Source organism: Cryptomeria japonica, chromosome 11 (assembly GCF_030272615.1).
Source record: "Cryptomeria japonica chromosome 11, Sugi_1.0, whole genome shotgun sequence".
In the NCBI taxonomy this organism is placed as follows: domain Eukaryota; kingdom Viridiplantae; phylum Streptophyta; class Pinopsida; order Cupressales; family Cupressaceae; genus Cryptomeria; species Cryptomeria japonica.
This window is the reverse complement of record NC_081415.1, coordinates 432,197,751-432,341,929: the sequence shown is the minus strand read 5'-3', so window position 1 is coordinate 432,341,929 and position 144,179 is coordinate 432,197,751. Positions and strand designations below refer to the sequence as shown.

The 144,179-nt window shown below is 37.4% G+C and overlaps 2 protein-coding genes across 2 annotated transcripts; both read left to right on the top strand.

Moving 5' to 3' along the window:
• The first annotated feature begins 36,599 nt into the window (after nucleotides 1–36,599).
• Nucleotides 36,600–125,368, top strand: LOC131073668 (calcium-dependent protein kinase SK5). The gene is made up of 7 exons (XM_058010176.2): nucleotides 36,600–37,721; nucleotides 113,331–113,474; nucleotides 113,794–113,946; nucleotides 114,175–114,290; nucleotides 122,461–122,628; nucleotides 122,851–123,075; nucleotides 124,581–125,368. Exons 1-7 carry the CDS (start codon nucleotides 36,974–36,976, stop codon nucleotides 124,695–124,697), a joined length of 1,671 nt encoding a protein of 556 aa, XP_057866159.1. The 5' UTR covers nucleotides 36,600–36,973; the 3' UTR covers nucleotides 124,698–125,368.
• Nucleotides 125,369–135,358: 9,990 nt separating this feature from the next.
• LOC131073594 (protein MAINTENANCE OF MERISTEMS-like) lies at nucleotides 135,359–136,060 on the top strand. Its single transcript, XM_058010055.2, has one exon. The coding sequence runs from the start codon at nucleotides 135,359–135,361 to the stop codon at nucleotides 136,058–136,060; it is 702 nt and encodes a 233-aa protein (XP_057866038.2).
• Nucleotides 136,061–144,179: the final 8,119 nt, after the last annotated feature.

The window sequence follows — 144,179 nt, the reverse complement described above, 5'->3', positions numbered from 1 at the left end:
TGCTTACTCATTCAAATTCAGAAAGTAAGCTATGGCATGAGCGGTTTGGTCACCTCAACTACCGCTATCTTCAGCAGCTAAGCACTAAAGACATGGTCACAGGTCTACCTCGAATCAGTTTTTCAGAGGGTGTATGTTCAGGTTGTTCCATGGGCAAGCATCTCGAAGAGAAGTTTGATAAAGGGAAAACTTGGAGAGCTTTGGAAGTTCTTCAACTTGTTCACAGCGATGTAGCAGGTCCATTTCCAGCACCTTCATTCAGTAAGGCCCGCTATGTTCTTACCTTCATTGATGACTACTCCCGCTTCACTTGGGTCTACTTTCTCATTCATAAGAGTGAAGTATTTGACAGATTTCAAGACTTCAAGACTCGTGTGGAGAAGCAATCAGGGAAAGTGGTCAAGATTCTTCACACAGATAATGGAAGGGAATATGTGAACAAGAGACTTGAGGATTTTTGTACATTTGAGGGGATTGATCTTCAGCATTCTGTTGCATACACTCCACAGCAAAACGGGGTTGCAGAACACAAGAATAGAACTCTCAAAGAAATGGCTAGCTGTATGATACATGCACGTTCTCTTGATCCCACTTTTTGGGCAGAGGCTATCAGTTGTGCCACACACATCCAGAATCAGGTTCCTCACAAAGCTTTGCAAGGTATTACTCCTTTTGAAGCTTGGGCTGGTAGGAAACCGATTGTGAGACATTTCAGAGTCTTTGGGTGTCCAGCATGGGCTCGCATACCTCCACAGAAACGCAAGGCATTGGAACCTCAGAGTTGACCTTGCATATTTGTTGGATATCCTAAGGGTGTTAAGGCATACATATTGATGGATCTAGAGACACATGAGGTATTCATTGAGAGGAGTGTTCACTTTGAGGAAAGCTCTCCTAGCTTAGCCTCTCTCTCTCCTCCACCTTCCTCCATTGTGGATAGTGATGTTAGTGATTCCGATGATGAGACTCCCTCAACTCCGACTCGCAAGGTTCCACCTCCACAGGGTCCACTTGCAGTTGAGGAGCCTTGTTCTCCACCTCCACCTAGACCTCGTTGGGCTTGACAGACACTTGAGTCCGCAGGTTCTCTTGTTGGGGATCCATCAGATACATGGAGAACTCAATCACAACATCAGGATCTTCCACATGCATTCATTGCTACCACTTCCGATCCACAGACATTTAGGGAAGCATCAGGGGTTCCTGACTGGGACCAAGCTATGGAGGAAGAGTATAGTTCCTTGATGAGGAACAACACATGGGATCTAGTCCATCTCCCTAAGGGGAGAAAGATGGTTCGATGTAAGTGGATCTATCGGACCAAGTTTGCAGCGGATGGTAGTGTGGATAAGTATAAGGCTCGGCTTGTTGCAAAAGGTTTTTCTCAGGTTGCAGGTGTTGACTATACTAAGACCTTTGCCCCCATAGCCAAGATGAACTCCATTCACTTGACAAATGCTATTGCTGCAGCTCATGGTTGGGCTATACATCAGATGGATGTGAAGAGTGCTTTTCTTCATGGTGATCTTGATGAGGAGATTTATATGGAGCAGCCACAGGGTTTCATCCAGGATACTTCCTTGGTTTGCAGACTAAGGAAATCTCTCTATGGCCTTAAGCAGGCCCCCAGGGCTTGGTATGCCAAGATGGATTCCTTTCTTCTCTCCGCAGGGTTCACCAGGTGTCATTCTGATCCGAATGTCTACATTTTGCAACAAGATGACTCTCATTTGATACTTGTGCTCTATGTTGATGACTTGATCATTACAGGGAGTACTTCATCCATCATTAGCAGGGTCAAATCTGCTTTGCATGACAGATTTGCTATGACTGACTTGGGTCTTTTGCACTACTTTCTCGGGATAGAGATTTCACAGTCACCTTCCGGGATCACACTATCGCAGCCCAAGTATGCTCTTGATCTACTTGCACACTTTCATATGGCTGATTGTAAGCCTGCCCTGACTCCCTTTCTTTCAGGAGTCAAGCTTGAGGCTCATTGTTCTTCTCCACCAGTTGATGCCACTTTGTATCGTCAGCTTGTGGGTAGTCTCATCTACTTGACTCATACACGCCCTGATATTTCATTTGCAGTTGGCATGGTTTCCCGCTTCATGCAGGATCCACATGAGCTTCATTGGAAAGCCGCCAAACGCATCCTTCATTACATCCAGGGTACACATCACTATGGGATTCACTATGCAGCAGGCACAGGACTTCGCTTGGTTGGTTACACAGACTCCGATTGGGCTGGCGATCTAGTTGATCGTAAGTCTACTTCTGGTTACAGTTTTCACCTTGGTTCGGGCCCCATTTGTTGGCAAAGCAAGAAGCAACATGCTATTGCTCTCTCTTTGACTAAGGCTGAGTATCAAGGCGTTGTTAACGCAACGACTGAGACCATTTGGCTTCAGCAGATTCTCACAGAGTTTGGTTTCACCACTCCACGGCCGACAGTTCTTCATTGTGACAATCAGAGTGCTATTGTGATCTTGAAGAACCCGGTCCAGCACCAGCGGACCAAGCACATCGAGATTCATATGCACTATATCCGAGAGCTCATCCAGGAGCAAGTCATTGATTTGCAGTATTGTCCTACAGCAGAGCAGGTTGCTGACATATTCACCAAACCTTTCACCGAGAGTAAGTTCCAGCAGTTGCGAGCTCTCTTGGGGGTGCGGGATGTGTCATTAGGGGGGGTCAGCTGACTTCTCCTTCCTCTCTTATGGGGGGGACTTTTTCCTCTTTGAGGTTTTGTCCTTCTTCTTTGAGAGTCTTTTGTACATTCATCTCTCTTTTGGGGGGGAGTTTTTTCCCACTAGGTTTTCTCCCTTTCTCCGTTTGTGAGAGATTGCATTGCATAGTTTTACTTGCATTTGCATATTGTACATGGGTACCTATCATGGCCTAGTAGCCGGGACCCATCTTGCATTGTTGACTTGAGTCTTCATTCCCCTAAGTTGCACTTAAGGGGGGTGTTGGTGTAAATAAATATTCATTATGGATATTATTACACTTACTTAAGTTAACTTAGGATAATGCATCTCTTCGTAGTTTGGATTTGAGACACTTAGGGAAGTGTGCACTTAGGGATAGAGCTTGTAGGAGAAATTCCACCTTTTGTGGTCTTATTTTGCTGTTACACTCCACATTCGGTGGGTCATCCACCTCTTGTGGAATATTATATTATTTCTCCTACCTACCCTTAGTATTTCTTACCTACCCTTGTTTCTCATTGAGCCACATGTCATATTTGTGTGCTCATACATCCATATGGCCTTGCCTATATAAGCAGGCCTCTATTCATTGTATTGGTTAATCCAGTTGATCATTTGTATATTGATGAGAATACAGTTTGTTCTTGTCATTCTATTGTCTCTTTTATGCTTTTCATTGTGCCCTTGATCTTGGCAAAATCCTACAACAACAATGTCAAAAAGTAAAGAACTAAAACATAATTTCTTCATGTATGAAGTGAATTCCTGCTGTAATATGTCAATTCAGTTTTAGTCAGAGCATTTTGTCTTCAATTCCTATTCCATGTATTGTTTCCTGTAATATTTCTTGTACACCTTTAGAAAACCTCCTAAAGTGTGTAAATCGGCATCAACTCCTAAAAGATATTCGATAGAGTCATCGGATTGATGCTTTCACCGAACTCGGTCAGTGAGTAGAAGATAGGGGTAGGACCCCTAACTTACTTCTGAGATATTCAAAAGTGTCCCTTAGTAGTGGTTTGGTGAAGATATCTGCTATCAGTTCCTTTGTGCTAACATATTCCAACATCACTTTCTTCTCTTGAGCTTCTTCTCTAAGATAATGATATTTGATAGAGATGTGCTTTGTCTTAGAGTGCATAACAGGATTTTTTGAAATGTTAATGGCACTAGTATTGTCACAAAATATAGTTACTAGCTCGGTAACTTTCTCATTTATACCTTCCAATAGTTGTTTGATCCATGCAATGTTGGTACAATTCAATGCTGCAGCAACGTATTCAGCTTCTGCTGTTGACTGTGAAACACATCCTTGTTTCTTGCTAAGCCAACTCACTAGTCTTTCTCCTAAAAAGAAAGCTCCTCCACTTGTGCTTTTTCTGTCATCAATGTTGCCTGCCCAATCAGCATCAATATAAACTTTTAAATCAAAATCATTTCCTTTCTGATATACTAAGCCATAATCCTCAGTGCCTTTCAAGTATCTAAAAATTCTTTTGATTGTTGTCATGTGTGTTTCCTTAGGATCTGCAAAGAATCTTGCAACTATACCTATTGCATGTGCTATGTCTGGTCTGCTGTGAACAACATATTGTAGCTTTCCAATCATGGATCGGTAAAGTGTCTCATCAATAGATGCAGATTCATCATTTTTTTATAATTTACAGTTGGTAGTCATAGGAGTACTTACTGGTTTTGAATCCTCCATTCCAAATTTCTTCAAGATTTCCTTTATGTACTTGGATTGAGTAATGAAAATCTCATTTTTCATTTGCAGTATCTATAAACCTATAAAATACTTTATCTCACTGATTAATGACATCTCAAATTCTTTGCTCATTTCATTTCCAAAGTTCTTGCATAAAGAGTCATTTCCACAAAATATAATATCATCAACAAATATGGCTGAGATCAGTATTCCATTTTCTTCATTCTTCATGTACATATTGTTGTTCTCACTTGTCCTTATAAAACCAATCTTAATCAAATAAGAGTGCAATCTTTCATACCATGCTCTAGGTGTTTGTTTCAAACCATGTAAAGCTTTGTTCAGTTTACATACCTGATCTTTATTCTTGTCTTCAACAAATCCTTCAGGTTATTCAATAAAAACTTCTTCTTCTAATATTCCATTCAGAAATGCAGATTTGACATCCATTTGATATACCTTGAAATTTTTGAAAGCAGCATATGCCAACAATGTTCTTACTCCTTCAAGTCTAGCAATAGGTGCAAAAGTTTCACCATAATCAATTCCTTCTTCTTGAGCATAACCTTTGCAAACTAGTCTTGCTTTGTTTCGAATGACCTCTCCTTTTTCATTTAGCTTGTTTCTGAAAATCCACTTTGTACCGATTACATTTTTGTCCTTCGGTATTGGGATTACTGTCCATGTGTCATTCTTCTTGGTTTGATCAATCTCTTCTATCATAGCATTTATCCAATCTTCACTGTTAAATGTCTCTTTCACTATTCTCAGTTCAAATTCAGATATCAGACATGTGTTCTGTCTCAGTTTGTTCCTTGTCATCACTAGATCATCCTTATCTCCTATAATCTGACTTGGTGCATGATGTCTTCTGACATACTTGGCTAATACAGGCTCGATAGGCTCTGTATGATCTTCTTCATCACTCGGTAACTGGATATTCTCTTCATTTTCTTCAACAGTCTTCTCAGTAAGACTTGTCAGTTGAACATAGACAAATTCATCATAGTCTTCTGGTTCCTTGGAATTTCCTTCATCATTTCTTTTTGCAAATTCATCAATTTTCACATTTGCACTTTCTACTATTTTGTTAGATGATTTGATCAGACATTTAAATGCTTTGCTTCTAAAAGAATAACCTATAAATGTTCCTTCTTAACTCTTATGATCAAACTTGCCATTTCTATCATCTTTGTGAACATAGCATCTACTTCCAAAGATTTTAAAATAACTTACATTAGGTTTCTTACCATACCAGATTTCATATGGTGTCTTCAAAGTACCTTTCTTCAATTGTACTCGGTTCAGGGCGTAAACTGTTGTGCTTATTGCTTCTCTTCAAAATGTTTGTGGCACTTTCTTTTCAATCATTAGTGTTCTAGCACAATCCACAATATATCCATTTCTTCTCTTAGCTATTCCATTCTGCTGTGGAGTTCTTGGTGCAGAGACTTGTCTTTTAATACCATGATCATTGCAGAATAAGTTGAATTCATCAGATGTGAACTCTCCTCCTCTATCTGATCTAAGACATTTCAGTTGTCTTCCTGTTTCATTTTCAACTCTTGCCTTGTACCATTTAAACATTTGAAAAGCTTCTGATTTATCTTTTAAAAACATTACTGACATCATCCTTGAATAGTCATCCACAAATTATAGGAAATATTTATCACTATAATAACTTTGAACTTTCATAGGACCACAAAGATCAGTGTGCACAAGATCTAAAATTCCTTTAGAAGTGTAAGACTTACTTGTAAAGCTTGATCTTGTCATCTTACCCATCTGGCATCCTCGGCACATAGCATTCTCAAGTTTTTCAAGACTCGGTAGACCTCTTACTCGGTGCTTCTTACTTATTTTGATCAGATTATCAAAATTTACATGACAAAACCTTTTATGCCATAACCAAGTATCATCTATCTTTGCATAAAGACATTTATTCTGATTTTAGTCAAGATGAAATGTATTATCTTTTTTCTGTGTCCCGGTAGCAGCTAACTTTCCATTCTTGTCATGAACTTTGACAATTCCTTTCTGAAATTCTATTTGGTAACCTGTGTTGTTTAGCTGTGCTACACTCAACAAATTGTATTTCAAACCTTCAACCCAATAAACATCATTACATTTAGCATTGTCAAGAAGTGTTATGGATCCTTTACCTCTTACCGGACATGGTGCATCCTTACCAAATCTAACATAGCCTCCATCATAATCTTCTAACATAACAAACTTGTGTTCATCTCCTATCATATGATGTGAGCATCCACTATCTATGATCCAAGAATCATTAGTGTTTATTTGAGATATTAGGGCTTTTTCTTCATACCTTTCTTCATCTGATCCATCTTTGATAGCCACATAAACTACTTCCTCTGTATCAGTTTCATCTGATTTATCATCGTTAGATTCCTCATCAGCTATTAAGCATTTCTTTCTATCTCTTCTTCTGAAGTCTCAGTGTCCTCTGTAATGATTATCTTTATGTCTGTCATCTCGGTAATCTCTCTTTTCAGTAGAATCTTTGTCAGGACAGTTAAAAGCCATATGTCCTATTTTATCACAATTGAAACATTTCAAATGTAGCTTTCATTTGCCTCTCGGTAACCTTTTGGCTAATAGTGCTTCAAACTCTTCTTGCTTTCTAATTTCCTCATACAGTTTGTGTACTTCTTCCATGTTCTTACAAAATCTTTCACTTGCTCCACTGTGATCTCCTTCAGAGTACTTATACTTTCTTTCATTGTAATCATTAGATTCATCAAGATGAAAAGAACTAAATGCAGATTCAACTTTATTTACCAAAGATCCACTGTTATCAAAGTTACTTAACTCAAATGCATGTAGCTTACCAATAGTAGCATCTAAAGAAACTGGCATATTAGGTACATACCTCAATTCATTGATTGCAGAGACTCAGATTGCATAAGATGGTAGAAGGGTTCTTAACAACTTACTCGTTATATCCTTTTCTTCAATAGTTCCACCTGCTCCTTTGATTTGATTGACAATCTCCTTTAGTCATGTACTCTATTGAGTTATGTTCTCACCTTCATTCATCCTCATAGATTCAAGTTGTCCTCTTAGACTATCTACTTTTGCTCTTTGAACATGTCCATCTCCTCCATATACTGATATGAGCTTATTCCACATAGCCTTTGCATCATTGCAGCCTTCTAGGTCATTAAACTCTAAATCGGTCAATGCAGATGTTATTTCAATCATTGCTTGGATATGTTCTTGCTTTGCCTTTATCTCTTCCATTGTCAAAGGATAGGTGCTCGGTTTAACAAAATCATTCTCCAGATAGTATACAGCATATTCTCCAACTCTTGATAGATGCAGCTTCATTATTTTCTGCCATGTAGAGAAACTTGACTTGTTCAGCTTCGATGCATCCCTCTTATACATCTTTGGATCTTTAACTCAAGTGCCTTTAAACTTTTCTCCCGGAGTCCAAATCTCTGATACCAATTGATAGTTCTAATACTTAATATAAGTATAGATCCAATAGCCAACAAAATGAGAGGGGGGGGGTGAATCATACAAACTTAATCTTCCATAAAAACATTAGATTCAACCTCGGTAACATATACTTCAGTAATATAACCAAAATTGTTAAACATATAAACTCAAAAGCATATAAACATCATAAACCTCATAACACCAGATTTAACATGGAAACCCAAATAGGGAAAAACCAATATGGGATTTCAGACCCACTAAGAAATATACTCTTCTAGAGTATGCTTGGTTAAAAGCAAATCCTGTTAAAGATTACAAACACATTGCTAGATGTGACCCGGTTAAGGGATTTCCCTCAGATCTGTTAAGATCTTCACCTTGTTAGAAGTGACCTTGTTAAAGGATTTCAAACACTCAAACAGAATGTCACCTTGCTAGAGGGTTTTACAAATAAGACTATTAAGTCCACTTGATTAAGAGATTTTATGTCACTTTCACAAAATAACAGTAATAAAAATCTATCTGCAACTTCACATCTAAAATACTAAAGCAGATTCTTATTTGTTCAATACAATCTAGACATAGAACTAATCTTGTCCATCTGCTGGGCTTCTATACTCTGTTATTCAAACAAGTCTTCAAGCTTCAGTGCTCGGTAATCACTATGTAGCATCCCTGTGCATACACTTGCCCGCATATATTGTTTATCAACAATTCCCTATTTATAAACAATTAGCTAACCGCTTAATCTCCTTGATCACATTTCCCATGATCAATCATAGCCATCAGATCTTCAAACTTGTCCAGGTTCAATGCATCTTTCGATCTGAAAATGTTTTACCCCACCTTGGAACTTGCATACCTTTCTTGGAACTTGTGCTAGGGTATTGCGGTTCAATCTAAACTATAGATCTTCTTGTCGATCTTCCATTGCCATAGATTCTTAACAAACTATATTTACGGCATACCAATCATTTAATCAGTTCCAGCTCATCAACTTCCTTCATTAAATAACGCATGTAACCATTTAATGTATTCTGTTATAGCTCAGTTACAACTCGGTAAATACTAAACTTCACTCGGTAGACATTCCGCCTTCATTAACTGATAGCGATAACCTTAGGGTTTACCGACTAGGTTCCTCAGGGTTTACTGACTAGGGTCTTTGCTTGATAATATAGTATAGTATTAACCTTACAATTTACAACATATGTATGATGTTAAAACAATCTAAACATCATGATCTCATCATTGTGTGACTCGGTAATAGTTGCCCATTGAATACCTTATTCATCCCCTTATTCATCATATTCTTTCCTGTGTCTTTTACCGACATCTTTATACTCTTCAAATCATACTTCTCAAGATATGGCAACATCATACTGAATTAGAAAATCAATTTCTTGACATCAATGACAAAATAATAATATCAAGACAGTAAACATCCTTAATCAGTTATATCCATAATCATCAACAACCTTCTCAATATCCTTATTGAAATGTCAACAATCCTTCATTGTCTGTTATAATGCTAAATTGCCAACACTAGGGTCTTGGGAATCGGGTTAGTGTAGGATCATGGGGGGCCAAAAAATGGCGATGTGAAAAAAATAGCCTTCTCCACTCGCCTAAAAACGCGAAAATTCGTGTTGGCTTTTTGCTTGGCCTGGGTGTCAGTACACCTTGGCATGGTAATTACCTATGCAAATCGGATATCCAATTTTTATTTGTAATTTTAAATTAAAAAATATATTATATAATATATAATGTAATATTATATATTACATATTATATAATATATATAATGTAATAATATATTATATAATATAATAATATAATAATATATTATATAATTATATATTATATAATATTATATTATAATATATATATTATATAATATTATATTATAATATAATAATATATTATATAATACGTATTATATAATATATTTTTATAATATAATATATTTTTATATTATATATATTATATTATATATATATTATATAATACGTATTAAATAATATATTATATAATACTAGCCTTTCCCTATATACCAATTTTGTAATATATTATATAATATATTTTTATAATGTAATATATTTTTTATATTATATATATTATATTATATTATATATATTATATTATATTATATTATATATATTATATTATATTATATTATATATATATATTATATAATACGTATTATATAATATATTATTATATTATATAATATATTATTATATTATATAATATATTATTATATTATATAATATATTATTATATTATATAATATATTATTATATTATATAATATATTATTATATTATATATGTTATTTTAAAATAATCTAAGTATAAAAATCGGATATCCAATTTTCTGAGACAAATATATTTCGACAGTGACAACCCGTGAGTCATTTTTAACTCATGGGCTGCGCGATTTTATAAAAATCCGATATCCAATTGTACCCGATATCTGGTGTTTTGACCAAAAATTGCTAAAAAATAGATTGAAAGGTAAGAATTTTATTGTTTTCAATCATTTTCATTCATTTTTTGTATTTTTTGTTAATGTTTATTTGATTTTTCATTGAAAACATGGTTTTTTTCATGAAAACTAGGTTTTTTAAAATCAAATATAAAATTGTTTAAATTTGTTAACTAAATTCAATTGTTTACATTCAATTAGGTTAAAAATGGGGGATAACAATGAAAACATTGATGAACCACAACTCCAACAACCAAACCCTCCTTTGCCAAACCCCCCCTCAATTCAGGATTTGATTGCACAAAATTTGAATGAATTGAGGGGGATTGCAGATGTATATCGTAGGATCCCTTGTCTAAACCCAATGTTTGATCCTCTCACGTCGATCATAAAGAGTATAGAAACCATGACTGAGGAGCACAATGTCGCCCTTTTGTGATGAGATTCTATGAGGGAAAAATATGTTGATGGCTTGTCGTATAAGGATATCAAGGATCTCGAGATATCCAAAGTCGCCATCGCCTCATTGTTTGTGAATCCCCGCACTAGTCAACCCGTAGACCCAAAAAAAAAAAAACTTTCTATTAAATGGTGCACAAATGATGGTATTGTGAAAAACTTTTGGGATCATTGGTGGATGGTTTTCGACAAACCACCCAACAACAATCTTGATGTCCCCTTCTATTTCATAAAAAAATTGTATGCTGAGTTTGTTTTACGCAAACATGTTAACTACTTTGACATCCAACCTTTCCAGGGTGTAGGTTTAGGTATGCCCCAAAATAGACCTAGGGTAGTCAGAGTAGTCCAGGGCCCATATATCCCCCCTCCTCCTGTTGATCCCCCACCTGCAGTGCAACATCCAGATATCATTTGTGAGGCGGCTTCACAGACCATATCGATTATTCACCCTTTAAGTAGCCTTTTGATTTCTCAGGATGTGTCAGTAGCTCAGCCTACTTTTGATGGTAGCGGTGCATCCGGTGGCGCTGACATGTCATCCTCAGCTCCACACATATGCATGCCCCATAGTTGTGTCATGTGTGGGCACGTATGCTTGGATCCAGTTGGACAACCCATTGATCCTCCTGCGGACAGTGTAGATTATGAGGTGCATGAGATGCATGATGCACCAGATGTTATGACACTGACTGGAGGATACCCTGGGGAGTCCTCACATGCTAGAGGTGAGGAGGCACCGTCATCATACATTGATGATGTAGTGGTAAGATTTGTATTTTCACAGTTCATGTTATATTTTAAATAAATATTTATAATCTAGATAATGTTAAGTACTAATTTTTATTTACATGGTCTATTTAACAGTTGATGACCGAGGAGGAGTTGAGATAGATTCAGGAGGGCACCTTGTCGGCCATTTCATTTGGCCTTGATAGCTTGACGGTATATATATTATTGCACCTAGTCGTTTGTATTTTATTGTACATACATGCTCATCATTTATATTGGTATTAATTAGATTATGTAGTAACTTGCGTGTATATCTTATTTTACTCTTGTAGGGCACAAGCAGCATGAGTGCGGGGTAGTGTGATTTAGCATCTGGTAGTGCAGTTGGAGACAAGGGAAAGGTAATTGAATGCAAATATGATTGAATGAATAGTTTAAATAACTTATAGTGTTTATACACGTCTAGACATAGATTGATAGTTTCATATACTTGTGTATATATACAGAGAATTCTTGGCTTCACATCCTTGATGACTACACCCAGTATACCTGAAGATGAAGAAGAAGAAGAGATGCCTCGAGTAGATGTGTGTTTATTTTATTTTGTGATTAGTAGATATAATTTGTTATTATCAGTGACAATTATATGCTAACTTGTATCAATATCATGTTTCTGAACATATGTAGGTTGTGTATGAAAATATTCAAAACATACCTCCTCTACCGAAGATATACATCAAGAGTCCTGCAAAGCCGAAGAGAAAACGTGGAGATGAGGTAAACATGAATAGTTCAATTATAGTTCATTTTTATGTTAACTTTTCGAATGTGAATTATATAAGATAACTAATATTAATCGTGGTTTGTTTTTCTTGTGCAGGATCCTTTAGAGCCGAGCAGTGTGGCAAAGAGGATCGATTTTGATGATCCATCAGCAACTTAGGATGTTATAGATAGTTTTGGGATGCTTACATGTCTAGTTGGCATGTATATTTTGTATATGGACATACATTCACGTATTTAGACATACATTTTGTTTCAGTTGGCGTTTATGTCATATTTGTGTATGGACATACATTTGTAATCATTTGACATTTTTATATATACAGAAGTTGATATTCAATCATATAAATTGTTGCTCATCTATGTGTGGTGTTATCATGAAAATCTTTAATCTTCATTCCAATAATTAACAATGGTTAATAATGATTATTTAATGAACAATACAATTCATTTCATTTCATCGTAAGTGTTGTTTGTATAATGAACAATACAATACAATTCATTTAACGAACAATACAATTCATTTAATCAACAATACAATACAATTCATTTAATGAACAATACAATTCATTTAATCAACAATACAATACAATTCATTTAATGAACAATACTTGATACAATTCATTATTACCCTATGCATGGTCCTATTTTGCCCCCCACCTCAGTCGAACACTTGGGGTTTTATTAGGGCAGCAATTTTTCGGTTGGTGAAAAAATCATCAGTCTCACTCAATCGAATGTTGTCGTGTGGCCAATTTCTCGTTTTGCTCGTCATGATGATGAACCGTCAGCTCTGACATGTCCAGTTAGGCATTATTACCCTATGCATGCTCCTATTTTGCCCCCCCACTCGGTTGAACGCTCGGGGTCATACCCTACCGACGTCGTCCCTTGAGTGCCCTAAGTGCTAAAAATTATCAAACTTTGGCGGGCCCTAACTCCGAATCCATGGCACCTACGAATGATCCATTTGAACCTACAAGGACATGAGAGGGGTCCCTACAAAATCCTATCTCAGTTTTTCAAGTTGCCCTACATTTTTATTAGGGCAACAATTTTTCGGTTGGCGAAAAAATCGCCAGTCTCACTCAATCAAATGTTGTCGCGTGGCCAATTTCTCGTTCCGCTCGTTGCGATGATGAACCGTCAGCTCCAACATGTCCAGTTAAGCATTATTACCCTATTCATGCTCCTATTCCCCCCCCCCCCCCCCACTCGGTCGAATGCTCAAGGTCATACCCTACCGACGTCGTCCCTTGAGTGCCCTAAGTGCTAAAAATTGTCAAACTTTGATGGGCCCTAACTCGGAATCTATGGCACCTGCAAATGATCCATTTGAACCTATGGGGCCATAAGAGGGGTCCCTCCAAAATCCTATCTCGGTTTTTCAATTTGCCCTATGGTTTTATTAGGGCAGCAATTTTTTGGTTGGCAAAAAAATCATCAATCTCATTCAATCGAATGTTGTCGCGTGGTCAATTTATCATTCAACTCATCGCGATGACGAACCGTTAGCTCCAACATGTCTAGTTAGGCATTATTACCCTATGCATGCTCCTATTTTTCCCTCCCACTCGGTCGAACGCTCGGGGTCATGCCCTACCGGCGTCGTCCCTTGAGCGCCCTAAGTGCTAAAAATTATCAAACTTTGACGTGCCCTAACTCGGAATCCGTGGTACTTGCAAATGATTTGTTTGAACCTATGGGGCCACGAGAGGGGTCCCTACAAAATCCTATCTCAGTTTTTCAATTTTCCTTACAGTTTTATTAGGGCAGCAATTTTTCGATTGGTGAAAAAATCGTCAGTCTCACTCAATCGAATGTTGTTGCATGGCCAATTTCTCGTTCTGCTCATTGTGATGATGAACCATCAACTCCGACATGTCCAATTAGGCATTATTACCCTATGCATGCTCCTATTTTACCCCCCCCCCCACTCAGTCGAACGCTCAGGGTCATACCCTACCGATGTCGTCCCTTGAGCGCCCTAAGTGCTAAAAATTGTCAAACTTTGACGGGCCCTAACTCAGAATCCGTGGCACCTGCAAATGATCTGTTTGAACCTAGGGGACCATGAGAGGAGTCCCTACAAAATCCTATCTCATTTTTTCAAGTTGCCCTACGATTTTATTAGGGCAACAATTTTTCAGTTGGCAAAAAAATCGTCAGTCTCATTCAATCAAATGTTGTCGCGTGGCCAATTTCTCATTTAGCTCATCGCGATGACGAACCATCAGCTCTGACATGTCTAGTTAGGCATTATTACCCTATGCATGCTCCTATTCCCCCCCCCCCACTCAGTCGAATGCTCGGGGTCATACCCTACCGACGTCGTCCCTTGAGCGCCCTAAGTGCTAAAAATTGTCAAACTTTGACGGGCCCTAACTCGGTATTCATGGCACCTAAAAACAATCCGTTTGAACCTATGAGGCCATGAGAGGGGTCCCTACAAAAGCCTATCTCGGTTTTTCAATTTTCCCTACGGTTTTATTAGGGCAGCAATTTTTTGGTTGGCAAAAAAATCATCAGTCTCATTCAATCGAATGTTGTCGCATGACCAATTTATCATTATGCTCGTCGCAATGATGAACCGTCAGCTCCGACATGTCCAGTTAGGCATTATTACCCTATGCATGCTCCTATTCCCCCCCCCCACTCGATCGAACACTCAGGGTCATACCCTACCGGCGTCGTCCCTTGAGCGCCCTAAGTGTTAAAAATTATCAAACTTTGACGAGCCCTAACTCAGAATCGCTGGCACCTGCGAACGATTTGTTTGAACCTACGAGGCCATGAGAGGGGTCCCTACAAAATCCTATCTCAATTTTTCAAGTTGCCCTACGGTTTTATTAGGGCAGCAATTTTTCGGTTGGCAAAAAAATCATCAATCTCATTCAATTGAATGTTGTCGTGTGACCAATTTCTCATTCTGCTCGTCGCAATGACGAACCGTCAACTCCGACATGCCCAGTTAGGCATTATTACCCTATGTATGCTCCTATTTCCCCCCCCCCACTCGGTCGAATGCTCGGGGTCATACCCTACCAGCGTCATCCCTTGAGCGCCCTAAGTGCTAAAATTATAGATAAACAAGCATTACACTATAGACACATGATGATCGTCAATATTTCCATGTATTGTATACACATAATTACCATTACACTTGCATGTGACATCCATGAAGGGATATGCAAACATGATTTTTTTTTTCATTATCAATACAACTACACCAATGTACTCATTTACAGATACATTATATCATCAATATAACTAAACCAATTTGCTCATGGACATTGTATATCACATTCATATACAAATACAACATCCCACTTCATCTGCATCAGACATCCTCATGTCCTAAGAGAAAATTTTACGTACAACAATGCTTGCATATAAATGAAGACCAAAATAAGTAACCTTTTTTATGCGGAATGAATGTGCTACAAGAAACAAATTATACCACTTAATACAAATTAGTTTGGCAAATTATAAATAGATCATTTGAAACATTTTTAAGACGTACACGATTGTATAATTAAGAAAATTACCAATTTCTCTACAAAGTATACAAGCATAAATTTGAAGAAAGACGCATGTTTATTAAAACCCTTCTCACTGCATTTCTCTGCATGGTTGAAGACTATGGTAGATATGGTCATTTCTAAATAGAAATACATTCACTTGACTTAATGTTTATGAACCAAATTTTATCATTAATGCACAAAGGAATATGTACCATCACCAAGAGAGGGTCTTGTCAACGACGAATGATCTAGCATGAACCTGTATTTTTAAGAATTGTTAGTCTACACATAAAATGCATGGATGAACATAAAGGCTTTATGATAATCACTTCAACTGGAATGCATGATAATAAATGAAAAGGTGAGATTATATACCACAAAAATACATCCCTTCGAATTATATCAACAAAACCCACTATGTTGATGCAAAAATCATAATGTGATACTATTGTATATCATCAAAAAAGACCTACATGAGCATAAAGGTTTTGTGATAATTATATCATCAAAAATTGCCAAATATTGTTCTCTAATAACAAAAATTGCAAAGCTCATCAAATGCATGATAATAAGTCATGTTGCAAAAATACGTCCCTTCCAATTATATCGAGTGTACCCACTATGTGCATGCAAAAACCGTGTTACCAAAAAAAATGTTCATCAATAGACTTGCATTTTCAACACATCCTTAATATATGCGTAAAAAACTTGAACATTAAGGTTTAATGATCGTTGTTTGAAATGAAATGCATGATAAAAAAATAAGGCACCATTAAAGACCTACTACTCAAGTGTGCCTGAAGGGTCATCTCTTTGCTTAAGAGTATCCAGTATTGCTTCATGATCAATAGTAGTCACTGTCCATAGCTCTTTGGTCTTCGGTTTTGCTTGATGCTTCAACAACTTGACATTTGTATCTATAATAAGGTGTGAATACATTATAATGGTTTTGTGTCTCTCATAGTCTTCAAATGCAGGTATGCCATTCTTTGTAATCACGTATGTTCGCAACCAAGTTCCCACAACAACAACTGAACCTGTAGGATATGTGAACCCACCATCATCTGTCACTGGATGTGTTAGCTTTTGTTTTCCTTGTACACATCGTGCCAACCAATATTCTGATCTCTCTTCATTCCCTTGTGGTGCAACAACTGCAATAACATGTCATAGTTGTACAAGATATGATAGACGGTCATACTCAAGTGAAATTTCCATGTCATCGTTTGACAAGGCTATTGTTTGAGATAAAGGAGTTAGATAGTGGTGAACCCACGTATCAACCCACTCACTTGAATCGCACTGATCCCAATCACACCGAACACAACTCTGACAAAAACAAGCCAACGCTCGTGTCCAAACGGTCCATGTACTTGCATCTGAGCTGAGAAATGAATGCATCTTTGAAGAATCTTTAATTGTTTGACAATCCAATCTATCTCCCACTGTTCCCTCCTCAACCAACCAAAAGAATCTGGTCACTGTTGAATCAAGAGTACCTCCATGTGACAATGTTGAACTACACTAATCAATAATGAAATGTGCATCAGAGAAATTTGCACCTGAAATCCTCAATTACTCCTTAACTAGAGCTCTCTTCAAACATGCACCTGCTCCATCATGCTCTCCCTTCTCATGCCCTGCCTAAAAAAAACACCAAATATGAGGTATACGCCTCTCTACATGCATTCTACTCAACCAATAAAACATATGGGCATTCTTTAATTGACCCGTATAGTTATCTGACCATATTATATGTCAGTCAATTGCAATATCTTTCTCATGCTAGAACTCAAAAAAATTCTCAAAAGAATGTTGCACATACTTGGAGGAGTGTGATCTATCATCACTCATATAAAAATGATACTCCCTGATTATCTTCATGTCCTCTTCTGTACTATCAGGAGCATGTCTATATGTAATGTGAACAAAAATAGCAATCTGGACTAAATTGTAGTACTGAGACTGTACCTCATTTTGTGGTTGTAATGTATAGTTCTCTACAAAATCAACCCCCGATATAATAGTGCCAATCGTGAAAGAGTTCTGAACTGTTCATCCAACCACTGAGACCTATGGGTGTGCCTTGCATACTCGTAGAAATTTTTTTCCTTAAAATCCAAAAAAAATCAGCAATACTCACTTCCCTTGAGACTAATTCGCATCTAGAACCTTCACCTCCACTCTTCAAAGTATATTTCATTGTCTCATATCTTTTTTTCTCAACATAATTCTTTCTAAACTCGTGTTCACTGCCCTCATGAAAACATGAAACAAACTTTGACAACCCACCACATTCTGAGCACTTCTCATTAAAAGAATCATTTCTATAGAAATAGCAGCCATCATCTCTAGGGCATAAAAATAGATCTTGCAAGTCTCTTGATGATCTTGGAAATAGAATTGCACCACACTCCTGCAACATCTCATTAGTATGCATCATAGAATGAATATGACATAAAAGTTCATGGTACATTGAAAACTCCACATGGTACTTGGAACAACAAGTATTGTGAATCTGAAGAGGAACACAATAAAATGGTTTCAAAGATTCAAAGGCCCTTTGTGATATTTACAATGTTGGATGTACTTCACAAAATTTATTGTACAACATTGTTTGGCTTGATTCCAAGAAATGTTTGGGATGCGGTGTGCGGTCTCAGTTGTCGATTCTTAATTTCAAAACGTCATTTACATTGGGTGACACTCTAGAATTAGAGTGCCAAAATTGTTGAATCTCCTCCTTCACATTGTCAGTCAACTTTCTATCAACACATGGAAGCCTCCCACCAAAAGCCCATGTATCTTGTTGAAGTGGATCGTCAAGTCTTTGTCTTCGTGCAAGTGCTCTATCTAAAGTTTTACAATTTATGTTAAAATCAACACAAGTTTGTCTCATTTGACGAGCCTTCCTCAATTGATGGCTTACTAAGGAGGTTGTAATCACTCTTCGAGTGGCTCTCTTATCTCTTTCTTTGGTATTCTTTCCAATAGAATTGAGAGCATCAAATAGATTTTTTGCAATAATAGAATTTCTCTCCATCTTCTTGTTCATACGAATCTTCAATTTGTTTAGCAATGGTCTCATCTTTATCATCTTTACCAATTGAACAAAGAGTTGGCATTGCTCGGTCAATGTCTTATTGCTAAAATTTTGGTCGAAAAGTTGTGTAGCCCACAACCGAATGGTTCTTGTTGACCTCTTGCCTTCAAGATTAGCAATAATGTTCTCATCAATTTCAAGTAACCATTTTGGGGTTCTTGAAGGTCTTGGATTTCGAATTTGTCTTTCATCCATGAGAGGGTCTTCATTTCTAAAGTAATTAGGTGTTACATATGGTTCACTTGGTTGAGAAATTCCACCTTCAATGTCAATTTTTTCCACATTTTCACCTCCTATGTCAAAATTTTCCACATGTTGAGCATTTTCATTATCACTTTCAACATTTTCAACATTTTCAAAAATTTCACTTTCAAAATCTACATTTTCATTTTCAATAACTTGTGACACATTTTTAAATTCAATTTCCTCTTCACTTGAAGTAACATTAGCAATATTTAACATACCTTGTCTTCTCCTATGGCATTCTCTATCTCTTTCTCTATACACTTCAATTTGGTCATTTGAAAGTTTTCTTTTGCGTTTAGACTTCCGACGACTACTACTCCCCATTTACCTCCACACAGATGCTCCTAAATGATTGACAATGTAAGATTTGACTTTAAGAATCTCCCAAAATCACAAATTTGTCTCAACATATCTGAAAACCCATGATCGTCAACAGAAAACAGAATATGCAAACTGTGGGCCGTTAGAATCCACAAAATGGCCCACAAGGCTCTTTTTTATTTACAAAAATCGGATATCCGATTTTAATGTATAAATTTGTGGTCCCAAATATTTTTCCCGTTGCCATATTAATGACAATGGCAGAAATTGGATATCCGATTTTATTAGTCATATTTTAGAGAGAGAGAGAGATAGAAGGAGAGGGAGAGAGGGAGAGAGAGAGAGGAGGAGGAGGAAAGAGAGAGAGAGAGAGAGAGAGAGAGAGAGAGAGAGAGAGAGAGAGAGAGGGAGGAGAGGGAGAGGGAGAGGGAGAGGGAGAGAGAGAGAGAGAGAGAGAGAGAGAGAGAGAGAGGAGGAGAGGGAGAGAGAGAGATAGGGGTCATATGGTGTCGTAAGGGGTCATATTGTGTCCTACGACCCCTTAGGACACCATATGACCCATAATGACACAATTTGGTGTCTTAAGGGGTCATATTGTGTCCTACGACCCCTTAGGACACTATATGACCCCTAACGACACTATATGGTGTCATAAGGGGTCCTATGGTGTCCATAGGGGTCATATGGTGTCCTACGACCCCTTAGGACACCATATGACCCCTTAAGACACCATATTTGGTCGTTATGGGTTATATTGTGTCATATGACCCCTTAGGACACCATATGACCCCTAATGACACCATATTGGGTCACTTTGGGTCATATGGTGTCCTAAGGGGTCATATTGTGTCCTACGACCCCTTAAGACACCATATGACCCATAACAATACAATTTGGTGTCTTAAGGCGTCATATGGTGTCCTAGGACACCATATGACCCCCAATGACACCATATGGTGTCATAAGGGGCCATATGTTGTCCTTAGGGGTCATATGGTGTCCCATGAACCCTTATGACCCCTTAGGACACCATATGACCCGTTATGACACCATATTAGGTCGCTTTGGGTCCTATGGTGTCCTAAGGGGTCATATTATGTCCTCCAACCCCTTAGGACACCATATGACCCCTAACGACACCATAGGGTGTCATAAGGGGTCCTATGGTGTCCATAGGGGTCATATGGTGTCCTACAACCCCTTAGGACACCACATGACCCCTTAAGACACCATATTTGGTCGTTATGGGTCATATTGTGTCCTAGTGGGTCATATTGTGTCATATGACCCCTTTAATACATCATATGATCACTTAGGAACCATATGACCCCTAATGACACCATATTGGGTTGCTTTGGGTCATATGGTGTCCCAAGGGGTCATATTGTGTCCTACGACCCCTTAGGGCACCATATGACACATAACGATACAATTTGGTGTCTTAAGGGGTCATATGGTGTCCTAGGACACCATATGACCCCTAACGACACCATATGGTGTCATTGTTAATGCAATAGTAGCTTCTACAAGATAAGACTCTCATAACTCATTCTGTTATTAACTTATTCATATATGCTATTAGATTATCTGATTCATACTTTATATAACGTTGATCATAATTATTATATTGACAATTGGATAAAGATAGATTAGATCGACGACTTGCTTAACATAGTTAAGCGTCGATCTAAATGCTATTAGTTATCAGACTTATTTACTTTGACACCGATTTACTATTGGGTGTGTTTACCAATCTGTCATCATTTACAATGACATCGATTCACTATCGGGTGTGATTATCAAACTGTTATTATTTGCAATGACACCAATTCACTATCGGGTGTGATTATCGAACTGTTATTATTTGCAATGACACCGATTCACTATCGGGTGTGATTATCGAACTATTATTATTTGCAATGACACCGATTCATTATCGGGTATGTTTACAGATTTGTTATCATTTACACTAGCACTGATTAGTTATCATTGAATGGATTGGTTGATATTGGTAAGAGTCACAATCAAGTGACATCTTGGTCGGACATGTCTAAAAGACATGTCCAATCAAGGTGCCACTTGATCGTGACAACCTTACTATATATACATCATTCAAAAGAAAGGAGATGACATTGAAATCGATACATGTTCATCCTCCATAGTTGCCACAAAAGAAAGATAACAATATTATTGTCATAGTTATAATATCAAAATTTTAAATACACCAACCTGCATATAACTTGTTCTTTAAAATGGAAATTGCAATAACATTTACATGGTATCAGAGCCAAGTTGATCTAACTTGAGGCTATTCAATTTCGTGAAACAAATTTAAGAACAAGATTATATACTACATCACATTTCTCCAATGGCCAACGCTATTAGATTCGAAGATAGACTCGGAGGTGGCAATGATTTTTCAGCCTGGAAATTCAGAATTCAGATGATCTTAAAGGAGAGCAAAGTGGATTCATTTGTTCAAACTAAAAATGACCAACCTAAAACTGAACCTAACAAAACAGCATGGATTGAGGGAAATGAAAAGGCAATAAAAATAATAGTTGATGGGGTGAGAAACAACATAATGCCCATTATAAGAAAACATCAGACAGCCTATAAAATGTTCAAAGCACTTGAAAGCACATTTGAGATATCAAATGCAAGTCAAACTCTAGCATTAAAATGAGAAATAAATCATATCACCATGAACAAGGGGGAGACAATAAACGCCTACTTTATGCGTATATCAATTCTAAGAGATGAATTAGCAACTCTGGATTATGAAATCCAAAGAAAAGAGTTAACATTCATTGCTCTAGATGGGTTCCCTAGTGGATGGAGCACATTCGTGCAAGACATCAGTGCAAGGTCCAAGTATCCTAAGTTTGAAAGATTAAGGGATGATTGTCTCCAAGAAGAATCAAGATTGAACAAGATGGGAATGAAACATAAGAATATAGATGAAGACCTACAAGTCCTAAACACTAACTCCACCAAGCAAAACAAGAAAAGGCAGTTTAGAAAGAGAAAAGGTCGTCAAGGCAAGAATACTTCAAAGAAGGACTTATCTCACATTCAATGTTACAAATGTGATCAGTTTGGAGACTATGTTGCAAAGTGCCCGAAAAGAACCAAGAAACATGCTACATTTGCCAAAGTAGGAAAGACTAAAGGGGAAGATGACTCCGGAAAATATGTATTCTACTCAGTGTAGACATATAAAAATGACCATATTCCTAAATGAATATTTTATGTTCATTTCTTTATTTGATTAAATCCAATTATTCACATTCTTCTATTTTATTAAGTAAATTACTCAATTTATTTAAATAAAATTCACTATACCCATTTAATGAATAAATCATTTTATTCAATTAAATCCCCCTATCCACTTTTAATTAAATTCAAATTTAATTAAATAGTTATCCTAAATTGAATAAATCTAATTTATTTAATTTCCCCAAATTGCAACCAAATTGAATTAAATCATTTAAATCAATTAAATCCTATTATCCCTCCATCCACTTGCAAAATCCTAAACCCCTTTCTAACCCCTTCTAGAATCTTCTAAGCACTTCTAATTACCCTAACCCCTCCTCTAAACTTTGTCACATCCCTAAGCAAGGGGAGGTCACTTCTCAAACCCTCAAAGTCTTTGATAACCATTAAAGGCTTTCAACCTTCAACCACCAAATTTCTCAAAGTCTTTGATAACCTTTGAAGGTTTTCAACCTTCAACCACTTAATCCACAAAGTCTCCAATAACCATTAATGGTTAACTCAAACCCTCCTACATGGTTAAAACATTTGTTTTGACTCAACCTCTACCCAACCCAAGGGTCTCATCAGGCCATTAATGCTTTGACCATGATTATCTCTTAATCATTTGCACAAAGGTTTATCCTTGGATTAACTCTTAATCCAGTGGGTAATCCTAACTTAGACTTGACCCTTAGCCTCTAGATAACCATGAGGTCTTCTCAGGCCTTTAATGCCTCCAACCTCTTCTCTCAACCCAACCCTATGTTGACACTTGTCACCATTTCACTGGTGCCAATTGTGCACATGGATCCCCAACTTTCAAACTCAGCCCTTGATTAAACCATTCAATCTTGACCATCCATTGCCCTATTTTTGCTATAAATAGAGCTCTCATTCCTCCATTCTTAACAATCATCTTTCAAATTTGAAGCATCACACTTATGCTCAAATACTTTCAAGCTTTCATATCATTTTTATGCTCATCATTTAGCCTCTTTTAGATCAGGAATTAGACTAAATATGCATGCTAGAGTACTTTCTTTATCATTTTAGCTCAATCATAGACTAAATATATCATGTTAGGATAGTATTCATACTAATCTTGTCATCTTATCATCTAGTTTGTTGCATTTTTAGCATCATACATAGCTTAATATCCATTTCATACTAAAATCTATCAAAGCATCTCTCGTTCTCGCATTTGCCATCCCTAAACCATTTTGCTCAGTGATCTGAGAGCAAAAACATTGGTTTGAGGGACATTGTGAGATAGAGAACCATGCGACCCTCCTTGGGAAGCTGAGTAACACGTCGTTACTCCATACCTTGCATCAAGAAGTCATGTGTGTGTGTGTGGACTAGTATTTTACCAAATTTTCACATATTGAGTTTTATCAGCCCACTTTTCCCGCATACACTCAGCACTCACAAGCCAAGCTTCTAACAAGATCAACTCATCGGTGATTGACAGTGGTTCATCCAGGCACATCACAGGGTTTAGAGAAGTACTTGACTCCATGATAGAGGAGAGTGATGAGGACGTAACCATCGGAGATGACTCCAAACATCCAATTAGAGGAATAGGAACCTGCACCATCAAATTGAAGACATGCATATCCTTGTGGCTCGAAGGAGTACTATATGTCCTCGGCATCAAAAGGAATCTAGTCTCCATATCGGCACTGGAAGATAACGGATACAGAGTGACATTCATGGACAACAGAGTATTGGCTTGGCCAAAGAACTCTTCAATCAAGAAGACAAAGACCATTGGATAGAGACGGGGCTATTTGTATGAGCTATGCATGGAACCCAACCTAGCCCTAATCCATGAAGCCACTAATGCAAATGAAGTTTGGCATAGAAGATTAGGCCATCTGAACTTTAGGGCTTTATCTTCAATGGGAAACCTTGTCACAGGTCTACCCAAGTTAAAGAAAGATCATTCAGGGGCATGCAAAGGATGTGCCCTAGGTAAAAATACCAAAGGTACATTCCAAAATAGTACTAGGAAAACTAGTAAAATTCTAGAGTTAGTTCATTCTGATGTATGCGGACCTATGTCTGTATCCTCTTTAGGGGGATTCTTGTATTATGTAATATTTGTTGATGACTACTCTAGGAAGACTTGGATCTACTTTCTAAAAAATAAAGAATCAGAAGAGATCCTCTCTAGGTTTAAAGAATTTAAATCACTAACTGAAAACCACTCAGGAAACAAAGTTAAAACCCTAAGAACCAACAATGGGGGAGAATACACATCAGATTCGTTTAAAGAATTTTGTAGAGATAATGGGATTAAGAGGGAGCTCACTATACCTTATAACCCCCAACAAAATGGGGTAGCTGAAAGGAAAAATAGGACTATAGTCGAAGCTGCCAAGGCCATGATTCTAGATCAAAACCTTAACACAAATCTCTGGGCAGAAGCATCCAGCACCGCAGTATATATACAGAACAGATGTCCTCACTCTCATCTTGAAGACAAAACTCCTGAGGAAGTATTCACTAAAATTAAGCCAGATATCAACCACCTTAGGATATTTGGATGTCATGTCTATATCCATGTACCTAAAGAAAAAAGACTAAAACTAGAGCCTTCTAGAAAAAGAGGATTGCTTGTAGAATATAGTGAAACCTCCAAAGCCTACATAATCTATGTACCTAGTCAAAGAAATATTGAACTAAGTAGGGATGTAATCTTTGAGGAGGACCTAGCCTTCAAAAGAGCTCAGAGCTTCATAGAACCTGAAATCCCTACCTCTAACTTAGATGAAGATCCTGCTCCTGAGTTTCAGAGGGAGAACCTAGATGAATCTAAAAATGAAAATGAACACTCACCTAGAAATCTCAAGAAAAGACCACTATGGGCCACCAAAACAGTAGAAGAAGCTCAGGGGTTTGCTGCTCCTTCAGGAACCTTCAGAGAAAGAAAAAGGCCTAATAAATTTACTAGCTATGTTGCTCTTATGAATGATCTATCTAAAAATGAACTTGACAATGTAACAGATGCCCTTAAACATCAAGTATGGAAGGATGCTATGTCTAAAGAGTATCAATCCATAATAAAAAATGATGTATGGGAGATTGTTCCCAGGCTGACTAAGAAATCTGTTGTTTCTTCTAAATGGTTTTTTAAGATCAAACATGCAACAGATGGCAGTATTGAAAAACATAAGGCAAGATTTGTAGCCAGAGGGTTCTCTCAAAAGGAAGGAATAGACTATGAAGAAACATTTGCTCCTATAGCTAGATACACCTCAGTAAGGACTGTGCTAGCCATTGCAGCAGCAAAGGGATGGAAGGTACATCAAATGGATGTAAAGACAACTTTTCTCAATGGAGAGATATCTGAAGAAGTATACCTAGAGCAACCTAAAGGGTTTGAGATTCATCATGCAGAGTCTCATGTGTGTAGACTCAAGAAAGCTCTATATGGGCTTAAATAGGCTCTCAGGGCCTGGTATGAAAGAATTGACACATATCTATCAAAACTAGGCTTCTCTAAAAATGATGCAGATCCTAATCTCTACTACAAATAGAATAAAGGTGATATGCTAATATTGATTTTATATGTTGATGACTTATTAATCACAGGAGAAGATCACCTTATAGATCAATGCAAGAAAGAGCTATCCAAAGAATTTGATATGAAGGACTTGAGATTCCTTCACTATTTCCTAGGGTTGGAAGTATGGCAGAATTTTGATAACATTGTTCTAAACCAAGGCAAGTATACCTTGGACATCCTGAAGAGATTTGGAATGCTAAACTGTAGACCCATGATCACTCCAATGGAAACCAATCTTCATAAACTTAAAGAAGCAGCAACAGAATCACCTTCTACTGACCCCACTCTATACAGGCAAATGATTGGGTCTCTTATGTATCTGGTAAATACAAGGCCAGATATCTGCTATGCAGTAAATGCTTTGAGTCAGTTTATGTGTGAGCCAAAGAAGATACACCTGGTTGCAGTAAAACACATTATGAGATATTTACAAGGCACCTTAAATCTTGGTCTCAAGTATGAGAAAGTTGATCTTAATCTACACGGATTCATAGATTCAGATTGGGCTGGAAGTGTGACCGACCGGAAAAGCACCTCTGGGTGCTGCTTCAGTTTGGGATTAGCCATGATATCCTGGATCAGCAGAAAGCAGTCTTCTGTAGCGCAAAGTTCCACCGAGGCCGAATACATTGCAGCCTCCATGGCTGCCCAAGAAGCAGTGTGGCTTAGAAAGTTACTTGTGGGATTGTTTGGTGAACCTATGAAACCTACTATCATCCATTGCGACAATCAAAGCTGCATAAAACTTTCAGTGAATCCAGTGTTCCATGATAGATCCAAACATATTGAGATCCCATACCATTATGTACGAGACATGGTAGACAAAAATGTGAGCAAATTGGAATATGTTTTTTTTTTTTGATCGATAAATTGGAATATGTTAGTACAAGAGAACAGACTGCAGATATTCTGACCAAACCACTTTCCAGAGTGAAGGTTGATCACTTCAGAAAGGGTTTAGGTATGATAGAAAGGTAATCTGCTTTGTAAATAAGATGTTTAATGTGTAAACTTCTTTTTGTCATGTTGAGACATTCTGGGTTTTACCCCCTGTGTTCATATCTAAGAGGTGACGATCTCTCAGATTATGAACACTTGTATGCAGACATCATAAGGTGACGATCTTATGATTCTCAAACTAGTTATCATGTCGGATCTCTGGTATGTCATGGATGTGCCATGATGGTGTTGTGATAAAACATTTGAATAAAATGTTTGTGCACATATCACAACTTGGATAAGATGAGGATTTAACCATCCTCATATGTTTATCCTTAGTATTGCATGTTTAGGCAATATTGATATCATGTGTTCAGGTGATATCTTGTCATAATAAAATGATGAGTCTTTTATATCACATGGTTAGGTGATACTCTATGTCACATACTTACAGTGATGTTTTATATTTGTATCTTATGTCCTGATGGTACTTCATATGTATAGATGATATATATTCTTGGAGACTGACATTATGGAAAAGAAATGTGATGCAGGTTACTTTATCTATCTTCCAAAGCTAAGAGGGAGTGTTAATGCAATAGTAGCTTCTGCAAGATAAGACTCTCCTAAGTCATTATGTTATTAACTTATTCATCTATGCTATTAGATTATCTGATTCATGCTTTATATAACATTGATCATAATTATTATATTGACAATTGGATAAAGATAGATTAGATCAACGACTTGCTTAACATAGTTAAGTGTCGATCTAAATGCTATTAGTTATCAAACTTATTTACTTTGACACCGATTTACTATCGGGTGTGTTTACCAATCTGTCATCATTTACAATTACATTGATTCACTATCCGGTGTGATTATCGAACTGTTATTATTTGCAATGACACCGATTCACTATCGGGTGTGATTATCGAACTGTTATTATTTGCAATGACACTGATTCACTATCGGGTGTGATTATCAAACTATTATTATTTGCAATGATACTGATTCATTATCAGGTATGTTTACAGATTTGTTATCATTTACACTAGCATTGATTAGTTATCATCAAATGGATTGGTTGATATTGGTAAGAGTCACGACCAAGTGACATCTTGGTCGGACATGTCTAAAAGACATGTCCAATCAAGGTGCCACTTGATCGTGACAACCTTACTATATATACATCATTCAAAAGAAAGGAGATGACATTGAAATCGATACATGTTCATCCTCCATACCTGCAGCAAAAGAAAGATAACAATATTATTGTCATAGTTATATATCAAAATTTTAAATACACCATCCTGCATATAACTTGTTCTTTAAATTAGAAATTGCAATAACATTTACATTCATAAGGGGTTTTATGTTGTCCTTAGGGGTCATATGGTGTCCCATGAACCCTTATGACCCCTTAGGACACCATACGACCCGTTATGACACCATATTGGGTCGCTTTGGGTCCTATGGTGTCCTAAGGGGTCATATTATGTCCTACGACCCCTTAGGACACCATATGACCCCTAACGACACCACAAGGTGTCATAAGGGGTCCTATGTTGTCCATAGGGGTCATATGGTGTCCTACGACCCCTTAGGACACCATATGACCCCTTAAGACACCATATTTGGTCGTTATGGGTCATATTGTGTCCTAGTGGGTCATATTGTGTCATATGACCCCTTAGGACACCATATGACCCCTAATGACACCATATTGGGTCGCTTTGGGTCATATGGTGTCCTAAGGGGTCATATTGTGTCCTATGACCCCTTAAGACACCATATGACCCATAACAACACAATTTGGTGTCTTAAGGGCTAGGACACCATATGACCCCTATGGACACCATATGATCCCTAACAACACCATATGGTGTCATAAGGGGTTGTATGTTGTCCTTAGGGGTCATATGGTGTCCCATGAACCCTTATGATCCCTTAGGACACCATACGACCCATCATGACACCATATTGGGTTGCTTTGGGTCTTATGGTCTCTCTCTCTCTCTCTCTCTCTCTCTCTCTCTCTCTCTCTCTCTCTCCCCTAATCTCTCTCTATCCCTCTCCCCTAATCTCTCCATCTCTCTCTCTCTCTCTCTCTCTCTCTATTTCTCCCTAATATCATATACTAATTTATTTATAAATTAATATATTAATAAACATTAGATTAATTATGTGCAAATTTAGTTAGAGAATTTACTTATTAAAATCGGATATCCGATTTTTGTTGTAAAATTTTCAAATTTCAAATTTCGGCTCAGGAATGCTTTGGTTTTTGGCTTGGAAGTGACAGGCCTGGAAAGTCATCTGAAAAAACATGTTTTTCAGTATTCCTTGATTTTCCGTACTTTACACTAGTGGTTGATGACTTTTTTTGTAGCCAAAATTGATAAAACGAAAAGGGTTTTTTAAGGACGTTTCCAGCTTTCCAACAATATAAGGCTTGTCTTATTTCGACTTTAATAAATAATTATTATTTATTTTCTAATTGAATTCTGACAATAGTCTTGATTGATAGATTGATTGAAAAACACTCACAACTTTCAAACGGTATAACATATTTTGAATCTAAAACATGCATCACATCCTATGCTTCATCTACTATAGGAAAAAAAATAAAAAAATCATAAGGTTTTGACCAAGTTAAGGTGGTCAGACGTAGGAGTTTCTAAATTTCCAAAAAGTTGTAGTAAAAAATTCATAAATAATTATTTACTTTATAAAAAATTAAAAAAAAATATGTGTCACATCCGGACATGAGTCTAATACTTATATTATAAATATTATATAAAAATATTATGATTTTATTGTGAGTAGGGTGGTCAGACATACGTCTACTTCTTATTTTTTTCCTGAAATTTTAGTACCACTGCATTGAAATTTGAAATTTTCATCAAATAGGATTTTTTTTTTCCAAAAAACAACTAGTAGCTTAGAAACTACATTCAATTTTCTATATATTCTCTTCTTACATATTTTAAAAATAATGTTCACAACTTATTCAAATTTTCATGTCAAGTTGCATAACTCTAATTTTCTGAAATTTCATTGCCACTTAAGGCCCTGTTTTGGCACGCCATGATCCTACACTTACCCAACCCTTATTCATGGAAATTTGACCTAAAATTTGAAAGATGAATGTTGGATTCGCAAATAGTAGGAATTTTCTCTCTAAATTTGGACTTTTCCAAAAGTTCAATTTGAAAAGGTACAAGATGCATATAGATACAAGTCTATTTCTCATTTCAAACCCCTATCAACTCCAACCCACATCTACCAATTTTTCAATCAAGCAATTCAAATCAATTGAGCATAGATCTATAATCAAGGAACAAGGCATTCAAAGATACAAATTTGTTACATCAGTTATGATCAACTACATTATGTTTTTCCATGACGAAAGCATACACTAACATGTTCTAGAAACATTAAGGCTTGTGTGGAGCTTCATGCCAAGCATTTCAAAATTGAGGTATATTTGTCAATTTTTTATTTACATTTATGTTTGGAACATATTAACACAAACTGTAATGTTATGAAGCTTCCTCTGCTAGATACCTCCCTAACTGGTTCAAGATGACTCTCACACACATTTGTAAATGTGCAAGGAAACACAATAGACAAAAAAAAATAGTAGAAAAGGAAGATGGTTTTCCAGCTAAAGACCTTAACATAAAACATGAAAAATTTAAGTAACTATCTGGAACTACCTCACTGTTAGAGGGGGTGTAGTTGATAACTACAAAAATAGTTTGACAATGGCCTCTCCTACTCTATCTTCTAATGAGAACTGAAAACTCATAAATGCTACCCGTTAAAGGTGGATCCTTTAACCGGTTAGCTCGTTCTTTGTTCTGTATACATCCTAGTGCCATGGTAGGGGCAGGGTGGGAGAGAGAGAAAAGAGAAAGAGAGGTCGATTGCCCTCCGGGCCGTATAGAATTCATGGTGGCAAAAGGGAAAGACTGAACATCGACAACTGAGGCATGGGGGCAACATTAAAAGACTTCCTATGATGTTGACCTAGGAATGACAAAGCACGGGTAGTTGTGAAATGCAGTGGATAGCTCAAGCAATGGGTGGGACGCAAGTAATGGGTGGGACACAAGCAATTCCTCATATATGCAAATCAATGAATGAAGGTGAAGATTCAGCTACCTCTAATGGTGAAGATTCTACCCAAGCAATTCCTCATATTATGCAAATCCGAAATTCCTCATGCAAATATTATGCAAATCTGAAGATTCAATGAATGAAGGTGAAGATTCAGAAATTCCTCATATTATACAAATCCGAAATGAAGGTGAAGTTTCTACCTTGAATAGTGAGTGTACCGTTTGATCTTGCCAGGGGTTGAGGTTGACGTGGAAGCCTATGCGGGATTGCAAATGCACAAATGACTTGCCCTCTTTTTTTTCTTTAAGTGTAATGCCCGTTGTCATCAAAATTTTGACGAATGCGGGCACTTTTTTGAAAAAAAAACAAATTTCATTGCTAATGCCTTCTCCGTCAAAACCAAATGTGAAATTACCGTTGGAATTCTGACGAATTCGGGCATTTCTTAAAAAAAAATCAAATTTGGTCACAATATACCTTCTCTGTCGGAAACCTCCGTCAGAATTATAGACCAAATGTATTAGTGTAGAGACCACTAATGAATATGGTTCATATTGCTCAATAGTTGTAGCTAAATCAAACTCTGTCCCATACACATCGATCTTGTCCTAAAAAACATGCTCCATGGTGACCAAACCCGTCTCAGTGTCATATACAACCCTCTCATCGTGAATCAAAACCGTAAGATCTTATGGATGTCTTCTAGGGTAATTATCATCTTGCCTTTGGGTAAGTGGAAAATGCTAATCTCACTGTGCCATCTCTTCACCAAGGCTATCGTCATACTACAATTCGATCGGATATCAGACATCTCCACAACATGCCACAAACCATTTGCAACTAACCCTACATGGTCATCCTTGGTCAACCGTGACATCAATTCCTCAATTGAGAGACTTCTCTCCCTCGATCACAAACAACCTAGATGCCCCTACATTGCATAAAAAAAAACCTAATTTAGTTGCATATCTTGACCTTACGCCCATCTGGGTCCGATTGGTAACATCTTCCACATACGTGTCCACTTGTCTAATGTGTCTAAACTAATCAATGACACCAAATTCTATCACATGCGCCAAATCCTATCAAAGGTGCTAAAACTTTTCAATAGCGCCTAGACTCAACAAATGTGCCAAACCTAATCAAAAGTGCCTAAATTAATTAAAAGCACCTACTCTTATCAATAGTGTCAAAACATTATTCAATAATGCCAAAACTTGGCAGTTGCACCAAAACTCCTAGTCTACGATCCTCAAAAAAGTAAGAAACATAAAAATACGTGCATAAACTTGATGACAAACGCTAGCAAACACAAAGAAAGGATTCAACGACTCACATGATGGGCCTGCACTTTCTCAACTCGATTATTTACCACAATAATGCCAACCATCACTCTCAAAGTCAACTAATTTACCTCGGAGATGTAAAAGTAAAAGTGAAAATGACCTTTGTGGATCCCTTAACTTGCCTTTTAACTCCTCCCATCGCCCTAATTCTTTCTTGTGGACCTCTTTGAGTGTCCCTTAAGTCTTTTCTTCACAAATTTTCATTGCATTTGCCTGTCTTTGTCACCAAACCCTATTTTCCTCATTTAATTCTCTTATTGAGAAATTGACCTCCATTTTTCAAACAGAATATTTTGTCCTCCAATTTCTCATGGGGACACCATACTACAGATCCTTGGGGCATAATGGGGCACATCTCCTCCACATTCTTCTTCTTTGAGTCAACTCTCAAAATTGCATCGCCTCAAAGAGGGGCAAAATGTAGACACTAAAAATTAACATTCTTTTGATCATTAATCTTCATCCATAATTAGATAAAATTATTTAGTCGACTTGCTAACTATCCTCCCTTCCTCACATTAAGTAAGTAATTTTACATTATTTTTATTTAATTATCATTTAGCCTATAATTAAGTTATTTTTAATTAATTATTTATCCTTTTCTTCCAAAGTTCTCTTATAATTAAATAATCTTTATTATTTGATTACCTAATTATTTCTTCTATGGTTGAATGAACAAGCTCATTTATCCTTCCATTCATCCTCTCACCCTACCTATTTAGTAAAAAGGTGAATACTTGTTTACTGCTACCCCTCTCTTTCTCATGAAACTAAATAATTTATTATTTAATTATTTCATTTTTCCACTCACCTTACCTCTCTCTCCACTCTCTAGCATTCGTTGCTACTTGTTCTTCTTCTTTTAACAACCACCATCACTTATCCTTTGATTCCTTTCACCAAATTCTCCACTCTCTCCCTATCTTTGGCAAAGTTTCTCCTAGGAAATCTTAGCCACCCATCCCTTTTGGGATGAATTCAAAGTTGACCGTTGATCATATTCCCTCCATCTCTATAAATTCAAATCTTTGCCTCCCTTTTGGGGTTAACCACTATACTTAAGCTCTTTTTTGATTATATGTTTATGCTTGTAGATTTCAGAGGGCAATAATATTATCAACATTTCAAAGAAGGCTTCAGGACTATGAAGATCTTTAGGGGAGTTTTTGATTGATGTTTTGATAGTTTTATGTTCTTGACTTCATTTCGCTTTATTAATCACACTTTCATTCTTGTCACAATCATCTTATTTAATGTTTTAGAATGATATGCTTGAGGATTTGATGCTTAAACTTGTCACTCCCTAGTGTGGATTAGATATTGGCTATGATTCGAGGATTTGGTGGTTATCCTAGGACGATCATAGCATCTCATTTTTCTAGTCTTCAATTAGAATGATTAGGGATTATTTGGATGAGATGAGTGATTAGGATGATTAAGGGGGTGATTAAGATGAAATAATTAAGATGGGTGTTTATGATGAGAGGTATGATTAGGAGGAGGTTGATAGATGAAAGATTGGACTTGGAGATGATGTGGAAAGCTTGACTTGGAGGACACCTAGACTTAAAAAAAGGATTTGTTTGATTTTTGAAATGTTTTCATTTTACTTTTTCGAGTTTTTGATTAAATATGTAAAACACACTGAAAAATGCAAAAGGAAAAATTCTATGGCCCGATTTGGATGATGTGTGTCCTCTTTTGGTTTCAAGTGGGGAAGGTGATCTAAGCATCCAAACACACAAGACACACCAACAAACCTACTCAAGTGGGATTATCAATCCTTGTATGTAGAAGACACCACAAGAAATGATGGCTAAAAAGTCTTAACTAGGCTACATAAGGTCAACTAGGGGGTATCCGAGCTGAATACACAAGGTACATGAGGCCCAAATCCATAGATGAAATAAAATAATGTCAAACAGCCAGGAGGAGATGGTAACCCAAACTCCACCTTCACTTCCCCAAGGCATTAAGTTCTTGTGGGCTTTGCCAAGATTGACAACTTTGGCCCAACGAAAATTTTCATTGTTGTTTCAAATCATGGTGTTGGCACTTGAAGCCCTAGGATTCCCCCTCATGGCTCCATCAAAATTTAAGTTTTAAACATCTATTTGGTGGGGGGGGGGGGGGGGAAGACCACTTAGCCATTTTACATTTAGCCTACCTAGATTTGCTAAAGCCACTATAATTGGAGAGGACTTTTAGTAGTGGCCAAGTGGAAATAACGTTGTTATCCCAAAAGTGAGAAGATCCACTTTTTAGTCTTATGCACTCTCATGCTTTGGTGTTCGTAGATTGCAATATTGATTTTGTTAATTATGATTTAATGGATGTGGATTTGTCCTTATATGCACACACTTTGTTCTTTCCAAATATGCCAAATGATCAAGATCAACGTAATAAACCAAAGACTAGCCCATACCACATTTTTGTGTAACCTTGGCTAGCTCTAGAAGAGGGATGTAGTGATGGTTAGTGGCAAGGAGCCTTGCCACCATCATTTCTATAGGAAAAAAAGACCATCACATGATAACCATGTTATGCTGTAATAAAAGATGATTTGCATTTTATTCATTGACTTTGCATAGTGGAGAACAATGAGGCCCCATAAAGCCAAGTTTCCAGAGTCATTTTCTTATGAGTATTTAATTGTGAAGAGGAACCCAAGTGAAAACCCTAGCTTTGGGCAATATATGAGGATCCCAACAAAGTCTTATAGGTTAGCTAGTCATTTGGATATCCTTATCTAGAGTCTCATATCCTATTTTGGTAGTGTACTTCCTTGACTTGGCACCACACTACAAAAGCTTGTCCTCCTTCTCTAATAAGATTATCATCTTTGATGTCGTTAATCTACATGTAAATGAATTTGAATGATTTTCACATAAAGATACATATTTATTTGCAAATATGTATATATGCTTTTAGTGTGAGCTTTCATGTACAAATAGATTAGTCTTAGAATTATCATATATCATAACATAAAATATTAACATTTAGATGTAGTCTTCACTATTGTTTGCACTAAATCCATCTTTCTTCAATTTTCTTTACTTCAATTATCTACCACAGTCTCAGATCTCCACTCAAGATGATATCATTAATTATCTTGCTTAGTTGAATATGAGACAATCAAATGTCTTTTTCACTCACTCGAAAAACTCTATTATACATATATACATGTATGTAATAATAAAAGGATACTTGAGTTCAAACTGCTTCAATACAATTTTTTTTATGTTTTCTAAAATCTTAGATTTGTTCTACTTATACTCTTTATTTATAAATTGGTGGAATCTCTTTAATTTTATCACGCGACTAAGGTATCTTCAAATTTAAATATATTCTTATTCAAATTATTGTAATTTGTAATTTTATCTCTTTGAGCTCTCTAATTTCATCTTCATGATGGATCATAGTGCAATCTCAAACATTGACGATAAAAGCTCTCTAACACAATCAAATCTAAAAATACTACATAAATTTACTATAAATTATAAAAACTTAATATCAATAATTAATTAAAAAATAAAAAATATCCACATCTTATTTCCATATATAAATCTTGAATCAAATATTTCTTATCAAGGAACATATTGCACCTCCACCAAGAAGTGCTAGTTTTCTTAAGTGGTTACCTTAGGAAGGATTAACTTATGAGAGTTGACTCAAGTTTTCCAATTTGATCCGACTTTCAAGAGAGAAACCCGAACTCAGTTAATCCTACCATCAATATTTTTAAAAAAGAAAAGGTCCCGAGAGGCACGGAACGGGAACGGAAAAAGACAACAACGAAAAAGTCTTCCACGAACGATAAATCCACCACACATCGCTGCAGGATCCGTATATTTTTAATCATCGCAATCAATCGGACTGGTCTTCTGCACAAATCTCACATCTACATATCCAACCTATAACGCGCAATTAGATGCAGGTAGGGAGAAGCTTCGTAAGCTGTGTGCTCAAACACTTCCCCTTGCTAATGACTACAACCGGAGTTTATATACCAGGTCAAGTTTAAGAGGCCTCGACAGTGAGAGATATCCGATGGTGGTCTAATCATATGTACTAATATTCTCTAGCATACATGTCTCGGTCAATGTACAATCCTGTTTTTTTCTGCTAATAGTGGCACCCACAACCGCAAGTCCTGTTGAAAATGATAAGAAGCATCTCGGCAAATGGGAAATTCATGTGTAGGAGCAGCTTTGAATAGCAGAAGCCGTTTTCTCAACAACATTGCAGAATCAGTTCCATCTCAGTATTGGAAAACAGGGGACGCAGGTGTGCAAGAACAAGAAAGTCCAGCGAGCAACCCGAAGGAGGCGCCCTCAACCGTCAGCATTCCAGATCGGGCAGACCCTGTTGCAAAAGAGTCTCCGAAGATGAAAAGGTTTGGGGATGGTGCCCCCTCTCTCACATCATCTGTTTTAATGCACAAGACTGAGAACCTCAGAGATCTGTACACCTTGGGCAGAAAATTAGGTCAAGGCCAATTTGGTATCACTTATTTGTGTCTCGAAAAGGGGACTAATAAGGAGTATGCTTGCAAATCCATTGCGAAGAGGAAGCTTTTGTCTATTGAAGATGTGGAGGATGTGAGGAGGGAGATTCAGATAATGCACCATTTGTCTGGGCATCCCAATGTGGTGACCATAAAGGGTGCCTATGAAGATGTGGCATCTGTTCATTTGGTCATGGAACTGTGTGCTGGTGGGGAGCTGTTTGACAGGATCATTGCCAGGGGGCATTACAGTGAGAGGAAAGCTGCTGAGCTTAGCAGGACCATTGTGGGTGTGGTAGAAGCATGCCATTCCTTGAACGTTATGCATAGAGATTTGAAGCCTGAAAATTTCTTGCTTGCTAGTACAGATGAGGACGCCGCTCTCAAGGCTACTGATTTTGGGCTGTCGGTCTTCTTCAAGCCAGGTTGGGCGGATGGATATTTTTCCCTTCTCATCTTCTTCTTTTGTTGCTTGAATCTTCCACCTGCAATTTGATTTTAGTCAATGCTTCAATATTACCATTTTTGTTTTCTTCTGAAAATAATGGGTGGACTTATGGGTTGTGTGTCCCCATAATTGTTAGGGCACAACCTTGCCGCATGTCCACAGGGAATATGAGAAGCCTTACTGTGTTTAGATGGATTTATTTACTGTTTTAATAGTAGTAGTAACGTTTCATTTTATATGAGAAATCGGTCAGGGAGATTTCTTTTTCCTATCAATTAAAGTGCAGTTTTTCACTTGAGCTGAGAACCTAGTTAACTGGTTATACCGACATTTTATAGTTGAGGGCATGCTTCCAGAGATCGGGTTCATTGTTGAGATAAGTTTTATGCCAGTCGTGATCAGGGTTATTGTCGAGATAAGTTTTTTGTTTTATCATTAGACCACAGCCTGACAGACTTTTTTTAATATTGTAGCAATCTATCTATTAGATATGCAGGTATCGTCAAAATCATCTGATTCATGCGTATGACCTTCGCACAAATAAATACAGAGAAAGATCAGGAGCAAATAATCTTCTGATAATAATCATAATATTCATTCAACAAATAGATACAGATTTGCAATTTATTTTTTATTAAATTAGCGAGGGATCAATAGTGGCTCTTGCTGAAGAACAAAGAAAGGTTATAAAAATGGTCTTAATGACCGTAATATGAAGGCTACAATAGCAAACAGCCAAGCTAACCAAACAAGACCAAGCCAAAATCAAAACTGCAAAACAAAGTCACGAAAGCAGGCCATAGATGAGACACCAGCATCCTATAAATAAACATCGTAGATGCCTTCGCCATTGGCTGAATCCATACTCCTACCGTCCAAGTCAATGGCTGCCACTACCTCTCAGTCACTCTGATAAGGCTCAGGAGAAACTCCCACACAGGCAGAGTCAAGGGCACCGAGTTTCACCACGTGAAACGCCTCCAAAAGTTTTTACCCCACTGCAGCTGACCTTCCACCCAAGATGGCAGAGCGAAGGACTTGAAACGTCTAGGCACTCACGATAATGGATTTATAAGACTATCTACCACTGTGGATAAATCCAGACAAAAGAATCTATGCTTCTTAAATTCTCTGTGTACAGTCAGAATTTCCTTTTTCACCAAACAGACATCCCTCATTGAAGTTGGAGATTTCATACCATGCGGCTTGATCAGTGGCTCGTCCAAATCCTCACCAGCCAGCTTCATAGCTGCAAACTGGGAAGGAAGGAAGACTTGCAGTAGCCACAGTTTAATCTCCGCAACAGGGAAAATAGATATAGATTAATTACTTTCATTAAAAAAATTAAAATTCAATGAATTAAATTGGGAAGATTAAGTTTACCTTGGTAAATTTACTTAAAAATAAATAAATTCAAATATCAATTACAAACATTGCCAAACTTGGTGACTTTAGGCCATCAGTTATGTTGAAGCATCACGAGTATTTTAATCACTCAAAATAATAATGGCAACATTTTCTCATTAGGTGATTGCTAAATGATGTAACTGCCATTTATGGTGGCTTCTCTCCTCTAGCCGTCTGTCTCTTTTTCTGGCTTAGCTATCTTTAGAAGTTGAGTGGCAACTGTTGGGTAGTTGCTTGTTTTTTAATCTGTATGAGTCTGGAGGGTGCGGGGGGAAAGCAGAACATTCTTTGCATGATCTTCATGCACCAGAATGTGTTTTTTTTTTATTGGTTTTGAATTTGCTGCCCTAGTCTTTTCTAGTTGAGAATAAAGAGAAGTTAATGTAGCTGCTTGTATGATTCTCTGTTATTTTATTGTCTAGTTTAATTCGTGAGCTGTTACTCGTGTTTCTGTTCGTTATCTGCTAGAACAGAGCAGTTTCCCTCGCAGCCACAGAATTGTCTGCATCAAAAAAGAGCTTGGAGTTTGGAAAAGAATAGTATAACATGACGAAACCTCTAGCCGAGTTACAGAAGTATGTGAAGGCAGTGGTTCTACTCATATATATTATAGATTGTGTTAAATGGTACGTTTAAGGGATTATTTTGTTGAGACAAGGACCAGCTAGGACTTGAACCTAGGACCTTCCATACGCTGCTGGAGTGCTCTACCACTGAGCTATTGACCCCTCTTGGACCAGTCCATCGTCGGTCCGGGGGTGGCTTATTTCCAACACCAACACCCCCCCTTAAGCCACACCTCTCGTGTGCTTGGGGCTCCTAGGCTGGACCTGGCTCTGATACCATGTCGATTTTATGATCAGACTGATAACAAAGAACATAAAACAATAAACGCGATACACATAACACAGTAGTACCCTGGGAAAACCTCCCTCTTGGAGGTGAAAAACCCAGCAACAATTATCTCAGTTTATATTAGATCAAACACAGTAACACAATGACAACATTCCCATGCTAGGGCAGACTTATCTGAAATGCTATGACCTTGACAATCCTTCAAATGCAGATCGTTGTCACTGTAACTTCATTCGGCAGCACTGAAGGATGTTTGCTCAGCTTGGAATACAAGTTCGCCAGCCTTTAGACAGATTCAGGAACCCTCGGTGATTTGCTGATTGCAGAGATAGGAAATTTGCTGATTGTATTGATGATAGAATGATCACAAATCATCTTGTATATATATGAATTAATGCCTCCAATAGATCATAGTCGGCCTTGTAGTTTTGGCGCCAAGAATAGGATCAGACCTTTAATTACAAGTTACATATAGGTCGGCCCTAATTACAAGTTACATAATTGCACAAGGGGTTTGCCCATTTAGGGTCAGACCTAAATGCTTTACAAGTTACACAAATTACATGCTGCCGCCCATGATTACATAAATAACTTAAACTAGAATCCAATTCTAGCTACATATTTCAACACTCCCTCTTAGCTAGAGAGGATTTTATGAATAATCAAGTCACATAGAGGCTACCACCATGGCTACTCCCATGGATGAAACACATGATATGTTCACCATAGCTACTCCCAGGGGTAAACGAACTCATCATGGAATTTCTTCCATGATACCCACCATACCTACTCACAGAGGGTGGGACCACCATGCCTACTCGCAAAGGGTGGAATTTCTTCCGTGATACCCACCATACCTACTTGCAGAGGATGGGACCACCATGCCTACTCGCAGAGGGTGGAATTTCTTCAATGATGCCCACCAACTTAGTCTCATGGCAGCAAGCTGCATCTCCATTCTTCAGCCTGCGTGACTTTCCCACAGGTTGTATCAAGCTCATCCACCCTAGAATGCAATCTCCGTCCTAAAAACATTCAAGAGAGGTTACCAATAGTTTAAGACTATCATACATGATTCGCTATCCAATGAATTGATAACAGCATGAAAAATTCAAAAAATAGTTATCTCTTTATAAGTTAGTTTTCAACATAACCATCCACTTAGATCACACTGAACCATTTGATGATGGTTGCGTGGCCTTCGACCCTCGCCATCACTCAGAATCCATTCTCATCTATAAGCACTTCATAAATTAAGCACTTCATAAATACCCTCGCCACAGGAGTGTGAATTTAGTTTGAAGTCTGGACACTGCTCTGATCTCTCAGTCTGCAAAAAAAAAGGATACGGGATCTACCTTCAAGCTGTTAGGCTTTATAGAAGGAACCCGCTCTGATACCATGTTGAGACAAGGACCAGCTAGGACTTGAACCTAGGACCTTCCATACGCTGCTGGAGTGCTCTACCACTGAGCTATTGGCCCCTCTTGGACCAGTCCATCGTCGGTCCGGGGGTGGCTTATTTCCAACACCAACATATTTCCCATCCATTGATCAAATAAAAGCATCAATATTCATAAAAACAATCATAAAAAAATGTGCTCTCTCACTAATGAAATTAGTATGATTAGCCAAAAAGTGGTATGTGATTATCTTTACCGTAGAAATGACATAGATGTGTTTCATCTAATTGGTAGAGAACAAAAAATTCATCTTTGGTTCAACCCAACTCACGATTTCTTAAATTATTTAAATCTATAGATGCTTCTTTGTGAGTTTTTCCTGTATAAATGATTACTACAGCTTATCTGGCTTTAATACCATGTTAGAAATTAGGATCTTAGGTTACTGATCATTACTAATACAATACAAGATAAATGAAATGACAATTACAAAATGCACAGATTCAACAAATTACACAATATATACATGGGAAACCCTTTCAGATAGAAAACCTCATAAAGCATTTTTTTTAATGTAAAACACTTAAATAATTGTGTACATAAAAATATAAATAGATTTTGGAGATGGCACTTCTCACTTCCACGTGACCAATATTTCCTCTTGTGCGTAGTGATAGAATTCACTATTAATCATCAAATTTCCAATAGGGAGTAAACAACATTTTAGAAATGCATGATTTGTAGGAATGGAGCGTAGTATTTTAGAAATGCATGATTTGTAGGAATGGAGTGTAGTGTGGAATTCATCAATAGGGAGTTAACAACATTTTCGAGTCTTGTTTGTAGGGAATATAGGTTTTATCTACATCATTTTTGGTATTAACCCTATCCATGATGGTCTAGAGGGGGGAGTTTGCGTGAGCTTGGGAAGAAGGGGTAGGGGGAGTGTAGGCCCTTGAAGAAACATTGGTGAAGTATTTTGAAGGCTAGAGGCCCTTGAGACCAAATTACAATTGGATAAGTTTAAAGAGGAACAAGAGAACATAGTAAATGCTGCTAGGGTATTAGACCCTATGAAGAGGCTTATTTTAGCATTGGCTAAACAATGTTCCAAAGCAAAGACGGATTTTTCAGATTTTAAAGGCGATCTCAACCTTGCTATACTCCTAGATTGGATCCAGGAGCTGGAGAAGTACTTTGAGATGTAAGACATGGATGAATATGATCCAGGAAGAGTTAAAATCACTACCTCCAAGTTGAAGTTATATGCAACCATATGGTAGGAAAATGTGCAGAGTTTGAGAAGAAGATAGGGAAAGAAAAAAATAAACTTTGGCTAAGATGTTGAAATATCTAAGAGCTTGATTCTTGTCCTAAGATCACCAACAAAAAGTGTTTAAATTTTTTTAGAAATTGAAATGAATGGATTAGTTAGTGGAGACTTATATTGAATAGTTTATGAGGCTTCAAATTTAGATGGATACACAAGAGAGTGAAGGACAAGTGGCAGCCCGACATGCGATTTGACTAAAGTTTCAACTTCAAGACAAACTTGTATTGGTAGAAGTTCCTATTGTAGATGAGGCTTATGAATATGCCTTAAAGGCAGAGGAGAAATTGAAGTGAAAAAACAAAATAGTGATTAAAAGGGGTGATAGCAATCAAAATAAAGGGAAAGAGGTGTCTTTAGAACCTATCATGAGTGAAGAGCCAGAAGAAACCAAGAATGTGAAGGTTGACCCCAAAGAAAGGGGAGGTTTTAAAGGTAGAGGACAAGGATGATTGCCTTCTAGAGAGTGTAAGTCCTTGAAGTGTTTTATTTGGGATGAAGCCCATAAGGCCTAGATTGCCCTCAAAACCCCAAAAGGATGATGGTAGCCCAAGAAGAAGAAAAACCTTGGTTAGAAGAAGCTGAAGTTGAGTCGAGAGAGAAGTTGATGTTGAGAAGAAGCTCACTATTTGGGGACAAAGAAACCTTTGAAGATGATTGGAAGAAGAAGAGTGTCTTTTGAATAAAATGCAAATGTAAGGACAAGGTGTGTAAGGTGATCATAGATGATGGATCTAACAACAATTTGGTGAGTACATGAACAGTTGATTAATTACAACTTTCTTGCATTCCCAAAGTTAACCCCCACAAGATTTCTTAGTAAAGGAAGAGTCATATTGTTCTTGGGAGACCTGGGCTCAAATCTTAGCAGCCACAAATTATAAAATCACTTCCATTTTAATCCGTATGAGTAGTGGAGTTGGCTTGGGCCATGGGTTTGCTCCCCATTGGTCTTGAGTTCAACTTCGAGGCTTAGGTTTGCTCAATGCACATGGCTTGTGGGTGGATGCGAGCATCCCTAGAGGACTAGTCTTGCCTCAACTTGGTCCCAACTTGGGAGTAAGTAAGACCAAGGTAATGGTGTGTTGGGTGCTGGGCTGGGTTGTGGGGATACCTCTAGGTTAAAAAGAAAAGAAAAGAGGAGTGATAAATCTTGCCTTGTTGCTTTCAAAATTGATCCATGTGTGGATGAAGTGCTTTGTGATGTGGTGCCGATGGATGCATGTCATTTGTTGTTGGGTAGGCCTTGGGAATATGACCAAAATTTAATCCATCTAGGTAGAGAGAATACCTATGAGGTTTAGCATAAAGGAAGAGACTCTTAAAATTGTGTAAAGAGGAAGGAGCATTTGAAGTTGTAGCTTTGTCTTTTGAAGTAGAAGCTAGATTTGAGCTTGAAGAGAAAAATGAAATTCTAGACCAGCCAAGAAGTGAGTTGAACGCAAATTTGGGAGCAAAAGGGACCTGATTTCAAGAGTGAGGTACAACCAAAATTTGATGGGAGCTGCAACAAGATTCAACTAACAAGATTATAGGTCAACCTCAAAAGGTAGATGTTGAAGTTTCAGTTGATTGTATTGGGGTTGAAGGGAATAGTGAATTGTGGGATATGAGCATGATCATAAAAAATCTTCCATGGATGTGATAAAAAATCTGGGTACAAGTGATTACCTAACTTAGTATGAAAGTATTGATGTGAAGTATGTGTTATCACTGTTTAAAAAATGGATATTCTTGCTCCATAATTGGCTAAAAGTCTGCAAAAAATTGAGTCTGGTATGGCCTTGTTGCCTCTGATTGTCTTAGGTCAGATGAGGGTTTAAGGTTTGAGTTCTAACCTTTCCAGTTTCTGAGAAAAACCCTTATGTTCTAATTCCGCGTTACTTTTGTCACTTAAAGAAGGGTCGGTCTGTCATGAGAAGTGTCCCCCCATTAGTTATTTACCTAGGCGGTCCCTTAATTTTTTAAATTTATGCGCCTTTACTTTACCTTTTTCTAATGTTTGTTGGGCCTCGTAAGTATTGTGCAACTCTTTGTTAATCTAGCGATTGTCGTTGTTTCGTTAAGCGAAGTTGCTGGCAGGTTAATGTTCGCGAAGTAGCAAAAAGCCTAGGTAGGCCCGACCAGATGGATTGATCTTCAGATAAAAGAACCGCATCTTGTTTTAAATCTGATGGCTCGCGTTGATTCGCTAGCTCGAGATACACGTGAAATAAGTTTTGCGAAACAATGAAAACACATGGCGGGTCCTAGAGACGAGCGACTTTCCTTGGTTAAAGGGTGATCGGGTTGGAAAAGGATCATCGGCTCGCGTTGATTCGCAGCTAGAAGATGCACGTGTTCTACCTATCGCGAAGTAGCGAAAAGGTGGTGGGCCCGAGCGAGGTGGTCATAAAAAGGATAAACAACAGGCAAGTTCCTGAGATCTAACGGGCCGCGTGGATTCGCGAAGACAAGATGATCGCAAGTTAGTCATCGCGAAATGGCGAAAGACAGGTGGCAATCACACGAAGGCATGACGTGGCAGGACAGATGGTGTGTTTCGTAGAGTGTAATAGTGACATGTCCAGTACACGTGGCTCTAAAGGGTAGTTGAGGGCTCGCCTTGGTTCAACCGACAGTTATGTGGAGAATAGTGAAGCAAAGCATGTGGTGGATTCAGGATGGAGCCCGATGGAACTTCTTGGGCAAATGGTCGACTGCCACGTGGTGCTTGTTAATCGATGACGAGGTGACGTAAGTGATCTCCGAGATAAAGGGCCCACTTGAAGGGTCTGAAGCCTATTAAAAGATTTTCATCTCGTGATTGATCCAACGGTCATTGTTGTTTCGTGGCCCGAAGATGCTTGCAGCTTAGTCTTTGCGAAATGACGAAAACTGTTAGCCGTCAAGGTGAGGCGTGGTCAGTTAGTGAAACTGACGGTCGTTGTTGGAGTTAAAGACCGGGCAATTAGAGCTTGATCTAATGGCTGGTGTGGCTTCGTGAAGGAAAAGTGCACGAGTGTTAAAGCCCGCGAAATAGTGAAAAGAAGGTAGGGCCCGACACTAACATAGAGAGATCAGACAGAGATAAAGGCAGTGTAAGTTCTCGTGATCTAACGGCTAGCGTTGCTTCGCAAAAGAAAAGTGCAAAGGTTTTATGTTCTGCGAAATAGCGAAAGAGCGAAACAGAGAAAAATACTCAGAGAAGTTATGACCCGTTGGAGCCTGTTTTTGAATTCGGTTTGTGAATTCAATTTTGAGGTGATGGCCGAAGCATGCGGAGTTAATTCCTGAAATTCAATGCCAACTTGCCGTATTAGAGACCACATCAACTTGATTGTTAGCATTATTTCATCGAAGTCTGTTGCAGAGCAATTGGTGTGGAGCGGTTTTTCTTCAGGCGAATAACAGATTTTTGTGCCTTTTCTCGATAATTCTGGTTTGATTTCAGTCTTTGCTGTGTAAATTGTTTCATTAGAGGGCTGTGCTAGTTCCAATTGGTATAGTTGCATATTTAAGATGGCACCAAGAAGGGAGTTGACAGGAAAAGTGAATTACCAAGACAAGAACATTTGTGATGATTTTTTAGAACAGTTAACTATGTCTACCAATGTTGGGGCTAAGGCCAAAGAATTAGTACCAAAGAACCCTCGTCTGAGGATTGGGGATGGCTTGTATGATAAAGGCAATTGGTTAAGGGACCCTGAAATAGGGATGTCAGGTTTAGGACTGTTCAAAGTAGGTTTTGGGCAGAGACATTCCCCAGCCCCTTTGAATAGCATATGGGAACTGGATGTGGGGAAGCTTGTGGTCCTTGGTGTATTCATGGATGTAGATTTGTTGACCCTGATTGCATAGAATTATGACCCTATAGCTAGATGTATCGGGAGTGTAAAGGGATCAGCCTTGATTGAAATAAAAGATGATGAATTCAGAAATGTGTTCAAACTCAGTGAGGCTTCAAATTTGCTAGAGCCTATTGACTTTGAGTCATTAGCCCAGACCTACAATGCACAAAGGGATCATCTTAGGAGTGGCCCATTGAAAGAATTCTTTGATAAGATAGGAGGGTTAACAGTTGTAGGCCCCAGTACAATGGAACCATTCTCCCTCAATTTGTTTACTCTGAGAGCTAAGGGTATGTATTGGGCACTATGTTAGATCTTTGGAGAAGATGCTGAGAGAAACATGCCAACCCATTACATGCTAATGATTGCACAAATTCTAAACCCCTCCCTGGCAATAACATTTGATTATGCCCCATACCTTATTGATGCAATTCATGCAGGGCTAGTAGGGATAAAAAATGGTAAGGTAGATAGGCCGTTTGGATGGCACTCCCTGTTAATGCACATGTTTTTGTTCAAAGGTGCTGACTATTTTGCAAAAGAGATGGATTTGGTTAAGGTAAAAGATAAGGAAGAGATGCCTGTTCAACTTTGGAGCACTGTTTTATCCTGGGATAGAGAGGATGCTAGTTTTCTGAAGTTTGATAGATGCTTTGCATCTAAGATTAGAATTCTTTTATGCACAGAAAACCCTAGGATTCCTAAGGCTCTTTGGGAATTCCTCAGACCTAAAGAGTTTGCAGAGGGTATTACGATTGTTCACAATTGGGGAGACATGTATTTGTACCCTGTTTCTACTGTTTTCAGAGTGTATGGTTTTAGAGGTACTCCTATCTATTGCCCTATCAAGTCCCATTGAAGATAGGAATTGTAGAAGTATTGAGACAAATTGGAGGAGTACAAGAGGCAGAGTTGACCAATAGGGGTAAAGGGACCATTTTCCCAACTATCACCATGGCCCATCATTTTGTAATTACCAAAGGTGGCTGGAAATATTTTGAAGAATTCTTTAAGCCATATAGGCTGTCAACTGCAATTTCAAGATGTGCAGACCTTGAGGACTTTTTCAATGGCATGTTTAGAAAGAGGGCAGTGTGTAAAGGTAGGCCTCATCAATTTTAGTTCCCTGAAGATTTGATTAGGAATGAATTCAGCTTAGATGAGCAAGAACTGAGGAAGGAGAAGTGGGTTGCATATAAGAGGGCACTTGATTTTATCCATCAATTTGATAGTAGCTATGACCCTCTTTCTAGCTTCAACCCTTTTGAGGAGAAAGTCAAATCTTGATTCTCTATTTTGAAGACATCATGCAAACCTTAAAAGAGAAAAGAGAGGTTATAAAGCAAAATGATCCTGACAAGGTTAAATTGGTCCTAGCTAAGCCTGCTTTTGCTAAGGCTATCCCACCTAGTGACTATGTAATGCATAAGAAATCAAAGTACACTGTGATGATGCCAGTGATAGGTGAGCCTTCCACTTCAAGAGGGAAAAGAGCAATTGAGGATGTCATTAACATCCAAGATTCCCCTAAAAGGCAAAGAGTGGGAAAGGAAGTTGAAACTGATGAGCCTCAGTATTCTCCATTTTAGTCCCCTATCCACATAGGAGATGAGCAAGCGGTGGCTGAACAATTATTATAGTTAGGGAGTCTCGGTGAGATTGCCTATACCTATGAGGAGACCCAAGAGGGGATGCCAGAAGAGCCACCTAGTGCTGAAATGAATTTGACTGATGGTGAGCTAAAGGGCAAAGAATTAGACCTTACTGTTAAGCAAGCCAGTGAGGAGTTCCTGGCTGACAGTAATTTTGTTACAATAGGGGCTTTCATGCAATTTGTGTGGAAGCAAAACATGGAACAATTTAAGGCCAGATGTGAGCAAAGAAAGAGTGAACAGCCTCTTGGAGATGTAGCTCAGGTGGAAGAAGAAATAAAGCAAGAAATGACTGAAGAGTTTAAAACTATTACTCCTGAGAAGGTGTGAGATTTTGCCAAGATCAAGAGCTCAATGAAATGTACAAAATAGAGACATAATATGGGACAAGAATAAACTGTATTCTCATCAACAGAAAATGATCAATAATCAATTACATAGTTGCATACAATGTAGATGAGCTTGCTTATATAGGCAAGGCTAGGGATATGTGAGCACACAAACATGACATGTGGCTCAATAAGAAACAAGGGTAGGTAGGAAATAGGTGTGGGTAGGTAGGAGAAATAATATAATAGTCCACATGAGGTGGATCACCCACTGAATGTGGAGTGTAACAACAAGAGTGGAGTGTAACAACAAGATCAACACCATAAAAGGTGGAATTTCTCCTACACACACTATCCCAATGTGGCACAAACACCCAAGTGTCTCATACCCAAACTACTATGAAAATGCATTATCCTAAGTAAACTTAAGTAAGTGTAATAATATCCATGATGAATAATTATTTACACCAACAGAAGGGAAGAGAGATGGTGTCTAAAGCTGGTGTTTTAATCCTCCCCGAATGGGATATAGCTGATGCTCTAGTTCTTGAAGCAGTGAGGAAGGAAACCAAACCAATGGAAGGAGTGACCTTCAACAAAGATAATACTGCCTTAGTCATGTGGTCACTGAAGAAGGATGAGAACAAAAGGAGGAAAAGTGTATCAGATTCTAGTCTCCTAGGAGGCATGATTGTTAAGAGAGTCCAAGATACATGGGTAGTGGAAGCTGCAAGCATAATTTTGGAAACTGCAAAGTTCAGTGTGGCAGTAGCAGAAAAGGAAGCAAAAGAAAAGGCAAATCTCCAATTGAAATTGGAGACCATTTTAAAGGCTTACAATGAGGCCAAAGAGGGAATAGCCAACAGGGACAGCATTATTACTAGACTTCAGAGTCAGTTGGCAGGTCCGCACCATCCAGGTGAATCCTCTACACTCATGATAGCTTCCTCTCCAGCAAGACCTCCACCTACTAGTCCCATTATAGAATACCCCCCTTCTCCTATGCCTTCTGGTTTCCAATCAGCTGAAACTATCCAACATGAGTTGGAAAAGTTGAAACAAGCTCAAGCTTTGTTTGCAAACAAGTATGAAGAAAAGGTAAAAGCCACAATCTTGAAGTTTGCTGATTCAGTCAAGGCCACTACTGTATACTTTAATATGAAGAGGATTTTGGATGTTCTGATCAAATTTAGAGAGGATGAAGCCACCTTGGAACCAATCCTTAATAAGTGGATCCCTAGGGGTAAGGAGTTAGAGCTCATGTGTTCATCCCATGCAGATGCAGAGGAGAATGACAATCTTAGGTCCACTAGTGAGTTTATAAAAGAGATGAATATACTCTCAGAGGAAAGGGCAGGTGTAAAAAGAAAAGCCCAACTATATAGAAAAGAATATTCAGATCATAAATTTGAATTGTTTCTAGGAGGTTTTGTTGGTCCAATTCAATTGAAAGAGGAGAAGACCTAGCTAGAAGAGCTGGACCACAAATTGTCCCAAAGGGTTAATGAAATCATTAACACCAATGACACATCCTTATTTGTCCAAACAGTTGAAGAAATTGAAAAGGTGAAATCACACTATGGTTTCATAGAAACAGAAATTGGGTAGTTAAAGGTCACTTGGAAAAGGCTAGAAGGAATGAAACAGAAGATTGTTAGCTTTGCTTGGCCAAGTGATGATGTGTTCCAGGAGTGGAAGAGCAAATATGTCGGACAAAAGGAAGATACTCTAGAGCAATTAGAAGAGGTTGCAACAAAACAACAAACAGAAGAGGCCGTAGATGTTGAAAAGGACTTGTAACTGTTTCTTGGAGAGTATTGCGGTTTGTAACAAACTTTTTAGGAATGTCCGAAGCTTGTATGCATCCATAATGTTATAAATGGATACCAGGACTAGTGTAAAAGGGATCACAAGAATTTTGTAAAGAAACTCTGCAGAAATATATCTAGGTTTTTCTAGTTATTACAGAGAATACTTTGAGTTATGTAAGATTTTTTCAAAAATGAATATCAATATACAGATCAGAAACTTTCGAGCCTAAACCTGTGTTGTCTTCTGGTGTGCTTTTAGTAATTGGTTTCATTTGAGTAATCTAGGGTTATTCAACTGAAAATGGATTGTAATGCAATCTTTATGGATATGTTTCTTAGCTTTTCTCTTTAGGAGAGGAATTAAATACGCATGAAATATCTCTGTCAGTAGGTTACTTTGTTTGAAGCTTTGAATTTGATAAACACTGTTTAGTTTAACAAGAAAGAACTCTTATATATGTCAGGCATGTATGGGGTTAATAGAAGCCGAAGTGATGAGATGTATGGGGATGTTTAATTGTGAAATCCTTGCTTAATTTAGATGACTCTGTAGCCTGGATAAGGCACTGGTATCAGTTGTAGTTTTCTTTCTATATCTCTTGAGGATCAATATTGAAGAAAATGAGCATAAGTTTTCCTTTATTATTTCAGTTTGTGTTGAGGCGATAAAATCCACTGGTTTTTGGACACTGGTTTACTGTGGATCTCGTTTCAAAGTGTGAAATTATTCACAAAAGGTATACCCACCTGAACTTTGGATAAGTTCAAAGTGTAGAAGGTTCTCGAGACCTTGTCATATGTTACTCTAAGATTCCTTTTTCCTTGATCTCTTCATTTGCAGACAGAGTTATTCATTTTCTTACAGGGGACAAGAGGAAATCAGAATTTGAGACTAATAGTATGATTGGAATGTGGGGAAAAAGTTCAAGTCTATTAGTGATTACAATGATGGTTATTTGTTGATTCACATTAGGAACTTTGGATAATTTTACTAGTCCAAGTGAATGATGGCATCAATAGTAGACTCCTCACACTGGGAGAACTAGGGTTGGAAGGTTTAGTAATGGCTTAGATTGTGCCAAGGAATCCCAAGAGATTACCTTTAAGATAGGCTTGTTGAAAGGTTTGCACCTTGATATTGGTGGCTATGTAGTTTGGTTCTTTTGAACCAAGAGATTCAAACTTTTTAAAGATAAGGATGTTGATGTAAAGGATATATAATTTTAGATTCTCTCTAGCCATCTGTTTTGTTGCTTTGTAGATGTTTATGGGTGGTGGGTTGTAACTGTTATCTTGGCAATTCCTTTTTTTGGGGCTTTGCGACTCCTTGTTTAGGAGTTTTTGGAAATAGTGATTTTATTAGTGTTTTTGGTGCTAGGTCACTGTTATTTTGATGATTTTTCCTACCTGTAATTTAGTTTATGCTTGATGAAGGATAAGCTAATGTTATTGTCTATTTTTTTTTGGTTTTCATTTGTTCTTTAAGATTTATATCTGGTTTTCAGTGTTGTTAGGCATATATATTATCTTGGAAATGCGTGACTTGCAGGAACAAGCATATTATGGAATTTGTTAATAGGGATTGAACAATGTTTCCAAGTCTTGCTTGCAAGGAACAAAGGTTCTATTTGCATTAGAACCTCCCTAAAGGGGTGGCAAAATACTCAAAGAGGTATTAGTGACACTATTCAAGACTACTACCTATAAATAGTTAATAATCTAATAGTTTATTTGACTATTAGTTATTTAAATGTTATATGCTTTATAAACTATATAATATGCATAAGGTTTTATAACCTTATATTAGAAGAAAATATAAATATTATAAGCGTATGACCCCCTAATAACATTATGTTCTAACTTCTAACATAATGGTATAAAAGAATCCAAAGATTGTGGGGAGTAGAGAGTTTATGGGATACCTTGAGTTGTTATTAAGACACAAATTCTAGATGACTTAGAGGAGATCTATAGTTGTGGGCATGGATGCGAAAAATATAAGGGTCAATCATAGAGCTATGTTGTTTGCTGATTTTTATTTGAACTAAGCTTATTCAACCTACAACAATAGTGGTTGTTTGTATTGATCCAGTTTGTGATGGCCTAAAGTTTCAACTTCAAGATGAGCTTGCCTTAGTGAAAGTGCCTATTGTGGATGATGCATGTGAATATGACTTAAAGGCGAAGGATAAATTGAAGTTGAAAAGTAAAATGGTGAGTAAAAGAGGTGTTAGAAACATGAATAGAGTAAAAAAAGTCTCCTTAGAACCTATCGTGAGTGGAGCTAGGAGGAAAGAATGTGAAAGTTGACTATCAAGGAAGGAAGGGTTTGGAGGTAGGGGACAAGGACGACAATCTTCTAGAGATTGGAAGTGTTTAGATCTTTTATTTGGAATGAGGCTCATATAAGGTCATGAATTTCTCTCAAAACTCCAAAGGGGTGATGGTAGCCCAAGAGGAAGAAAAATCTCCTATGTTACCTCGAGTTTCCGGGAGGGGGATGGCAGGGGACGGCGGGACGAGTTTTTGGGACTTAAAATTTTTTTGCCAATTTTGGGGATGGCAGGGGGACGGCTATATAAAATATAAGGAAAATTTAAAATATATATACATTATATTCATACGAAAACATGGATAAAGCAGGTATATGTACACTATAGAACCTTAACATACCACATTTGTGTTCAGAATTCATTGTCGATACTCAATATGCATTCATAATTCATAATTCATTGCCAATACTCAATATGCATTCATAATTCAGAATTCATTGTCAATATGCTAGCACTTGTTTGCATGTAGTTCATTGTTTCTTTCTGGTGGGAGGATATTTCGATAGTCTTCCATTACTGTTATGACCTAAACCGCTTCTTTATGCACTACAAAGTTTTGGGCGTTTGTGAAATTCATTACCAAGCTGTTATTCATATTTCTGAGTGCTTTTGGCTATGATTCAGATCTGTTTACCTTTCATATCAGTGTAAAGTCCAATATTACAGACCTGCAACCAACTTTTTACGCACTACCGAGTTCTAAGTGTTTGTGAAGTTTATTACCAGGCTGCTGCTCATTATTTCTAAGTGCTTTTGGAAGTGATTCAGACATGTTTACCTGTCATATTAGTGAAAATCTAGTTTTACAAACCTATAATAAAATTAAAAAATGTTTTTTTTGAGCATTTGAGTCTTTTTAAAAAAAATGTGCTGGAAAAAAGCCGTCCCCGAGATGGTTAGGGGACGTCACAAATGTCCCCGACCATATTGGGGACGGGGGACGTCCCCTTTGAGAATCACTGCGGTCCCCAAGTTTTTGGGATATTTCCCACAAATTTTGAAATTTTGGGGATGGTGGGGGCACGTCCCCTGGCCGTCCTTGAACCGTCCCTAGTACGGGGACGGGGGATTTTAGCTTGGGGACGCGTCCTCGGGTAACATAGAAAATCTCCAACAAAGGAAGTTGAAATAGAGATTGGACGTTGTTGACGTGTATTTTATACACAATCATACACAGAATAAAATACCAATAGGTATCTTATCCTCTCTTGAGAAAATAGTCTCTAACTGCTGAAGATCTGCAAAAAGGATCAGTTAGATGGACTCCAAGGTTCTTTGATGTAGGGTCTCTACGTGTGGACAAGCTCCAGTGGTATGATGTGATTTGCTGGGATCACAAGGGGACTTACATGTGATGATTGAACTTCCGATCTGCTTTGCTGGACACAGGCTCTTACTAACTTAGATTTGAAAAAAAATGAAAAAAGGATAAGGGCGAAGAGAGGATCTAATCCTAATACTAAGAATGTAGGAGCAATGACTTGATTTTTGATAAAACTCTAACTAGATCTTGTTTTTGACATCAATGGAACATCTACACAAGACTAGTGCGATCTTCTAAGGGAGCTTTATGATGTTCAAATCATCACCGCAGGCATAGACACCATCCAAGTTGATGCATATCAATGAAGAGGCAACAAATTGAAATTGAGCTTAGGCTGAATGATCCAGTTGACTACGCAAGGCAAGTCTGCAATCAACAAACTGCTAGTAGTATGGATGTACGAATTCCACCATTAATCAATCACATTTCCTCCATTCATCTAATCATCTACCATCTATGATTGAAGACTTCAACAAGAAACCATGCAAATTGCAAGAAAACGACATATTTCACCATTACTTCAATGAAAATGGAGTTTGTTTACAATCAATGGCAACAATTTCTTGCCTTGTCCTCCTATTCTACTCTAATTACTATTCTATCAACTATCTTCTAACTATTCCAACTATCTCCTAACTCTCTAGCTATTGCTAATTAGCCTTTACAAATGAAATGCCTGGGCTTATATAGTGCCCACAATACAATTTGATGGCTTAGATCAATTCAAGATCAATGGCCAAGATTTTACAATGAAAACCCTAATTAGGGTTTGTTACAACCATTACATAACATTTAATGCTTGACCAATGATAAAATTGTATTGCTTGGACACATGTTCCTTCTAGAAAAATCGACCAATGGATAGCCGGGGTAGGTACATGGGAGTTTGTGCCACCTTCCATGAGTTAAGTACATTGAATCTGGACATGCTGAGGTGGACCTCACTGATTGGAGAAATGATGACTAGGACGCCACCTCATTTGACACTTGTAACTTGGTAGATATTTAACTTGATGTTGTTGAGAAGCTTGCTTTAATTAATTCATCTGGAACTATTTTGCTTCTTCAACGAGCCCTTGTTCTAACTCCTTGCGTCCTTGATGTGCAGGAAGATGATGTACCTCGCCTTGGAACGCTGGATTGAAAGAGGTCGCCCCTGTCCTAGTTTGATCGTCCTGGCGAAGACCGTCCTGATGAAGACCGTCCTGGCGAAGACCGTCCTGGATCCGGCTTGATTTTCCTTGAAGAGATCTCCATTTGATGCCTACACAACATTTCAAAATTAATACCATGATTTTGCAATACATAACATAAATTAGAGAGCAAATTTTAGGAAACTTAATGATAAGTCCTTTATTAATCATTTCCTAAAAAAAACGATTGAGCTAAGGGAAAAACAAATTTCAAAATTCAAAATTTGAGGCTATGACGATCAATGATCAAAATCAAAACAATAAATCCATATAGCCATACCTCACTTGAGAGCTAACTCTAAAATGCAAAATAAAGGAATTCGCCCAGGCAAAATTTGAAATTCGATAGTCTTGATGTGATCTTCAAAAGAACGTTCCTCTTATCAACTTCGCCACCCTTCAAGTCTTGGACGTGATCTCCAATGCCTTGGACAAGTTCGCACTTCCTTGGATAGTACTAACGCCTTCCTTTGGATATAAATTCGCACCTCCTAGCTTGAAATGAAATTCGCACCACCTTGAACACAACTTCGCACTTCTCCCTTTGTCTTCCTTAAATCGCACTTGAGATGATAAAAATGATAATGTGAAAATAAAAATCTTTCACCTCCCTTATATAAGCGCCTCTCATCATTCACCCTAAGGCCGACTTTTGTGAAATAAAGCAACTTTTAAACGATTTTAATTAAATAATAAAGGCCGACCTCCCTATCTAAGCGCTCCTCTTGATTTTTATTAATTAATAAATAATTAATTAAATGCCTTTATCATTTAAATTGACAAATTCGATTTTTACAAGGCAAAATAATTAATTAACATTAAGCGCAATATTTAAATGCTATTTTTAATAAAATATCGATTTTGTTAGCATTTAAATAAATTTAAAAAATGTGTTTTAAGCGCCAAAATGAAAAAGTGAGAAGATACGTACCTCATCGCCCTGGTCCCTGACTGGGGGACAGGAGCGATCCATCAATTTGATCATAATTCTTGCATTTTTTACGTCCAAAATCTCCATCTCCACGTTGGATTTGGCATGTTCGCTAGGATTTTTAAACTTGAGCGACTTGTCCTGCAAACAAATGTCCTTTAGGTGTGATATCGCCCTGGTCCTTTGGAGAGGGACAGGAGCGATCCCTACGTTTTTACTTGACATTCTTCGTTCTTGGTACCAATTCCTCGTCCATTACCTTTCAAAAGACGTCCTTGATCTTGTGTGAACTTGCCTTGACATGCATTTGAAGGAAAATGAAGGATCCCATGCAAATCGCTCTGGTCCCTTGGAGAGGGACAGGAGCGATATAGCCTCTTTGTTCGATTTGATGATTGTTTAACGTTCAACCCCTTTGCATATCACCTTGTTATGATGCCTTAGACCTTGTGTGATCCGCAAAAACCTTGACTTAACGTGAATTTTGAGAGATTTAGCCAATATGATTAATATCGCTCTGGTCCCTTCCAGAGGGACAGGAGCGAACTTCAAGATTTTGAACTTGTCTTTGCCTTTTCAACTTGCCATCACTTTATCGCGTAAAATGAAGTCCTTTTGATTCCCTTGGACACTTGGAACGTGATCAATTTTCAAAATTTAGAGCCTTTATGCAAATTTCGCTCTGGTCCCTCCCTGAGGGACAGGAGCGAACTGGGAATCTTGGTGTAAATTCTTCAATGTTAGCAACCTTTGATACTTTGCGCTTGATTAGGACGCCTTAAAATGTCTTCACCACCTTGTATTCGAACTTGGAGTGTCTTGAACTTAAAGGAACGGCATCATACTTATCATATCGCCCTGGTCCCTTGGAGAGGGATAGGAGCGATCTTGCTCTTGTAGGCTCCATCTCACTTTGTCATCTTCGAAAATTATCTTCAACGGATCCGTTGTACCTTCTTCCATCCATCCACGCCTTGAGATCCATCCAAACTGGGCAAGAAAATCATCTACAACAAAAATCGCTCTGGTCCCTTCCTGAGGGACAGGAGCGAACTTAAGCATTTAGGGTCCTTGCTGACGTTTCATAATCTTCAATTTATCTTCAATGAGTTCATTTCATCGTCTTCCTGGCCTTCAAACATAAAACTCGCTTGATCTTTGCCTAGTACATGCCCTATGAAGGATTTCGCTCTGGTCCCTTGGTGAGGGACAGGAGCGAAATTTGACTTTTCGCACTCTCTATCAGGATAATTTTTATGGAATATAACATTTAAGTATAAGAAATTCTTATACTTTAAGTTATATTCCATATATACTTTCAGGATGTTTGAGAGTGGTTTCAGACCTCCAGGAGATGTATTGCAAAATCTAGTTTTTGGAGGTTTTTTCAGTTTCCAGACTTAGTCAAATTTCAGGATCAGGACATTCCAGACTTAGCCAAATTTCAGGATCAGGACCTTACTCAAGCCGGACATGTTATCCTGTTGATCTCCCCGATAGCGCTTCAAGTTATATTCATTTGATAAAATGCACCTCTTTGGACCTTTTCACATCGTCAAGACGTTAAAATCTTGCAAGGACAAAGCAAAATTGGATTTGTAGCTCCGGTCCTTCACTGAGGGACAGGAGCGATTTTTCCCCTGGAGGCATTTCTGTGCTCATGAAAATCTTCAATTTATATTCAATGGAAAGATCTCGCCTTTCTCCATCACTTCCAATTCGTAATTCATCTTGACCCTGCAGGAATAGTAAAATATTTGAAAACGAGCTCCCGTCCTTCACTGAGGGACAGGAGCGATTTTGCTCCTACAGGCCAAAATAACATGATTTTACACATTTTAACACTTCACAAGGCGAAAACAAATCATTTGAGATGCCTAGGATCAAAAATCAAAAATGTCAAAATTTGGTCAAAAATATTCAATTGGACAAAAATTCACATTTCATCTTCAACGCTTAGACAAATTTAAGCTCTGCATCAACATTCCAATTGAAAATTAGACCATTCTGGCGAATTCATTGCATTCAAAATTTGCATTCTAGAAAAGGAAATTCAAAAAGCTCTCAAAAGTGACTGGATCCAAACCAAAACCCTAAAAAGCAAAGCGAAAACGAGCAAAATGAGCAAAAAACAGGGGTCCCCATTTGCAATGGGGCGATGTGTGAAAACGTCACAACAGACGTGCTGCAAAGAACCTTGATATCTGGGAACAAAGAGGCACTGAAAGATGATTGGAGGAGATAGAGTGTCTTTTTGAACAAAATGCAAGTTTAAGGACAAACTTTACAAGGTGATCATAGATGACGAATCTATTGACAATTTAGTGAGGATAGAAATGGTTAACAACATGCAACTTGCTTGCATTTCAAACTCTATACCACCTTAGAAGATTTCTTGGTTGATTTGATGCCAATGGATGTGTGTAATTTGCTATTGGGAAAACCTTGGCAATATGATTAGAAAGTAATTTATCATGGTTGGGAGTACACTTATGAGGTACAAGATGGAGAAAGGAGACATATCCTAAAATTGTGGAAAGAGGAAGGAGCATTAGAAATGTTATCTTTGTCTTTATTATTAGAAGCGAGATTTGAGCCTAAAGAGAAAAATACAATTCTAGATAAGCCTAGAAGTGAGCTAGAGGTATGTTTGGGAGTCAAAAGTGTAAATGACTCAAATCATGGTGCAATATAAAATTTATGAAAAAAAATGGAGTTGCAATTAGACTCAATCAACAAGGTTAAAGATGCAATTCAAGAGATGATGTTGAGGTTTCAGTTGACTATGGCCTTCATTTGAAGGAAACATTGGAAGATCCTAGTAAATCTCACTAAATTGAGAGGAATAGTGAGTTGTGGGAGTGTGGGCATGATCCTAGAAAATTCTTCATGAACGTTATCAAGAATTTGGTCAAAGGTGACAGCCTAACTCGGTCCAAGAGTAGTGATACCAAGCATGATTGTGACAAGGCAATGAGTTTCAAGTTTGTGGGTTGTAGAGGTAGAGATTATTTTGTTAGTTTTGTATTGGTGATTGCACATGGTTTTGACAGCCCAAACTGATGGTGGATTCAACACTAGCCTCTTGAACCTAGTACTGCAAAGGATGGAAGAACAAATAATAGTTCAGTTCAATCCAAGGAATTACAAGAGAATACTTTGAAGCCAAAACTATGATAAGGTGCTAGTGTTGATGAACTTTAAGATGAAGTTTACCAAATCAGGTTTTGAGGATGATGTACCTGCCCATTTACGGTGGCCTCACCCCACTAGCCTTTTCTCTTTTTTTGGCTTTGCTATTTTTAGAAGTTGAGTGGTAATGGTGGGTAGTGGGTTCTTTCTTTAATGTTTCTTTTTCTTTTCGAGCTGAGTGTGAGTCTTGGGGGGAGTGGGAGGGGGAGGGGTTGGCGGCGAAGAAAAACATTTTTTGCATGGTATTCTAGTGCTAGCAAAGGGTTTTTTTTTGGGTTTTGAATTTCTTGCTGTAATCTTTTTGAAGTTGAGAACAAAGAGAAGTTGAAATATCCCCTTACTTTTTTTTTTTCAAAAATTTCCAGTTGCAAACATTACAAGCACCCTTTAGGGTTAGAAAATGATAATCAAAACATTGCTGAAAGTAACCCTTCCACTTTCTGATCAAAGAGCCTAGTGTGGGAAGGTGAGAGCATACAGTGACAAGGGGATCTATAGCTTCAATAATCAACTGGAAATTACAATGCAAATTACAATGCTGGGCAGCAAGCTAGCCCCTTTCGCTTATCTAGCGAGTGATAGAGATTTCCACAGCAGTTTGGTGGTGCAACAAGCCAAATTACAAAATCTAAGAAACTGAAATGAGCAACAATCACTCGACCACTTATCCAGTGGGAGGACTGAAAATGAAATTACAATTTACTCGACCGCTTATTCAGTGGGAGGACAGTATTACAATAACAAAGAAAGGCGACAAGCCATCCTCTTCCACTTATTTAGTGGGTCTGATGTTACAATCCAGAAAGAAGTAGCTGATAGTACTACTAATCAGCTTTACAATAAAGAGCATGAGATTTTAGATTAAGAACATCACTGTCCATCGCTGCAAATGATAATATTAGCACTCCTAAAACCAACACAGACCAACCACACCAAGAACACACTCCACACTACAATTTTCAGAATCTGAAATACAATAACAGCAGGCTGGAAACTCAGATCAGTGACTTCAAACCACATCAAAATGCTCACAACTCCACTAATACTCAATGGATTGACTCAAAATTGATTGCAAATGAAAGCTATAGGTAGGCGATCATGCTAAGACCAACAAACTACAACAAACTTACCCAAACACATTTTGTACCCATCCCAAGACAACTCCAGCATGGTATGGCTAGGGCAGAAGTACGATTTGCAATATAAAAATGAAGACTCCAAATTAAGCACTGAAAACTGACATGAATAATCGCCTAGAGCATAGGGAAAGAACGAGCAAATACCCAGAACCATCAGATGACCACACAAAGACTTATGAGCAAAACACACCTACAACACACTGAAAAATCAGCAACCTGAAACTCACACACAACACTCCAAAATCAGAAAACTTCGAACACAAACTTCGCAATGAATTCCATCTATTCTCCTGAGTGAAGAACAATCCCAAGTCTCAACTAGTCGCTATCTTTTAAGCAAGAAGCTAAGCATTCAATCTAGGAGGAGACAATCCTCGAAGCATTCAATCAACATTCCGACAACACTTCGTTATAATATTCATGGATACCCCAAAATGAGAGCCGAAGGCCTTTATTTATAATCTTCTCCCCAAATCGAACTTCCTTTCTCTCCAATATGGGATTAAATACCGACATTCAAATTTCTTTTAATTTGCCTTCATTTCATTTCATTTCATTCCATCTCCTTCCCAAATCACCCAAGTGCATAGATGAGTCATTTTATTAAAAATGCCAATAATATAAAGTGAGTGCTCAACATAAACTTAGGGAAATGTCTTTTTAATTTTTTTTATTATTTAGCAACAATGTATTTCCCCCTTAAGCAAATATCGAATCTAATGTAAAGTCATAGTCCCTTTTAATGAAAAGTACCTCCATGGGTGTCCATACTTAGGCTATAAGTTGATAAATTAAATATCAAATTGACCCCCTTTAAGTCATACACCAGTTCTGCCTAGGCCAAGGGGAAAGTATTAAAAAATAATTTAATTGTCATATACTGAATACCGCTCAAAATAATTTGAAGGTTGGAATCTTGAAAACTGCACTGCCTGCCATAGCCTTTTGAATTGGACCACAACAGCCTGCCAAAAATAGCACTGCCAAACATAGTGCTTACTATAAATAGCATACTGCCAAAAATAGTAAGTGTTTCCAAAGTGATTTTGACCACATTCTGAGCTGCAGTCGTACTTACTAAAAATAGTAAGTCCGGAAAAAGTCTTCAGATTCAATTGCATGTTACACCAACGTGAAGCTCTTTGAAAACCTAGAGAAATAAGCTGCATTCGCTTCCACTTACTAAAAATAGTAAGTTTGCCAAACTTTGCTGCTTGTTATGCATGTACCATCATTGTGAAGCTTTCCGAAAACCCATAGGGAATCCAAAACCAAAACTGACAAACTCCAACATGCAAGCCATCGAAAATGCTGAAACATCCTCCCAGAGGTAGGAAACCCTAATTTCTGCTTCCGACTAGCCTATGGGTCTCCGGGATAGGATAACAGTCAACTAAGCTGATTACTGTTGAGAAGGGGACATTATAGAAGTTAATGTAGCTGCTGTTATGATTCTTTGTTAGTTTATTGCCTTTAATTCGTTATTTGTAAGTTGTCACATTTTTGCTCTTTGTTTGCTATCCCTTGCAACCAAAAAGGTGTCTATGTTGTGCCCAAAGTTGTGTCATTGAGGATGAGTTGGACGTGGATAAACAAGTTGATGCTAGGTATTATACTTGAATAAGTGAGGCCATACATTTTTTCATTTCTATCAAAATTATATAACCTTGGAATAACTCTCTCCTTCAAATTGCTACTTTTTAAAGTTCATTTTGAGCGATCAAATTGATAATGGCAATATTATAATATTAGATTCTTTTGGAGACTAATAATTTTTTGTAGTTGTTTCTAGAAGAATCTAATATCCTTGTGCATTGCAAGTGAGACAACCTCAAACCAGAAAATGACAATATTCTTTCTTTGGTTGATGTTAATTTTTTGCCCAAATGTGGTTTTGATGAGGATGAATCAAAAGGCATAGATATACTGTATAGTGGAAAATCATTTTATATGACTAACAGGTGGGGCCTTGTTGGGTCCTGAAATTGTTGCTCGACTTTTGTAGAACATAGTTTCATCTTCAAGGCTAGCAGTTGTTTTTAGAAGGGCGGAATAGGGTTTCATCATTAGATTGAGGAGGGTTAAAGGCCAATTCATGAGAGTGGATAAGCTCTCATTCGGTTTGGGTTTTAGCTTAAACCCAAGAGGGTGTTTCTAGATGTATCTTTAGTAGGATTGAAGGTGCTCAAAGTGGTACAAGGTGTAAACAATGCAGTTGTATCCAAAGCAAGTTTGACCCCATAGACTCTCATTGGGTTAAAGGTTAATCATCTGCATAAAACCTCCTATATAGCTGCTAAGGGTATTATTTCATGAAGTACAAAATAAAAACATGTGTGCATGATTCACCGGGATGGACAAACTGATAAGGTTTGTTTATGGTATTTTCTTTTTTACAATACTAATCATGGACCGCACATATACCATAAACTAGGTTACCGGGTTCGCCCCTGGGCCGCCCTGGTACGGGTCTGGGTTCGACCGGGTCCGTGGTACGGGTCCGGTTTGACCTGGGTTCGAAAAACCCAGATTGGGTTTGACCAGGGGTCGAACCCAGTCGAACCTGGGGTCGAACCCAATCGAACCCGGGCGGACCCAGTCGAACCCGGGCGGCTGGGCAGCCCGTAAAGTCACAAAACATTGCAAAATTAATTTTTTTTTCAATTCCGCCTTGTAAAAAGTGAAAATTATAACCTAAAATTGACTTCTAAAACATTTTATTGACTCATTTCACCTCATTTGTGTTGCAAACAAAAGTTTTATGAGAGCAGGTTGAAGAAAGGGTGAACAAAATTTGGCTTCCAAGATCAAAGAGGAGTTGAAGACTGATTTTGTAAGCTTCAACAAGTGTTGCAGCATCATTTCCATACATTTTCAAGCTTCCATTGGCTGCAAGAGGTAGGTTTTTAAACATTTTTTTCCAACTATTTTTGTTTCACAAATTGTCAAACATGAAACTTGAATTTTTTTTCATTATTTAGTTTTTGTTTTTGAATATGTTTATATTATTTCTTGCCATAGGAACTAGAATGGCATCTACATCTTCCTCCATTGGCAATGAACAAATAATTGCAAAACAAAGAAATGATCCAAATTCTCCCTTATGAAAATATGTGGACATTATAAAACAACTTCCGGGAGGTGGGGGATTCCGTTGGAAATGCCATGGATGTGATATTGAACGTAATAGTTCATATTATCGGGTGGTAGGCCATTTGTGTGGAATAAAAGGAAGAGGCATCAAAAAATGCCCTGGAAAAAATGGTAAACCTATACCAAATGAGACAGTGATGAAATATATTAGGGAGCATGAGGTGGCAAAAGAGAGGGAAGTACGTAGATTGAACCAAACTGCATCAAAGAAAACAAAGGAAATGCAAGGCTCTTCTAATCCCACTATTGTAGTAGAAGACCACCCCTTCTTTGCCACAAATGAACCTCAAAGTGAACCACCCTTGACACGTAAAAGAACAAAGGGGCCTTTAGAAACCGCATTCCAAAATGAGAGTAGAGACAATGCTGACAAAGATATAGTAAGGTGCATTTATGCAAATGGGTTGTCATTCAATGTTGTTCGCTCCTGTTGTGACCATTTCACACATCGCCCCATTAGAATGGGGACCCCCCCTCTTTTTCGTTTCTGTTTTACCTGTTCTTCTCTCTGCTTTTAGGGTTTTGGGTGAGTGAGTTGTCTGTCTGTGCTAGGGCTAAACCTTAGGGGTTTCTTTTGGATGTTATTCAAGCCGAGTCCAGTCAAATTTTGAAAGTTGTTAAGCGTCCTCTCGAGGATTGAGATTGTTGAAATGAGGTAAGCCTGTCAGGAGAGTCAGATAGGTCTCAGGCTAAGTCTAGATTGAGGGTTTTCAGGGTAAAATCCAGTTTTGACTAAGTGTTAGCATTTTGAAGGTGAAATTGTGTGTTTTTGCATAGGTGAGTTTTGATCAATTTTTTGAAGTAAGATGATGCCTGAAACACAAAAATCGCTCGACCCTTGCTAAGGGTCCAGGGCAAAATTCATCCTGAGTGCAAATTCTTGTTTTGAGAAGGCTTGCTAACTGGTTCTTGGCCTTGAGAATGACCTAACTCTGCCTTGTGAAGTGATTGGAGACTTAAATTTTGAATAATTTAGCCAGAAAGGGTGAAATCGCTCCTGACCCTCTCTCAGGGTCCAGGGCGAAAATGTTATCTAAGGCATATTTGTCACTGACTTTTCTAAATTGTTTGTGCAGGGTCTCCAGGAGGGATGATTGGACGTGGTTTGATGCTTCTGAAGATTTGAAGGCATGAAAAATGGTGAATTTTGAAGGTAAGGGAAAAATCGCTCCTGTCCCTTGCTGAAGGCCCAGGGCAAAATTTTGATTTCCCTCATCTGGCAGTGAAAGAGGACAAAGTGTTAAACATGAATGGAAAACAAATGACTTTCTCCACCCACCTGAAGGAGTTTTAACTTGAGATGATGAAGGATCTTATTGGAATCATCAAATTCGCTCCTGTCCCTTGTTGAGGGTCCAAGGCGAAAAAACTTATTAGAGTCATTCCTGACCTTGTTTGGTCAAATTGAGATATCAAAGGCGTGGTGGAAGACAAAATGAGCATGATGAAGCATCCAGACTTGATTGAAGATAATGAAATGATGGAGTTTTGCCCAAGAAGGGTAATTTCGCTCCTGACCCTCTTTGAAGGTCCAGAGCGAAATTCTTTATATGCACATTTTTAGACCTTTCTTGGACATGAACTTTTATTCATAGCGTGAAACAAGATGAAATCTTCCCTAGCAAAGACATTTCATGATGAAAGGTGAGGCATTTTGGTCTAGAAGGCAAATTTCGCTCCTGACCCTCTCTGAAGGTCCAGAGCGAAATTTTCAAATGGCACAATTTTTTGCAAAGTCAAAGTGATTTTTACAATTGGAATAGATAAAGGCAAGTGTGTTTTACCTGTTGAATATAATTTGGACGATCAACAAGGAGGCAATCAAGCCAGGTTTGCAAAGTCGCTCCTGACCCTCTCTGAAGGTCCAGGGCGAATTTCTAAGTTTCTCTTCTTTCTTTGAAGAATTAAGACAAAATCTTGCTTGAATGAGTGAGGAAGGGTGTGTTTTGACAGTTGAAGATGATTTGGAGGGCTAGCAAAAGATGGATAAACTTGAATTTGCAAAATCGCTCCTGACCTTCACTGAAGGCCCAGGGCGAAAAACCTAATATCCAACCTTTTCCTCCAAAATTAAATGAAGCTAAGCCTTCACACAAGTTTGAAACGATGTTTGAAATGCCTTGAGGTGGAATAGAGATGCTAAGATTACAAATTTTGATGACAATGGGGAAAATCGCTCCTGACCCTCTCCAAGGGTCCAAGGCGAAATTTCCCAATATGCCCACTTTCCTTGCATTTCGAGATGATATTTTTGTTTCCAAGACTCAAAAGGGAGTGGAGAATGATGTTCTACGCCTTAAGAGTAATTTGAAGTTGGAATGATCAAGAATTTGTGCAAAAGACTCAAATTCGCTCCTGACCCTCACTGAAGGTCCAGGGCGATTTTTACAAAACCAACAACTTCCCTCCAAGATTACGCTAAGGCAAGGTTGTGCAAAGGTGGAAAAGGTCTTCTAAAGCGTGGTGAACAAAGATTTGACTTCAAAACTTGATAATCCTAGGCTAAAATACAAAAGTCGCCCCTGTCCCTCACTGGAGGCCCAGAGCGAAAATCTTTGGAGCACCTATTTTGCCTTGCAAAAGCAAATTAAGCATGCATGGAACGAGTGAAGGAGATCATCGCTTATCCCATAAGGAGAATTGGCAAATAAAAGGATGAAGGATTGAGAGCAAAAGTAAAAAATCGCTCTTGACCCTCTCTAAGGGTCTAGGGCGAAAAAATCCTAATAGCACTTTCCTCCTAGAGATCAAGTGAAATTAAATTCAAAAGTCCAATAAGAAATGCAATTTAAATGCCTAAATGAAGTCTTGGACAAGAAAAATGAGGAATGCAAGGCCTAAATTGAAAGTTCGCTCCTGACCCTTGCCAAGGGTCCAGGGCGAAGTTAGTGGCATTCTTTATTTTTACCATATTTGAGCATTAATATCCTCCAAATTGTATTAAATGCCAAAATTGCTAACTTCTAAGCATTTGAAAAATTAAATTAAATTGGCATTTAATAAAAGACATATTGGCATTTAATAAATTAATTTTGAGCCTTAAAAAAATCGAATTTTTATTGTAAAGGCATTTTAAATTAATTTTTATCAAATTAAAATTAAATATGGAGTGCCTAAGGTTTTATTTTTATTTATTTTATCAAGTCGGCCCCTCCTTTTTGCAAATTTATTTATTTTTTTAAGCCTATTTTGCCAAGTCGGCCTAGGGGGAGCAAGGTGGTAAGCGCTCTATATATTGGAGGTGTTTTTTCATCATTCAAATCATTCACTCATTGCTTCAAGTGCGAATTTGGAGAGCAAGAAGGAGGTGCGAAATCTGGTCTATTTGGAGCAAATTTATCTCAAGTGTTGGAGACTAGAAGGAGGTGGAGTTGATTCTTGTGAAGACTAAAGGAGGCGCATTCTATTCAAGGGAGAGCTTTGATCTACATTTTGCCTAGCAAAATTCACCTATTTTTGCATCATTTCTTAGAATTAGTACTCAAGTGGAGGTATGGCGTAATCACCTTAACACCATTGTTGAAGATTTGAATTTTGAGCTTTGTTTTGAAAATTCTAAGTTTGACGTAGTTAATTAGGAAATGATAGCTCAAGATTTATCATGAAGTTTCCGAATTAAAATCCTAAATCTTCTTTTCTACTCTATATTTCTACGCTTCAAGATATATTACTAATTATGAAATGTTGTGTAGGTGTCAAGATGGCGACTCCAAAGGCAGGAGCATCTACTAGTCGTCCAGCTCTCATGAAGGAAGATCAGAAGAACGAAGAATTGGAGACTAGGATCGTGTCCAAGTGGAGCAATATCGGAGATACCAACTTGGGAAACTTCAGTGTGAAGAAGTTTCGAGAGGTCCCTTACATTGGCAAGCCATCGCCTGTTGCAAAGAAGATAATTGAAAGTGGCATCATCAAGGCGGCCGGTTTCCCTCCAGCAGTCCAGTGTCATGAGCTGATGATCGAGTGTGCCCGCCATTATGACTCACAATCAAGATCGATCGTATCCAAGGAAGGAAACACTTTGGCTTACCTGTCAGAAGAGGCTATAAGTGAGGCTCTCCATCTTCCAGAACATAAAGATATGATTTACAAAAGCCTAGAAGGAGCCAGGTCAATGTATGAGGATGATCCCGACACTTGCCTGAATCTCATCAATAAGAATTGGTTGCTCAAAAGTCGTCCTCGTCTGAGCAAGATTCCCAACACACCACATAGGATCGACTTCCAGGAGGAGTACAGAGATTTGATAACTTTGCTCAATCGAGTTACAGGGGTTCCTCAAGCCTTCTATTTCGAGAAATGGATGTTCTACTTCATCCAAGTGATAGTCCAAGGAAAATGAACGATTCATTGGGCTAGAATTATTAGCCATTGTTTGGATGTGCAGTTGAGAAGACTAAAGCCTACTAGATCATTCCACATGAGCTCATATGTCATATATGCCCTGATCAGGAGTTTCGAATATGCTGGGCTACCTCACAGAGGAGTGATTGGAAGAGGACCCGGAGAGATGAGAGTTTGTGACTCTTATGATCATTTGCATCATCCACCTAGAGGTGACTACAAGTTAGTCAATGACACCTTCACGATGAACATCACTAGGATATTGCAAGGTGGGATCCATAATCGACTATCTCTGTATGCACAAGAACTGGTGAAGAAGTATGGTGCATGGTTCATCCAGTTTCAAAAGTTTACATATATCAGAGTTCATGGGTGTCCTTTACCTCCCTACATGTTGCCGAGGTATCCGACAGACAGGATAGTGCTACTTGAGGTTACTAGACAGTTAGCAGCTTATGCAAAGGCATTCAGACACAAGCATGGAAATGGAATTCTCGTGCCCATCATATTGGGGAATTTAGTTGAGGTATGTCCTAATACTCAAGCCTTGGATGATGCAGAGAAGGAATTGGCTTTATATTCATTCACATTCTTTGCCTCGAGGGAGAATTTTGATCCTCACGGTTATATGGAGGAGACAGTTGGTAAGAGGTACAAACACGAATTTCAGGTAGAGGACTTTTGGATGAATCTCTCAAGTGATTTGGAGGTTAAAAGAAAGATGCATTCCAGGCTACCCTTAGATCTTATCAGAAAATGCAAAGTTTATAGGGTAGCAGATCAAGCACAGGATAACGGCAGACATCTCCAATCATCTTATGACAGAGAAGACAAAGCTGTGAAGATAGATTGGAATGAACCTGAGGTTTTGGACTTCAGGGCTTTGATGGCTCCAATTTTGTCATGTACTCGCAGATGGGTGGATGTACAACATCAGAAGCTAAGAGAGCAGAACATACCAATGACTTTTACTTTGGAGGAAAGACCAGAAGAAGGAGGAGCGAGCGTAAGTGAAGACAATTCTCATCCTAGAGGCGCAAAGAGGAAAGAAAGACCTGAGAAAAGAGAACCTTCCAAGAAGAAGCAAGAGGCCAATTGAGATCGCTCATCAGGCACATCTTCTCGACATGGAAAGAAGGCAAGTCAAGCTGAAGGACAAGAGAAGACGGTGCCTGAGGTTGATGAATCTATGGAGTCCATGGTACAGAATGATAAACCTGGAAAGGGGCAGACACCTCAGCATTCATCAAGTCAATCTCCCCAAGTTGATGAGCTACATGAGGAGAAGAATGGTGATGAAGCGACATCTCCTCTTCGAGAAGATGAACCATTGCCTAAAGAAATACAAGTAAGAGAGACGAGATCTGCCATTCCGGATTGGTTGAAGGAGAGACTGACGAGGGTGATTGTGATTGAAGATGAAGATGATGTAATTGACTTAGAGAGCCTTATAGGAAATTCTCAAGAAGTAACGGAGAGGAAGAAGGCCACCAAGATGTCCAAGGTGATCAGAGATGAGACAGGATCCAGGAAATTGCAGATAGCTACGCCAGTAGTGGACAAATGTGAAGGTGAAATCCTTGCAGATGAGTATGATGTAGAAACATTTGAGCTTGGTCCCCTCACTACTGAACAGGCACTGGATGAGGCAACCGATTCATTTGAAGCACTTAAGGACAAGCTTAAAGAAGAAATGGAAAAGAATAGAAAGCTTGAGAGAGAAGTCGGTGCTTGGAGAGGCTACTTTACCCATCTCAATCAGCCCTTGGGACGTCAGGATCCGACAGTATCTCCTGTGCAGGCACTTCCCCTCGAATCAGTTGGCGAGGCAGAAAGAGTCAAGAGCTTGGTTAAGCTTATGAGCTCTTGGATTGACAAATCCCACACAGTAGTTGTTGAATTTACAACAAGAATGATGAAAACAATCCACCGAGCTATCCAGGTCCTTGAGATCGTCCACAATCTAATGATAATTGTAGCCGCTTTCGCTCACACTAGAGATGTTATCATTCCTGTTCTGCAAGTAATCAGGCAAACACCAAGGAAAATCCTAGCACAAGAAAAGATAATGGATGGAAGAGCTCATAACCTACTTCAGTGGTCAACTCTACTCCAGATGAAGGAGGTTCTTTTCGAGGACATCAACACCAAATGCAATCAAGTTGAGGGCGTCATCCATCCAATTTAGGATAAGGTGTTTGAAATGTTATGTACCATTCTTGGCAGGAGGATCGAAGTTGAGACGGATGTGGACCTCCAAGAGTTGGAAGAGAGAGTCAAAGTCATCTTTTGCAAAAATGAGAATGTCATCACAGATGAGCAACGGGATCTAATGTTCACTACTATGCTCCTGATTGAGAAGATCAAAGAACTCGAACCTGGATGGGAAGCTGCCCTTCTCACTGCCTTTGATCAGGTTATCCACTTTGAGGAGCGCATGAAGAACATCCCCGAGATTCCTATTGCTGAGATTGAAGGAATTGTGTCCAGATTCGTTGCATATGCTAAGAAAGAACATTGGAAAGGGAATAAGATTCTAGAAGAAAGGTTGTTATAGAATGATGTGGCATCTTAATTATCATTGGTCTATGTTTCCTCGACTTTTGTGCCAATTAAATATTTGGCTATGCATTTAATAATGTTCATCTAAAAAGGGAACTTTTTGTAACAAACCCTAATTAGGGTTTAGGTGTCAAAATCTCAGCCGTTGATCTTCTTTTGATCTGGGCCGTTCATTGTAACTGAGGATGCTATATATACCCTCACTCATTTTCATTTTGTCATTAGAAATTAGAAGATTAGAGATTAGATATTAAGGAGATAGATAGTTAGAGCTTTTGGAGAGAAGAAAGTTATTTTGTAGCAAGATTGAGTAGTGAAGAAAGAATTTCAAACAATTGTTGTCTATTTTGGCTTTGAGATCAATAAAATATTGAAGTTATGGTGTTTTATTGCAATTCTTGTGGCTATCTTCATGGTTGTTTACTTTCTTGAATCATTCTCAGTCGAAGTAGTATTTAAGTTTGAAGGACTAAGTGTTGTGCTTGATCTTTGGTGAGATTCATGTTCCAAACCACTAGCTTCTTACTGATTGTAAGGACGCCTTGCATGGTCAACTGGAGATATTTAGATTGCTTGAACCTTCAATCATTATTGAACTATTGATATGTATCTTTATGGTAGTATCTATAATTCTTGATGATTTGAAAACCACTAATCACCTTAGAAGATCGCATCAATTTCAGTGGAGTTGTAATTCCTTGGCAATACTGAAATTGGTAGAATCTTACCAAGTCTAGCCTACATTGAGTCATTCTTAGGATTAGATTAGAATTCATCTCTTGCAAACCCTATCTTTTGATCTTTTTTGAGAACCTGTTAGCTTTAGGAAAATCCTATTCCTGCAGATCGAAAACGTAAGGCCCCTTGAGGAAACAACATTTACAACGACCACTGGTGCTTATCCACACGTACAGATCCTACAACAAAGAACCTTGAAGTCATCTTGATTGATCCTTTTTCGCGATATCTTCAGCATTCAGAGGCTTTACTCAAGAGAGGATAAGGTACCCTTGGGTATTTTATTCTGTGTTTGATAGTGTACAAAATACACGTCAACAACTCCCCATATTGGAAGCAAATGATAAAAAGTGTTAATGAGGCTCCAAAAGGGTATAAGGGCCCCGGTTATGAGAAGGTACGTGGAACATTATTGGAGAAAGAGGTGAAGAGGGTTGAAGATGCATTGAAACCCATAAGGGATTCATGGGTTGAGACAGGTGTAACGATTGTTTCAGATGGGTGGAAAGATGCTAAAAACCGTCCCTTGATCAATATCATAGCGATGTCCCCTAAAAGATGGCCAATTTATTGCAGAAATTCTCATCTCTGCCATTGAGTCTGTGGGATCCCGCAATGTTGGCCAAGTCATAACGGACAATGCAAAAAATTGTAGAGCTGCTGGTTTGTTGGTTGAGCAATGCTATGATCACATCTTTTGGACACCTTGTGAGGTACATTCACTCAATCTTATGCTACAAAGGATTGGGCAAAAAATAAAATGGATCAGAGATGTGTATGTAGAGGCTGAGGACATCCAGATGTTCATCACAAACCACCACATGTCTCAAGGGATTTTTAGAACCTATTCGAATTTGGAGCTATTGAAGGTAAGTGAAATAGTAATTTAATTTTACATTTTCTGATTTTTTTAAATTTTCAATGTTCATAATATCATTGTGTAAGCTATATTGTGTATTCTTCTTTAAAGTTTGGCTTTATTTTTTAATCATTTGGCATTAATTTGTGTTATAGGTTGCTGAGACCCGTTTTGCATCAAACACAATCGTCTTAAGACGACTTGTGAAAGTTAGAGTGGCACTATGCAATATGGTGATCAGCACCAATTGGACTGTATGGAAGCAAAGTAGCACTGGGAGGGCAGAAAAAATTAGGGATAGAATATTGAGTGAGAAATGGTGGGATCTTGTTACATATCTCCTAAGTATCACTAAGCCCATCATGAGCATGATTTGCTATACAGACATGGATAGGCCTTGCATAGGTGAGATTTATGATGGCATTGACTCAATGCTTGAAAAAATAAAGGTCACTATAAATAAAAAAGAGAATGATCCTCAGGAGAAATTCTTCAAAGAACTGGAAGTAATTATTGTAGAAAGGTGGAATAAGATGACCACTCCTTTGCACCTTCTTGCCTATGCCTTGACACCTAAGTACTATAGCAATCAGTTTCTTGATAAACCAGGAAGGATTCCACCATGGAGAGATCTAGAAGTATCTGATGGGTACAAGGCAGCATTTCTTAGACTATATCCCGATGATGATTTGCGAGATGTTGTTACAAATGAGTTCATAGAATTCGCAAATGGGAATGGTCTAAGTGTTGATGCACTTCGTCATAGATCCAAGAAGGATGCTCATAGCTGGAAGTACTTCAATGGCACATACTTCCAACACCTACAACCCCTCTGAAAGTTTTATCACAAGTAAGTTTAATTAATTAAAATTTTAAATTTACAAGTTTTAGTTTATTTATAGTTTACTTTGTCTTCATAGGTTGCTAGTTCATCTGCTTTAGAAAGAAAATGGAGCACATACTCTTTCATCCACTCTGTAAAGCGCAATAGGCTGCTATCAAAAAGAGCGGAGAATTTAGTATATGTGCATTCCAACCTACATCTTCTTTCACACAAACAACATGACTACACGCAAGGGGAAACAAAGATGTGGGATATAGAGCCAGAGCATACTGATTTGGATGCTCCTGCTTCTTAGCTTCTTGCATTGACACTTGATGACTCGGAAATTGAGCCAACTTATAGTGCAAGTGCAAGTGGCATTGGCTCATCTAATGTCAATGTCAAGGAGGAGGAGGAGGAGGATGAATTAGACGATCCATTTGATGATTAAACTTCAAGTTTATATTGTTGAAAGTTGAAACAATGATACTTGAATATTGTCATTTTGATATTAAACTTGATGTATATGATGCTATTATGGTATGAACATGATGTTATGATTACAAGTTTATGTTTGTTTTGTTGTTTATATGATGCTATGTGACATGCAAATTTTAATTCATGCTTATAGGCTTCACAAATATCAAAATATATATATATATATATAAAATTTACATTTTTTTGTACTAACGAACCCAAACGAACCCAAACCCCTTTTCAAAATTTTGTCGTACCGGCGTACCGGGTTCTTCGAACCCGAACCGGCAATCTAGACCATAAACTAATTCTAATCTATTGGTTGAAGATTTGTTCATTTTAAAGAGTGATCGATCAAATATTTCCAATATCGGTGCCTATTCAATGGGTAGAGAGTCACAATTTACCAGGATGAGCAGTAGAGAGTCGCAATTTACCAGGATGAGCAGCAATTTGGAAAAACAAGGGATGACAAGCTATGCACCTACACACACCAGAGCTATAACATCAAATACATAGCATACATAATATTCCACCCACACATTGAAAAAATCCATATGAAATGCACAAGAGACCATACAAAGCTTGTAATGAATTAGAATTCTATTACGTTTATTAGATATGCATTCATACCATTATGGCAAAAGAAGCCTTAGCTAATTGAAGAGTTCCTTGAAGCAATAATGGAGAATGTATTGATATCATATAAAATATTGCAAATTTCGTGAGAATTACAAAAATGCTGCTCAAAGGGGAATGGACCAACTTGAGTTGAAGTCCTAGACAATTGTAATTCTTGTAGGTCTTTGGAAACAAAGAATGATCAACCTCATGAGTGAAAAAAGAACCTGTATATATAATACTTATGGAATTTGAGGGAGATCTTGGTGGTTGAGGAATTGAAGGTAGCCAATGCTTGTATCAGTGAAATCAATGGTAGAGGATGAATTCCTCTCAACATTGGTGGTTTGGATCTAGCAAAGACAATAGGCAGTTGAGAATTCACCTATTGTAGTCATGGTATTTAAGGGAAGTTGGCTATGGCATTTAAATATTCATTCTATGTCTTTTCCTGCTTCAAAAACTTATTAAATTTACCTCCATCCTTATTTGTTGGAGATCTGTGATCCTATTGGAATTTGTCGGAGATTCAACAGGGTCAAAGGTTCCCGGTTTCAAAGGAATGGACATTCTCCCAATTTTTCTTTGTAATTCATTGTTATTTCCTCGCTGTGGCCTATGTTTCATTTTGACATCTAAATATTCTCTCAAAGGGTGGGTTAAATCCTTAAACCCCCTTACTTTACAAACAACTGTCAAAAGAGCAAGAGAATTGGAACCATCTTCAAAAGGATTTTTTTTTAACAAAGGACCACCTCCTAAACCAAAAAAAGAAAAACAACCTTTCAACAATGATAAATTCCCTAAAAACAGGCTAGATAAAGAGGGAAGAGAAGAGCTCAGAAGGAAAAAACTATGTTTCAGTTGTAGGGAAGCATGGCAGCCTGGACACAGATGTTTAGGGAAGGGGAAAATTCATTATATTGAGGTTATGTCTGACAGTGAGGATGAAGAGAATGTTGATCCTAACATAGAACGAATACCTCATAATACTGAGTCAGAAACAAGTACCAAACAAGGAGAAGGAGTAATAGCATCCATGACAGGAACCCCACATTATAATATTTCAGAGTTAAGAGGAGTTTTGAATGGACAACGTGTAATTGTTATGCTTGATAGTGGTTCTAAGCATAATTTTATAGATGCAGCACTTGTGGAAAGGCGTGGCTTGCAGACTGAAAAACATGAGGGATTTGATGTTAGAGTAGCAGGAGGAACTAATTTATCTAGCACTCATAAAGCTCCTAAATTGAATATTACTCTTGGCAATTACACTGTTACTGATGATTTTTATGTGATTGATTTGGCTGACACTAATGTTGTTTTGGGCATACAGTGGATGGAGACTTTAGATGAATATACACAGAGTTTTAAAAGAATGGAATTCTCTTTTAAAATTGATGATAAGAAGGTAGTCCTTCGTGGTATGTCCAACAGTGGTCCCAGGATCGTCAGTGCTAAAAGAATGGAGGCTATTTTCAGACATGGAGATGTGGTGTGGTCAACACAATGTTTAATCTCCAACAAGGTATCGGGCTTTGAATCCAAATCTTATCAGAATGATTTGTTAACAGTATTAGATTCACATCATTTGGTTTTCAGTGATTTTCCTCCAGGAGTCCCACCTGACAGAGGATCTGAACATACTATCGAATTAGAAGAGGGTGCTGAACCAGTTATCACTACTCTGTATAGACACCCTAAAACATTCAGGGATGAAATAGAAAAAGCAATTAAGGAATTATTGGATATGGGACACATCAGACCTAGTTCTAGTCCTTTTGCATCATCTGTAGTGTTGGTTAAAAAGAAGGATGGAACTCTTCGAATGTGTATTGATTACAGAGCTCTTAACAAGAAAACAATCAAAAACAGGTATCCAATTCCTCGAATTGATGAATTGTTAGATGAATTGCATGGTGCTATTTATTTTTCTAAAATTGATTTGAGATCAAGGTATCATTAGAGTAAATTAAGAGAACAAGACATTCATAAAACTGCTTTCCGCTGTCATTATGGTCATTATGAATTCTTGGTTATGCCATTTGGTCTAACAAATGCTCCGGCAACATTTCAGTCCTGTATGAATCATATTTTTAACAAACAGTTAAGGAAATTTTTGCTAGTATTTTTTGATGATATATTGATTTATAGCAAAACTTGGGAAGAGCATTTGAAACATATTGATATAGTTCTTGGTATTATGGAATCACAATCATTGTATGCAAAGGCGTTTAAATGTGAATTTGGAATGACTGAAATTTTGTATTTAGGGCATATGATTAGTGCAACAGGGGTACAAGTTCATCAAGAAAAGATAAGAGCCATCTTGGATTGGCCACCACCATGGAACCTTACAGAATTAAGGGGATTCTTTGGTTTGTGTAGTTATTACAAGAGGTTTGTCAAAGGTTTTTCACAGCTTGGGGCACCCTTGACAGATCTTACCAAAAAGGGAGCATTTCGATGGACTGAGGAAGCTCAATAGGTATTTGAGAAACTTAAAGAGGTAATGAGTTCTTGTCCAGTACTTGCTCTCCCAGATTTTGATCAGCCTTTTGTGTTGGAATGTGATGCTTCGGGTGATGGAATAGGGGCAGTTTTAATGCAAAACAAGCATCCTATAGTTTATGAAAGCAGGAAACTTAATAAACTTGAGAAATTGTATTCTATCTATGATAAAGAAATGTTGACAATTATGCATGCATTGACAAAATTTGGTTGGTAGCAGATTTGTGGTGAAAACTGACCATAACAGTCTGAAATATTTCTTGGGACAAAAAGATTTAAATGATAGGCAACAAAAATGGATTAGTAAGATCCAAGCTTATGATTTCAAGATTGAATATGTAAAGGGTAAAAATAATATTGTTGCAGATGCTTTATCTAGAAGGCCTGAACTCAATGCGCTCTCTGTAGTAACAACAGATTGGAAATCTTTATTGCTAATTGAATACTCAAAGGATTCTTTTGCTTGTGATTTGCTAGATGGTAATGTACAAGATGACAAATATAAGGTTGTAAATGATATTATCTATTACAAAGACAAAATTTATTTGTCTATAGGATCGAAGTTGAAAGAGAAAATCCTCCAATCTGTGCATGATGTTCCTTTAGCAGGGCACCCCGGCTACTTCAAAACTTACCGGCAGATAAGAGAAAGATTCACCTGGAAAGGACTTAAGAATGATGTTCTTTGTTATGTTAAAGAATGCATCACTTGTCAACAAAACAAAGTAGAGCATACGTATCCTGTGGGTCTATTACAACCTTTGCCTATACCGGAACAAAAATGGGAAAGTATATCTATGGATTTCATTACAGGCTTACCACGATCTCAAGGTAAAGATTGCATTTTTGTTGTGGTTGATAGATTAACTAAATTTGCACACTTCTTATCTATCACTATAGAAATCACAGCTGTTCAGCTCGCAGAATTGTTTTTTCGAGAGGTGTTCCGTTTACATGGTTTACCAAGAAATATCATCAGTGACCGAGATAGCCGATTTTTGAGTATATTTTGGGGGGAACTTTTTAGATTGACGGGTACTGAATTAAATCACAGCACGAGTTATCATCCACAAACTGATGGACAGACAAAAATAGTGAACAAGTGGATTGAGGGTTAGCTTTGTAATTATGTGTCAGGTCATCAGAAAGCATGGGTCCGTTGGCTATATTTGGGTGAATATTGCTATAACACTACTCATCATGTATCTATCGGTATGACTCCTTTCAAGGCATTATATGGGTATGATGCACTTTCTGTTGGCTATATTTGGGTGAATATTGCTATAACACTACTCATCATGTATCTATCAGTATGACTCCTTTCAAGGCATTATATGGGTATGATGCACTTTCTTTTATTGATCTGGCTTTCGATCAGAGTAATGTTCGTAAGTCCCAGGACATGCTTCAGGAATGCCAAGATATATTGAAAGCACGTAAAAAAAACTTGCAATGTGCTCAGAATCAACAAAAAATTTATGTAGACAAGAAGCGTGTTGAACGTCACTTTGAAGTTGGTGAATTGGTATACCTCAGACTACAACCCTATAGGCAGTCATCCCTCAAATGGAGCGGGGTAGAAAAATTGAAGCCTCGATTTTATGGGCCATACCCGGTGATCCGGAAAGTTGGCGCAGTGGCATATGAATTGGAATTACCTGAAAAAAACAGAATACATAATGTATTCCATGTATCTTGTCTCAAAAAAGCTTTGGGTCAGCAGGTGACAATATCAGAGAACTTACCACCACTGAATGAAGAAGGGAAACTAGAAATGATACCTGAGGTGGTTTTGGAAACCCGAGATCGGCAATTGAGGAATAGGACAATCAGGGAATACCTCATTAAATGGCAGAATTTACCTTTAGATGATGCTACTTGGGAAAATGAGCAGGTTCTTCAGTATCCTAGATTACAGTTGCTTGTGGGCAAGCAACATTGGGCAGGGGAGATTGTAATGTTCCCCAAATAGATAAGGCTCATGATATTAATTTTTTTTATATTAATACTTTAATCTGGATTAATATAAATAATTAATATTGTTAAATTTCTATTGTTAACGCAAAATTAATGTTGTTGTTATTGTTAATGCAATAAAGGTAGCTGATAAAACTACTCTGCAGAAGAATAAAATGGCATAGTGCGAGTATTGAAGGATATCGAGAAGAAGACAATAATTTTGCCTCCTATGTGTGTGTGTATCGCTCCACCCAGAGGATTTCCAGCCCTTCGTCAGTATCCCACTAGCCTATTGGTTGTGGTTCCGAATTTCTTATTGGCGAAGTGAGTATTCTACATCATCGAGCAAGTGTTGAGAACCGACATTTCACGCGGTATAAGTCGCGGAAGTAATACTGTTACGTTCAGGATTGTGGATGCGATCTGTTCTTGTGGAGGCGTGGCGATTTACATTTCGTAGAGACCTAGCACCCATATACACTCCGCGCTACATTGCCAAAGACCTCGTATATACTGTAGTATGAAAGCGTGGTTTATATATATTTTTCCCGTAGGGATATCAACCGCAATATAAACCGTGCCCTTACTCGATATCGGGTAACCATATGTAGTCGCGATCTTTGCATTTAGGCACAAAACCGTCGGATGCGAGCAGGGGGAGTGGTCTGGATGTTCGCTTGCTTGTGTTTGTAGTAGATCAGACGCGGAAGAGGATCGCTTTGACAGTTTCAACGCGTGTATGGAATTGGCAACACAATGAATTACCGGCACCGGCAGTAACGTATGCTGGGATCAGCATGTGAAGAATTGAAATTATCAAATAGTATACGTCATAAATTCATGCTTTGCGGGAAGTCCACCATGGCAATCACGGTTCAATAACCAGGTGCATTTTAACAAATCTTTCCTTTCAGAATATTCTATACATTGGAATCAATGTCCGGAATAATATTTGTTCAGTTTGCTATGTTTATTAGAAGATAGAGTATAAACACCATGCTATGAATAAACAAGAAGGATCCAAATTTAACCATTCAAAGATGTTCTATCATATTTGATTGGGCTGTGCAAACAAATTCCTGTTCGTATTAGTGGTACATCTTATTGTAATCAAACGATAATTGGGGAATTTTACACTTCTATGTCTTAGTGAAAACATTTAGCCTCTTTTGGACTATATTAGCAAATTGGCAAGTGTGAACTTACTGACTCCACACCTTCACTTCTTTGCTTGTCGGCATTTTTAGCCTCCGTTGAACCATGCCAGCCTTTTTGCGAGTTCAAGGACTTGTGAACTCGCCAACAATTCCTCATCTAGCATTGGCTTTTCTTTTTATTTGTTCACTCTTAAATGCTTTGGTGAGTTAAAGAACTTATGAAATTGACTCTCTGGTGAATTCTCAATTCAGCTCTATTTTATGTAAAATGGTTGTATAATGTATGTATGGGCAATTGAAATTTCCCACATTTAAAAATTTTTCCCTACTTTTTATACCTTGCCATCCTTTCTCAAACAAGATCTCCTTTTCCCTGTTGACCCAGGAACACATCCCACCATCCCCTATTGTGCCCATCCTGGAAATGTCATGGAATACAGTTTGCAATCTTCATATGGGGGTTACAATTTTTCTTTTAATTTTGAATGGTGTGTGGCACTTAGAGCTTGTATTGGATGTGGACAGTTGTGCTGCAGGTAATGTCTCACATTGGTAAATCAGAAATCTGAGTGAACAAGTCAAAAGTTTAATCTTTCTACCTTTTACCCTACTTTTAAACCAGCCAGCTACTATTGCAGAACTTGTGAGTTGTATGTAGTGACATAATTCAACTAGCAGTACTGGTTTGAGTACCTCAGCCACATCCCCAATTCATGAAAAATCTCAGCAGTGTTTTAGTAATAGTTTTGTTTATTTTATGCATATTGTGGTTGATGTTTTATTTTGTGATACATTTTTAAAATATTTTTCCTGGACATAAGATCCCGAAAATTCAGGGAAATCTCTTACTAATTTTTTTTTGAACTTGTACCCTAGTAACTTAGTTGATAAGTAATCCACGATATTGTCTCCCTATCTTTGATCTTAAGATACCAGTTAGGGTCTTCTGTATTGGTTTTCTGCTATTTGGGGTTCAAAATGGCAAGGAGGGTAACCTGACAAGTTATGGATTTCAAGACTGAACTTCCTGTAGTAGGATCTTGTTCCACATGACATACAAGTGATGCAAAAGATTTAGAAGACTGTTTAGATACCACTACTCTGACTCCCAAGAGCATTCCTGTGTACAACACATCAAATTGTGGAAAACACAATTTTTTTATAGGTAGAAATAGTTTGAAATAATATGTGCGAAACTAGAGGCCTAGAGAACAAGATCATAAATTAGTTCAGAAACAAAGATTCACTACTAATCATCCACAGAAAGACAGAAAATAGATTGGCAATCTAGAATTACTTCTGTACATAAATTTGCTAAAACAGATGTAAAAATGAAAATATTCTTACATTACAACTGGAGGTTGAACATGTCAGTACTCTTATGCACATTAATACAAATTCCAATTGAGAGACAAAGAGGAACTGTTTAGAAGGAAAAACAGGTATTCCTGGATTAAGTATGGCTGTTGGCACTGCCGCACCTGTTCCTTGAGCAGACTGCTGTTGGTTAAGAGACTGTTTGATGATACATTGACTGTGGGTCTCAAGCTGCCACATGTATCAATATTATGTTAAATAGTTTTCAAACACCACCAAGCTAATTAGAAATTCCTCTAAGAGGTTTCAATCACCACAAGCTTTCCTTATCAGAGGTTGAGTTAAACATTACAGGTGCTAGAAGTGCATATATCCGGATGCATAATTTTAGCTCCACTACTTTTACACACAAAGCTAAACTGTCGACAATAATTATCATTTTCACTTAGAAAACAAAGATAAATGGCAAAGAAGGAATGGGATGTGATTTTAGAGCATATATCCGGATGCATAATTTTAGCTCCACTACTTTTACACACAAAGCTAAACTGTCAACAATAATTGTCATTTTCACTTAGAAAACAAAGATAAATGGCAAAGAAGTAATGGGATGTGATGTCCCCTTTTTATAGGATGTCAATTCCCAAAGGGAAACATACATTACTACCTAGTATATTACATTAATTCGGAGTAGATAATTAAAGTTGTCCATATTTCAACTTAATGTTGTCATTACTCCAGTCATTATTCCTAATCCCTTCTCATTCTTAATCCCAGAAGAGGGCGTTGGCTTGTCTAGGGCGCTATGACACCACCTCCCTAATTCAGCCCAGACGTCAGGAACATCAGTCCTTTCATCATTGGGGCTCTTTCATCTTGGAGTGGATTTTCTTTGCCTCTCCCTAACAGCACCCATCTCCCTTGGGGAATAGAATTATAATTGATTAAGTACTTAGACTGTGAATATATTTGTCTTTCAATTATCATGAATATATGTGAAATTAAGTATGACTGTTATACATATTGCAGTCTATATTAATATTATTGATATTACTACTAAATTCTGCATAGGAACATTATCAGGCTTCATATATTAAGCATACATATTAAGCACATCCCATGCATACCACCAAGAACAAAGATTTTACTGCCTGTAACTTAATAACAGATCTGATCTGATCTGATCTGATCGATGGTGATGTCACTGGATGCTTTGATTCCTTTCCTTTATATCTCTCAATGTGAGGGAGAGTTCACACCTCTTCATCATGTATGCCCTTTGACAAGAGACACAGCCTTTCACCATTAGCATACTTTGAAAGAGTTCAACTCTTCATTATTTCTGCCCTTTGAAAGGGACACAACCTTTAACAATCAGATCTGCACTTTTGATTCCCAAATTATTTTCTCTTCTCCCTTTTATATCTCATGTTTGAGGGAGGCACAACTTTTCATTTCATGTCTTTTGACCATTTATTAACTTAATTATATTTTAATTATATTCTAATATTTATATTTGAGTATTAATATTTTAATTTTATTAATTATTTATTATTAAGTTCTATTTCAAAGTGGGGATAAGGATCACAATCCTCAAGTCCAGAAAAGGAAGAAAGTTAACTAGATGTGATATACTACTCCATAGTCAAACTTAAAAACTAGTTGTGTAATCATCAAGGAAAGTAGGAGAAAACTGGAAACCTAGTTGAATCAACATTCATATCATTGTTCAACACTCTTCTGAAGTCCTGTTGGATTACTTAATGCCTATATTATATAAAGATCTCAATCATGAAATTGTATTATGACCAAATATTTTTCCAACATTTGACCTCTGAATAAATAAAATTACACTGATGAAATATTTTCACTTCCGAAATATTGAAACATAGTGCAATATTTTGAAATAAATTATCTCACAGCAATAAGAGTTTGATTCTTAACATCAAAATGTATTCCAGAGAATTACAGATGAACGAAAAGCTTTGGCAAACAGTAAAAAGCACCTCTGATTGAAATTCTGAAATCAAATTTACACACCCAGGGTCTGCAAAAGACTGATTACAGATTAAATTATCGCTGACCTAGTCGCCTATTATTGCAGAATGATTAAATAGGTTGCAGACCTGGAAGATAGTCTGCTCGCTTGGAAAATGGCCCGAATCCTGCGATTTTATGGCTTCCTTAAGTGCTGCAAACTCTGAGGTTGTAAAAAGCAACAAATACCTCCTAGAAGTTTGCCTTTTTGATGGTACCCTGATCTTCTGAAGCTGCACAAATTTCCCTGTCCAAATAAACCTGAAAACTGATTCCAAAACTCGCTGCAACTGTCCCTAATGTAATTTTTGTGCCCTAGATCAGTAATCAGATTTATATGTTTTAATTATGACCTAGTTTGTTAATCAGATTTGTAACATTTTAGTAAACCATAATTCAGTAAACTCAGAAATGAAGGAAGTAAACAAGAGATAAACACAAATACCCTGGGAAAACCTCCAAGGAGGAAAAACCCAGCATTAAAGACCCACAGGTCAGATTATATATTCTCCCTTAATAGCACAATTACAATACTTAGCGTCCCTTTCAGATCTGATCCCTTTTGTATGACAGATCTGCACTTTTAAGCTCTTCAAGTCTGCACCAAAACGGTCTATGTCCTCTTGGACAAATTCACACAATCATAGACAAGTTCGCACAATCCTTGTGTAAATTCGCACCTTTTACTTGCAGAGCTAATTCGCTGAATACATGAAAGATGAGTGAATTGTGTTTGCAAGATGACTTTATTTATATGAGTCCTTGGCCTTTATTGATATCCAAGTCGGCCTCCTTCTTTTGGCACCAATTTATTATTGTGGTGTGGAAGTATAGGGCTGGGCTTAATCTTGGGGGCACGTTACCCCTTTAGGATAGGGCCTAGTCCTAAATGGGTTCGGATGTTGCCTTAAGGCAATCCGATCCCATATTTACCTTGTTACAAACAACACTCCCTCTTAACTATGGAAGAAGAGAATACGTAATCTGAACCTTTAGAGTTCCATCTAGCACACAAGCATAGAATGGATCTAGCACACAAGCATAGAATTACATCTTCCACCTAGCACACCCGCATAGGATGGTTCTAGCACACAAGCATAGAAAGTGTAATACACAAGTGGGTCTTTACATAATTACAATTTTCCATCTAGCACACAAGCATAGATTGGACACAATTCATTCTTGCACACAAGCAAAGAATGATCAAAGTGCTGCAGATAGAGTCACTGAGATTGGAGCTCCCTCTCAATCAGGGTTCCGTTTTCCACAATACCAAGTCTGTCTCTGAAGTATTCGAACTTCACTCTGGATAAGGGTTTGGTAAGGATGTCCACAACCTGTTCATCTGTGCTAATGTACTTTAGTTGAATGGCGCCTCTTTGCACCATATCCCGAATGAAGTGATAATGCGTTTCCACATGTTTGGACCGGTCATGGAATACAGGATTTATTGACATCTTTATACAACTTTGATTATCACAATGAATGGTGGTAGGACCACTAGTTTGACCAAATATTCCAACGAGGAGTTTGCGAAGCCACACTGCTTCTCTGGATGCAACAGATGCTGCAGTGTACTCAGCTTTTGCAGTGCTCAATGCTATGGAAGATTGCTTTCTACATGCCCAAGAGATCATTGCAGAACCCAAGTTGAAGCAGATACCCGAAGTACTTTTCCTGTCCTTGACACTTCCTGCCCAATCTGAATTTGAATAGCCTTCCAAGAAGATTGAAGTGTTAAGCGAATACTTCAGCCCATAACCAATGGTGCCACGCATGTATCTTAGGATGTGCTTGGCAGCCAGGTGAACAAGTTTAGGCAAGCTCATGAACTGACTGAGGGCATTCACAGCATAACAGATATCTGGCCTTGTATTGACTAGATACATTAATGATCCAATCAGCTGCCTGTACTCAGATGGATCTGCAAAATTAGAGTTAGCTGCAGAAACACTTAACTTCTTTAAGTTAGATTCCATAGGAGTATGCATGGGTTTACAATCCATCATTCTAAATCTTTTCAGAATATCAATAGTATCTTTTCCTTGACTTAGAAAAATTTCATTGGATTTTTGCCATACTTCTAACCCTAGGAAGTAACGCATTAGTCCTAAATCCTTCATTTCAAATTCTGAGGCTAATTCTTTCTTACATCTTATGATTAATTTATTTTCACCAGTGAGAAATAAATCATCCACATACAAAACCAAAATAAGCATATCATCATTATAAACCTTTAAGTAAATGTTAGCATCAGCATCATTCTTACGAAATCCCAAGCTTAGTAAGTACTTATCAATTCTTTCATACCAAGCCCGAGGAGCCTGTTTGAGCCCATATAAGGCTTTCTTCAACCTGCAAACGTGAGAATCTCTTTTATGGATTACATAACCTTCTGGTTGCTCAATATAGACTTCCTCCTCAATAACACCATTGAGGAGGGTTGTCTTAACGTCCATTTGATACAGTTCCCAACCTTTGGCTGCAACAATAGCTATTATAAATCTAATAGAAGTATATCTAGCAACAAGAGCACAAGTTTCTTCATAATCTATTCCTTCCTTTTGAGAAAAACCACGAGCTACAAACTTAGCTTTGTATTTTTCAATACTACCATCAGCATTATGCTTAATTTTAAACAACCATTTAGAGGAAACAACAGACTTACCTTTGGGTTTGGGTACAATGTCCCAGACATCATTCTTGATGATAGACCCATACTCTTCATCCATGGCTGATTTCCAAGCATGATGGGACATAGCTTCTTCGACATTGTGGGGTTCAGACTCAATGATATTACACATCACAGAAATGTAGTTGGCGTGGTTTTGGAGTCTCCTGCTATCTCTAAAGGTTCCTCTGGGAGCAACAAATCCTTCAGCATCTTGAATCGTGTTTCTAACCCAAAGTGGTCTCTTCTTGCAGACCACAATATCCTGAGGTATATCGGTAGAGACCATGGGTTCTGATGGGTCAATCTGAACTTCCTGATTCGGAAGGTCAGTGGACTCCTCCTGTATCTCAGGGTTAGCATCAACTATTGAATCTTGATTTTCAATCACCATATCATTATTGTGAGATAATGAACCTTTAGATCTTTTGAAAGCAATATCTTCTTCAAAAGTTACATCTCTACTTACCTCAACATACCTTTGACCTGAGATGTAGATCCTAAAGGCTTTGGAAGATTCGCTGTATCCCACTAGGATGCCTTTATAGAGGGATCCAACCTCGTTCGTTTTTCTTTAGGCACATGAACATACACTGGGCTCCCGAATATCCTTAGGTGGTTGATGTCGGGTTTGATTCCTGTAAAGGCTTCTTTAGGAGTTACATTCTTTAGAGCACGATGAGGACATCTATTCACTAGGATGCCTTTACAGAGGGATCCAACTTCGTTCGTTTTTCTTTAGGCACATGAACATACACTGGGCTCCCGAATATCCTTAGGTGGTTGATGTCGGGTTTGATTCCTGTAAAGGCTTCTTCAGGAGTTACATTCTTTAGAGCACGATGAGGACATCTATTCTGAATGTAAATTGTTGTTTTGGATGCTTCCGCCCATAGAAAAGGTTGCAGGTCTTGATCATGAATCATGGCTCTTGCAGCTTCAACAATGGTCCTGTTCTTTCTTTCAGCAACTCCATTTTGCTGAGGATTGTAGGGAACACATAACTCCCTCTTAATTCCTGCCTTAACACAAAAGTCATAGAAACTACCTGAGGTGTATTCACCTCCATTGTCAGACCTTAAACATTTAATTCGATTTCCTATAGTGTTTTCAATTAAGGCTTTGAATTCTTTAAATCTGTTTAGGACTTCTTCAGACTCTTTAGATTTAAGAAAGTAGATCCATGTTTTCCTAGAGAAATCATCTATGAAGATAACAAATACAGGTTACCGCTAGGAGATGCTACAGACATAGGACCACATAAATTTGAATGAACAAGTTCTAACTTTTCTTTAGCCCTACTATCGCTTTTATGAAAAGGATTCTTTACATTCTTACCCATTGCACAACCTTTACAAGCATCATCATGAGATAAACTAAGTTTAGGCATACCTTTAACCATTTTACCGAGAGTGGGAAGAGCTTGAAGTGTAGATGTCCAAGTCTTCTATGCCATAGCTCGCATGATTTAGGGGCCTCATGGATGAGAGCTTGAATTGGATTAGCTGCAAGCTTATATAAACTATCACATCTATTTCCAATAACACGAGCAGTTTTGAAATTAGATTTCTTAGACCAAGCGAGTACTTTCCCTTCAGAAAATGCTATTTGCAAACCCTTATCTTCTAAGGCAGAAATGGAAATAAGATTTCTTTTAATACCAGGTACAAAGAGAATATCACAGAGTTGTAAGGAATTACCAAAATCTAGTTTTAAAGAGGTAGTACTAGAACCTTTTACCAAGTATCGAGCATCATCACCGATTACCACATGAAGATTGGTGTCCTTTTCAATCAGATCTGAAAGATGCTCACGAAAACCTGAGATGTGTCTGGAGGCACCACTGTCAAGTATCCATGTATTACTATCCGTAGGAACATTGCTGGATAGAGCAGAGATAAGAAGATAATCCTCACTTTGTTTGGCAACTTCATTTAAATTAACTTCCCTTTCCTTCGGATCATTCTGACAATCTCTGGCATAGTGACCATACTTATCACATCTGAAGCAACGAATGAGAGAGGAATCTCTTGACTTCTTCCTTGGATCATAGGAGGAGGATCTAAAATCTTTGCTTCTCTTTTCTTTCTTCCAATGTCCACCTTTCCTAGATTTAGCTAAGAGAACATGATTATCTTTGTGAGAGTTCTTGAGTTTTCCTCTTACCTCAATTCGAGATTCCTCTTCGATGCAATCAGATTGAAGATGCTCAAAGTTGGGACGATCGGCTCTTCCACCAATGCTACGAATGAATGGTTCCCATTCATCATGTAGACCATTTAATGCAATCATAACAAGATCTTTATCCGAGATTTGGCAATCGAGAATACTTAGCTTGTCCTTTTGTTCATTGATCTTCATGAAGTAGGCTATGATTGAGTCTTCTTCTTTCATTTTCATGTGAAGAAGCTGTTGTCTTAGAGCAAGAGCCTTGCTGAGGTTGTTGACTTCATACATCCCTTCCAAGTGTTTGATCATTTCCCTGGCAGACGCAAATTTTGATATGACAGTGACAAGATGATTCTTGACGGATTCAATTATGATCTTCCTAGCCTTGAGGGAGTCTTTCTTGAACTGCTTCAGCTCTTCCTCATCTTCTGGAGGGGACAGCCTTTCTTCTTCTACGAATTTCAGCAGATCATTCTCTTCAAGGATCAATAGAATACAGACTTTCCAAGCAGCACAATCAAGGGCTCCATCAAGTCTATCTTCAGCCCTCAAACCTGACATTTTAATTTGAAAACAAACAGCAGCTATATGCAACAAATGATTTACTAAAATCTGAATTTAGTGACACCTTAGCTCTGATACCATGTAATTTTTGTGCCCTAGATCAGTAATCAGATTTATATGTTTTAATTATGACCTAGTTTGTTAATCAGATTTGTAACATTTTAGTAAACCATAATTCAGTAAACTCAGAAATGAAGTAAACAAGAGACAAACACAAATACCCTGGGAAAACCTCCAAGGAGGAAAAACCCAGCATTAAAGACCCACAGGTCAGATTATATATTCTCCCTTAATAGCACAATTACAATACTTAGCTTCCCTTTCAGATCTGATCCCTTTTGTATGGCAGATCTGCACTTCTAAGCTCTTCAAGTCTGCACCAAAACGGTCTATGTCCTCTTGGACAAATTCGCACAATCCTTGTGTAAATTCGCACCTTTTACTTGCAGAGCTAATTCGCTGAATACATGAAAGATGAGTGAATTGTGTTTGCAAGATGACTTTATTTATATGAGTCCTTGGCCTTTATTGATATCCAAGTCGGCCTCCTTCTTTTGGCGCCAATTTATTATTGTGGCGTGGAGTATTTAGGGAGGCGTGGAAGTATAGGGCTGGGGTGGAAGTATAGGGCTGGGCTTAATCTTGGGGGCACGTTACCCCTTTAGGATAGGGCCCAGTCCTAAATGGGTTCGGATGTTGCCTTAAGGCAATCCGAACCCATATTTACCTAGTTACAAACAACACCTAAACTGTATGGTTGAATGAAAAAGCATGAGATATGCCTGGACTTGCGTCCAAGCATGCACCTTTCAAGGGTTTTGTCCTGAAAAGCAGACCGTGTTTCTTGCAGAGACAATTCATAACAAAGATTGAATGATAGAATACCTCCCAAACAACTTCCAGCGACTTCTTATAGAACCTCCCAAAAAAGCATCGGATTTTCTCCATAAGTTCACTTAGGCATTAAATGATGTTATTTGCCTCTATGAAATTTAATTGACCACCAAGGGAAATTCGCCTAGCATTAATAATGTTGTGACTTAAAGTGGCACCCTTTATGAATTTAAGTGAACAATTAGATTCATCTTAGCAAGTATAGCTTTTTGGTCAATTATTTAAATATTTCCATGTCCCCTTTATTATTAAATGCCTTAGCCTATGAGGGACGACATAAAGAATAAGCTAGCATTTTATTTATTTATTAATTCATGGCCTAGGTTTGAGGGGACATTACGGTCCTCCCTTCCCGAGATTGGTGGCCCTCCAACAATTGGAAATTGGGATACGGAAGAATCTCCTCTCCTTCCCAAGTCGCATCCTCAATTGGTAAACCTTTCCACTTAATCAGATACTCCCGGACTACTTTGTTTCTTAACCTCCTTTCTCTCCAATCAGTGATACCTTCTGGAACAAGTACCATATTTCCTTCCTCGCCCAAGGGTGGTAGCTTTGGTGGTGGCACAATATGCTGGCCCAATGCTCTTTTCAAACAGGAGACATGAAATACATTGTGAATCTTATTGCCTTCAAGAGCCTCTAGCTCATGTGCAACTTCACCAATCCTCCTGAGAATCTTGTAGGGACTATAGAATCGCGGTTTCAACTTTTCTGCTCTGCTTTTCTTTAAAGATGATTGTCTGTATGGTTGAAGGCGTAAGAAAACCAGATCACCCACCTTGAAAGACCTTTCAACACGATGTCTATTTGCGTACATCTTCTGTTGATTTTGTGCATGTTGAATGTTGTCCTTCATTGCTCGGAGGATATTTTGATAAGTCTGAATTGTCTCCTTAGCTCGGGGTACTTTGCTGTCCTCAAATGCCAAATCCATGAATGAAAGTGCATCGTATCCGTAAAGTGCTTTGAAAGGAGACATGCCTATGGACATGTGATAGGTGGCAATGCTCACCAAAATAGAGCCATCTCACCCTTGCACGCTACTGCTCCATTACATAATTGCGAAGGTACCCTTCTAACCACTTGTTCACTACTTCTGTCTGGCCATTTGTTTGAGGATCGTAGCTGGTGTTGGGTGTCAATTCAGTTCCCACCAATTTGAACAACTCTTGCCAAAACATGCTCATGAATCTGCTGTCTCTGTTGTTGACAATGGTTTTAGGAAGCCCATGCAATTTGAAGACATCTCTGAAGAACAGTTCTGCAATCTGTTGTGCTGAGGAGTTTGTGGGAACAACAAAGAAGTGAGCATATTTCGTGAGTCTATTGACTACCGCAAAGATACAATCCTTCCCCAGAACTCGAGGAAGTCCAGTTATGAAATCCATTGAGAGTCCCGCCCACTTTTGCTTAGGAATAGGAAGTGGATGCAGAAGGCCTGCTGGAAACGTGTGTTTGGATTTGTTTTGCTGACAAGTCAAACACTCTCGAACATGTTGCAGAACATCATCTCTTAACCCCTTCCATGTAAATCCCTCACATACTTGATTATAGGTCTTGAAGAAGTCTTGATGACCTGCCATGGGTGCATCATGTAGCGCCCTCAATATTTTGGCGTTCAATTTAGACCCAGGTACAAGGAAAATTCTGTTCTTGTAATAGATGACACTGTCAATCACTGAATATCTATCATCTTGTACATTTCTATCCAACAAATCTGAAGCAAAAGAATTCTTCACATATTCTGAAATTAACTGGGATTTCCAATCAAAGGAAATCTCTTTGAGAGAGCACAATGTTGGTTTCTTGGATAATGCATCAGCAACCACATTCTTTTTACCTTTAACATATTCTACATCAAAATCATAAGCGTGAACCTTACTCAACCATTTCTGTTGCCGTTCATTTAAGTCTTTCCCCTCCAGGAAATACTCGAGGCTGTTATGATCAGTGCGGACCACAAATTTTTTCCCATCAGTTACTGTCTGAATTTTGCTAGCGTGTGCATGATGGCTAGCATTTCCTTATCATAAGATGAATACAACCTCTTAGCATCTCTAAGTTTCCTGCTCTCATAAGCAATCGGATGTTGATTTTGCATAAGCATGGCTCCTATACCATGTCCCGAAGCATCACATTCTAGGACGAATGGCTGTGTGAAATCTGGTAGTGCCAGTACTGGACATGTGCTCATAGCATCCTTAAGCTTATCAAAAGCTTTCTACGCTTCTTCAGACCATAAGAAAGCACCCTTCTTGGTCAAGTCCGTCAAAGGAGATGCTAACTGTGAAAATCCTTTAACAAATCGCCTAAAATACGAACATAAGCCAAGAAAACCATGCAGCTCCGCTATGTTTTTTGGTGGTGGCCAGTCCAAGATCGCTTGAATTTTCTCCTGGTGCACTTTGACTCCTTCAACACTGATGACATGTCCCAAATATAAGATTTCTGTCATTCCAAATTCACATTTGGAAGCTTTTGCATAGAGCGACTGAGCCTCCATGATGCTCAAGACCACATCTAGATGTTGTAGATTGTAAAATCCCTTACTAGATCTGAATGCAAATAAATTTGTATTGTCCCAAAATATAGTGATGTATTATTTCATTAAATTGGTTGATTTTGAGTAGTCTATGATTTTCTTTCAACAGTGTATTCTATGCATCTATGATTTTTAATCAATAGTATAACCCATGCATATATATTAACTTTCATGCCTTATAACCAACATAACCTTGATTGAATAATCAATGTTTAATTTCATATAATCGAACACTACAAGTGCACCTGTTGGTTCGCAGCTGTATTGCCAGACTTTTGCTGTGGTCTTCCCCGAAAGTGTCACCTCTTGCTCATTGGTTGGCAGCGTGTGGAACTCAACACCAATTGTTTTTGCTTCCTTCCGATCCTTAATCGCATGGCCAACAATTACGATTTGTTCTCTGGGTACAATCACGTGCTCTGTTTGATGACTCCCGATATTGTCTCAGGCCACGGGTTTTGATGGTGATGATGTCTTCATCTCGTGTTCTGGGAACATCCCGTCACTGCAATTGATAACCAAAGGCTCAGGTTATACCGTTTATCTTACTTGTGTTCTGGAAGCCTTCGACACTTATGCACGGAAAACACAAGTCATGTGCATCGTAAATCTTTCACCTGATGCCATAGTAGACAATCGCACTTGTGCGGAGTTCATTCCCGACGCCGTGCTTTGGAAATGCTTTCTGTCTTGAACAAAAGGTTTGTGCAAACCTTTGGGATCTTTACGCCACTGCAGTGTACTTTGGTATTCACCAGTCGAACTCTATTCCACTGCTCACGTCTCTCGTCGCCACCAATAGGCCAGGTTTTCCTTGACGAAAGGGGATTCAATCTTCCATGGTTGATATCGTGTAGATAATCAACTCCTATCTCCGGTTTGATAATTTTATAAAATTCTCTCCTCTCATCGTGGCTATCATCCATCCTTTTATTGCATCAGTTAGTTGGAATTCCCGTAATAGTTAGACACTATTTACGGTGTTAATCAAAAGATATAAGTTAATGTCTTTTAATCATAGAGCAAGAGTATATTAATTATTTATATAAATGAATGGAAGGAGTTATATAATATAATTAATATTTTTTAATACAATTTTCAATCATTTGCTAGGGGACATGACAGTCTCCCCTGCCTCTTGTTGCTTGCCCTCAAGCAACTCCAAAACTCGTTCATTTTCCCAAGTGGCGTCATCATGGGGCAGATTTTTCCATTTGATAAGATATTCCCAGATAATTCTGTTTTGCAGTTGCCTGTCCCGTGTTTCCAATATTACTTCTGGTATCATTTCGAGTTTCCCTTCATCATTCAAAGGAGGTAAAACCTCAGACACGGACACCTGCTATCCCAGAGCTTTCTTGAGACAAGATACGTGAAACACATTATGTATTTTGCTATCTATTGGCAAATCAAGTTCATACGCAATTGTACCAACCTTCCGTAAAATCTGATAGGGTCCATAAAATCGAGGCCTGAGTTTTTCAGATCCACTACGTTTGAGAGAAGATTGCTAATAAGGTTGCAACCTGAGGAATACCAAATCACCTACTTCAAAATGGCGTTCAACTCATTTTTTATCTGCATAGATTTTTTGTTGATTCTGAGCACATTGCAAATTCTCCTTAAGAGTTGACAAAATGTCTTGACTTTCTTGAAGCCAATCACGAGTTCTAGGTACATTGCTCTGTTCAAAAGCAAGGTCAAGGAAAGAAAGTACATCATAGCCATATAATGCTTTGAAAGGAGACATACCAATTGACGTATGAAAGGTAGTATTATAACAATATTCACCCAAATATAACCAACGAACCCAAGCCTTCTGATGTCCGGCCACATAATTACGAAGATAACCTTCAATCCATTTGTTTACTATTTTCGTCTGTCCATTGGTTTGCGGATGATAACTGGTGCTATGATTCAACTTGGTACTTGTCAATCTAAAAAGTTCCCCCCAAAATATGCTCAAAAATCTGCTATTTCGATCACTGACAATAGTCTTGGGTAAACCATGTAATCGGAAAACCTCTTAGAAGAATAATTCCGTAATCTGAACTGCTGTAAATTCTGTAGTGATAGAAAAGAAGTGTGCAAATTTAGTTAATCTATCAACCACAACAAATATACAATCTTTACCTTGGGATTTTGGTAATCCTGTAATGAAGTCCATGGATATACTTTCCCATTTCTGTTTTGGTATAGGAAGTGGCTGTAATAAACCGGTAGGATGTGTGTGTTTGACTTTATTCTGTTGGCAAGTGGTGCATTCCTTGACATAGCGTAGGACATCGTTTTTTAAGCTCTTCCAAGTGAACCTTTCTCTTATCTGACGATATGTTTTGAAGTATCCAGGGTGCCCAGCTAGAGGTATATCATGCATAGACTGCAGAATTTTTTCTTTTAACTTTGATCCTGGAGTTAAATAAATCCCATCCTTGTAATAAATAACATCATTAACAACTTTATATTTATCATCCTGTAAATTACCATCTAGCAAATCACACGCAAAAGAATCCTTTGAATATTCGACCAGCAATAAAGATTTCCAATCAGCTGTGACGATAGATAACGCATTGATTTCAGGCCTTCTAGATAAAGCATCAACAACAACATTATTTTTACCTTTTACATATTCAATCTCAAAGTCATATGCTTGAATTTTGCTGATCCACTTCTGTTGCCTGTCATTTAAATCTTTTTGTCCCAAGAAATATCTTAGACTGTTATGGTCAGTTTTCACCACAAATCGGCTACCAACCAAATACTGTCTAAATTTGGTCAATGCATGAATGATTGCCAACATTTCTTTATCATAAATAGAATATAATTTCTCAAGTTTATTAAGTTTTCTACTTTCATAAACTATAGGATGTTTGTTTTGCATTAGAACTGCCCCTATTCCATCACCAGAAGCATCACATTCCAACACAAAAGGCTGATTAAAATCTGGAAGAGCGAGTACTGGACAAGAACTCATTACCTCTTTAAGTTTCTCAAATACCTGTTGAGCTTCCTCAGTCCATCTGAATGCTCCCTTTTTGGTAAGATCTGTCAAGGGTGCCCCAAGCTGTGAAAAACCTTTGACAAACCTCCTGTAATAACTGCACAAACCAAAGAATCCCCTTAATTCTGTAAGGTTCCGTGGTGGTGGCCAATCCAAAATGGCTCTTATCTTCTCTTGATGAACCTGTACCCCTGTTGCACTGATCATATGCCCTAAATACAAAATTTCAGTCATTCGGAATTCACATTTAGACGCTTTTGCAAACAGTGATTGTGATTCCATAATACCAAGGATTATATCAATATGTTTCAAATGCTTTTCCCAAGTTTTGCTATAAATCAATATATCATCAAAGAATACAAGCAGAAATTTCCTTAACTGTTTGTTAAAAATATGATTCATACAAGATTGAAAAGTTGCCGGAGCATTTGTTAGACCAAATGGCATAACCAAAAATTCATAATGACCATAATGATAGCGGAAAGCAGTTTTATGAATGTCTTGCTCTCTTAATTTAATCTGATGATACTCTGATCTCAAATCAATTTTAGAAAAATAATTAGCACCATGCAGTTCATCTAACAACTCATCAATTCGAGGAATTGGATACCTGTTTTTGATTGTTTTCTTGTTAAGAGCTCTGTAATCAATACACATTCGAAGGGTTCCGTCCTTATTTTTGACCAACACTACAGATGAAGCAAAAGGACTAGAACTAGGTCTGATATGGCCCATATCCAACAACTCCTTAATTGCCTTTTCTATTTCATCTCTGAATGTTTTAGGGTGTCTATAAGGAGTAGTAATCACTGGTTTAGCCCCCATATCTAATAACTCCTTAATTGTCTTTTCTATTTCATCTCATAATGTTTTAGGGTGTCTATAAGGAGTAGTAATCACTGGTTTAACCCCTTTTTCTAATTCAATAGTGTGTTCAAATCCTCTATCAGGTGGGACTCCTGGAGGAACATCATTAAAAACCAAATGATGTGAATCTAATACTGTTAACAAATCAGCTGGATAAGTTTTAGATTTGAACCCTGATACCTTGTTGGAGACTAAACATTGTGCCGACTATGCCACATCACCATGTCTGAAAATAGCTTCCATTCTTTTTGCACTGATGATCCTAGGCCCGCTGTTAGACATACCACGAAGGACTACCTTCTTATCATCAATTTTAAAAGAGAATTCCATTCTTTTAAAGCTCTGTGTATATTCATCTAATGTTTCCATCCATTGTATGCCCAAAACAACATTAGTGTTAGCCAAATCAATTACGTAGAAATCATCAGTAACAGTGTAATTGCCAAGAGTAATATTCAATTTAGGAACTTTATGAGTGCTAGACAAATTAGTTCCACCTGCGACTCTAACATCAAATCCCTCATGTTTTTCAGTATGCAACCCGCGTTTTTCCACAAGTGCTGCATCTATAAAGTTATGTGTAGAACCACTATCAAGCATAACAATTACACGTTGTCCATTTAAAACTCCTCTTAACTCTGAAAATATTATAATGTGGGGTTCTTGTCATGGATGCTATTACTCCTTTTTGTTTGATACCTGTTTCTGATTCAGTATTATGTGGTGCACGTTCTATGTTAGGATCAACATTCTCGTCATCCTCACTGTCAGACATAACCTCAATATAATGAATTTTTCCTTTCCCTAAACATCTGTGTCCAGGCTGCCATGCTTCTCTACAACTGAAACATAGTTTTTTCCTTCTGAGTTCTTCTCTTTCCTCTTTATCTAGCTTGTTTTTAGGGAAATCATCTTTGTTGAAAAGTTGTTTGTCTTTTTCCGGTTTAGGAGGTGGTCCTTTGTTAAAATTTTTTCCTTTGGAAGATGGTTCCAATTCTTTGGCCCTTTTGACAACTATTTGTAAAGTAGGGGGGTTTAAGGATTTAACCCACCCTTTGAGGGAGTTAGACAATCCATCTATAAATATCACAATCTTGTGCCTTTCAGAAATTTCAGTGACTAAGACTGCCAATTTTTCAAATTCAGAAATGTATTGTTCAACGGTTCCAGTTTGCTTAAGTTGAGTTAGATCCTTAAGGTGTAATTCAGGATCCTTAGAGTTAAACCTATCAATAAATTTTTCAGTGAACTCAACATAAGTGCCTATCAAATTATGACCTAAGGTTATTTGTCCGTGATGCCACCATTCATGTGCTACACCGTCAAGATGTAACGCAGCATATTTAATTGCCTCTTCTTCCAACATAGGATTTAATTGGAAGTATGTATCTAATTTTTGCACCCAAGCCCGAGCGGTTGTCTTACCTGAACCATCAAAATAAGGAATGGACATTTTTCCAAATTTTCTTTGTAATTCACTGTTATTTCCCCGCTGTCCTCTTGGCCTATGTTTCGTTCTGACATCTAAATATTCTCTAAATGTCATTGTTGATCGGAATTCGTCACTGGAATCTAACCAATCCTGATGTATTTCTGCCTGTATTTCCCTTATTGTTGGTTCATTTTCTGGTGGCTGGTTTCTAGCAGTAAAAGTGGGCATAAATGGTCTAGCTGTTCCTATTCTTTCTGGCTGATTATTAACTGACTCTTCATCTCGACCCCCATTATTTCCCCCATTATTTTGATTTTGGTTATTCTGCCTTACATTATTCTGGTGTTGATTTATATTATTGGCCATAAATGTAATGTCCCTTAGGGAAAATAACTGGAAATACCCTAGTTATGGGTCCTAGTGGGGTTGAAAGTACGTACCTTAATTTCTGCTTGTCCAAACCTGCAAAACCGGGTTACGAGATGCTATGAATTATTCAAGTGATTAATATATAAGTAAATTCAGAATTAACTATAAACTAAAATTAAGGTAGCAGTGTCAAAGACTAAATTGTAGATTAGGAATAATGGGAAAATATACTAATGTAGGGTGTCTTATCAATAGTTTCCCATACTCAGTACTACCATGTAGGGTGCCCCCATAGCAGTTTTCCCTTCCCAGTGATCTTGTAGGGTGCCCTATAGTAGTTCTCCCTACCCATTTATCAGGTAGGGTGCCCTCCAACAGTTCTCCCCACTTAATGATCTCGTAGGGTGCCCTATAGCAGTTCCCCCTACCCATTTATCAGGTAGGGTGCCCTATAGCAGTTCTCCCCACTTAATGATCTCGTAGGTTGCCCTATAGCAGTTCTCCCCACTTAATGATCTCATAGGGTGCCCTATAGCAGTTCTCCCTACCCATTTATTAGGTAGGGTGCCCTATAGCAGTTCTCCCTACTTCTCAGGGATGATTTTAATTCACATTTTCATTAATAATCATTTTATTATCAACATTCAAGTCTTATTGTCATTTTGATTATTTCACCAGTTAATTCCCAGCATGTAATTTGATTTAGTTATATCAATTACTATAGAATACTAGATTATTCAAATATTTAGTTTCCTAAATATTTCCAGTTTATTATCTGTATTAACTATTCACAGAGTTGCTGTTCATTTATTTGCAGAAGTTAATACTATTAATAGATTAATCCTATATGGCAGTGAATTACAGTGAACCGGTTAATTATTCGCAGAATTAATATATTTGCTGCTAGTTGATTGAGTCACATAATTTATTATCTGTATTTGAATATGCATTAGGTTACTTATACAATTACCCATGATTATCCAGAGTGTGTTATTGATTAGACTACTGAAGTTTTCCAGAATTTAATATTTTCAGTATACAGATGTTATTAGTGAATTGATCATATAGTCATATATTTTCTGAGTGAACCGATTATTATTTTTCCAGAATTAACGTAATTACTGCAGATTTCATTTATGTTGGCATTCCCAACATCGTGGGGTTCATATAAATATTATTAGAAATAATACAATGTTTATCATATACGTTATATGAAATATAACAATTTAGGAGGAATCGTAAATGCAGGTGCATAGAGAGGATTCGTACCTGAGATGGATGTAGTTACCTTAGGCGTAGTGAATTCTTATTTTCTAAATCTTCCACCTGCCTTGTTCATCCCCCAAGTCTCCTATTTATCTTTTCCTCCACGTCTGCATTGAGAGTCGTGGCTGTTGGGAAAGGTTTCGAGGGCGGTGACTCCTAGAAAAGTCACCGCTCTCTTAGATAATTGGTTAACTTTACTTCCATCAATAATTCATTAGTATCCTTGTCTAATGAATAATATTTTATTATTAATGTAAATTATCATAAGGATAATATTTTATTATTAATGTAAATTAATGATAATTTAGTAAATACTGATCAATGGATATTGTTTATTAATAAAAGCCAGTGAATATTAATATATTATTATTAACAACAATTAATAATTAACAATGATCAATACAATCAGTGAATAATGTTTAACTATTATTTGTAAATTAATAACCAGTGAGTATTACTTTATTATTTTTCTTTGGAATATACATTAATACACAAAAATTTGAGGGGAATATGACAATAAACTGGGTCATCAAATTGGTCATTCTGTTAACATTATCTTGCATATCTTGCTGACTTCTGATTAATGCAGCCCAAAGATCCCTATTATTATCTGGGTCTCCCATGTTGGTTTCAAAGATAATTTCTTCGTCAGTTTCTGTGTGGCTATTCTCAATTTCAAACGGAATAGATGTACTACTCTGTGCTAAAGGAGAGTTTGTAAATCTGTTTTGACGGGCCCTAGTACTTTGGAAATTATAATTTCCTTGGTGCATACTCAGCTGTGCATTAAATTTTTCTGAAAGTTTGCATTAAATTTTTCTGAAGATACCCTATAGGCTGGCAGGATTTAAAGCTCTGATACCACTATAAAATCCCTTACTAGATCTGAATGCAAATAAATTTGTATTGTCCCAAAATATAGTGATGTATTATTTCATTAAACTGGTTGATTTCGAGTAGTCTATGATTTTCTTTCAACAGTGTATTCTATGCATCTATGATTTTTAATCAACAGTATAACCCATGCATATTTATTAACTTTCATGCCTTATAACCAACTTAACCTTGATTGAATAATCAATGTTTAATTTCATATAATCGAACACTACAAGTGCACCTGTTGGTTCGCAGCTGTATTGCCAGACTTTTGCTGTGGTCTTCCTCGGAAGCGTCACCTCTTGCTCATTGGTTGGCAGTGTGTGGAACTCAACACCAATTGTTTTTGCTTCCTTCCGATCCTTAATCGCATGGCCAACAATTACGATTTGGTCTCTGGGTACAATCACGTGCTTTGTTTGATGACTCCCGATATTGTCTCAGGCCACAGGTTATGATGGTGATGATGTCTTCATCCCGTGTTCTGGGAACATCCCATCACTGCAATCGGTAACCACAGGCTTGGGTTATACCATTTATCTTACTTGTGTTCTGGAAGCCTTCGGCACTTATGCACGGAAATCACAAGTCATGTGCATCGTAAATCTTTCACCTGATGCCATAGTAGACAATCGCGTTCTGGAAGCCTTCGACACTTATGCACGGAAATCACAAGTCATGTGCATCGTAAATCTTTCACCTGATGCCATAGTAGACAATCGCACTTGTACGGAGTTCATTCTCGACGCCGTGCTTTGGAAATGCTTTCTGTCTCGAACAAAAGGTTTGTGCAAACCTTCGGGATCTTTACGCCACTGCAGTGTACTTCGGTATTCACCAGTCGAACTCTATTCCACTGCTCACGTCTCCCGTCGCCACCAATAGGCCAGGTTTTCCCTGACCGAAGGGGATTCAATCCTCCATGGTTGATATCGTGTAGATAATCAACTCCTATCTCCGGTTTGATAATTTTATAAAATTCTCTCCTCTCATCGTGGCTATCATCCATCCTTTTATTGCATCAGGTAGTTGGAATTGACACTATTTACGGTGCTAATCAAAAGATATAAGTTAATGTCTTTTAATCATAGAGCAAGAGTATATTAATTATTTATATAAACCAATGGAAGGATTTATATAATATAATTAATATTTTTTAATACAATTTTCAATCATTTGTTAGGGGACATGACATAGATGGTCACCCCAAGTCCTGTTGTAGATCAAGAATATCATCAAAGAAAACCAAAACATATTTTTTCAACTGATCACGAAACACATGATTCACTCAGGATTGAAATGTTGTCGATGCATTTGTGAGTCCAAATGGCATTACTAAGAACTCAAAATGCCCATAACGACAACAAAAAGTGGTCTTATGAATGTCCTCTTCTCGAACTCGTATCTGATGGTATCCAGAGCGCAGATCAATTTTGGAGAAGCGGCCCTGTGTAACTTATTGATCAACTCATCGATCCTGGGTATAGGATATCTGTTTTTTATAGTCCTCTTATTCAACGCTCTGTAGTCTATGCACATGCGCATAGTCCCATCCTACTTTTCTACTAATACCACCGATGAGGCAAATGGTCTCGAACTAGGCCGTATATGTCCCATATTGGGAAGCTCCTTAATTGTCTTCTCAATCTCCTCCTTGAAGTGTCGCGGATGACGATAGGGCATGGTAATTACTGGCTTTGCGCCCTCTTCCAATTCAATTACATGTTCAAAACTGTTGACGTGTATTTTGTACACCGCCTAACACAGAATAAAATACCCAAGGGTACCTTATCCTCTCTTGAATAAAGCCTCTGATTGCTGAAGATGTCGCGAGAAAGGATCAATCAGGATGACTCCAAGGTTCTTTTATGTAGGGTCTCTACGTGTGGATAAGCACCAGTGGTCGTTGTGAATGCTATTTCATCAAGGGGCCTTACGTTTCCGTTCAGGAACATATTTTCCTAGAATTTAACAAGTTCTCAAAAAGATCAAAAGGTAGGGTTTGCAAGAGATGAATTCTAATCTAATCCTAAGAATGACTCAATGAAGGCTAGACTTGGTACGATTCTACCAATTGCAGTATTGCCAAGAGATAACAACTTTACTGAAATTGGTGCGATCTTCTAAGGTGACTCATGATTTTTCAACTCATCAAGAATCATAGACACTACCATGAAGGTACATATCAATAATTCAATAATGATTGAAGGTTTAAGCAATCCAAATATCTCCAGTTGACCACACAAGGCGTCCTTACAATCAGCAAGAAGCTAGTGGTTTGGAACATGAATCTCACCAAAGATCAAACTCAACACTTAGTCCTTCAAAATCAAATACTACTTCGACCGAGAATGATTCAAGAAAGTAAACAACCATGAAGATAGCCACAAGAATTGCAATAAAACACCATAACTTCAATATTTTATTGATCCCAAAGCCAAAATAGACAACAATTGCTTGAAATTCCTTCTTCAAAACTCAATCTTGCTACAAAATAACTTTCAACTATATGATTCTAATATCTATTGCTCCTCTTAATTTCCTATTACAAAATGAAAATGAGTGAGGGTATATATAGCATCCTCAATTACAATGAACAGTCCAGATCAAAAGAAGATCAATGGCCGAGATTCTGACACCTAAACCCTAATTAGGGTTTTATTACAAAAGTTCCCCTTTTATTGAACAATATTAAATGCATAGCCAAATATTTAATTTGGCACAAAAATCTAGGAAACATAGACCAATGATAATTAAGGTGCCACATCATCTACAACAACTTTTCTTCTAGAATCTTATTCCCTTTCCAATGCTCTTTCTTAGCATATGCAGTGAATTTGGACACAATTCCTTCGATCTCAGCAATAGGAATCTCAGGAAGATTCCTCTTTCGTTCCTCCAAGTGGATGACTTGATCGAAAGCCTTGAGAAGAGCTGCATCCCATCCAGGCTCGAGTTCTTTGTTCTTCTCAATTAGGAGCATGGTGGCGAACATCTGATCCCTTTGCTCATCTGTGATAATCCTCTCATCTTTGCAAAAGATGACCTTGACCCTTTCTTCCAACTCTTGAAGATCTACATCTATCTCAACTTCGATCCTTCTGCCAAGAATAGTACATAACACCTCAAACACCTTGTCCTGAATTGGGTGGATAACCTCCTCAACCTGATTGCACTTGGTACTGATGTCTTCGAAAAGAACTTCCTTCATCTGGAGTAAAGTTGACCACTGGAGTAGACTATGAGGTCCTCCATCCATTATCTTTTCTTGCGCTAGGATCTTCCTGGGTGTTTGCCTGATTACTTGAAGAATTGGAATGATAACATCTCTAGTGTGGGCAAAGGCGGCTACTGTTATCATTAGGTTATGAATGATCTCAAGGACCTGGATAGCTCGATGGATTGTCTGTATCATTCTTGTTGCAAACTCAACGACAACTGTATGGGATTTGTCAATCCAAGAGCTCATAAGCTGGACCAAGCTCTTAACTCTTTCTGCTTCGCCAATTGATTCAAGGGGAAGTGCTTGCACAAGGGATGCTGCTGGATCCTGACGTCCCAAAGGTTGATTGAGATGGCTAAAGTAGCCTCTCCAAGCACCGACCTCTCGCTCAAGCTTTCTATTTTTTTCCATTTCTTCCTTAAGCTTGTCTTTAAGTGCCTCAAATGAATCAGTGGCCTCATCCAAAGTCTGCTCGGCTGTGAGTGGACCAAGCTCAAAGGTCTCTACATCATACTCCTCTGCCAGGATCTCACCTTCATACTTGTCCACTGTCGGTGTAGCTATCTGCAACTTCTTGGACCCTGTCTCATCTCTGATCATCTTAGACATCTTGGTGGCCTTCCTCCTCTCTGTCACTTCCTGAGAATTTCCAACAAGGCTCTCTAAATCAATTACATTATCTTCATCTTCAATCACAATCACCCTTGTTAGCCTCTCCTTTAACCAATCTGGAATGGCGGACCTTGTCTCTCTAACTTGTATCTCTTTAGGCACTGATCCCTCTTCCCTGAGAGGAGATGTCACTTCATCATCAATTTTGTCTTCATGTAACTCATTGACTTGAGGAGATTGACTTGATGAACGTTGAGGTGCTTGCCTTTCTTCATGCTTATCATTCTGGACTATTGATTCCATAGATTCCTCAACTTCAAGTACCCTCTTCTCTTGTCCTTGACTTGTCCTTTTTTCATGTCGGGAAGATGTGCTAGATGAGTGATCTCGATGGGCCTCTTGCTTCTTCTTGGAGGGTTCCCTTTTCTCAGGTCTCTCTTTCCTCTTTGCGCATCTAGGATGAGGATTGCCTTCACTTACGCATCTAGGGTGAGGATTGTCTTCATTTGTGCTCCTAGGATGAGGATTGCCTTCATTTGTGCTTGCTCCTCCTTCCCCTGGCCTTTCCTCCAAAGTGAAAGTCATCGATGTGTTCTGCTCTTTCAACTTTTGATGTTGTATATCCACCCATCTGCGAGTACATGACAAAATCGGAGCCATCAAAGTTCTTAAGTCTGTAATCTCAGGTTCATTCCAATCTATCTTCACTGTTTTGTCCTCTCGGTCATAAGATGATTGGAGATGTCTGCCACTGTCCTGGGCTTGATCGGCCACTCTGTAAACTTTGCATTTCCTGATGAGATCTAAGGACAATCTGGAATGCATCTTCCTCTTTACTTCTAAATCACTTGAGAGATTCATCAAAAAGTCCTCAATCTGAAATTCATGCTTGTACTTTCTACCAACCGTTTCTTCTATATATCCATAAGGATCAAAGTTCTCTCTCAAGGCAAAGAATGAAAATGAATATAAAGCTAACTCTTTCTCTGCATCATACAAAGCTAAAGCATTAGGACATACCTCAACTGAATTCCCTAGTATGATGGACACAGGAATTCCATTTCCATGCCTGTGTCTGAATGCCTTCGCATAAGCCGCCAACTGCCTAGTCACCTCTAGTAACACTATTCTGTCTGTCAGATACCTTGGCAACATATATGGAGGTGAAGGACACCCATGAACTCTAATATATGTAAACTTCTGGAATTGGATGAACCAAGCACCATACCTCTTTATAAGCTCCTGTGCATCTTGAGATATCCGACTGTGAATCCCACCTTGCAATGTCCTTGTGATGTTCATTGTGAAGGTATCATTAACTAACTTGTAGTTACTTCCAGGTGGATGATGCAAATGAACATAAGATTCACAAACTCTGACTTCCCCCGGTCCTCTTCCGATCACTCCTCTGTGAGGTAGTCCTGCATATTCAAAATTCCTGATCAAGGCATATATGATGTATGAACTCATGTGGAAGGACTTAGTAGCCTTCAGTCTTCTCAACTATACGTCCAAGCAATGGCTAATCATTCTAGCCCAATGAATTGTTCCTTTTCCTTGAACTATCACTTGGATGAAGTAGAACATCCACTTCTCAAAATAGAAGGCTTGAGGAGCCCCTGTAACTAGATTGAGTAAGGTTATCAAATCTCTGTATTCTTCCTGGAAGTCGATCCTATGTGGTGTGTTTGGAATCTTGCCCAGGCGAGGACGACTTTTGAGTAACCAATTCTTGTTGATGATGCTCAAGCAAGTATCTGGATCATCTTCGTACATGGATCTAGCTCCTTCCAAGCTTTTGTAAATCATATCTTTATGTTCTGGCAGATGGAGAGCCTCACTGATAGCCTCCTCTGAAAGGTAAGCCAAAGTGTTTCCTTCCTTAGACACGATTGATCTTGATTGTGGGTCATAATGGCGGGCACACTCGATCATCAACTCAGGACACTGGACTGCTGGAGGGAAGCCGGCCGCCTTGATAATACCACTTTCAATTATTCTCCTTGCGACAGGTGATGGTTTCCCAATGTAAGGAACCTCTCGAAACTTCTTCACACTGAAGTTTCCCAAGTTGGTATCTCCAATGTTGCTCCACTTTGACACGATCTTGGTCTCCAATTCTTCATTCTTCTGATCTTCCTTCATGAGAGTTGGACGACTAGTGGATGCTCCCGCCTTTGGGGTCGCCATCTTAACACCTACACAACATTTCATAATGAGCAATATATTTTGCAATGTAGAAATATAGACTAGATTTTAAGTTTTAAATTTAGAAAACTTCATGATAAATCTTTGAATTATTATTTCCTAAATATAACCATGCAATTGGAAATTCAAAATTCAAAATTTCAAAATTTGAATAAGGAAGATATCGCCATACCTCTACTTGAGAACTAACTCTAAAAAACGATGCAAAATTAGGAAATTCGCTAGGCAAAATGGAGATCGAAGTCTTCTAGCAAAATACGCCTCCTTTATCAACTTCACCACCTTTTAGTTTTCAATGCCTTGAGGAAAATTCGCTCCAACTCAAGCCTCCAACAAAGTTCGCACTCCTCCTTGGACCAGATTTCGCACTCCTCCTTGCTTCTTCAAATCGCATGTGAATGGATGATTAAATGATGGGTTAAAATGCTTCAAAATACCTCTCTTATATAGGCGCTCACCATTGTAATTTCCCATAGGCCGACTTGGTGGAAATGAAGCAAATAATAAACAAAATTTAATAAAAGGAGAGGCCGACCTTACAAAAAACATTAAAATAGTATCCCCAAGCGCTCCATTTTTAAATTTAATTTAATAATAATTAAATTTAAATGCCTTTGTAATTAATAATTTCGATTTTTTAAAAGGCTTAAATTAATTATTAAATGCTAAGCGCACTTATTAAATGTCAATTTAATTTTTTAAAATATCTTGAGTTTTAGCGAAATTGGCATTTAATGTGTCTTAGATGACATTGGCGCCTAAGCATGGTAAGGATAAGGGATATCAACAACATCGCTCTGGTCCCTTGGAGAGGGACAGGAGCGCCCATGCATTTTAAACCTTGTATTTCTTGTTTTTCACGTTCAAAGACCTCACCTTTTACGTCCAAAATAGCATTCTTGCTTAGAATTTTAATGTATGCGACCTTTGGAAGGAGCTTGTATTAAAACATTTTCGCCCTGGTCCCTTGATGAGGGACAGGAGCGAACTTTATTTTTTGTCCTTGGTCCTTGTCTTTCCAATTGTCAATTCATGTTGCAAGGCAAGTGATGATTTCTTTCATCCATTTCATACATGCTTAACTTGTCCTTTGCAAGGCAAACTTGATATTCTAGAGATTTTTGCCCTGGTCCCTTGGTGAGGGACAGGAGCGATTTTACCTTTTGCCCTTGGTCTTTGTCTCTTTAATTGCCAAATCGAGTTGTGAGGTAGGCAATGATATTTATTGTTTGCTTCATGCATGTCCAATTCGCTTTTTCAAGACTAACTGAGCTCTCCCAAGGATTTTCGCCCTGGTCCTCCAGTGAAGGACAGGAGCGAATTTTGCATTTGAGCTTGAAATTGTTGACTTTTGGGGGCAATTCTTTGTTCATCGTCCTTTGAAAGGCATTTTGGCTTTGCTTTAACTTTGCCTTGACGTGGTTTTGGGAGGGAATGGTTGTTTTATAAAAATCGCCTTGGTCCTTGAGTGAAGGACAAGAGCGCCCTTTAGTTCTTGGCATAAATTCTTAACCATATCAATATCTAATTACCCCCAAGGCGTAAAACGTGATTCTTCGCTCTATCTTGAGTCTTGGAGACGAAATTCGCACTTCAAAATGTTGGGCGATTAGGTCTATTTGAAATTTTCGCTCTGGTCCCTTGGAGAGGGACAGGAGCGCCTAAGCCAATTTCATCAAGTCTTGTGGCCTTTGCAAACTTCGTCCTTCCTTGTAGCACTTTAAATATCATCGCCATCTTGTGTCTTGACCTGGATTCATCCCAAATTTGGGAAGGAAGACTTGATTATGTGTTTTTTTCGCCCTGGTCCCTGGGTGAGGGACAGGAGCGCTTTTGTAATTATAAGCTCACTCCTTTTTTTGCTAACTTTCAAATTATCTTCAACGGATTCATCAAGTCCTCTTTCATTCATCTCCAACACGAAACTCGCCTTATCTTTGCAAGAAATTTGCCTTATGAGAAAATCGCTCTGGTCCCTTGGAGAGGGACAGGAGCGCCTTGGCCATTATGGGTTCACTTTGCGTTTTGCAACCTTCAAAATTATCTTCAATGGATTGATTGTGCCTTCCTTCCTTCATCTCAAACTTGAAACTCGCTTTTCCTTGGCCAAAAACTTGTCTTGAGGGAAAATCGCTCCGGTCCCTTGGAGAGGGACAGGATCGCCTATTGCAACTTGGGTTGATTTTCAACTTCGTAGGCCGCTCAAGTTATATTCAATGAACAAAGCATTCTTCTCCTGACCTCCTCAAATCGCAAAATCACTTAAATCTTGTGTGGACAATGCAAGTTTGGAATTCAAGCTTCGATCCTTCAGTGAGGGACAGGAGCGATCTTGTCTTGCCAGGCAAAAAGCTCAACCTTCCATTGCCAATGACTAAGTCTGGGTGTTCTATAATGTTGATTTCATCCTTCATTGCGTCCTTTATGCTTCAATTTGATCAACTAAGGCCAAAAATGCCCTAAGTAAACCATTTCGCCCTGGTCCCTCAGTGGAGGACAGGAGCGATTTTACCTTAAACTTTTAAAAACTTGTCATTTTTGAGTCTTCAAAATCTTCAAAATCTTCAATTCACGTTCGATCATATCCCCTGGCGACCCTGCACAAAACAATTTAAACAAGTCAATAACCAATATGCACCAAATATCATTTTCGCCCTGGTCCCTGGGTGAGGGACAGGAGCGATTTCACCTCTGCAAGCCAAGATATCCACATTTTAGGTCTTCAATCACTTGACAAGGCATGATTAGGTTATCTCCAAGGCTAGGGGTCAGTTATCAAACCTTCAAAAATTTGGTCAAAATTCACCCAGACAAAAATGCACAATTCCATCATTAACACTTAGGTAAAATTTGAACTTGCCCTCAAAATCCTGACTGGACCTATCCTGAAGCATACCTGACTTCCTGACAGACTCATCCTATTTCAAAATTTGCAACCTACGGGAGGATGCTTAACAATCTTTCAAAATTTGACTGGACTCGACTCGAAAATATCCAAAAGAGACCTTCTAGGGCTTAACCCTAGTCCAGACAACTCGCTCACTTAATCAAAACCCTAAAAAGCAGAGAGAGGAACAGGCAAAACAAAAAAACAAAAAGAGGGGGTCCCCATTTTAATGGGGCGATGTGTGAAATGGTCACAACAAAACCCTCGATCAAGTGGACGTCCAGGTGGTATATCACCAAAAAGCATGCTGCGCTTATCTAATACTGTTTGTAATTCCACGTGGTATCCCGGTTTACTGCTGGAAGTAGGCTTGGTGGTTACAAAACATTGGGCTGCCCAATCCACATCTCCATGCCAAAATAAAGCCTCCATCCTTTTGGCTGATACAACCCGTGGACCACCATTAGACATTGCCTTAAGCACCATCTTTTTACCATCCACCATGAATTCCAGCTGCATCTGTTTAAAATCTTGAACATATCGTTCAAGTGACTCCAACCATTCCAATCCCAAAGTAGCATCTATGTTATTGAGCCCAAGCACATAAAAATCACTTGTCAATGTGTAGTCACCAATCTGTATAGTCAACTGAGGAACTACTTTGGTGCAAGTTAATGGGAAACCATCTGCGACTATAACATTGAATCCGGAAAACTCCTCAACTTGAAGTCCACGCTTCAACATGAGTCCCTCATCTATAATGTTGTGTGTGGTGCCGCTGTCCACTAAACACACCATTCACTGCCCTTTAAGAACACCTTTCAGCCGGGAAGGCCGGTTGCGAGGAACTCTGGAAAGAGCTGCAATGCGTGGAGTTTCTTTAGTTGAAGTATCTTCCAACTCCACCTGGGGTTGCTGGTCTTCTTGTTCACTGTCACCCCCCACACAAGCTTCTTGCTCCTCTGATTCTTTGTCATCAGACATGACCTCAATCAGGTGTACTTTGCCTTTTCCAAGGCAGCGATGTCTCGGTTCCCAAGGTTCTTTACTGTTAAAGCACAATTTTTTCCTTCTGAGCTCATTCTTGGACTCTTGATCAGCCTTTGATAGAATGTTTTTCTGCTGATTGAAACCGTTTTTGTTTGAGTTCCAGGGGCTGAAACTCTTCTTCGGTGGCTGATAGGAAGGTGTGACCTCCAAGTTAAGGGCTAATCCAATAGTATCATCTAATGTGTTAGGCCTATGAGCCTTAACCAACCCTTTCAGTTTGTCACTTAAGGCTTCTACAAATAGCACCGTGACTCTTTTTTGTGACATATCAGGAACCATGACAGAAATTTTTTGGAACTCATTGATGTATGTTTCCACATGTCCTACCTACTTCAGTTGGGCCAACTCCTTGTAATAGACTCCTATATCTTTCTTGTCATAGCGAGTAACCAGCCTATTAACAAACTCTTCATAAGTGTATCATGGCATGATCCTGAGATATTAGTCCATGGTGCCACTAGTCACATGCCACTCCTTCAAGGTGCATGGTAGCAAACTGTATTGCCTTATCTTCTTCCATGGGTTTGAGTGCTAAGAATGTGTCTAACTTATGGATCCATGACCTTGCTGTTATCTTTCCAGTTCCATCAAATGTTGGTATAGAAATCTTATTCATTGCGTCCTTGTATTCTACAAGTTGAGTGCCCTGACTTGCTCCCTAGCCTCCTGTCTTGCCTTTCCAGACGGTATCTAACCTTGTCCTTTTGCTGATTCATGAACTGATTTAAGTTAATTAACTGTCTTATGTTAGCTGGAAGGTTCATGTATTCAGCATGGGCCACCATAACGTCATCCGTAATGTGTGTTTCTGCTTCCTCTACCTTTGGAATGGTTTCTCTTTCAATTTGGCGGGGTAGGAATGTGGGACGTAACGGTCGATCAGACCTTGTATCAGCTGTCCTCACCACATTAGAAGCTGCTCTATCTGGATTTCCTCGTCCCGCATAACTTCTACTAGGGGTACTACTTGATCTTCTTGACCTAGTAAGATCCATTCTCAATTGACCCATGGCTGTGATCATGCGGTCTTGGAATTGTTGCATCATTTGCTGCTGCTGTTGGGCAAAGGTGGCCAATAAATCGTTGAGTTGATTGTTCATATCCCGAGGTGGGCTTTCTGCTCTTCTTTCTCCCATCACTGTTTCAGTTCCTTCTTCCTGCTGTCCTGACCTACTTCTTGTGTAATATCTGTGTGATCCTGACTCCCTAGAGTGCATAGAACCAAATCAAACTGGCATGCAATTGGTTAGAAGTAACATGCAACCAAAGATTCTGACATGCAAACACTTAGATCATTCCCAACTGACATGCACAGAGAATACCTAACAGGCTGGCAGGATTGGTGGCTCTGATACCACTGAAATATTCTAACTTCCGAAATATTGAAACTTAGTGCAATATTATGAAATAAATTATCTCACGGCAATAAGAGTTTGATTCTTAACATCGAAATGTATTCCAGAGAATTAGAGATGAAAGAAAAGCTTTGGCAAACAGTAAAAAGCACCTCTGAAATCAAATTTACACACCCAGGGTCCGCAAAAGACTGATTACAGATTGAACTATTATCACTGACCTAGTCGCCTATTATGCAGAATTATTAAATAGGTTGCAGACCTGGAAGATAGTCTGCTCACTTGGAAAATGGCCTGAATCCTGCAATTTTATGGCTTCCTTGAGCGCTGCAAACTCTGAGGTTGTAAAAAGCAACGAATACCTCCTAGAAGTTTGCCTTTTTGATTGTACCCTGATCTTCTGAAGCTGCACAAATTTCCCTGTCCAAATAAACCTGAAAACTGATTCCAAAACTCGCTGCAACTGTCGCTAAACTGTACAGCTGAATGAAAAAGCATGAGATATGCCTGGGGTTGTGTCCAAGCATGCACCTTTCAAGGGTTTCATCCTGAAAAGCAGACTCTGTTTCTTGCAGAGACAATTCATAACAAAGATTGAATGATAGAATGCCTCCCAAACAACTTTCAGCGACTTCTTTTAGAGCCTCCCAAAAAAGCATCAAATTTTCTCCATAGGTTCATTTAGGCATTAAAAGATGTTATTTGCCTCTAGGAAATTTAATTGATCACCAAGGGAAATTCACCTAGCATTAATAATGTTGTGACTTAAAGTGGCCCCCTTTATGAACTTAAGTGAACAATTAATTCATCTCAGCAACTATAGCTTTTTTGGTCAATTATTTAAATATCTCCATGTCCCCTTTATTATTAAATGCCTTAGCCTATGAGGGACGAAATAAAGAATAGGCTAGCATTCTATTTATTTATTAATTCATGGCCTAGGTTTGAGGGGGCATTACAACTGAACAACAAGAGCTATAGGAATGAGTGCATAAACTAATAGAAAGGATTTAAAAAACTGTAAAAATCTGTTTGGAATACTAGAACATCACAAGTAGAATAGGTACCATAGATCTATAGATAAACTGATAAAGTAAGGAGATAAGAAACAAAGTTTTTAACCTCAAATTGATGACTTATCAGGCATCCTCATTGAAGGTTCCTAGAACATCATAGTATTTACTCATACAACTTGAGAAGCAATTGCCATCACATGTTCATTAAGGAAATGTGACTAAGTCAACTTTATCAAAAAAAACCAGTAGGAATTCTCGTTACAATAGCACTGCCTGATATCTTCATATGTATGTGAAATGGCTTTGTTTAGTTTGACTGAAAATACTGGCAGTCACTGACTGTTTTTCATGAAATCAAAAGCTTTTTGGCATTCATTAGTACAATTACATTTCTGATCCTTGGGCATTAATTTCTCCATTGAGGCTACAATTCAGAATCTCTAATAAATTTTTTGTAATACCTGTATGCCTAAAGAAAGCATGGACTTTGATCTTGTTTTAGGTGAAGGTAGGTCTGGTATAACAGCAATTTTTGCATGATTTATTAGAAGTAATTTTTTGAACGTGTACAAGCACAGTTCACTGAATGAGCTAAATAATGAGCATATCTTCAGGTTGAATGTGATGTGTAGTTTCTGACATCTTTTAAACATCAAGCAAAGTTTGAGGATTTCTTTGAATTTTTTTTGTCTATCCCAAGGGTATCTGAATGGAAAATTCAGAGAAACAATGTGAAAATAACTAGGCAAGCATGAGTTTGTTGAAAAAGTGAAGTTTTCTGTTCAAAATTTATATGGTTTAAGATGAAAAGGACACAATTTATCTTCTAGATACAGGCAAGTGTTTGTAAATTATCTGCATGAGCATCAAATTCTCCTACTAAACAATATTTTCTCCATGATAGAAAATTTTGAGATGTCAGGAAAAAATTAAAAACGCCAAGTCCAGACTAGTTAAAACAAAGCAAATAAGAAGCCCCAGGTCAGTATGATTTGAAGTAAAATCCAGCTCATCATAATCTGAAGCTAAGAGAAAGAGAGGAGGAATTGGTTAGAGCTGCAAATATGATTAAATAGTCTTGGTTATACTATGAAAGATGTCTCAATTTAAGCTCTTCGTAAATAGTGATTCTGATGAGATTCTGACATCGTGGTAATGGGGTGTAAAAATAGTTCTCATTTTGTGTTAACCGGTTAATTATTTATAGAAGTTTACATTTGGTTTGTCAATGCCTATAAAAAAATTGTTTTTTATTTGCAAATTTTGTCATGAACTGGAATGGTGTGCTTTGCAGGCGAAAAATTTAGTGATGTAGTTGGTAGTCCTTACTATGTAGCTCCTGAGGTACTGTGCAAGAATTATGGTCCTGAAGCTGATGTTTGGAGTGCTGGAGTCATACTGTACATTCTATTGAGTGGAGTTCCACCATTTTGGGCAGGTAAGTTTTGTTGACTGTTTATGAAAAGATTTTTAATTAAACCGTGTAGAATTTTTTACCTCTCATTGTATGTCATATTCCAACACGTGGTATGACAAACTCCATTACTAACTTTAATGGTATAACAGACTTTAACATTTGTTGCAACAAGCTCCATCCCTAACCTTTCTAGATTTAAAAATCTCTACACAGTTTTATCCAGAAGCCTTTCTTATACAACTATATTGGACTGTGAAAACTTAATGTTTCGGAAAGTTTAATGGATGTATATTGAACTTATGTTGTTGTTTGCTCATATGAGTTTTCATCACACTTTCAGAATCAGAGCAAGGCATTTTTGAGCAGGTTTTAGAGGGTGAAATAGATTTCAAATCAGAACCATGGCCTCACATTTCGGAGAGTGCAAAGGACTTAATTAGAAAGATGCTTGATAGAAATCCCAAGAAACGACCATCAGCTCATGAAGTACTTTGTGAGTATCTTCTTCCCTAAAAACTGCATTATCGAGAAGGAACTATTGTGAACAGAAGAAGAGATTCTTCATGTGAGGAAGATTTCTTGTTTATAATCTTTGTTTTGATTATAGGTTAAACTGTAGCAATACTAATGCCAATGGCCAATAAGGGAGGGAAAATTTGGCAGCAGAAATGTACAAATTGGCTCTTCTTCTACTAATGCTGGAATTTGTTTTATAAAACAGGCCACCCCTGGATTCGGGATGAAGGGGTTGCTCCTGACAAACCTATTGATTCTGCAGTTCTATCAAGGTTGAAGCAATTTTCGGCAATGAATAAAATTAAGAAGATGGCTTTGCGTGTAAGTTCATGCTGTGATTGCTTTAGGGATTTTGAACTATTTTCTTCCTTTTGGCATGGATAATTGCTCAAACCAAGCAGTGGGCAGTTTAGAAAGTTTAACACACACCATAAGCTTTGTCAGTTGGGAAAGAGGCTTGAGGATGAAAAGCCTGAAATATTATAGTTTCTTAAGACTTTCTATTCCTCTCCAATACATTGCTTTAGTTTAATCTCATTGTATTAAGTGACATTTTAGAATGTAAGGCCAGACTGAAGTGCATAAAAGGATCTAACATCAAACTTCCTTGAGGAAAGCAAGTGGATCATGCAGTCATAGGCTTGATGTTTGTCTAGTATTCATACTTCACTTTGGATATGTTTCTATTTCAAGTGTGATATTGCACCTTATGAATAAGTTAACTTAGGACTGTGTAAAGCTTGGACAAAGCCTAAGGGGTTAAGTTTTATCACCAAATGACCATATTTGTGTTCTTCCACAGCGATCCAACATAATTTTATTGCAAACCCCCAAAGTGTGCAAAGATTATGCAGAATATATATTAGTTGTTTAATGTTTCTTTCAAATGTAAACTTCTCTAGCATTTGGAAAATAATGCTTAGAATAACAGCCACAAATTTGTGGACCATCAAATTTAACCCTTAAGCTATCAAATCACATGCCTGCAAACCAATTACCACATCGAGCATGTTGGATGCACTTTAAAGAAAATAAGTATTAATTACCGTTTAAAAGCATCACATTTTAGATTTAACAAATTAATAATTATTTTGTTCAACAATGTAGTCATAGGCTATGTCACAAGGTTCATGTTCAAGTTTGACAAGGATAAAAATCAGATTAAGTTCAGCAATATCAAAAAAGAAAATTGTGATTATATTCACATAGGATAAAGAAATTATTAATAAATTTAAATATTAAAAATATTTCAAATTTATATATTAATTATTAAATAAATCAATAATTAAAACTAAACATCCAAATTAAGTTTTAAATATTTAAAAACATCAAATATTAATATAATAATATTTAAAAATGTTTATTATTAGTTATTAGAATGAATGCATTAAATTTATAAAAAAGACGAAAAACAAATTAAAAACACCTAAATCTACATAACAAAACCTAGTCAAAGTTAGAGCAAAATTGAAAATTGAAAAATAAATAAAAAATAAATACATTTCCCCAGGGTTGTCAACTTTTGTAGTTTCAAAATTGAAAAAAATAAATAAATACTAGTAGTTTGAATCTTTGAAGGTGCCTTAAAATCTCTTTACCATCTCTTCTCATTATGCACTTTGTCACTCGAATGCTAAAGATGTCTTTTGCAAGGCAAAACAATAGCATAAAATGTCAAAGATGAATTGCAAAAATGAAAAATTGGAGGGTTTTTTAAATTTGAGGCCAATTGAGTCCATGTTGAAAACTTGTGACTCTCTTTGCAAGAAGTGTGTAAAAAATGGGCAATTCCTAGTGATAACTCGACCTCCACAACATGTGAGTCATGTCAACTTGGCAAGGCAAGCAAAAAAACTCATTAGCCGATCTGATTCAGTTGAGTAGTTGACGAATTTTCAAATTATTATATTGAACCACATAAATTGTGATATAGTCATAAGAAAGAGTACATTGGTTGGATCAAGAATTTATATTTTATTGATCGCAAAAGACATAAGAACAAATTTTGGAGAAGTGCAAATAATTTATGAAGATATGTTACTTGGGAATGAAATTCTATGCGTTGTAGAATCAGTGATGGTTAAAATAATGTAATTTCCATTGGATATACAAGGTAGGAGTTTGGGAATTAGGTGGTTGAAAAGTTGCAACAGGTGGACACAAACAATGTGAGATGCATGAGGTTGGAATGTGCTTCCTTTGCATACTTGTCTATCACCCATCCCTTGCTTTGCGATTCATCTTTTCTCTTTCCAACTTGTATCTGGTAGGTATTAGGAATACCTTTTTATTTGTAATATAATTATCAAAACAAGGTCACAAAGGATTCTTAAAACATGCAACACATCCCAATCATAATATGTGATAACATGAGGTACTTTCCTTCATTTCAAGGAAGTGGAAAAGAATAAAAAAAGAAGAAAACAAACTAACCCTAAGGTAGGAGAATAAGTCTCATAGTCTTACACGATTCTAGTGTCTAACATTTATATAGTGCTTGATGAATAGACACATATCTAGTGCTTGATGAATCATTTACTGGGAGGTTCCCAACTTCCCACAAACAAAGACTATTGTCTAAGTACACATAACTAACTAAACTTAAAGACATGTATTCCATGTGTCGACATCTCCATTGCCCCATAATGCTCCAACAGTTTTGGTTTTTATCGGAACCCCTAATTGTTCCAATTCCCTTCGCGATTGGCGACAAGTCTTCAACACTTATGGGAAATACAAAGTTGGAGATTAAGGGTGTACCAAGAACTGTCAGAACTGTGAATGGTTTTGGTTTCCATCCAAAGTCTCGACGAGAACATGCCAAATGTATGTTTCGGGGTTTTGAGAGATCCTAAGACATTAGGAACCCCCAGCTATGCAGTGTTTCTTGGTTCCTAGTGAAGCCTGATCCACGATGATGGTCTAAGTGGTGCGCTGAACATCAAAAGCTATCAGAGATGGTTATAACAACTATGTAGTGGAATTGAGGGTACCAATTTTAGCTTGACACATGTCTTGACATGTTAAACATGGGAGATTCATGGCAACTCCACCATGTCCTGCATTAAGAGATGTCTTGCGTTCAGTTTGGGGGGGCTTCCTTGACAGACTTCTTGACTTGCATGAGAATTGGGACAGATTTCTTTTCAGAGAATTAGAGCTTAGCAAAAACGTGAAGAATTTGGGAAAAGCCTGCTGGTTCAAATGCCCACAAATTTGTAAGGCTTAAGATCAAGGCATGTATGAAGGCATGCATGAATGCTGAATTGTAATATCATCAAATTATTTGTACCCCTGTAATTAGTTAATTGAGTGTTAATAAAAGTCATTTCAGTTTGTTGTTTGAAGTTTGAATTAGCTGCCTAGATTAGTTGCTTGTCAAAGCCCCTGAACCCTGATCTACACTGAGTGGTATCAGAGTGGTTTATTTCCTTGAGACTGTGGAAATGTTGAGCAAGAGACCCTAATGAGATTGTTGGAGTGAAGAAGAACCTGCAACTGTAGAGGCTCTGAAAACATGGAACACAGAGAAAGATGCAAAAGAGCAGTCCCACAAGATGGACATATGGCAATAGCAAAAATGTTGAGAGGCATCACAGCTAGATTGGATGCAATGGGGAGGACACAATGCAGAGGAGTACCTGCAGAGGATGTGAGTGATAATGAGGAAGAAGTCAGTGAAGAAGCATGAGGCGATGAACACGAAAGGAGGTTTCTGAATGCAATGCCCAAAATGGCCAGCATACCCCATGTGGACACCAACTTACATTGGTAATCTGAATAGAGTTGATAGGCTGGATTTCTGAAATGGATAAGTATTTTGAGTGGGAGTCCATTGAGGATCCTAAGAGGGTAAAGTTTGTAGCTACAAAGCTGAAAAGACATGTATCTCTATTGTATGATCAGATGCAAGTTGAGGGACAAAGAAAAAGAAAGGAGAAAATTAAACCCTGGGAGAGGATAGTAACTAAGTTGGAGACAAAGTTCTTACCGGCAGACCATCAAATCACAATGTTCAAGAAGTTGCAGAACCTCAAGCAAGAGGAGAGTGTGCAAGAGTATACAGAGGATTTTAAATTTTTACAAATTAAACATTAGAGCTGGCCACGTTGAAGATGGTGCTGAAAAGGTCACCAGGTATGTCAATGGTTTTCACTTTTCTCTATTCTATCCAGCATGAGATTAGCATGGTAAGGATTACCAGTGTAGAACAAGCTTATTTGTTTGCATTAAAGGAAAACAAAATGATTTCTAGAATACATAATAGTTCTAGGGGAAGAGGTAAATCTTCAAGAGGAAGAGGACAATTGAATCTTGGATGTGGTTATCAGGATAAGCAAGGAGAAGCAAGTACTTCTCAAACTAGACCCAAGGAGATAGAGGAAGGAGTGATTTTTCCAGAAGTAGAATATTTTTTGGAAGAGGAAGCGGATTTAGTGGAACATGTTTCCAATGTGTTCAGACTGAACATAGGGAATCTGAATTTCCTCAAATACAACAGAGCAATGGAAAAGGGAAATAAACAAGGGTTCATATTGCGCAAGTTGAGGAGGAGAGTATGGCAAGTGTGGCCTCACCAAGATGTTGAGAAGAACCCGAAGATGGAGAATATTTTATGCTGAGGAGAGTTCTTAGACTAGAGAAGGTACAAGGAGAACTAGAGCAGAGAAGAAATCTGTTTAGAACCAGATGCAAGCCTAGAAGAAAATGCTGCAAAGTCATTGTGGATAGTGGTAGCACTGGCAACTTGTGTCAGAAGAGATGGTGGAGAAATTGAAGCTGAAAAGGTTGAAGCATTCAACTCCGTACAAGGTTTCCTGATTGCAGAGGGGACATTAGTTGCTGGTAAGTGAACAATGGCTTGTTAATTTTCACATTGGAAATTATGAAGATGAGATGGTGTGATATAATGGCAATGGATGCATGTCACATTCTTAGGCAGACTTTGGCAGTATTATAGGCAAACCATTCATGATGGCAAAGAATAACTGTATTAAAATCAAGAAGGATGAACAGGAATATGTGTTGAATCCCTTGAAGGATAAGGATGAGGAGGTTTTTAAAATGAATAGAGTTTGTCTAGTGATTGGAAAACAATTTCTGAAGGATACAAGAAAGGAGAAGGTATGTTTTACTTTCTACCTAAGCTTGCAATGTTTAGGACAGCAGAGAAAGGGGAAGAAGTTTTCATGGAAGTCCAAGAAATTATGGATGAATCCGCATAATTTTTGATGGAGGACTTACCTAATGGATTTCCTCCAGTGAGAAGCATAAGTCACTGCATGGATTTGATACTGGGTGCAAGCCTACCAAATAAGGCACCATATAGAATGACACCCATGGAAAATGAAGAGGCAAACAGACAAGTGCAAGTGTTACTAGAAAAGGGACTGATAAGAGAGCGTCTTAGTCCATGCATTGTGCTTGTTGTATTGGCACCAAAGACGGATTGAGAGTGGAGAATGTGCATTGATTCAAGGGCTATAAATAAGATCACCATTAAGTACAGATTTCCATTGCCTTGAATGGATGACTTTATGGGCTGTTTGAGTGGAGCAAAGTACTTCACTAAGATTGATTTGAAGAGTGGATATCACCAAATTAGAATTAGAGGAGATGAATGGAAGACAACACTCAAGATCAGGGAGGGTTGTATGAGTGGCTAGTGATGCCATTTGGGTTGACTAATGCGCCCATCATCTTCACGAGATAAGGTAAATGAAGCCTTTCCTTGGGAATTTGTCATCGTTTATTTGGATGATATCTTGATTTTTGGTAATTCAAAAGAGGAACACTTGCGGCACATTTAGTCAGTTCTATAGAGGTTGAAAGAAGAAAAGTTGCTTGTAAACTTGAAGAAATGTAGCTTTAAGTAGAGAGAACTAGTGTATCTAGGTTTTGTAGTGTCTGAAGAGGTGTTGAAGATGTATCCAAAGAAGGTTAAGGCAATAATAGATTGGCTTTCACCTAAGAGCATGTTTGAGGCCAGAAATTTTCATGGTTTGATGAGCTTTTACAAGAAGTTCATATGAAATTTCAGTGGGATATGTGCACCTATCACGGAGACAATGAAGGGTGCTAGGAAAGAGTTTCAATGGACAACTTTAACAGAAAAATACTTTCAGTTAAAGAAAAAGGTGACAGAACAGCCAGTGTTTTGCATTGTCAGACTTTGGCAAAATATTTCAAGTGGATTGTGATGCCAGTGGTAGTGCGATTGGGGCATTATCAAGTCAAGAGTAAAGATCCATTGCCTTCTTTAGTGAGAAACAAAATGAAGCAAAGAGAAACTACTCATTTTATAATCAAGATTCAAGAGTTCTTTGCTATAGCTCAGGCCTTGAAGAAGCGGAGACATTATTCGCTGCTTAAGGAATTTGTACTGTACACAAACCACCATGCCTTGCAATATATCAATAGTCAAGGTAAGCTGAACCAAAAACATATGAAATGGGTGGAATTCATACAGAGTTATTCTTGTCTTGAAACCTAGAAGTGGCAAGTCAAACAGGGTAACAGATGCACTTAGTAGAAGATGTTTGGTGATGAATGAGCTGAGTCAGTGTTGCTGGCTTTGATGCATTGAAGGAGTTGTATCCAGATGTTCCTGAAATTCTTCTATAGGAATAATTAATTTTATTCAAATCTGAGTGAATTGGGGCCCACTTCAGCACACCCATCATTTGATGTTGCTCCTAAAGCATAGGCATTTTTTGATCTGCTTTCACCTGACTATAACAAATCTTGAGAAAAGACATGAAATACTAGAGCTTAGTAATCAGTCTGCTAATGCATAGTGTGATTGTGTTTTACTAATCACGATGCTTTTGACCTTTAAACCCATTTGTTTAAACATCATAAAGATGTCAACCATCTCTTCTTCTGTTGAGCATGGGCAATTTTGGGGAAGCAGAAGTGGCTTGCCCAGCAAAGTGATTGGAAAATTGGAGTGGGTATCAGACCCAGTAAATTCATTTTGAAATTAAATAGAAGTTTCCTTAGATGGTTCTGTTGTGGCTTCTGTTTTCTCATGGCTTAGTTGAACCTTCTTTCAAATATTCATCTAAAAGGCTTACTAGCCTGCATTTACTCTTGAATCTTACTGAACCTCTTGATGTCTTTATGGGTCATTTGGCCATATTTGCAGATCCAAAGAGAATGCTACCCAAAACAGTAGAATCTTTTCTCAGATGGCATTGGAATTTTTTCTGCTGCATACATGAGAATAAATAGAAACAATGAAGAGAAGATATTGGTCACACTTTGATTTTCTTCCATGTAAATATGCTGTTAGAACAGACCAAATTGGGGGAAACCTAGGAATACTATCCTACTCAGTTTAAAATTTCTGTGAGTGTTGGAGAGCTTGCTAGTCAAATGCCTCAAATGAGTTACTTTCCCAATAAATTGTTTCTGCGTTGTTGGCAAGTATTGCCACAGAGTTTTACCGAGCACTCTCCAAAAACTCTCCAGCTAGCATAATTTTTTTTTTTTTTTTTCCAGTTTTTTTCAAATTTCCTTATTTTCCCCCCTTTTTTTTTCTGCTGCTGTGGATTTGAATGATTTTCAACAATTTTCTTATCTGTGCAATAATTGAATTCATTTTCTTGTTCTTTTTAAATGCATGTTATCGAAGTTTATTTTATGAATTTCTGTCTATCTTCAATAATTTGAGTTTTAAAAATTTTTTATGGTGTCTTGAGTTCAAGTCATAATTCTGCCAAGATTTTGCCAAGTCTGAGTTTTTCAACTCTGATACTACAAATGCATGAAATCTTACATCAGCAATATTCAGTAAAACTATAAAATTGTGTTGTTAAAAAATAATGAACACCATAGACAATGATCTCAACATTGCCTATAGAGATTATTTATAAGACAAACCCTCTAATCCTTATCTAAGATAAGAATGAATTACAAATACGATTTTTTAAAAGGTTACTAACTTGAAGTATTGTCTTTTACCCTTTTAATTCATAAAAAAAACTTAGTAAAACCAGATAATTTTATGTGTGGACTTCAGCAATTAACTTTCCCCACATAAAAGACAAAATATATGAAAATGAAATATTTCTAGACTAATAAAATTCCATGGGTAACATGTTAAACTCTGTAATGCAATGGCTTCCTTTTTGTTTCATTGATATTTCAGAGATTTGTTCACATAGCAATTGACTTTATTATTATGAGTTTTCTGCGAAATGTCTTCACCTTTTGCAATACCCTTTTTAAAAATTTATATGGTAACCTAACAAGTAATGTGTTAATGGGCTCTAAAAATTTTGATGGGTGAATATGATCTTGATCTGTATGAACCCTTTGATTTATTTCTCAAATTGTAGAGTTTTGGCAAATTGCAAGAGCTTTAGGGTTGCACTACTTGATATGCCTTCTAGCCTCTTCCTTGATATTATTACCAAAACTCTACGGCTTCAGATTCAAATGAATCTTGTAAAGGATAATTTCTGATATTGTTTGTTGAATGTTGCAGGTTATAGCAGAAAGTCTTTCAGAAGATGAAATTGCTGGTCTCAAAGAGATGTTCAAGATGATTGATACAGATAATAGTGGCACAATTACCTTTGAAGAACTGAGGGATGGGTTAAAAAGAGTGGGTTCTGAGCTTATGGAGTCGGAGATACAAGCTCTCATGGATGCAGTAAGTGCTACCAGGCTTCATTGGCTTTGAGGCATGGAACACTAAATGATGCTTTTTTAATGTTTTTTGCTCTTACCTCTGTTGCGTTGTTCTTTGTAGAAATTGTGATCAGTATTAGTTTTTAACTTTTTAGCACTATTTATTATTCTGAAATGCATAACATTGTTGTCCTTAATGCTTGTGGAGACAAGTCAACTCACTTGATTATGATAAACTTGCCAGGCTGACATAGACAACAGTGGTACCATAGATTATGGTGAGTTCATTGCAGCTACATTGCACCTAAACAAGATGGAACGTGAGGAGAATCTCTTTTCTGCCTTTTCTTATTTTGACAAAGATGGAAGTGGTTATATCACGATTGATGAGCTTCAGCAAGCTTGCCAGGACTTTGGTCTAGGTGATGTGCAGCTTGATGAAATGATCCGGGAAGTTGATCAAGATAATGTAAGATTGACTCAAAGCCCTCTCAAAATGTCATTGCCTCATTGAATCATTTTAACTATTTCAAATAGCCTTCTATTTTTTCATTCTAATTGGGAATCACTACAGAAGATGAACCTTGTGTATCCTGGAAATTGGGTTTTGTGAATTTTTATCTTTATGTATTATTTGCAGTATGCACTCAACCAAGTAACCTTAGAATGCCTGAAAGAACTATAAAAGCTCAAAGTCCTCTTTAATGAATAGTTGAGCAAGGATATTAAAACAATGCAGGTTTAAAACTGTCAAACTTTACTAAATAGAAATGATCTAAGGTATTCCACTAGCTTCATGTCAGTCTTTGAAGTTTGAACCACAGGATTGGGTTATCTACATTTTTTTTAAATGCTTAATGGGATTTTATCAGCAATAACAGCAAAAGATTTCTTGCTCTGATTTAAACAAGGTCCACTGCTTGAGTCAAATCTTGGAAATGAGTAGGCTCAAACCTTGGAATTTCTAAACTAAATATTTTAACGAGGGAAAAGAAGCCAATTAAGTTTCAGAGTTACCATTTAGTAAGCCATGGTTTGGTCATGAGGTATAGTGAGGGCCATGATAATGACCTAGCTTCATGCAGCCATGTTAAAATGGGTCACAAACAGATGAGGTTGGGTTCAAAGCCCCAGACAAACTTTTGGTGGAATAGAGGCCCCTTTAAAGTGAATTCTAAGCTGAGAGGTTCTCTAAACTTGATTCTGCACTCTCCTATATTTAGTTGATTAGTGCTACAATTTACCCAGAAAAAGTAGTTCTGAAGTCACTAAATTTCTGAAATTTATACCCTTCATGTTTTGAAGGGCAACAGATTCTAAATAAAATACATGAACAAGGAAAGGCAATTGAACTAGCACAGAGAGCTCTAAAACCTGCTTTAAAGACACTTAAGGGTGAGGAAATCCAATGCTAAATGGCAGCCCCTTCTTTTGGATGATGCATGTATATGTTCATATTGTGTACTCTTGTCTTCAGAATTTTAGAAAACATATCCAAATCCAAAATTTTGGCAGTCTGTTGTTCTAACTTCTGACTTGCACTCTTTTTACATGGAGATTTGAGCTACATTCGTAATTGGTTTCTTGAAGAGAATCAAACATTCAGGATGCTGTTGGGATCACCTATTTCTGAGCTTGTTTTTGTTTTGATTTTTTTTTTCGATCTCGTCAAACAAACTACATAATTTTAGATTATTTCTAACAATTGAAATTTTATTAAACTAGTCTGGACAACTCCTAGTCACTAGTGTTTTCTTCATGCTGAATGCAAGTTTCATAGTTTGGCTAGACAATGTAAATCTTTTATTGCCCTTCTCACCTACTGAGAATTGTATCATAAGATGCATGCTCATGGATCATAAACTGGGGAGAGATACTAAAATGTTTGCTTGGATAAATATATAGTTTCTGACTCTGGTTTGTATGTGAATTTTATATAATTTCATAATTTGTTTGAATCTTGATGCTCTGCAGGATGGTCGCATTGATTACAATGAGTTCACAGCAATGATGCGCAAAGGCAATGGTGGAATAGGCAGAAAAACCATGAGGAACAGTTTAGGATTAAGGGATGCCTTAAGAATTGTTTAAGAACTGGGAAGAAATATTTCTAAACACAATCTCAGAGGATTTATAGTTTCAAACTTTCCTCCTTGCAGTTTATTAATTTGTTAGCCATGTTCCCACCAAACTGCATATTACGGAAGGTTGAAAGAAGCGATCGGATCCACAAAAGCAATTCCTTTTTGACAACCTTAAGCAGTGGTTCAATTTCACTGTTTAATTGGTCAAGCGTCATGTCGATATATCAATTTCGGTTTTAGCTATGTAAAGTGAGTTACAAATTGGCTTGCTAGTTTTAGCCTTCATCGATACAAGGCTGGTGTTCTTTCTTAATTTTTACTCTTCTCATTCCCCCCAAAGATCATGAGTTGTGTTTCCTGTCTTGAAATTTAATGTCTTCTAGTTAACTACAAGTGCAGATATATATTGGTTTCTCCAAAGTATGACATGATAGAGCTGATAAAGCATACAAGACTATTAATGCGTGAATCTTTTTAGGATCTGAACTAAGAAATTGGATATCACCATCCATGTAAACTGTAAGGAGGTAAAAGGAAGGAATCATATATGGATAACTTCACCCAGTCAAAATGCTGACATCATTGTTGTTAGGGAGCCATACCTGTAAGATTCAAGATATTTGGTTTTATACAGAGTTACAGTGAATATATTAATGCTTGCATCTCTGCTATTTTGAATATCAACGTATCAATGTAGAATGGAAATTATTGCAGGAAGACATTTTCCAAAACTCTTCTGGACAAAATAATCTGCACAAGTTATCCAGAAGAGCCTTGGCATTGTGTATCATATTCTACTGCATTCATCTGTTATTCTATATGATTTGCATCCTCTTTAAGGGGATCTCAGTGGTAATAACAAGTTACATAAATACGATATTGAGATAGACAATGGATTTATTCACTTCCAATAAACATTTAATGTTTTGTTTTCTTATGGGAACATGTAACTGAAGCTCTTCCAGTTTTTACAAACCTTGTGAGCTGGGAAAATTAGACACATACTAATAGAAAATAAGGAAGTGCAACGATTAAATTTATGCATATAAAGGGAAGGTGAAAATAGAGTGTGCACAGAATTTTAATTGTGAAAATTAATTAGAAATCAATTGTTTTTACTGATAAAAAGAATTAGAGAATAGTTTGTGCAATACTCTAATCCTCACATAACAACATGCTTTTATGTGTTAATATGTTATGTATAGATATTTGGGAAGCAACACAAAGGTGAAGGACTGAATTTTTAGCTTCCTTTGAGATCTCTTCAAGAATATTGTCAAACCAGCAGTTGCTGTTATAAAGATCAGTGAAATTGGAGTTTGTGAGATAGAGAGATCATGGGCAATGTTCAAACATTATAGACCATTTAAGTTCATGTCTGATAGATATAAAATTGATATGTAGACATGGCAAGTGCATCACTTGTGCTTTTCTCCACTCATTTTGGATTTGTGTTGACCCTTTCCCCTAGTCTTCACATGGTGTATTCGTGTGCAAAATTTGACATTCAAGTCGAATATTAGCTGAACTTCAATTTTGTTCTCTAGTAGATTTGGATCCCATCCTTAATTAGCCAATTTGTTGCCTTGGTTCAAGTTCGGTAGTGTGGCCTTGAACCTTGGTTTAGTACCTAAAGTGTAGCCTTAACCTCCCAAATTTTAAATTCAAAATATAGGCCGCTGACTTGACTTCAAGTAACCCCTGCTTACTTAACATGAAATATTCAAATTTGAATGCTAGGGATAAAAAGGACAAGCCATAGGTCATTTAGATCATCAATCACATTTTAAAATCATTCAATCACAAGAACATTCACACCTAGAGCTTTACATTAACATCTACATTCACATGGACATATGCCTAGATGCTTGCAATATCTTTAAACTCATTCAATCATTTTTGAGTTGGTCTAATAGAGCTTGATTATATTACTATCAAGATGATGTAGATTTCCACATTTGATGGCCTGCTCTATTCTTTTAAGTACTACCTTGTGTAGGTGTATAGAGATTGACAAGTATTTGGAGGGCCAAAAGCACCTAATTCAAGGTTGTGATTTCAGATTTAGGTTCAAGGTCGCAACTATAGGGAGTAGGGCTGTGACTGCAGGGAATTAAGGCTGCCCATGCAGGTTTGAGCCTTGATAGAATACAATCAAATTTTCCAATTTGTTAGAGCTTTGTTCTAGATCTAGTAGCAAAAATTCAAGTTGGATTAAAGAAATATGCTTTCAACAAAACATCTATTGTTGCATACAAAGCTAAGCACCTCTTTACATTGTTAATTGTAGTATTCGTTTCAGTTTTCTATCTAGGCTCAGCTCATATATCTAGGTTAATTGTGACTGTGATTGCTATCTTACATTTTTTAGCTTGGATTTAAAAAAAAAAAAATTCTATATAAGGGTGTTTCATGCATCTACATTAATTGGTGAACCTAACATTTTTTACACCCCTCTAGGGTTATATAGTTTGATTTTCATCTTATATATGAACTTGCACCTAGTTTCTCATTTATTCTAGTGTTTTATCTTTTGTTTGTATGCCAAGGTCTCATAATCTACTCTTATGCATGTATAGTTAGTTTTGTGGCCCCTAATTTTAAGGTATGCCTTGGTATAGGGGACTTTGACACATTTGATAGATTTAATGCTACATGTTTGGATTATGTGTATAGTTATAAGTTCTTACCAAGATCTTCCCACATACTTCAAAAGATTATGCAATTGAATGGTTGTATTCTCTTCTTTATTGTTCTATAGCTTGCGTTTCATATTTGGCAAATGCTTTTTTGGATCGCCTTAACGGTAATATTGGCTTTACTGTGACAATTTTCAGATTTGTTGTGTTGCAAATAATGATTACATGAACACATTCTTGATTATGTCGAAGGTTTGTTACCTTGCATTTTAATAGATTGTGTACCTAAATAATTTTGCTTCTTTCATGAATTTGTTTGGAAAGGTAAGGAATGTTGAATTGAAATTACTTAAGGCCAACACATTAAAATATAGATCTTCTCATGCTCCAACATCTTACCCTTCAAAGTTCTTATAGAAAGATTGTTTTAAAAAAAGTAGTAGAAAACAAGAAAATATGCCTAATGTCCATCATGTTTCTAATGCTTCTAATATGTTTACTTAAAAAGATGCAAAGTTAAAGAAACTTTATTAGACTTTAGAAGCCTTTGCATGTTGTGTTATCAAGTTATTGCTAACATGATTACTTTCCTTCTATTAAATCATTGAAAATTTTAAAGTTTGCACCTAACGGTTTTGATAGCAAATGCATTTTGTGACTTTTGGAGAATTGATGACCATTCTAAACAACATTGTGGTTTATTGAGGTGTTAGATTTAGGATCTCATTCATAATATTATGATACATGTTGAGAATATGAATAATGGAGGCAACCATTTAGTTGCTCTTAATAAGAATTTGCAAATTTATATGAATCTTTTTAACACATTAGTCTAATAATGTAAGCTTGTTTGAAACACAATCTTTGCACGAGTTATATCTAGATATTTATGGGTTAGAACATTTATTTATAGGCGAGGACATTAATTTAAATGGTTTTAAAAATCTATTTATGGGTGTGCATAATGAGGGTTCTAGTGTTGCTACATCATTCTCTCCTATGTTGGATATTACATTTCACATGATGAGATTTTGTGTAATCGATATTATGTTCCTTTACATGTTAGGGTCCATGTTGATTTAAAACCATCAAAGGGTCTCCTTATTGATCCTACATGCTAATTTAATATGCACACAAAAAGAGTTTTTGTTTAACTATCATTTTAAATTCCAAGAATATGCACATTTAGGCATCTTTCTTAATATGAATAATGGAATATTGATCGAGTCTGAGTTGCATCATTTTACTATTGGTAGTTGGCTAAAGGAAGTTCCTACTTTAAGTCATGTCGTTCTTAGCTTAGATTGGTTCAATGTTAGTCATCCTTGGATAGAGTAGTGCTAGATAGATTCTTCTATGTTGTATTAGTATATAAAATACACTCACAAGATGGAACTGTAATCATGTGGCATGGGAGAATTTTAGGGGATTTAGTAATCAACATCAACTAAAAGTATATTTGTTTTCATTTTTGTGTGTTGGATGTGACTCTTGACTTCTTAGGTGTGGAGAATGACATTCAAATTTAATTTCAAACAATTTCCTTCTCTAAACGACACCCTAGAAATGTGGATTCCACTTGCTAAAAGTTGTTGATTAGCAATCCAAGCACTTAAAAAGAGGAATTTGTGAAGTTAAGCTTGGAAGGAGTTACACATTGCATTTGCCTCCCTTACTTGCATACCTTGATTCTCAATTGGTGCACCCATATGAAGGAAGAATTGCAATTAAGAGAAGCTTTCATATCATCTTGAGTCTTGCATGTTATTGTTAGAGTCTTATTTGAGTCTAGTGTGTCAATTTTTACTCTTCTTGGAGGGTGGAAACATTGAAGAATTGTTGTTGGAGTTATACCCCTACTTGATCTCTTGGCATTGAATTGGATACCACATTGATGGAAGAACTACTATCTCTTGATCTTTTTTGGAATTTCTTCTTGAACATCTTATTTTGGTGCTACATTGGTGAAATTGATAAAAGGATGACCAAAGAACAAATTTTGATTATCTGTCCATATATTTTTCTTGTAGTTCCAAAGTGGGAGGGGGCTTTGAAGAGTTTGTTTGTAGGTTGAGATCAAGATAGATAGTGCTAGTTAGAGAGTCCACTTTCATTAATAGTTCTTGTAGGTATTTCCATAATGTTGGTTTTTTTGTCTTGTGTCATTTGGGAAGGATATAACTTTGGTTTGGATCAATTTTGAAAGGGAAGAAATACCCAAATTCACCCTTGAAAATTTGATGCAATAATGTTGTATCTCTTTGAAATAAAAACTAAAATATTTCCTTATGTTTGGTGTTCGTAGTTGGTCTACAAAATCAACAAGTTTGACAACCACCCAAATTTGTTTAGTTATTGTTTTAAATAGAAAATTAAATTATTGAAAAATTAATTATGGCCAATAATACAGTAGTAGAATGCCTTTGAATATCTATTTGAATTGGATTACGTTTAAATGCCTAATTTTCCAAAATTTCTTGCACAAACTTGATCTTTTGATTTTGTTTTGAAAATCATTTTGTAATCATGCCATATACTCCACTATAAACACCTCAATGAAGTTTCATTTGGTGGTGTTGCAAGGGAAGTTTGCAAGATCCATGTATGAGGTTATCATATATTTATTTAAATATTTTGGATGCATTTATTAAGAACCCCAAAGAACCATTTCATTGGAGAAAAAGATTATTTATGTGACATACCAAATCTTAGGAATAAGAGGAATGCAAATAAAGGGAAAATACAAGTATTTGATAATTGTGCCATTATTTTATGATCAAGGACAAAAAGGTACAATTTATAAAGTAAGATGTAGTAGAACCATTCATTTTTTTTTCATTGGAGTTTGGACATATTTTGCCTAAAAAATAAATAATTTCATATATGCTGATAGTTAATGAAAATAGTGTGATAGATAACAAAGACAAATATATTACATCTTCAAAGGGTTCTCAAGTATATAGGTCCTAAAGAAAGATACAAACAATAGACAAGCTCAAAATCTACAAGAGAACTTGTCTTCAAGGAAAAACGAATAAAGGTTATGGAATGTGAAGTAAAAAATGTTGTCTTTCTAGCATATTTGACAAAAGTTCTACATTACACATGGATAAATTTCTACTTTGAAGATTCGATATAAGGACATTGAGATTAGTGATTGAGACATGCAAAATTTTCTTTTGGAGGAAGATTCTTCCAATATAATTGGTTGAAATTTATTTTATTATCTTTGCTTCCATACTTGTGATGTTTTCATATTTTAGTTAACAAATAGATGACACAAATGAACCTTTAGAGTTGCATATTGACAAAAGTGATTGGATATGTGTTGTGGTTCATGCCACCTTTTTCTTTCTTCGATGTGTCTTCTTTTGTGTTTTCCCAAATGGATTTTGAGATGATTCCAAGTTATGGAGTGTTTGGCCATTGCTCTCATCATGTTGACAAAAAATATAGCTTGGTTTTATTTTTTGGGTTTCCTTTGGCCTTTTTGGATTGAGCCATGCTTCTTGTGCTTCTTTCTCATGTCTTGTATTATCTTGTTGCATTGCTTGGCTTGCGCTTTGCTTAGTGTGCTTTTGTTCTGATTTCACCTTCTATATGTTCGGTCTTTTTTTATCATTTTGGATTTTGATCACGTCTTGTTTTCTGTGTCTTATCTACTTACATGTTCTCACACGCCACTCTTGTCTATGGTGTGACACATGTCATGTTATTTCACTTGGAATATTTCTCTATATTGTTTCTTTGATGACATTCACTATGATTTAACATGTTATACTTGTACACTATTTTCTCACATTATAATGCTTAGTTTTATGACTTCCTTACATATTTCTATGCACACATTGGCTATTATTACTTACCCTTTGTCCTCACAATTGGGGGAAATTTCAGGAGATGCCTTTTAATGTCTCATAACATGATATCTGATTGTCACATTTTGATACATTAGCTAATAACTGCCACAAAATACTATCTATGAGACTATTACATATTTTTGTTGAGTACATGAATATGTTTGTTCACATATTACTTATTCTTTGCTCCTCCAATCCATTACTTTACTGTACATAAAATCCATTAATTCAACTATACATATAATCCATTTTGAGGGATGAAGGAAGAGAATATCATCAAGAGTGTTCTTTCATGATTATGGTTACAATGGATCTCTAGATGTGCAATACCACTTTCTCATTATTACTATTGATGTGATCAAAGTTTTCTACCTATATAATTTCCTTTTAGGACCTTTTCATGCTAGTCAAATTTACATAGGGCATTTAGTTTTTTTGTCTTATGTAATAGGATTAATACATATGTAATCATCTTGATCCTTTCATATGTCTCACCCTTGCCTATATATACAAAGGTTCCCTCATTGTGCATCAAATATCATTCTTTTTCTTAATCAAGGTTGTATTGTATCATTCTTTAAAAATACTGCATAAAAATTACTCTTTTTCTAGTGTGGAAGTGAGTAGTGTTGTAGGTGATCCTTGGCTCTTGTGAACCCTTGTGGTTTCTATTACAAGGTATTTGAGCTTTAGATATAGCACCCATTTCTCATTTTTAGGATTTTTTTGCTAAAACAACTTACAAGGTGCATCTTGAAGCAAAATAGACCTCATTGTTGACTTCAAAAGGCCAAAAAACCTATGGATAAATAATAATTTTTTTAAGGTTTGGGCAAGTTTCCTATTCAACATTTTTTTAGGGAATCATAAAAATATCAACCAATATGAATCCATTTAGTTTGTACAAATATATATGGTTCTATATAATATGGTATGTAAACTTTGCAGTGTATTCTAAAGCAATGTAATTATGTAATTGTGTAATGGACACTCTATTCAGAGGTTGATGCATCATTTGATATTGGATATAGATGGATTAGTTTATGTGTGCCAATGTTAGTTTCATACATCATTGCATATGCTATCTTCTTCATGCTTATTGTCTTAATCTTGGTTTGTTTCATAGGAACACTTCATTTGGTGCTTAAAATGAACTTAGTTGGTGTTATGTCATTTCTTGAGGGTTTTCGAGTCCCCTCTCATTGTTGTCTTGTAGAATCAATCAATTTTGAGTGAATCCAGGTAGGATTCGAGTGTATCAGTGACGTTTTGGGTCCATTTTGGACAATCCGTATGATCTTTCAAAGTGTCCCAATGTGGTTTTTAGGTGAATGAGACTTTTGTGAAAGTGTTGGAATAAAATTATGGAAGTTTAGGGTGCATTGTATATGATTAGAGTCCATTCGATTCCCATCTATGCTTGTAGCTATTACCTTGTGACCCTAGGACACTTCTACACATCCCATCTCCAACCTTTTTGATGTTTTCTCTCATTTCGGGTGCCATCCAAGTATTTAGACTTCAACAATGTGTTTTGGTGTCCAGGAGTCCCAAATGTTCATTCAAGAAGCTCACTTCCCTAGACATTTGTACAGACAAAGGACTATAGTATGATTTTTCCAATCCCGGAGGACATCAGTGAAGAAACATGATGCTAGGACAAATTGTTGAGTTGAGGAAACTTGCATGCTACACTAGTTTCCTCTAGGTGTTCTATTTTCCTGATAGAAAGTTCGAGACCTTTGTTGTCACCCCTGTTTGGCTTACTTGTTTGGTAGTGTTTCCTAGTGTCCAAAAGGTCAGTTTAACCAAGTATAAGGTATGTTTCATGGCTTGTACTGTCAGGGGAACCTTTGAGGTGTACATATGGCAATAGCAAAAATGTTGAGAGGCATCACAACTAGATTGGATGCAATGGGGAGGACACAATGTAGAGGAGTACTTGTAGAGGATGTGAGTGATAATGAGGAAGAAGTCAGTGAAGAAGCATGAGCGGATGAACACGAAAGGAGGTTTCTGAGTGCAATGCCCAAAATGACCAACATACCCCATGTGGACACCAACTTACATTGGTAATTTTTATTTTATATTATTAGAAACATTTTTTTATATAAATGTTTTGAAATATTTCTTTTTTTGATTTAGCAACTTTGGAGAATTTGAACGGTCATGTAACGACCTTTTTCCAACGGTTCGATGTAACCGTCGCATCGCCGTGACATCGATTGGGAAAATGTTAACCGCGAGCAAGCTTTCCCATCAAACGTAAAAAGGCAACATCATCCACATCATCGCCGCGACCGATACGCCCACGTCATCTGTGGGTCCCAGGCAAGTCGGTCTCATGGACATTTTAGACATGAATGGTATGCCTTCGACATCATGTAGAGGCATGTCGTTTTGGAGCCAGAATAGCTACAACCCTTAGGAATGTGGCAATAATTAGGGAGGGTCATTAGGCTAATTAGGAATGGTTTAGAAGAATCTAGAATGGGTTTAGGATGCAAATGGGTTTGGTGGGTGAGAGAAAATAAGATTTTAATTAAAATAAAATTCATTTATTTCAACTAAATAAGTGCAACTTGCATTTGTAGGAGAATGCAAGTGGGGGGGTAGTCTAGGGATTTAAATAAATATTTATTTATTTATTTAAATGAGGAAAGGGGGTTAAATTAAATAAATGTGTTTTATTTATTTAATTGATTTAGAGTGTGGTTTAATGAATTAATTTAAATAAATTGAATAATTTATTTAATTAATAGGAGAAGAGTTTGAGGATGAAATTAATTAAATATTAATTTAATTAACTAATTATTGATGGTTAAATAATCATATAAATAGTAAATATTCATTTAATTAAGTGGACAAATTTATGTGACTACATTTGCCCCTCTTTGAGATGGTGCGGTTTATCGCGTCGTTTCAAAGAAAGAAAAATAGGTGTGAAGAAATATGCCTCATAAATGTTAATTTAGCGGGTGGTATGCCCCCTCGAGAGATGGGTCGAAATTTTTTGAAAAATCGGGTGATCTCTCGAAAAAGAGAAAGAAGTTGGGGGGAGGTAGAATAGAAGAAATTATAAATAATGGTGAAAGAACGGGAGAAAACGAAGTTAAAATGGAGAAATTAGAGGCTTCCGAAGTTCACAGGGACCACGACGATGAGTGGGGTGAATTAGGGTTAGTGCTATGGGGTATATATGGAGGGGAAAAGATAAAAACAGGCTCATTTGCACCTATCTCCCTAGCAGTTTAGAGCTCTGATAGTGACCTTTTGCGAAGGAGTGAGCAATAGTCATCATGGTTGTGCCGATAGCAGATCACCAGTTAGAGCGGATCCGTCGATACCAGCGGCCAGAGGACTACGGACCAACGACACGCAAATCTTGAATTTTTCTTTTTATGCATTTTTGTCATGTTTTTTCAAGCGTCAAAGTCCAAGTAAGACAATAGCACGCTTTAGTCGCCTAAAGTAGCGCTATTGTGTCGCAGTGGCACTATTTTATAGTGGTTGTAGACTATTGTCAGTTTAGCGCAATTGTGTCATAGTAATGGCACTGTTGTAATCTTAGCGTTGTCGGGTAGATGTTGCAGTGCTTTTGTCGTGTAATAGTGCTATGGTATAGTTGTGTTAGTGCGTTTGGTGTTTTAGTGCTTTTGTGCACAAGTTGTAGCGTGATTGTCAGCAGAGTAGCGCGATTGTAGTAAAAATGCCCTAGTGTTAGAGAAAATATCTCTGGATGCTTGTGTTGATTGATTGATTAGTTGTTTTGATGAATCATAGCAGCCCCGTTGAGACTAGGTCATTGTGAAAAATGCTTGTTGTAGTCTAGGTTTGCCATGATCGATCACTTGTTGAGACCCAAAGATACTTGATCAAAGTATCTATTGATAGTCTAGGTTGAAACTTAAGAAAGTTTGTAGCAAAACAACTGATATGAGTGTTGATATGTGTAGGAGGATCTTCCCATTTTATAGATGCGGGAGAGGCATCTTGCCACACAACAGTTGCGGGAGTGGTTGACAGAGGCGGAGATAGATTGCGTATGTGCGACTGGCTTGTATGACATGATGTACCTACTTGTGATTTAGACGAATCATGGTCTATTGACGGCTTTGGTGGAGCAATGGTACAGTGAGACAGGCACGTTTCACTTGGAGATGGGAGAGATGACGGTGATGTTGGAGGACGTATGGAGGATACTGCATATCCCGATCACGGGGGAGCTTGTTACATATGATCGGTACCTGGGGACGACAGTTGTGCAGAGGATATTTGCTGATGATATGTACATTGAGGATGGCTTTGTGGCATGGGAGGATATAGCAGCACTATATGAGTCGCTACCATCTATGTTATCAGGGATCGTCAGGGGTTTACTTTGCCCTGATCGACGTTCACATGGATTGGCCGTTGGGTGGGGTTTGGTGATAGAGAAGATGATGACCGAGGGGACCTGCTATGCATGGGGGCCATGTGTGTTAGCACACCTGTACAAGGATTTACATGAGGCAGTGTATCGAGAGGCTAGATCACAAGGGGTAGGGATCACTTTGCTGCATATCTGGGCATGGGAGCACCTGCCAATCACATGGCCGGTATGCTTGAGGTTTAGGGCAATAGATCAACCCTATGTGTATATGTATGGAGGTTTGATGAGCCAGCCCCATTTGGGGAAGGAGTTTTGGCGACGAGCGTTGGATGACCTAGATACGATCATATGGAGGCCAAACCTTGATTGCGATTCCTGGGAGGATGATGGAGAGGCCCTACCGTACGTATTTGTGACACGTTTTTTAATTGGTCACACATCCTACTATGGGGAGAGACAGTTTCCAGGGAGAGTGATGAGGCAGTTTGGACAGAGGTAGGGTTTGCCGAGGGGAGTATGCACGGGTAGTGCAGGAGAGATTTTAGTGGGGCTGGTGTTACCTTATGATCAGACCCTGGTAGAGTTCTGGACATTACAGGAGAGACCATGCCAGATGAGGCCAGAGATTGTGGATGCAGGGGTGACAGAGCAGTACACACAGTATCGTACCGCACATCCGATTCCATGGATTTCAGATCCTGCAAAGCTGATACCACCTTTTGAGGATGACAAGAGATGACGACAGAGGAGGAGAGGAGGCAGGGGTGGAGAAAAAGGAGATGGAGGTGGGGGAAGAGGAGGATATTGGGGAGAGGGAGGTGGTGGAGGAGGTTTTGGTGGAGCAAGAGGAGGGGGAGGGGCCGGGGGTAGATTCAGAGGTGGAGGTGGTGGAGGAGGGCGATTACAGAGGAGAGGAAGAGGTGGGAATCCTTTACGACTATCACAGGGTCCACTTATACAGGGAGCAGCTAGAGTAGGAGGTAGGGATGTTGGTGGGGGAGTGAAGCCTATGGAGATGGGAGGGGGAGCCACAGGTGGAGGAGAGGATCCCATGGAGATGGGAGGGGGAGCCACAGGTGGAGGAGAGGGAGATTAGCGGGATTTTATGATTATACAGTTGCAGACTCGGTTAGAGGACAAAAGGGCAAAGATTGCAGCCAGGGATGTCCAACTTTTTGCACAGGAGGCTGAGTTGAGGGTAATGATGTGAAAGAGAGATGATCTGGTGGATATAATGAGGGAGGTGCAGGATAGAGTTCGAGTGTTGGAGGGAGTACAAGGACAGGGTTCAACTGGGGAGGTGTTGAGGGAGATGTGGCGGGCAGGTGGAGAGATTGACTATTGGAGGGGATTATATGAGCAGGTTGTGCCAGTTAGTCAACGAGCACTGAGCTATTCTCAGATGCGGCGGGTGAGATCAGAGCGGTCTTAGAGGGTTCAAAGTAGTGGTGGTGTTATGGGTCCTCCTCGATGAGATGGTGAGGGTGGTGGGGGAGTAGAGGGTGGTGGTGGGGAAACATCTAGCCAAAGTGCTATTTGAGAGATTCTTATGCATTTGTTACTTTGTTATTTAGAGTGTGACTTGGATGGCTCTTGGTAGCCGGTATATTTTGACATCATTGTACTCTGATACATGTATTCTTTTGTGATGCTATATATGATGCGATATATGAGGAGATCCCATGTTTGTGATTATATGATATGTATATATGTGATGACATGTATGTTTTTATGTAGGATGATGATTTATGAGTTATGCTTAGATTCATGCTATGAATGATTTGATTTTGAGATGTATATGTTGATGATATGATTTCTATATGCATGCTATGGATGATTTTGCTAATAATGTGGATGCAGGTAGAGGATGGATGATGATTTTGCATTGATTGTTAATGTGATGCAATGACGATGCATGCTAAATTATGAGATAATAAATAATGATATTGTGATAGACAACACTGGCTTATGTTGATGATATGATATGATGATGATATGAGTAAATTCTGCATGTTTTTAAGATGAATCAAAGTGAATCAAATGTTTATGTATGCAACTAGATGAATGCACTTAAATGGATGAACAAACGTTTATACAAATTTTATGTATGTATGCACTTAAATGAATGAGCAAATGTTTATAAAAATGTTATGCATGTTTCTTAGATGAATGCACTTAATGAATAAATGTACTTTAATTCTTAAATGAATGCCCCTAAATGATAATGAATAACTTCACCTTAATGCATTTAAAGGATAATGATTGCATCTTTTATGAATCTAGATGAAACTAAATGGGTACAAATGCACCTACTAAATGAGTCTAAATGAAACTTAAATGATAATGAAGTGAATGCATATTTAATGATTTAAAAGAATGCACTAAATGATAATGAATGTTCTTGATAAAATGGAAGTAAATGATGATAAATGAATTAAACAACTAAATGATAATGAATGATTGTGTATGATTGAGATGAATGCAACTTAATGATTGAGATGCAACTAGATGATAAAAAATGTACCGTAATGACGAAGTGCATGTACATTAATGACTAATAGGTAACTATATGAAGATAGATGAATGCAATTATTTTGAAAGGTATTTAAATGAAGTTAAATGCACTTAATGCAACTAAATGAAATGATGAAATACAAGTAAATGAGAACAAATGCACTTGATGTTTTTAAATGCACTAATGTAATGAATAAATCAATGCACATAAATGAATATCCAAATGAATCTAAATGCAACTAAATGATAATGAACTGAATGCATTTTATGCAACTAAATGATAATGCCATGCCTTTCATGATATATGAATGCAAGTTGGTGAGAATTTGCAGATGTGGAATGCAGATGTGAGATGATGTATTAGAGAACTCCATCATGATTTTGTGCCCAAGACAAACTGTATTAGGTGCTTTCTCATAGAAACCTGAATTACTTGCATACAAACAATAGATATGAACAATGAATGAGCAACTGAATGGGTGAGATGCAACAAAATGCAATATAAACAGATGAGATGAAATGACGATCTGTAGAGTATTCATAGTTCTTTATTTTCCTCATCGAGCATGGTAGTATCGGTCTTGGCCGAGGTAGCAGGAACCAAGTTTGAGCATTTCACCTGTAAGCAAGTATCGCAGACAAGGAAAATTTACCCTCCATTTTGGTTCATGCGCAAATGGTCGAGGTATACACTTTAGTTTAGTAAGCCATAGTGATCTATAACTATATTTTTGTATATGATCACGTAGCTTAGTGAACTTACCACGTAGACACCATTAGTACATGCTCCAGAACTTCATTGGAACAATCCGTAGACAACAAACAAAGAAAAAGATATCATGAGCCATCCTAACTACTCTAATCACTTGTGGACATTCTGGAGTAGTGTAGGGACCTGATATAAATAAATAAATAACAAATCAACCAAGTACTTTGTAGCCAAACCGAATTTTCTTGTCAAAGAAAATGTTATCATGTCTTGTTTGTGAGGAAGGATGCATGCTTGCGAAGATGGTTGTGTGCAGTTGTTTTGACTTGGTTGGTTGATTTGATAAGTGATCATCGTTCACGTAGCTCAAAAATGTTTCTTTAGTGTTGTTGCGATGTGTATGTACAAGGAATAATATGCTTTGCAATGTTTTTGGTATTTTTTGAGTTTTTACGAATGTTTTTAGTATTTTTTGAGTTGTTGATGAATGTTTTTGGTATATTTCCACACAGTTTTGAATGAGGAACTCAATGAATCACAAGTAATGTAGAATCCACTTCCATTAGTATTAAGTATTTCCCCTAGTTTAAACGTCGCTATGAAAGCGGGATGCATGACACATGAAGTACTAACCCTGATTGCAGATCAATAACAAGCCATGGTTTGGATAACATATGAATGGATGCAATGGATGTGATTGCAACAAGTCTGAAAGACAATGGAGCCATAGCCTTTACGAATGGCGTCTATTTACCAGGTTTTTACCACCATACTTACCCAAGGTGCCACCATAGTGGTTTTCACCATTTGGATGCATGATTTTTTCTTTATTATTTTCTTGATTTTTTTGTATTTTCTTCAGGACTTTTTCTTGAATGTTTTTGGTATTTTTTGATATAGTGGAGGATCTTGATGCTCTGAACAACTTATGTATGAAATCGTTTGAGGTGCATGTTGTTGATAGGATCTTCTAGTGGTTCTCCTTCCGAAGTTGCCAACTGATATACCCTAGACCCAAAGATGACAGTGATAACATACAGACCCAACCAGTTGGATTCAAACTTTCCCTGATGTTCTTTGTTTGGTTGGTTGTGAGAATTCTCCCTGAGAACAAGATCACCTACCTCAAATGTATGAGGTTTAACCCAATGATTATAGCTTCTTCTCATGCACTGCTGATAGGCTTTTAGGTGGTTGTATACAGCTTGTCGCCTTTCATCAAGCAGTTCCAAGTCCTGAAGATGGGAGACTCGATATGCTTAATCATCTATCAAATTATGCAAAGAGACCCGTAGAGATGGTATTTCAACCTCAATAGGTAAGATGGCTTCTGCTCCATAAACCAATGAGTAGGGAGTTGCGCCTGTAGGGGTTTGAATGCTAGTTCGATACTACCATAGTGCTGGATTTAATCAAATGTGCCAATCACAATCAACATCATTGACCATCTTTTTAAGGATCCTCAATATATTGTTGTTTGATGCTTCATCTTGACCATTGCCTTGTGGGTAATAGGGGGTGGAAAAACAGTGTTGGATGTGAAACTTCTCACAAAGTTCACGAACATCCTGATTTTTGAAAGGAAGCTCGTTATCTATGATGATGGACATGGGTACACCATACCAACAAATGATGTAATTAAGGATGAATGAGGCCATCTTCTTGCTGGTGACTTGGGTAAGTGGAATGGCTTCGATCCACTTTGTGAAGTATTCGGTGGAGGTAATGATAAATTTATGGTCGTTGGATGAAGATGGATGGATTTTACCCACAAGGTTAAGTCCCCATTGAAAAAAGGGCCATGGTGTTCTGATTGGTTGCAATTCCTGTGCTGGTGCATGTATCAGGTCTCCATGAACTTGGCACTTCTTGCACTTTTTGACAAAATAGTAAGAGTCTTTTTCCATGGAGGGCCAATAGTATCCAGCGTGCATGATTTTATTTTCTAGCGAAGGACCACTTGAGTGAGTCCCACAAATTCATTCATGTACCTCTTCCTAGGCCTTTGTTATCTCATCTTGTTCCAAACATCGAAGGAGAGTACCATCAAGACTTCGCTTGTATATGGTGTCGGCAATGATGGTGTATCGAGTGGTTTGGCGGATGAAGATTTTTCGTTGGTTATTTGATTGGTTGGGAGGAAGTGTGTGATCACGGAGGTAAGTGAAGAACTCACCATACCATGGGGATTCAGAACCAACAAGGCGACATACCATTTCAGTTTTAGGGATATCATACGTGGGGATCCAAATTTGTTTTACCAAGCACTCGTAGCGTGTTGAATTTTGCGGAAGATCTAGGAGAGATGCAATTGTAGCCATTGTGTCGATAGCTCGAATCTGATCTCTAGGTATGTCATGCCCAAACTTTTGGGCAAAACACAGACAATTTTTTTTTTGAAACACTTATTTTCATGCAAACATTGCTTAAATAGTTGTGACAACTTGACATGTTGTTCTAAATGAAATATTAATTGATATAAAATACTAACATAACAATTACGATAATTCCCATTATCCAGTGGAACGAGTAATATTTATAAGGGTAATATTATATTCACTCAAAGGACCCTATCATTTCAGTTGCATCAATTAGTACTTAATTAGATCCATCTCCACTAAATAGTCATTAATAAATTTACTTGGTTCGACATCAATATTTAATAATTATCAAGTGCCCATCATCCTGTTAATACACCCTTTCTTAATAATTCAATTAAATGCGGAATACTAAATGAATTCATTTTATTATCTCATTAAATTGCGTCAATAGATTGATTTAATCAAAAATCTCTAAAATAATTGACGAAGACATAATTAATCTTCAACTGAAAATTCATTAATTGATTTTAGGAACTAATTAAAAATAGACCTAACACTTAGTTTTAGAAATGTCTATATTTTATTTTACCTAATTAACATGTAGTGTATACCAATTCGACTAAAAGGGTCAATTAATTTGGAAATAATTATTTTTCTATAAAGTGTAAATATTTCCCCAATAGCCAAAATAACCTTTCACAATTTAATATAAAGATTTTATAAGATTAAATGTCATAAGTAATTTTAATACTTAAACATACCCCATATGTTTATTAATAACATATATAATTACAACCACATAATAAAATACTTGATCCCAAATTGTTGTCTTGTTCTCATATACTTCCAACTTTATATATATATATATATATATATATATATATATATATATATATATTTGTATCTATATATATATATATATATATTTGTATCTATATATATATATATTTGTATATTTATACACATATGTGTATATATGTTTATATATGCAAAGGTATTTATCAATATATATATTTTAATCAATCAATTTGAATTTACTTAACTTTAAGAACTGTATATATATATATATATATATATATATATATATATATATATATATATATATTTGTATATATATACACATATGTGTATATATGTTTATATATGCAAAGGTATTTATCAATATATATATATATATATGTATATGTATATATGTATATATATATATATGTATATATATATGTATATATATATATATGTATATATATATATATGTATATATATATATATGTATATATATATACATATATATTTGTATATATATATATATTTGTATATATATACACATATGTGTATATATGTTTATATATGCAAAGGTATTTATCAATATATATATTTTAATCAGTCAATTTGAATTTACTTTACTTTAAGAACTGTATGCATTTATACATTTATACATGCAAATAATTTAGTTGTAGGTATGTTTATATGTATATAATTGTAATATTATTACATTCAGGGCAATCCCCTTTCCTGCAAATATATATATATATATATATATATATATATATTGAAAATAGCTTAAGTCATCTAATTTGAATTTATGCATATATTTGCTTTATTCTAAAATACTTGCTGATGAAAAACATAGCTAGGCTAAATTTTTTTATTTTTATTATTTATTAAATTTATTTTCTGCAAATGTTCAACTGACAGATTTAACTAAACTCATCCAGCAACTATATTACTATGAAAATTATTTAAGTCAAATAGACTTTTTAACATTAGATTTTCTTTTAATTTCTGCAACTAAGTAATTAACATAAATCATTAGATTTAACAGCAACTTAATAAACCTAGAAATTATTAAAATAAAACTATAGAGATGATTACAATAACTATAGATTATATTTTCTGCAAGTTAATAATATGACAACATTAAATAAAATTTCAATAGCACTTTATTTATCTAGAATTCCTTTAACTTTAACAATGCATTTAGGTTTTAAACTGAATCATTTAATTTCAAGCAACACGCATACAATCTTTAAATCATTACTTTATTTCCTTGATTTATTTCATATGCATAAGGGAATAAAATAAATTTAATTACTTCCCACACTATTAATCTACTCAACAATGATTAAATTCAGAAAAATAGACTTTAGAAAAACTGTTCCAGAATTATTCATTTCATCTTTTGCATTATAACAAATAACTATTACATTTCTAGGAATTACTTTAAGAGACACTATAGTCATTTTACAAATAGGTCACTCAACTTTTATAATGAGGACATTTTAAAACAGAATAATAACATATTTTCCAAATGGATTCTGCAACTATTATCTCCATCGAATCTTTCCACTTGTCCTAATTCTTTTCTTTCCACAACCTGCAAATAAGATCAAGGATTTGACCATGGAGTGCTCACCTCCCAGCCTAGGCTAACTGGTAGCCACCCCCGAGCTCGGAGAACCAAGCCCTATACAGGTAACAAACATGCAACACAAAAAGCAGAATATACACCAACTCAAAACACACTCCCAAACCCGGGCTACACTGCACCACACATTGGTGATGCCTTTTCAAGGGTGGTAGTGGACCAAGTACCCTGAGGAGACTGCAAGTATGGTAAAACAAATAGCCACCTCATGGCAAACCAAAACATATAGCCACCTCATGGCAAACCAATTACATCAAGTATAACATAATCAACCCTTATTTCCTTATGCCCCCAAGGCATTCATGCCTTATTTCCCTCCTTATGACCCCCAATGCATAAACAAGCCATGCAGTAAGGGTCACATAAATTCCCTTGTGATCACTCTCATAATGAGAGTCTCTCACTCGAGGGCTGTCACTTCTACCACCCACAAGATCCTCCTCTCTCCCAAGAGTAGGAGATCTTGATTACTCCCAAACACACACACAAAGTATAAAACAAAATACTAAATAAATTTCCAAGGGAATATGCACGGAAACAAGTCTTTTTCACAAACATTTCTTACAAACACATGCAATAAGAAATCCATTATATGATGAATACGACCAACCTTAATCTGCCCAAAGGTAGGTTTGTTTTGTTGAGGATG

Excerpts from the sequence above, each read along its gene's own strand:
- LOC131073668 (XM_058010176.2), top strand. The coding sequence starts at position 36,974 with ATGGGAAATTCATGTGTAGGAGCAGCTTTGAATAGCAGAAGCCGTTTT. Across the intron at positions 113,475-113,793 it reads AGTTCCACCATTTTGGGCAG|AATCAGAGCAAGGCATTTTT; the intron begins GTAAGTTTTGTT and ends TCACACTTTCAG. Across the intron at positions 114,291-122,460 it reads TTAAGAAGATGGCTTTGCGT|GTTATAGCAGAAAGTCTTTC; the intron begins GTAAGTTCATGC and ends TGAATGTTGCAG.
- LOC131073594 (XM_058010055.2), top strand. The coding sequence starts at position 135,359 with ATGACGGTGATGTTGGAGGACGTATGGAGGATACTGCATATCCCGATC.